This window comes from Alnus glutinosa, chromosome 4, assembly GCF_958979055.1.
Source record: "Alnus glutinosa chromosome 4, dhAlnGlut1.1, whole genome shotgun sequence".
In the NCBI taxonomy this organism is placed as follows: domain Eukaryota; kingdom Viridiplantae; phylum Streptophyta; class Magnoliopsida; order Fagales; family Betulaceae; genus Alnus; species Alnus glutinosa.
Genome location: NC_084889.1, coordinates 21,451,852 through 21,596,030, shown reverse-complemented (window position 1 = coordinate 21,596,030; position 144,179 = coordinate 21,451,852). Strand labels below are relative to the sequence as shown.

The 144,179-nt window shown below is 39.0% G+C and overlaps 4 protein-coding genes across 6 annotated transcripts; 1 reads left to right on the top strand and 3 right to left on the bottom strand.

Annotated features, from left to right (window-relative positions):
• The first annotated feature begins 26,348 nt into the window (after positions 1–26,348).
• Positions 26,349–41,427, top strand: LOC133865410 (histone deacetylase 15). Its single transcript, XM_062301815.1, has 18 exons — positions 26,349–26,513; positions 26,706–26,959; positions 27,080–27,532; positions 27,767–27,881; positions 29,699–29,775; positions 31,873–31,948; positions 32,114–32,178; positions 32,495–32,550; positions 33,185–33,308; positions 33,418–33,543; positions 33,699–33,749; positions 36,538–36,606; positions 38,381–38,489; positions 39,358–39,437; positions 39,818–39,900; positions 39,988–40,033; positions 40,782–40,953; positions 41,158–41,427. The coding sequence occupies exons 2-18, from the start codon at positions 26,741–26,743 to the stop codon at positions 41,274–41,276; spliced, it is 2,040 nt and encodes a 679-aa protein (XP_062157799.1). The 5' UTR covers positions 26,349–26,513; positions 26,706–26,740; the 3' UTR covers positions 41,277–41,427.
• Positions 41,428–42,216: 789 nt separating this feature from the next.
• Positions 42,217–43,748, bottom strand: LOC133865412 (transcription factor MYBS1-like). Its single transcript, XM_062301816.1, has 2 exons — positions 43,146–43,748; positions 42,217–42,863 (listed from the first exon to the last, which is right to left on the bottom strand). The coding sequence occupies exons 1-2, from the start codon at positions 43,568–43,570 to the stop codon at positions 42,377–42,379; spliced, it is 912 nt and encodes a 303-aa protein (XP_062157800.1). The 5' UTR covers positions 43,571–43,748; the 3' UTR covers positions 42,217–42,376.
• An 11,249-nt stretch (positions 43,749–54,997) lies between these two features.
• Positions 54,998–94,447, bottom strand: LOC133865863 (uncharacterized). 3 transcript variants are annotated; one of them, XM_062302366.1, is made up of 5 exons: positions 94,152–94,443; positions 91,934–93,704; positions 91,585–91,777; positions 55,462–55,830; positions 54,998–55,358 (listed from the first exon to the last, which is right to left on the bottom strand). In XM_062302366.1, the coding sequence occupies exons 2-4, from the start codon at positions 93,535–93,537 to the stop codon at positions 55,609–55,611; spliced, it is 2,019 nt and encodes a 672-aa protein (XP_062158350.1). In that variant the 5' UTR covers positions 93,538–93,704; positions 94,152–94,443; the 3' UTR covers positions 54,998–55,358; positions 55,462–55,608. The 3 variants fall into 3 exon arrangements, with proteins under 3 accessions (XP_062158350.1, XP_062158351.1, XP_062158352.1); XM_062302367.1 differs by having other exon boundaries at positions 91,934–94,443; XM_062302368.1 differs by lacking the exons at positions 54,998–55,358; positions 55,462–55,830 and adding an exon at positions 63,066–63,259 and having other exon boundaries at positions 94,152–94,447.
• A 30,926-nt stretch (positions 94,448–125,373) lies between these two features.
• On the bottom strand, positions 125,374–126,681 carry LOC133866210 (uncharacterized). The gene is made up of 2 exons (XM_062302749.1): positions 126,229–126,681; positions 125,374–125,919 (listed from the first exon to the last, which is right to left on the bottom strand). The coding sequence occupies exons 1-2, from the start codon at positions 126,679–126,681 to the stop codon at positions 125,374–125,376; spliced, it is 999 nt and encodes a 332-aa protein (XP_062158733.1).
• Positions 126,682–144,179: the final 17,498 nt, after the last annotated feature.

Genomic DNA, 144,179 nt, shown 5'->3' with positions numbered 1-144,179 from the left:
AAGTTGACATTGGTTAGAGTTGAGAAGTTCACAAGAATGAAGACGCTGAGTGAACGGTCCCTTGGTAACAGGTTTGTTTATATTAGATTCAATTTTAGATAACTCTTTGAAAATAATTATTGACTTCTAATTTAAACCAAGTGTGTGTGTTTGTGTGTAAACAAATATCTTAAATGCGGAATTTAAATAAGACAAGATATTTGCTACGAAGTAGAAACTCTATGAAGAGAAAAAACCACTCCGGGGCAGCCAAAAACAGGAAATCCACTATCCAAAAACAAAGCTAGTTACAAGACACTCGTACTCACATACCCTTATGCAGTAGTCATACCTCTAACTCTCACGTTAACCCAACACGAATGCTTCCTAACCAAATCTGCCACCTGAAGGGGTTTTTGATGGATTCCTTTACCTTAGGGCCGACCCCTAAGATAGACTTCACACGAACTATTGAGCACACACTGGCAACGGCTTGAGAGCTAGTGGATCTTCAATTCTCCCTAAACACCCTCTCAAAGCACTATGGAATTCACTGTCGAATTCTGTACAAAACACTAGCCTAAAGCCCCCTATTTATATGCTTAAAGAGACCTCAAAAACTGCTGAGATTCAGACTCTGCCTGGCGAGCGTCCGGACGGAAGTTAGCCAGGTCCGGACAGTTTCTTGCGATATCCTTTCAGAAACAGCGTAATTCTATCTTTATCGGGTTCACGTCCGGACGGCTTGACTGAGCGTCCAGACGATCATCGCTAAAATCCTTTCCGCATTTGAACGGAACTCTAGAATATTCTGAAATACTGGACATCGTCCGGACGTGTTGCCACGTCGTCCAAACGGCTTGCTGAGACTTCCCAAACAGTGTCAACTTCTGAAATCCAACTCCTTGTTGAATACTGATTGACCTAGCGTCCGGACAATGTTGCTCTGACGTCCGGACAACTTCATCGTTATCTGCTGGACACTGAGGAGCGTCCGGACACCTTCAAAGGCCTGTCCGAACGGTTGCACAAGAACCGGTTGTTTTTGTCTTGGATTTTGCAAGGACTCTTCATGGACATCTTTAAGAAGCTTGTGATCAGTTATTGTCTTTGATTTGATCATTGTCTGAATACATGAAGATTCTGAATTGAAAATCGACCATCCTGTTAAAACGCAACCATTACATAAAGTGTTTTTGTTTTATCCAGAATGTAGCCAATATAAATACTAACAAACTCCTCATTTGGCCATTCTGGGACAGAAACACTTGACCGGTTTGGAAATACATTCCAGGTCTAAAAACCAAAAAATACTCCCCCTTTTTGTCACATAATGACAAAGGGTAAACAGAGTACTAATTAAAACCATAAGTATTTAAACAAAATGTCAACACAATTTTAAAATTGTTTACATACAGGCAAACAACAAAAAGAACAATAAAAAAAAAAAAAAAAAAAATTAGTCCTCATCATCAGCCTTGGGGTGATGGTACTGCAGGCACTCCCGGATGTCAATTTGACATTGTTCCACACGCTCTCCAATAAGATTAACTTCACGCTGGAGAGCTCCCATGGATGACATCAGCTGAGAAAATGCAGCCTCTATATCGAAAGTAGGGGACACAGCCTGGGATGATGATGATGCAGCTGCTGGTGGTGGAACTGATGGAGGGTTGAGGAACACCGCCTTGAGCCTCATGCCGCAACTGGGCATTAGACTTCATGAGAGTCTATATGCCAAGGGGATCTGGAATCCGTGAGCGGGGCTCCGAGTCTGAAATATCTGGCACGACCTGAAGGCAGATTTGAGTGATCAGACACCCAAAAGACAGACTCGTGTTCTTCTCATCTCGAACCTCGAGCATAGTATGCAAGATTGCTTGCACAGGCAAAAAGGAGTTCGCATCACAATGGCATATAGAAGGGTGGCCTTTTTTAGGGTAAGCTTACTCCGACGAGATTGAGGCCAAAGGTTAGTCACCAAAATCTTTGCTAAAAAGCGGTGCATAGGAGCAAAAGCACCGATGTTGATCTGGGAGTGGACTTGTCTTCTCTTTGGGGTCTCGTCCCAAAGAAATCATGTAGGAAATCAATGCTGGGAGCCTCATCAGGAAAAGGAACACCAGAGACTAGTAACACAGGCACTCCGATCACAGCACTGATAAGCTGTGGATCAATCTGTATCTGTTGTCCTCGAACCATGGTTTGCATAATGAGTCCTCTATCATCCTCCTAGATGATGATCATGTTGCCATAGAACTCCCGTACCAGTCTGGGAAAGGCCGGGCAGGCACAATTGTACAAGTACTCCCAGTTGTTTTCTAGTAGCATCTGAGCGATGGGGAGCAGAACTGGATCTCTCAGATCTGCGCGGAGAAGATTGCGCTCGGATAGGACATGTCGTGATCACATGCGATGCAGCCTGTTAGCAACTGACTCTTCAATTCTTTGTCTGACACGGGGAGGAGAGTCGTCAGAAGACATAATTCCTGGACTAAAAGAAATCACAGATAGAAATTCGTGAAAGCATTCATTCATGTTAGTCCAAAAAAATTTGGGCATTATAACGGCTGTAAAATGGACTATCCAGAAATTACAACATCAAGAAAACACAACCCAAACAATATGGAGAACCAAATATGCATAATCTCAACCCAAATAATAACATATTTTGAGGAATAATACATATTAAACTCAAAATAATAGAAACCCAAAAATAATCTATTTTAAGCATAGAAACTTAAAATAACTTAGTAAAAGAGTATTAAAAACATACCTGGGGTGGAGATAAATTGCAATGATGACACGTGCACTTGAGAATTTCGCATAAAAATCACAAAATAAATGCACAACACAACAAAAAGAACCAAAAAGAGCGAATGAGAAGGCTGTGGCGCAGGGAGAAAGCGATTTAACCCTACAAGATTCACCGTCCAGACAGAACTTAAGTGACGTCCGGACGTAGTGCCACGTAGTGATTGCAGAAACACGCTCGTTCAGACAAGAAGAATGAACGTCTAGACGAATCAACCGTATCGTCCGGACAACCAAAAAACCGTCCGGACATACAGGATCACCGTCCGAACATCCCGAAACACACCGTCCAGACGCTTCACACAAAAAAAAATCTGAAAAAGAGAGGAAAAAGAGCAGAAAAATATGTCTCAAATAATTTCTAGAGCACTCATGTATATAAAATTGATATCTCAGTTTCATTAGCTTATCAAAAATGTCCCAAGATATAATTGAGAATTAAGATTCAATAAGCACAAACATTTCCCTGCAGAAAGACATTTTTCAATAGAAGACTTAACTCAAGCAATGCGTGTGTGTGTGTGTGAGAAAGCTTTCTCAATAATGTATGAAGTTCACTAATATGACTTAAAACACCCAAATTTTCTAAACAAGAGAGAAAATTAATGTTAGATCAGTCAAAAGTCAAACCTTATTTTATTAGGGCCTAGCCACCCTCATCTGATACACTCCCCCTAAGCTGCAGCACATTTTCTTTTACATCGTCCTTTAGTGACTGTCAATTTTCACAATGATTTGTTCACTGACTATTTCTATAGGGACAATATCAAAAACAGATTTAGCATATAAGTAGTGGATCTTTTTATCCATTTTCATTCGATTGAATGCTTTTTATCACTTAGTGCTGCAACCTAGAAAGAATGCCAGAATTTATGGGTTCTAAGTTCAACTAGCGAGTTGGTCAATTTGACCATCTTGGCAAAAAAATCTCTCATTAAAAAAAATCCAGAAACTAAAAATCAGAGGAGAAAAAAAATACCTTAGGGGAACCTCTAGAAAGTGCACATTTTTCATCGTATGAGAAAAGCAACTATCTATTATGGATGCCAACAGGAAACTATGCAGATATCAAGAGAAACTCTCAGTTATAAAAAGGCAAAAGAATAAAAGAATCAAAAACTGAGACATCAGTTAAACATACATAAGATATCTGGAAGTTATATAAAAAAAAACAATAAACCTCTGCATCCTTTTAACCCCTTTTTTTTATTTTATTAAAAAAATATATATAAACAACAAACATGCTTTCAAAATAAAGAGAGTAGTGTTGACCGTGCATGTAAAGTAGAAACAAACCTGACCTCAGGGAGAGAGGTTTGATAGTACTGAGATAGAAAAGCAGCCGTTTGACTTGCTTTTACTATCATCCCTATTTCATACCTGCAGAATTTCCTCAAGACACCCCAAGAGGGAATATAGGGATAGAAAAGATGGTTCCAAACTAACATGAAAAGTTTTTATAAGATGATAAAAATAAACTATGCAAGTGTACCTGTCATGCTCTAGGATTTATGAACCAAAATCCTAGGCATGTGTGACCTTACCTACTGGGTAGGTTTGCTCCCCCTCGGGGAGTGGGTGTCCTCGTTCTTGTCTTGTCCTTCTTTCTTAAGCTATAGTGTCAGAAATCTAACCAGATCTTGCATGAAAGAACTGGTGGAAGATGTTTCTTCACTGGAGATTTCCCTTCCTGCAGTCTTCTTGGGGACCCAAGTCTTTTTCGCTTGAGTAGGCTTCTGCAGCTGTTGAAGCTTTGGAACATGATTTCTGAGCGGAGATCTATGATGCTTGGGAGGCTTAGGTGGAGAACACCTTGGTCTGATATGACTATTAACTCCACATTGGTGACACATGGGAGTTTTAAGAGCCAGCCATTTTTTCTTCTGCTGAACTTGCCAATGTGGGCAATTTGGTCTGACGTGCCCTAGCTTGCCACAGTGATGGCATGTGGGAAGCTTTCTCCTGATAGGAAGCTTGACCAGAGGCTAAGGGTTGAAAGGAACTTCTCCTTCCATAACCGCTTTTCCCTTATCCATTCTTGGAGGTGGAGATTCGGGAATAACTAGCCTTACAAAAATGGTCTTGGAGGTAGACGAAGTATCAGAAATAGAAGTAGGAACATACCCGAGTCCGATCTTGTCAATTGGGCACTTCTGAATGGAGAGCATGTGAGTGAGCTTCTCGTCTGAGACTCTCTCTAGTTGTAACTGTGTCTCCAGTAGCCTCTCTTCTAAATCATTGATCTTTATGAGCATAGAGGTCTTCTCAGTCCTGAGGCTGTTCAGCTCTAGTACCTGCTGCTTGTATTTCTCCCTCAACTTTAGGAATTCAACATATTGAAGTTGATACGCTGACTGCATATCTTCTTCTTCACTATTCACATAATAGTAGGACTGAGAATCCTCCTTATCTTCATGTGGGGCTACGAATGCCAGGAATTTTTCTTCCTCAAGATTTTTTTCTTCCTTCTCAGACTCATTGCTAAGAGTTGCATTAAAGGCTTTCCCTCTTTGTTTCTTCAGATTTGCACATTTAGTCCTGATGTGCCCAAAGCCTGAACATTCAAAGCACTAGGGACTCCTCGGATCTTTCTTCTCTGCTTCTTCTGTATCAGTTGTGTGGGGAGGCTTTCTTAATCTGTCAGAGAACTTCTTCTTAAATTTATTATTCTTCATAAAATGCTCGAAATTCTTGGCTAACATTGTCACTGCATCTTCATCAATATCGGAGTCTTCGTCAGATGAGACTCTTGATTTTTTGGATGCCTTAGATGCCTTAAGGGCAATTGTCTTTACCTTTCTGACTAGAGGTAAGGAGTATTCATATGTCTGAAGAGATCCTACCAGCTCTTCAATCTTCATCTCCTCCAGATCTTTGCTTTCTTCTATAGTTGTCACCTTAATCCTGAAACGCTCAGGCAAAGATCTTAGTATCTTTCGGATGAGTTTTACATCCGAGATTTGCTTCCCAAGACTCACCATCGAGTTTCTTAGGTCGCTAATCTTAGTGTAGAACTCTCTGAATGTCTCTTCTTCTAGCATCTTATTTTCTTCAAACTTAGAAATCAACATTTGAAGTTTGGCAGATTTTACTAGTTTTGTGCCTTCATATGTTGTTTCTAGAATTTGCCATGCATCTTTAGCAATTTCACAATTTGAAATTCTTGCGAATTCAGATGGTGAAAGTGCTTGACATAGTGGATGGAGGGCTTTCTCATTAGAAAGCCTTGCGCTTGTTTGAATAACAGTAATTTCGTCTATTTCTTCTGGTCTAATCCGACCAGTTTCAACAATTTTCCAGACGTCAATAGATTTTAAAAAAAAAAACGCATTTGGGCTTTCCAATAGCCATAGTTCTTCCCATCAAAGGGCGGAACAGAATTAAGATTTTGACACATAATAATCAAAAACAGAAGTCAAAAGGATACACTTAAGAAATAAATATAAAACAGAGTGTACCAAGCTCTGATATCAATTGAAAATAATTATTGACTTCTAATTTAAACCAAGTGTGTGTGTGTTTGTGTGCAAACAAATATCTTAAATGCGAAATTTAAATAAAACTAGATATTTGTTACGAAGTGAAAACTCTGTGAAGAGAAAAAACCACTCCGGGGCGGCCAAACCCAAGAAATCCACTATCCAAAAACAAAGCTAGTTACAAGACACTCGTACTCACATACCCTTATGCAGTAGTCATACCTCTAACTCTGACATGTAACCCAACATGAACGCTTCCCAACCAGATCTTCCACCTGAAGTGGTTTTTAATGGATTCCTTTACCTTAGGGCCGACCCCTAAGATAGACTTCACACGAACCATTGAGCACACACCGGCAACAGCTTGAGAGCTAGCAGATCTTCGATTCTCCCTAAACACCTTCTCAAAGCACTATGGAATTCACTGTCGAATTCTGTACAAAACACTAGCCTAGAGCCCCCTATTTATAGGCTTAAAGAGACCTCAAAAACTGCTAAGATTCAGACTCTGGCTGGCGAGCGTCTGGACGGAAGTTAGCCACATCCGAACGGTTTTCTGCAATATCCTTTCAGAAACAACGTAATTCTACCTTTATCGGGTTCACATCCAGACAGCTTGACCGAGCGTCCAGACGATCTTCACTAAAATCCTTTCCACATTCGAACGGAACTCTAAAATATTCTGAAATACTTGACATCGTCTGACGTGTTGCCACGTCGTCCGGACGGCTTGCAGAGACTTCCCAAACAATGTCGACTTATGAAATCCAACTCCTTGTTGAATACTGATTGATCTAGCGTCCGGACGGTGTTGCTCTGATGTCTAGATGGCTTCATCATTATTTGCTGGACACTGAGGAGTGTCTGGACGCCTTCAAAGGCCTGTCCGGATGGTTGCACAGGAACCGGTTGTTTTTGTCTTGGATTTTGCAAGGACTCTTCATGGACATCTTTAAGAAGCTTGTGATCAGTTATTGTCTTTGATTTGATCATTGTCTGAATACATGAAGATTCTGAATTGAAACCGACCATCTTGTTAAAACGCAACCATTACATAAAGTGTTTTTGTTTTATCCAGAATGTAGCCAATGTAAAATACTAACACTCTTGGTCTATATTTGATGATAGTACTATTTGAGGTTTTAATTACTTTTAGATTCTCAAATCTCATATTCTTCTATTTTCTGCTTTTCTTTCACTCTAATTAGTTCACAAATAGTGGTAATCAGTTCACAAATAGTGGTTCCACTAAGCAATTATGAGTTAATTGTTCTAAAGGTACTGCAAGTAACTCTCCAAGTTAAGTAAAACCATTATCGAATTTTTGAGGCGTTACATTCGGCCACCCTAGACCGGCCATGGAGCCACCCGTCTTTTTTTTTTTTTTTTTTTTTCAAAAAGTTTTTTTAATGTTTTATTTTATTATTTTATTATTTTATTTTTTTATTGTTTAATTTTATTTTTGATGTGGCATAGGACACGTGGCAGCTTCTTAAAGGTTTTAACGTGAACTTCCGTCTATTTATGGATGGAAGTTGAACGAATATATTATCTCCATCTGTAGCCATAAACAAGATATCATCTACGATAAGAAATGAACCACAGAAAGCAAAAAATAAAGTCTTTGAACTAGGACTGTAAACAAACCGAGCTCGGACGAGTAGTGCCTATGCGAGCTTAGCTTATTTACATTTATCTCAATCTCGAGCTCAAGCTTCTGACGAGCCAAGAATTTGGGCTCAAGCTCGGCTTGCCAAATGGTAAACCTTGTGCAAGCTCAAGCTCGAACTTGCCTCTTAGCTAAGTCGAGTGCCTTATCGAGTACTCGGCCCGACTTGAGTATTTTTAAAAAAATTTAGATTTTTAAGAAAAAAAAAAATAGAAGAAAAAATTAAATAAACCGAAATTATGGATTCTTCCCCAAAATGTGTGTATGACACTAGCTCTTTCTTGTCCTTCACGCTTAATACACAACAATTAGATGACGAAGAACCAATGCCCATCACAAAAGAAAGAGTGGGGTTTAGAAGAGGGGTTTGGAAAGAGTGCTTGTTGTGGTCGTGGTGGTTGTGAATGAAGAGACTCAAGAGAGATATGCATCTTCAATGGAGCGTGAGGCTAATAGAGGAAAGTTGAAAAAGATATGAGAAGTTGGCCATTATGTCTCCAATTTTCTTCTTCTTGAAAGTAAATTAAACATCTTGCGACACATAAATAAATAACAAATTTACGTTCTTGGAAAAGACTAACTTTATGGGGCTCGAGATAATGTGAAAATATACTTCAAATTTTTACTCCGTTGGTAAGGCAAATATGTTCTTTTTTTTTTGTTTAAATAACGTAAAACAAAGACTAAATTTACATTACTGCCAAAAGATCTACAAATTCAAATGGTTGGAAAAGCCTAAATTTACAATACCCAAGACAGTGTGAAAACACACTGACAATGCAAAGGCATAGGCCTAGATAGTGCATGTTAGCTGGTTGTTTGTAGAATTGTAGTTATGAAACAATTAACGATGAATATATGTAAAGAACAACTGGAATTAAAAGGGTAAATATTGGCTAATATTTATGTGAACAAACATGTTAAACATTAATGACTTTTAAATTTGACTCGGTTAATTAACTAAACTAAGCAAAAATATATATTATGTATAATTAGGTAGCTCATATAGAAATAAACTGAATATATTACTCACAAAATATTCAAGTGCTCCCAATTACGTAGAAACACTAGCTCGCTGAACAAACCCAATTAAATAATAATTTTAATTATTCCTTTAATTTCATTAAACTATGAATACCTTGTCCTAATTAACAGAGTGTCATGTGACTCCGAAATATTTTACTTATATGACATAATGTTATGCCATATCATGTGATCTAAATTATAATGATAGGAGATTATAACATATAACACATAACAGAAATTATTTCATATGCTTATAATTTATAACATATAATTATATAATTCAACATATAATACATAACATATATTTTTTAATATGCATTTATAACATATACTTATATACTCGTAACCTATGACATAAATTATTGAACATACTTATAATTTATAACATATAAGTGTGTGTGTGTGTGTGTGTGTGTGTGTGTGTTGAGCCTTATACGAGCTTGTTCACAAATATTAATTAAGTCGAGTCAGTTTTATACGAGTATGAATCGTTTCTGGTCCGTTTGGGTGTTGAATTTTTTGAATAACAATAATATTTTGAATATGTTCGCGAATTTCGAGGTAAAGAAGATGTGTTTGGATGTTAAATAGAATTCAGATTCTTTATGAATTTGTGTTTGGATGTTAAATATTTGATATTGGAAAAAAGTATTTTTTTTTAATGGTAGAAAGTGATTGGAAATTATTGGATTGTATGAAAAGTTGTGTATAATGATTGGTGTTATGAAAATAAGTGTAAAATTTTTTAGATTAAAAAAAATGTTTTTTAATGATAGGAAATTATCGGATTGTATGAAAAGTTGTGCATAATGATTGGTATGATGAAAATTAATGTTGATAATGATTGAAATAATCTTTGTATACTGATTAAAATTAAATACTCAATTTTAATTAATTTTTGTATTTAAAGATAAGATAATGCATTTTTTATTTAAATTTATTGTTTAATTTAAATTATGTTGCCTTTTTAATCTAAGAAAATGCGATTTTCTAGACGAATGATTTTAATTTATTTTGCTTTATTAAATCTAAGATAAACACATTTTTTTAATTTTAATTTTGTGATTAATTTTATTTAATTTTATTTAGTAACGAATATTTTCTGAGTTTAATATAAATTATTTCCTTTACATTTGTCATGAAAAATGCATATTTTATTCTCGCTAAAATTAAATTAATTATCTACTTTAATTCTAAATTATAAACCGAAATTAAAGACATATTCATTTACCACAAATTAATTTAGGTAAGATATATCTAATATAAAATAAAGAAACTAAAAGCAAACAAAAAATCTATGAAAAAAAAAAAAAAAACCAGATAGGTAAATTATGAACAAAGGTTGGCAGCCAGTCAAATGCATAGATCCATTATAGTCCATGAGCGATACTGAAAATAAAAACGGTTCAGGTAGCGATCCCTAGGAATATGTGACATATATTGTACAATAAACTGATACCAATGAAAGCAAAAGATATAAATGATAAACAGTGGTTTTACATCCCACCCGCAGTACAAACCAAACCACCCCAGGCAAAGATGAGAACCAACAAAAGCAGTAACCCTAAGAAACACAGGACACAAATCCATGTAATACCACAGCATCGAATAATGCCCCTTACAATCCACGGCATGCCCGATGCGTTGCCCTACGCATGTAAGCGCACAGCACGGTCATCGTGTACTGGTTCTACAAAATTTTGCATCAACTCATCTTCTCAGTAGAAACCTCCGGGATGATTCTACAATAACACATTAAAACGGGATGAGATTGCCATTGCTAAAAAATACAACAAATGCGTATAAAATCATTAACATAAAAATGCTGGTTCAATTTGAGGCCTGCGTTTTTTTACGAGTTCATACCTTGCCTAGGGGACACTTGTAAAAATGCCTCATATAGTTCCTTTCTGTTCTTGAAACGAGGAGTCTCATGGGTCCAGCCACATGTACAATTCACCTCGACGTTCATGTCTACTTGGTAATGCGGTATAAAAAATTAAAACAAACTTTTGGTGATACGAGTACAAAATTTGACATGACAGAATATTTAATTCAAAATTAATCAACACATGCGTAAAACACATGCATATCCAAAACAAAATACACTACTTCTACAATATAATTGCAATTTTTTAATTATCCGCATTGTCATGTCCATGATGGGTTACCCACATTGCTTGTGCAATGCCTTCTCTAAATTGGCCCGTTTCAACGGCAACTGCTTGGGAGAAATCATAATGTCCTGAATTTGAAGGGCCTACCTCATCGTTGTTGTTGCCCTGCCCTAGATTTGAAGGGCCTGCCTCATCGTTGTTGCCATATTCATCTGGCTGCTCACTTATCTCTGTCTAATCGACGTCCATTTTTGGTTCTGCTGCATCAGTGCCGTTGAAGATTTCATCATTCGAATTATGTACCTCGATGAAGTTGTGTAGAGTGCAGTATGCCATTATAATGGTAGGTTGACGCACCAATAAGTACCCAGGCATCCCTTTAAAATACGCCATCTCCTCTTCAATCTGGCGAAGCAGTTCTCGATAATCATTCACAACGATGAATGCCTGAAGTTAAACAGTTCCTTGTACCCACGTGGCAAAGGCCTGTTGCGAAACACGTTGAGATGATACCTCTCCCCTTTATATTGAGGCAAAAAACCATGCGTGCATGGGTACGCAGAATTGGCCACATAATAGTGCCATTCATAAATAAAACAGTGAAAATTAGTGTAAGGACATGATAAAATGTCCGATAGAAATTAATTGCATTTTGAAAGCATGGTACTAACCATCTGTGGGCCACTGAAGACCGTTGTCACCTATAACAGCATCCTTAAAAACACAACCATCGTTGGTTGTTCCCTCCCAACCAACGTACACGAACGTGAATAACATATTGAAATCGCATATTGCAATAACGTTGTGTGTGCACTCATTTTTCCGGCACGAAAGAGGCGTTGGTGCTTGACCGGGACTTCCGCTGTTATGTGTATGACGTCGATATCACCAATACAATCCTATAAAAAAAATAAAAATAAAAAATAAAAAACTTAAAACTCGAGCATTGCGTATAGTATTTGAAAGGTGGCATTAATATAACACAGTTGTGTTACAAAAGAACATGAACTCACCTTGAACCAAGGATAATATTTAGGATTACCGCTTACATGTGAGTGCACCCCAGTCCTGTGTTGAACTCTAATGTAAATCCTCGCCAGACGGCCCATTGCACCAAGGACCATCTTGAAATTGTGGTTTACTGTCTCAGTGGAATGTTGAAAGCGATCTGACGCGACCTGCTGCCCTTGGCAGTGGCCAATAATCATAAGAAATATAGCCACACTTTCCTCAACATCAAGGTGCCTTATACTCCTCATGAGTTGGTGCTCCCTCAACTCACGACACAAAGCTATAAACTCTGGTGGCTCTATACGAAACATTTCCTTACACGGCGTTGGGCTACCGTTCAGCATGCACGTTATATGCATGGCCCCTCGTAATGGCAAGTTGTGTGCCGGCATTTTGGTATTTTCATCGTCGTCTGATACGTCCAGCGCAGCCAATATCATTAACGTCTGAAATGCATACCAACAGTGACATTTGAGTTTAATACAGCTTAAAATAATTTGGTGAATAATACCAGCAAACACACATTCAATTATTGTCACATACGCACGTAGTAAAACACAAATAACCAATCATACCACAGTACAATAGCTAATACCAAAAGTACATTAAACTAACATAAATGGTCCTCAAAGTTAAGTGAAAATAAAATAACACATTGCATCCCGATATAATTGTTTCATACCTAATACCTAAAATACATTAAACAAACATGTTAGTATTTTGGCCTTATTCTGACAAAATCACTTATATGTAAGGATGCTGCAAATAGGGATTCCACTGTTCGGAGTGAAGTTAGAAGAAATTCAAGTTCCCTGTCAGCCATCCAGACGATGTGTCATCCCGTCCGGACGCCTACTATTCCTGCTCCATCCGTCCGGACGACGTGCCATACCGTCCGGACACAGACAGTCCAGCATCATCCGTTCGGACGACGTCCTCCTTCCATCCGGACACCTACACAGTATCGAGGATCTTCTGTGCTAGCTTGCTTCTGTCCGGACGTTTCAGCAGCACGTCCAGACGCTACTCAGTTCTCGAACGGTTCTCTGATTCTTTCCAAGTTCCAAGAAAGGGAAGATCAATCAACCGTCCGGACGATGTGGTATACCGTCCGGACGCGTATCTCCATAAGGCAAGAATCGCAGTTAAAATTTGACCGTCCAGACGATTGACAGTTGTGGTCCGGACGTTGGTGCATCGTAGATGGAAACTGTCGATTCGACTTCAACCGTCCGGACGTCTCCCCCTCATGGTCCGGACGCACACGCATCAGATATGGAAATTGCGTGTTGAAGTTTAGCCGTCCGGACGCTCCTGCCCCTTGGTCTGGACGCGCAAAGCCTGTTATGGAAATTACTTGCAGCGGACGTGCGTCCGTCCAGACGATCGAGCGATCCCGTCCGGACGATGTTCTTATACAAGAAAGATTTCTCCGCGAAAATTTCAGAAAATCCTGTCGCACAGTTGTCCGTCCGGACGGCCCTGGTTCACCGTCCGGACGGCTCACAGGCTTATTTTGCCTGACGTCCATTCTGACCCCAGCCTATAAATAGGGGCCTCTGGGCACTTAGAGCTGCAAGAATTCGGTGTGAATTCCATTAGAGCTCAGAGACGTGATATCTCCTCTGAAGCCGTTTTTCAAGTGTGTTGTGCTATAAACCGAAGTCTATCTTAGAGGTCGGCTCTAAGGTAAGGAGTTCCATTGAAGACCCCTTCAGGTAGGTGAACCTGGTTGGGAAGCGTTCGTGCTGGGTTACACGTCAGAGATCAAGGTACGACCACTGCATCGGTACATGTGAGTGTTACTATCTTGTATCTAGCTTTGTCTTCTGAATAGTGGAATTCCTGGGTTTGGCTGCCCCGGAATGGTTTTTCTCTTAACTGAGTTTCCACTTCGTCAACAAAAATCTCTGTGTCATTTACTTTCCGCTGTGCTTTAATTTTTGTTGACACTTGTTGCACACACTTTACTTTTAGAAGTCATTTCAATTTTTCAATTGGTATCAAAGCTTGGTACACTCTGAGAAGATTAATTTCTTGAGTGTTTTTATATTTGACTTCTATCTTTATTATGTCTCAAACTCTTAATTCTCTTCCTGCCTTTGATGGCTCGAACTATGGCTATTGGAAGGCACGTATGCGTGTCTTTTTGAAATCTATTGACTGTTGGGGTATTGTTGAGACTGGTTGGACTAAACCAGAGGATACAACACTTGAACTAGTCCCTCAAAAGAACGCTCGTCTTTCAAATGACAAAGCCCTCCATGCTCTATGCCAAGCACTTTCTCCATCTGAATTCGCCAAAATTTCAAATTGCGAATTAGCCAAAGCAGCATGGCAAATTTTGGAAACAACATATGAAGGCACAAAACTTGTAAAATCTGCCAAACTTCAGATGTTGATTTCAAAATTTGAAGAAATTAAGATGTTAGAGGAAGAGACATTTGGAGAGTTTTACTCCAAAATGAGTGACCTGAGGAACTCCATGGTGAGTCTTGGGAAACCTATCTCGGATGTAAAACTCATCCGAAAAATTCTCAGATCTTTGCCCGAGCGTTTCAAGATTAAGGTAACGACTATTAAGGAAAGCAAGGATCTTGAAGAAATGAAGATTGAAGAGCTAGTTGGATCTCTTCAAACATACGAGCTGTCTCTGCCCCCGGTCAAGAAATTAAAGACCATTGCTCTTAAGGCTTCCAAGAAGAAGGTAGAAGCCTCCTCTGAAGAAGAATCTGAGGATGAAGAAAAGGCTGTGGCGATGCTAGCCAAAAATTTCAGAAGACTAATGAAAGATGATCGGTTCAAGAATAAGTTTTCTGAAAAAGCCAAGAAACCTCTCAAAGAAGCTGAACCAGAGGATGAAGAGAAGAAAGATCCCAGAGGACCTCGATGTTTTGAATGCTCAGGCTATGGGCATATCCGAGCCGATTGCGGGAATCTCAAGAAGGGCAAGGGGAAGGCTTACAATGTTACTCTCAGTGATGAGTCCGAAGAAGATGCTCCAGAGTCTGACAAATTTCTGGCTTTTGTGGCCCCTTATATTGAAGAAGAAGACTCATATTATTCGGAGCATAGTGAGAATGAGGTAGAGCTCAAGGAAGCATACAAAACTCTCTACAAAGAGTTTGAGAAGGCCGAAAGCAGCAAGTTAATGATCTGAACAGTCTGCATACTGAAAAGAGTTCATTACTGCTCAAGATACAGGAGCTCGAGGAAAAGCTACTTGAGACACAGCTCCAGCTAGAGAGAGTCACTGATGAGAAGCTGACTCGTATGTTGTCCATCCAGAAGAGCCCACATGACAAGACTGGTCTCGGGTATGTAGCTTCCTCTTCTGATATTCCTTCTTCCTCAAAGACTGTGTTTGTGCCTCCTACAGTCCCAGAGCTTCCTCCAGTTATTGAAGATAAACAAAAGGAAAAGGTCAATGATGATGTTCCAGGCACTCAGCAGCCTCATTCCATCAGAAGACCTCCTATTTGCCATCACTGCGGTCTCAGTGAGCATATACGGCCTCAGTGCTCCCTCTTGAAAGCACAAAAGGCCAAAGCCAAGAAAGAAGTGCCTAGACAAGCTCAGTATGGCACTGTACTTGCAGCTCAGCGTCAGACTCCTTGGCATCAAGCATCCTATCAAGCACCAAGACATCAATTCCAAGCTCCTTGGTCTCATTCTCCTCAGCATCAGCGGCCTCAACAGCGGTTTGTACCAGTCAATCAGAGTGGCACTTACAAGAGCAAACCCAGGCATTTGAGAAGGCCTCAAGAGCAATACACCGGTGAGCCTCCTGTTTGGATGCAAAACATGATGGAGTGGATGATGCAGTCTTGTCAGCCACCACCCACTAGAATGCAGACTTGGGCTGGGAAGGACAGTTACCCCAGGAGGTGGAATAGGCGCACCTAGCGGATTCGGGTGTTCATGCCTAGGATTTGGTTCCTAATCCTAAGGCATCAGAAAAAGCAGGTCAAGCGACTGTTTTTCTGTACTAGGCATCACTGGGCAGTTACAGGTGTGATCTTACCTTTGCATATGATGTCATTTCCATATTGCTTGTTTTGTTTGTTTTTAATAATAAAAAAATAAATAAATAAATAAATTTGGGGAGAATTTGCAGGATTTTTTTTCTTCTTGGCTTATTAGATATTGCATGTATTCTTGCCTGATATCTCAATTCAGTATGCATTGATTAAATATGCTTAGATATATTTGGGAGTTTTGACTATATTAGCCAAGTGTTTTTCCTGTTTATGCAAAAGTAGGATAGCTTCTTTCCTCATGCGATGAAAAAGTGCACTATCCCGTGCTCCCCTAAAGGTACATCTTTCCTTCTCTGACTCTTTGCTTTTGGAAATTTTGGATAAGAGAAGAAGTCTTTGGTAAGATGGCCAAATTGACCACAGGCTAGTTGAACCTAGCATCTATAAACTCTGGCACTCTCTACAGTTTGCAGTACCATAAGATTCGAGCAGTAATTCATAAAAAGTTATGTGATTTAAATTTGTTTAATCACTCCTTATGTGCTTAAATTTACCTTGCCCTCTATGAGCAAGTAAAAAATTTTATCATGTCCTATATGGTACAAGTAAAACAAAATATGTGCTGTATCTTAGGGGGAGTGTATCAGATGAGGGTGTCTAGACCCTAGCAAGTTATAAGGTTTGACTTTTGGCTAATCTGTCTTTGATTTTCTTTCATGTCTAGAAAATCTAGTTGCATTTTCGTCATGTCTTGGAAAGTCTTACCTTGTGGGAAAAGAGTCTCCACACACACACGCATTGCTTGAGTTGAGTTGCCTATTTGATTTTTATATGATCAGAAAAAATTATTTGTGCTAATTGAAATCTCAACTTCCTTTTATATCTCTGTTTATTTCTGAGATGCTCTCTGATTGTGTTATCAGTTGATTATGCATGCGTATTCTGACACTGACTTGAGAAAATTTGATCTCTGTAAATTCTTCTCAGCTTTTCTGGTGTTTCAGTGTGGAGCGTCCGGACGGTCTATATTGACGTCCGGACGGCCTGGTGGTCCGAACGGCTCTCCCTTAGAGTCCGGACGAAGATGGAGCTCACATGTCCGGACAGGACCTGACGGAGTCCGGACGCGCGCTGTCATCATCGTCCGAACGGTCTCTTTATATCGTCCGGACGCGCACGACCATTCTGCTCCTTTCCGAGGCAGCGAGCGTCCGGACGTCATCAATACACCGTCCAGACAGGGACCCCACAGCGGCTATAAAATGTCCAGATCGCCGATTTCACTTCATACCCCACAAAATCAGAATTTTTGGCTGTTTGTGAGTAAGGTTGGCTTTAAGTTTTTGGCTTTTTGCATATATCTCTCATAATTCAGGTCTTTTTCTTTTTCTTTTTCTCTTCAATTTTCTTTTAAAAAGCTGTTAGAATGTTATTTATTTTTTTGAAATATGAGATGCATATATCTGCCATGTTAAAATTTCTTGGACTTAGTTGTGATATTATTTTGTATTTATTTCACAAGTCCTTTTTACTGCTGTTATTCTGCCAAATTTTTGTTATCCTAACAAGAATATTTTTCTGTGGACAATTCTTGTTGGATCTTTTGCATAATCATGTCTGCCGGCAGTCCACCCCGCAGGGTCCGTCAGAGGCTTGTGGAAGATAGGGCTACAATTCAGGCCAAAATTATGGACCGCTCCGTCATTGCTGAGCGGAACGTTCTTCGGGCTGATATCATGGTGCCACTGCTGGACAACATACTTGACATCATCCAGACGTACAAATGGGGATATCTCCACAGCTGTGCTTATGTGGCGTACACCAGATTGGTCAAGCTGTTCTACACCAACCTGGAGGTGGTGCAGGATGATGATCATGGAGTGGTGCTTCAGTCCTCCGTTGCAGGCCATCTCATCACTGTTGATCCTCAGGTCATCAGTCACATCATCCGAGACCCAATGCTCGAGATTTCGGCTAGCCCTTACAATGAGGTGGTGCTTCCTCCATCCCTGGATGATCTCAGGGAATTCTTCCGTGCCGTTCCCCAAGGTGAGGAGCGCTCTACTGCCATCAGGATTGGTGCCCTGTCACCCTCCCACCGCATGTTGGCCAAGATCGTTCAGCAGAATATTTGGCCGGTTGCCCGGCGCAGTGATCTGATCCTGAAACGGGCCCAATTTGTCTATGCTATCCACCTCCGCTTGCCTTTCTGCCTATGCAAGCACATTTTGGGGGTTATATTAAAGGCCCGTGATGAGAGCACTGCTGGTCTCCCTTTTGGCTGCCTCCTTACTTAGATTATTCTTCAGTCGGGCATCAATGTCAATGGCAAACCGAAGATGAAAATCCAGCAGCCCATCAACAAGCAGACTTTGGTGAAGTCTAATGCGCAGCTGCGGAGAGATGACTCCAATGATGAGGTGCCCCCACCTGCTGCTATGCCAGTCAGCTTTCCAGATATGGCTTCATCCTCACATACTGTGCCGCCTTCTGAGCCAGAGGTCAATTATGCTCAGATTATGGAGGCTATTGCTGCACTTCAGGGAGGGATGAGCAGCTTGCAGGTGTCTATGACCTCCATGCAGCAGTCTATGTGTTCCATGCAGTTAGCTGTGCACTCCATCGACAGGTGCGTGGAACATAACCAGCTGGACCTTCAGGAGTGCCTGAAGTATCATCATCCTAGTGGCAGTGATGATGAGGATGATGCAGACGGGATTTTACCCGTGCCTGAGGATGTTTGATTCCCTCTTATGTTTTGTAGTTTTTTTTTTATCTTTTGTTATTCTGAGACAATTTATGTTTTGGTTAAAACTTTTTGGACATATATTACTCTGTTTCCCGGGTCCTTCTGAGACCGTTAGGGGGAGTATTTTTATGGCAGTTAATTTTTATTACTCTGATTTACCCTTTGTCCCTTTGTGACAAAAAGGGGGAGTAATTTTTATTTTTCGACCGGGAATGTATTTTCCAAACCGGTCAAGTGATTTTTGTCCCAGAATGGCCAAAGGGGGAGTTTGTTAGTATTTTGGCCTTATTCTGTGTTTGGACAAAATCACTTATATGTAAGGATGCTGAAAACAGGGATTCCACTGTTCAGAGTGAAGTTAGAAGAAATTCAAGTTCCCTGTCAGCCATCCGGACGATGTGTCATCCCGTCCGGACGCCTACTGTTCCTGCTCCATCCGTTCAGACGACGTGCTATACCGTCCGGACACAGACAGTCCAGCATCATTCGTCCGGACGACGTCCTCCTTCCATCCGGACACCTACACAGTATTGAGGATCTTCTATGCCAGCTTGCTTCCGTCCGGACGTTTCAGCAGCACGTCCGAACGTTACTCAGTTCTCGAACGGTTCTCTGATTCTTTCCAAGTTCCAAGAAAGGGAAGATCAATCAACCGTTCGGACGATGTGGTATACCGTCCAGACGCGTATCTCCATAAGGCAAGAATCGCAGTTAAAATTTGATCGTCCGGACGATTGACAGTTGTGGTCCGGACGTTGGTGCATCGTAGATGGAAACTGCCGATTCGACTTCAACGATCCGGACGTCTCCCCCTCATGGTCCGGACGCACACGCATCAGATATGGAAATTGCGTGTTGAAGTTTAGCCGTCCGAACGCTCCTGCCCCTTGGTCCGGACGCGCAAAGCCTGTTATGGAAATTACTTGCAATGGACGTGCGTCCGTCCGGACGATGTTCTTATACAGGAAAGATTTCTCCGCGAAAATTTCGGAAAATCCTATCGCACAGTTGTCCATCCGGACGGCCCTGGTTCACCGTCCGGACGGCTCACAGGCTTATTTTGCCTAACGCCCATTCTGACCCCTAGCCTATAAATAGGGGCCTCTGGGCACTTAGAGCTACAAGAATTCGGTGTAAATTCCATTAGAGCTCAAAGACGTGATATCTCCTCTGAAGCTGTTTTTCAAGTGTGCTGTGCTGTAAACCGAAGTCTATCTTAGAGGTCGGCTCTAAGGTAAGGAGTTCCATTGAAGACCCCTTCAGGTAGGTGAACCTGGTTGGGAAGCGTTCGTGTTGGGTTACACGTTAGAGATCAAGGTACGACCACTGCATCGGTACATGTGAGTGTTACTATCTTGTATCTAGCTTTGTCTTTTGAATAGTGGAATTCCTGGGTTTGGCTGCTCCGGAGTGGTTTTTCTCTTAATTGAGTTTCTACTTCGTCAACAAAAATCTCTGTGTCATTTACTTTCCGCTGTGCTTTAATTTTTTGTTGACACTTGTTGCACACACTTTACTTTTAGAAGTCATTTCAATTTTTCAAAACATAAATTATCCTCAAAGTTAAGTGAAAATAAGATAACACATTGCAATCTCATCCTGCCTGTCAGTCTAGGGGCTTTTGCTTTTTTAGCCAGATCAATCTGTGTTCTCTTGTCATGCGGACCCACACGGCTTGAAGTCGTTCATCCATCAGGGCAACTGATGCAACCATGTAAATCTCGTCAGTAATCTCATGCTGCAACTCATCTAGCAAGTCGAAAGCTCGGCTTATCATGAAGTGCAGATTTGGCAGTGCCATGCTGTTGTGTCGAACTCATATCATGCTGACTCCGCCGAAGCAAGACTTCTTTCCTTGCCTTCGCCATCTTCCTTAACTCATCGTACATAGCTTGCTTCAAAGCCACCATCGTGCTTTTTGTTTGCCTTGCCGATTTTTTACCTGAAGATCCTTTCCGTGTAGATCCCATTGTGACACCCAATCCGATATCACGTGCCGAGTCATTTCCCATACCCCTTGTATCCTCCGCCATTGGCTCTTTCCCACTGCGCTGACCTCCACCAAATGAATGTCCACCGGCCTCATCATCATGCGGACTGCCAAGTCAACAAATGCATGTGACGGATAACCTTCTGGTCGACCTGTACGACTTACCCCAACATCGTGCACGTGTATGCCTTCTGTCTGCATATGGTGCATAAGACGTGCTTCCTTATCGATGTCAGGCAGGGACTGTGCGGAGGACCGGCGGAGAATGCCAGTTGTAGTGGACCGATCGAATAGGATCCTGAGTTGCTTATAGTTATGGCACCTCCTTGCTTTGAAGCATGTGATTCTCTCATCCACCTACGAAAACTCAGAAAAAGTACTCAATTTAGATTTGTTGTTTTCCATAATTTATATAAAAGATTGATCACATTGAGCTCATTTGGGATAGAGCACACCATCTTGATATGCTCTCATTGCATCGGGGTCCCATTGACTGTGTTTAATACGGGATCCCACCCGAAGCCAGTTTCATGACTTAACAGACCTGAGAAGTCTTTGTGGTCTTTTCAAAACCTTGTGTACTTCGATGATAGCTGGCTAGGTGTAAACACCCTACTGGTCCTCGCATTCATTATATTGGTCAGCTCCACCCATGTATCTTGGTTCACGGTCCCTCTGACAATGGTACAATTATGCACACATTCTAGAAGAAGTTGGAGCAAAAGGTCCTCTTCCTCGTGAGTCCTGTCAATTCCCTTTCCTTTTGGCATTGCGTCTCGTTTTCTCTAGTATGGTCAGGAAAAGTAGGGACATTAATTTGGTATAGTAATGACATATGGAAAAATGTCCAACCAAAAGAACATGAAGTTGACATATTTTTACATAACCCTTCAAACTACCACCTCATTTTCTATGTCCCTCAAACTATCAATTGTGTCGATCTCCCCCCTTAAACTACCAAAAAAATGTCCCCCCTAATGACAAAGATACCCTTTATTAAAGTATATTTTTTACATAGACACAATTGGTATTTATGAGGACATTGACTATTGAATTGTAATTTGAGAGGGATTAGTGTACTTTTCTGTTTGGGTAGTAATATTGAGAATTTTTAAAGTATGGGGGGCTACATTTTATTTTTCCCTATTAAATTTTTTACTTATGTATATTTTTGTTTATTAGGAATGCTAGTCAAATGTTTTAACAAAATTTGACTATATGATAAATTACACTTAACTCTCAAAGTAGCAAGTAATTTGTAATGCAGCCTAATTTAAAATTAAATTAATTACAGTCTAAGACTCCAATATATGCTTATGGTGAAAAAGTTATAAACTTGAATTATTTTTACAGCATACATTTAGAAACAGGTTGTGAGGAATACCTTTCAAATATGAGAGGTTTTTAACATGTCAGAAAAACACTGCTTCTTGCTTCTCGTCGAATATTGCTGTACAAAATGTAGCATGAATTTAAGACAGCATTCAATTTGTACTGTGAGCATGGTAAATCTACCACATTAAAAAAAATTATCGTTTTTATCACCCCTTCTAAATAAATTTGTTTTTGATAATGTTTTGATTAGTTTGTGGTTAGTTTTTTTAATTTGTGCTAGTTTTATTTTGAAGTTAAGAGTGTTCAGTTAAAAAATTTGTTCTTGCTAATGTTTCAAAGACAATTTTTTTTTAGTGTTGTGTAAATAAATTTGTTAAAGATATGAGTGTCTTGTAAATAAATTTGTTTTTGATAATGTTTTGATTAGTTTTTATTGTGCTTGTTTTTAATTTTTTTTTTGTGTATTGTAAATATATATATATATATATATATATATATATATATATATATATATATATATTTTTTTTTTAATTTTTTTTTTGCTTTCGGGTCGATTAATTTGTTTTACTTTATCTTGATGCCTTTTTTTTAGTGTTTTGTAAGTAAATTTGTTTTTGCTAATGGTTTGATTAAATTTGTTTTAATTAAATAAAATTGTATTGAACTTGTTTTAAGTTGTTAGAGTGTCTTGTATGAGATTTGATTAAGTATAAAAGAAAAAAGATAAGAGTGTTTTGTGATTTTATTTATTTTGTTGGAGTGTTGTGTACTAAATGTGTTTTTGACAAAGTTTTGATTAATTTGCTTTAATTTTTTGGGTCAATTTGTTTTGTACCATTCTACACATGCTTTTGATGAATTTGTTTTAAGTAAAAAAGGTGACAGACTGTCAAATTGGCACCAAGTCTATTGTAATTTGGCAAATTGTTGTTGTCCTAAGTCCTAACCTAAAAACAATTTGCACTTTCTTTTTTTTTAAAAAAAAAAAAATTCATTTAGAAAAACTATTTGATATTATGAAGTCGGGAAAAAAAAACTTTGACAATTATTTTGTAAACACATGCGGATGGATGTGACCGAGAAAAGAACACACTTACAAAAATACCTCCACGGAAATGATTTGATGAACAAAAAATTATGCTGGAATTCGACTGGTATGAGATATTTTTTCGTTAAAAAAAAGAATAAAGATGTCCATAAATTTTTTTCAAAAAATATGTTATAACAGATCAGTTCTTAGACCAGTCCATTAGGTGATTGAAAAAAAATATATACTTAAAAACAAAAACAAAAAAACACACAGATCTACCAAAATTAAAACAACATTTGAACAATAATAATAGATCTACAAAATTATGTAGGAACTTGACTTGTATGAGAACTGATCTAAAAAATCTAATCCAACAAACATGAATAACATTCGAACATTAATAACAGAATAAACAAAAATAATAAAACCATAAAAAATCCCCTTAACAGTCCCTGAAATACAAAGTTCTTGTGCAAATTACAAATAAAAAATGAAACAATAATCAACAACAACAATGTATGAAATTGGAACTAACCCTCCAAGACTATGTTCTTGGACCGACCACGTGGACTGTCTTCACTGGAGGAGTTGAGTATCGTTCGGTGTTGGAACCAGTTGAGGAAGAATGCTCATTCGAGGAAGAAGGCTTCTCTAAAGATATTGAGGTTCTAACTTTTGATGAACGAACTTATAGCCAGTTTCCGTCCATTGTGCAAGGCCGTCACTCACAACACAAAGCCCAAAAATTGTTAGGTTCAGGTCTAATAAATAGATTAAAAGTAAAGAACACAAAACAATAAAAATCATCTACCTCTCTAATGGGTGAAAGACCCCAATCTGATACAAATGCTGGAGAATATTGCTACAACAGGCAGAAGGAGGTGATGGAAGCCTAAAAAGCACCTTGACACGCTGCTTTTCAGGCAATAGTAACACAACGGTCTCTCAGGTTTCTTATTCGACAGGAGGAAGAAAATGAGAGAAGGGTGTGGTTTTGGGGAAGACATAGGTGAGAGTTCATTGGGTGTGATGCCGAATACACGGTATGAATGGGCACGTTGTACGCGATGTGCAGTTATGGATATCAAACACAAATCCAACGGTATAAGATTGTTATGATAAATCGACATACACTGAGACCGATTACATAGGATCACATATTCCTCTTATTATAGGACATGTGCCATGCTATGATTCGTGAGGGGAGCAGTGAAGCCACATGGCCGTTGAACACATCGCTCAAAGAATAAATCGGAGTTAATATTGACAGACATGCGTTGACCATGCAAGATACATGTCATATAATCCGGTGCAAGCAATAGATGATAGGCTCGGTCTTAAAATTTATCTTTTCCTGTTTTTAACCGTTGGGGGAGAAGCCCTTTTCATCGGGTGGTTGATATTTGGACGCTCACATTAAACCCGATACGCACACCACACAATTCTACTTTTCTTATTCGAATTGAATTTACCAAGAAAATGGGGAATTACATAGCACTCGAACGAAGAACACAATGGTTGAATGGTTCAGATGATAACTGAGCTACAATATACAAATCCAACGGCTGATATTAATTAAAACCATAACTACCCTGTAAGCAATTATACACCCCGAGAAAATAACCCCAACTGCCCCCCATTATGACGCCTCGGTCACAAAAAAAGGCAAAGACACGCCTCTGATAATGGGCAATTATTAGGTGCGGTCACTCGCACTTTATAAAATCAAATGGATAGTTGAGATGATAGGAACTCTACTAGTCTGTGCATTAAACGGCTGTTAATTACAAAAATTCGGAGAAACAGTGTAAATGTTTTACACCCAGTCGAATTTCAATGCACTCACGCGTCTGAAGAGTCTGAGCATATTTAATTGAATAAGACAAAAGCTTGAATAAAAAAAAAAAGAATAAAAAGTTCGAATTACGTTACAATGCAGGAGGGTTGGGTGTGTGCACACGGATCTGTACAAATGAAATCAACGGACGAGATTCATTCTATTTACATCGTGATTTACTCAACGGTCCTTACAAGCTCATACTAACGCCGGACGTTATAGCGAAATACTCCCAAGTGTTGCATGACAGTGCGTCTGAAAATGCGGGTCCCACCATGTCATCACTTCACGTCGGTTTTCGAGTAGCAATAAATGCTACGCAACTGTCTCATTTCACCTCGAAAATTCAAATTATATTCAAACATTATTCGGGTTTTATCTAGGTTGGTTTTGGGTTTCAGGTTTTTTTTCAAAAACCTGATTGGGAAAAGTACACATAACCCCCTCAAACTACCACCTCATTGTCAATGTCCCTCCCAAACTACCATTTGTGTCAATGTCCCCCCTAAACTACCAAAAACTGTTAATGTCCCCCTAATGACAAAAATACCCTTCATAAAATTATTAAAATAAAATAAAAACTAAAAAATATAAAATAACAAAAATTTATACCAAAAAAAAATTAAAAATTAAAAACTATTTTTTTTTTCATTTTTTTTTTGTTCAAACAAATTATTTTTGTAAGTTTCGGTTATTTTTTCGTTTGGTTTTTTTTTTTTTAAAAAAAAAAAAAATCATTCTTTTTCATTTTTTTAATTTAATAAAAAACTGGTTTTTCCTTTTTCTTTTTCGTTTTTTTTTTTTTAAAAAAATTGTTTTTCTATTTTTCAGTTTTTTTTTTTTTAAAAAAAAATTTGTTTTTCGTTTTTTTTTATTTTTTTTTCGTTTTTTATTTAATTTTTTTTTAAAAAAATAATTTTTTAATTTTAGTTTTTTTTTTTCGAATTTATAAAGATATTTTTGTCTTATTCAAAAAAATTTAGGGTTATTTTTATCTTTTTGATTGGTATTAGGGGAACTTTAACATTTTTTAGTAGTTTGAGGGGGGCAATTGACACAATTGGCAGTTTAGGAGGTACATTGACAATTGAATGGTAGTTTGAGGGGATAAGTATAATTTTTCCAACCTGATTAGAATATTGAAAATTTTTCAAACCAAACATCCCATCAATTCATTTAATAATTGATTCGAACTTAATCAAAGTCAATTCCTAACGAATTCGCGAGTAATTTTTGTTGATTTGCCTTACAAGGAAAAAAAAGGTAATTGAAAAAAAGAAAAGAAAAGGCGCACACACAAAATAATGCCTGCTGGACAACTAAAAATACAATAAGTAAAAAGAAAGGGCACAGCAGCGGAAGTCGGAAGAGGTCGAAACGACCCAAGAATTGTTTTTGTGAGTAAATTGCTAAATCCCTAGGTCGCAAGTTGCAATCTTCAGTCTTCCCCTTTCTCTCTGCATCGGAAGCAACCCTTACCGATTGCCCTACTCCCAGGTAACATTATCATACCCCATCTTCACCTTCGTCCACCAACAAATTTCTCAAATTTCATTTTCACATTGCTCCCATAGCTGCGTCGCTAATTTTTCTTTTCCCCAGGGCTGAAATGCTCGTATTTATATATTATAATTAGGGTTTTTACCATCCCTTGCTTTTTTTCTTTTTGTTCTGTACTGTTTTGAACAGAATTTGGTGAGGATTGGGATGTCAAGGATTAAGGAATGGTTCTCCATGTGAGCTCTCAACCCAACATGGCAACAGAAACTCTTCAAATGAGTCGTTTAGCAAATGGGGAGGCTGAGAGCAGTCATCACAGGAAGAGTGACCAAACCCCACATCAAGCCGTCAATGGAAGAAGATTTGGGAACTTGGGATCTGAAGGAGCCAGTGCTAGACCTTGTTCTGATGAAAATGGTCGGGAAGCTACTGATGTTATTCGCGTAAGTGGAACACTTGAAGATTCAAGAAATTTATGCTTTTCTTTTACTTATTATGACGGTTATTCCTTACTTCAATAGCTTCTGTATATATGATTACACACTTCACAAATGGCACTGCAGAAAAAGGCAAAGCGGCAAAAGGGAATGACTTTCCAAGATATGTATAGCAATCAAGGCCTCTTTGATGAAGAAGACGACGATGATAGTGACTGGGAGCCCCCACAAGTGCAACGCACTTCACAAATGGCACTGCAGAGAAAGGCAAAGCAGCAAAAGGAAATGACTTTCCAAGATATGTATAACAATCAAGGCCTCTTTGACGAAGATGACGACGACGACGACGGTGACTGGGAGCCCGCACAAGAGCAACACACTTCACAAATGGCACTGCAGAATAAAGCAAAGCAGCAAAAGGAAATGACTTTCCAAGATATGTATAGCAATCAAGGCCTCTTTGATGAAGACGACGACGACGATGGTGACTGGGAGCCCGCACAAGAGCATGTAGAAACTGGGAAGTGGTTCTGCACCAATTGCACCATGGTTAACCTTGATGACGTTACCCATTGTGATGTATGTTTATTCTTCTTCCTAGATATTTTTATGTTGATTTTGTTTTTGTTTCCGGGTGAAGAGCAATGGGTTTTTATCTTTTGTTTGGTTCTTGTGCAATGTAGTGAACTTGTTCTGAGTGAGTTATGTTTACCTCATCACCCCCAAAAAAAGAAGTTTAGAGATCTGATTCCAATTTTGATACTGTTTTTATACTGGTGGGTGAAAGGGTTTAGTGCTATCTTTTCCATGCAGATCTGTGGGGAACATAAAGAATCCGGGATTCTAAGACATGGGTTTTTTGCATCTCCCTTTTCACATGATGTAGGCCGCCCTGTAGAAGCTGAACATGAAATAAAAGGACACAAAGGTGGGTACAATGATCGGATCTTTGGTTTGTTTGATATGGTTATCATTGACTTGCAAATGTTTTTGGTTAGAAATCTTATGTATGAGGCTTCTTATTTCCTTGCAGCCAATCTTATCATAAATGCCATTGGTTTCTTAGAAGTAATCTAATGCACTCAAATTGGTAGCTGATTTTGTGTAGACTTTACGGTGTTCTTGTATATGGCATTATTTTGTTTAACTAAATTAGAATCATGCAGGTGTAGTGTTTCTTATTCTGTACTTGTTTGGGTGGTTGCTGGTGCGTTAAGGCCCTTGATATGGGTAATCACGACTTTATTGTATGAGGTGATGATTTTGCTAAAATAAAAGTGCCAAAGTATGTTGGAATGGTTTAAAATCTTGCTTACAATATGGCTTACATGCTCTGCAGCAGTGGCATATCTACATAGGTACTATCATTTAATAAACATCATAAAGACTACTCATGGTCATTCTGTATTCATTAATTTTACTCCATAATCAACGTTCTCCCTGTAAACAGCATCAAGAAGGGTGGCTCACTCTATAATGGGAAAATTATCACATTATTTTGTCATTTTGCAATATTGAGCATGCCTATGGATTTTGTAATCCAGTAGAACATAATGAAAAATTGTGAGATGATATGGGCAATGAGATTCATAGTTCAGAGTGCTTATGAATATATCTGAGGTTTTCTACGTTGGGCGTTTAACTTTGATATTTGATCCCCATTTCAATTCTGCAAAGTTTCAAATGCCTAGACTATTTTTTATGGTTCACCATCCTTCTCAATGTATTGAAGATGGTTCACCATCCTTCAGTCTCCACTTCTAAGTTTAAAGGGAGTCGTGAGGTGAAGAACTTAGAGTGCTCGATTAATTAGGAGGCCTAGGGTTAGGGCCCTTGCTCTAATGTAATGGCCTCTGGGTTTTGTGGGCTGGTTATGTTGGGGTGTTTCCTCTTGTTTTTTGGGTTTTATGGGTGTTTTTTCTTTCTTCTCTCTTTTTTCCTGTTTTGGTGTCATTTTTGTATACTTCTTGTATGTTTAGGAGCGCCTTTACGCTTTTTATAAACTTTTGGTTACCTATCAAAAATATAAAATAAAATGAATAACCATCTGATTTGATACTCAATATAGGCATTCATTTTTCACCATTCTATATCATGGTATTGTTGTACTAGTGAGTCGGTCTCTTTCTCCAAGTTCAGACAGAATTTTACTGATTTTTTTTTTTAATTTTTAATTTTTAATTATTTATTTATTTATTTTATATATATATATATAAATTTCTTAAGCCTTCATTGTGTAGTCCTTTAGAAGTTGCTTGGTGTTCATTCCCTTAAGTTGCTAGTACAAGCGATCAAATCCCGAGTGAGATGATTCTGTTGGTACCAATTTGCAGATTTGGTACTTGTTCAGGCCTTTTGTATTCTGTAATGAAACCTTATATCAAGCAATTGACTATACAAGTTGGGTGGACTTGCTGAAAATTTTTAAGTCTCACTTAAAAATGCAATAAAATGAGTTCTCTCTCTGTCTTGATCTTATCTTTTACATGTTATAATATAACACATTTATATTGAATCACTTGGAATGGCCTTTTTATTTTCTTTCTACATTTTAGGTGAAGCAGTTGAGGCAGATTTTATGTTAGAGATTGTCATTTGAAACAATATTTTTGTGCTGCATTACACAGATTCTTAGTAATTTAGTTTCTTTTCCTGGTCATTCTTGTACTTTATTTGAGATTGAGTATATTACTATCTAGCACAACTTTTTTGGTTTGGCCATAATCATTTTGTCCGTCTATGTAGACTTGGGCTCCCAAATTCCAACCTCGAATAGTTCCACGGCAGTAGGTTTTGATGAGAGAATGTTGCTACACTCAGAAGTATGGCGCTGCTTTTCTACATTTCTCCTTCAACCTCTTTATGTTGCTTAGATTTTGTCTTGTATAAAGCTTTTCTTTTTCCTCTGTGTTTATCGCTTTGACTTCACAATCATATGTGTTTCTATCTTATATACACATATACATACGGAGAGAGAGAGAGAGAGAGAGAGAGAGAGAGAGACTAATTCAGTGATTATTCATTCATTTGTAAAATATTTTATGATATGGTTCAAGTTCTGTTTTGTCTAATCTATAGTATGCTCTAGGAAAAACCTTAAGAGCCTACATTAGGTATTTTTTTCTATCAATTATATCCTAGAAATCATATTTGGATTTAAGGATTTAAAATCGAGGGAAGTGCAGATTTGTTACTAACATAAATTGCTTGATATGAATTTTAACAACAAATGATTCATTTGACCTTTGAGGATTTTGCTCCAATAAAATCAGTTGTATTATGAATTTGAAATTACATCTTACACGTAATCATTTTCAATCCGCATATTTATAAGGCTTAAATCCATCCTTGAATTTCATCATTAGAAAACAAATTGTTCATTTCCAATTTTATTTAAGCCATTTAAATTAAAAACTAAAATTCAAACCCTTCTCTTCAAATACTTCCATCCAAATGAACCTTAGGAGCTTTTAGCATTTTAAGGAAGTATAAGGGATGCAATATGTACGGTGAATAGAGGAGTGCAATGTAGGAATGTGGTTACTACACCAATAATATCCCCTTTTCCTCCTGTTCCGCATCCAGGCTGTTTGACCCACATTCCTTCGACTTTTTTTTCCACATAACTAACTTTTGGTCGTACAATTGATGGAAATATCAAAATTTTCGAAGAATATCCACTGCTTAGTGCCTTCTGTTAAGTGTCCCCCTTTCCTAAGGTGTTTTTTGAGAGTGAGTTAAGCCCATGGATTTTTACATGGTATCAGAGTTTCAGGGCCTTGAACAATGTTGGGGTTTCCCTCTTGTTGTATACGTGTTAGACAATAGAGCCACATGTGAGGGGGCGTGTTAAGAGTCCGACATTGTCAAGGTATACCTAGGTTGTGGGCTTTATAAGTATTAAACAAACCTCTTCCCTTAAGGTGCCTTTTGTGTAAGAGTAAAGCTCAATGGACTTTATCATAGTATCAGAGCTTCAGGTCCTTGAACAATGTTGGGTCTTTCTTTCTGTTATACACGTGTTTGGACAATAGTGCTATACGTGAGGGGGTGTGTTAAGAATTCCACATTGCTAAGGTATACCTGGGTTGTAGGCTTTATAGACTTTGAGCAAATCTCTTCCCTGAAGGTGCTTTTTGTGGAAAAGTAAGGCTCAATCGACTTTATCACCTTCTCCACGCGGTGTCAGGCCTTTCATGAAATGATTTGATTATTTGTTGACTTGCACACATGTAATCAACAATCACTGCATGCATGTTTTGAAGCCACTGGAAAATTTAAATTTGGGACTAAGAATTATGATTTGCGTGTGACCTTAGATATGATGTTGCAATTGATATTATGTACATAATTGGTTGTTTCTGGCGATGTTCTCCAGCTTTTTGTGCAATAATGGTGTATGTGGGTTGGATGGATATATGAGTCTTAAGAATAAAACATGGTATACAGTAATTTGTAAAATATGGTGTAGAGCAAGGCAGTGCTACAGATCTGGGTATGTATTTTAGAACCCAACTACAATGTCTGGTCTTGATATTCAACGCGCAATTATTTTGGAGCAAATTTGGTTATATTCCATCTGGGTTAGACATAACCTCTGGCTGGGAAGTGTTTTTTTTTTCTTCGGCTATGTTCCTTAAAGCCAAGGTCCCACGAAAAAAAAAAAAAAAAACAAAAGGTTTCTACAGTAACAGAATAGCTGGAATTTTCAAATTCCTCTGTTTCCGAATTTCAAGTCAATTCCTTGTATGCACAATTGATTAGAATAACTTTAATGCACTATATTTTTATCTTGTGATTCCTGCTCGTATACCATCCAAATAATTTGTGATGTAGGTATTGCAGTTGCAGAACACTGCTTATTGCTGCTCATGTGCAAATTTGCATTCCTTTTTTTGGTGTTTGCTATGCTAGAGTAGGTTGAAATGAAGCCACATCCACATCCAGAAAGACCTGATCGTCTCCGCGCTATTGCTGCTAGCCTTGCTACAGCTGGTATTTACCTGTTTTGCAATTTTTGTTGTTGAATTAGGTATTTTAATTTGAGTTGACATTTGATAGTATTGAAACTTCATTATACCTACTGCTGGTCAGTAAGTTAGCATTGGTTATTAATCCTTCCTCAGATTAATAAGCATTGACAAATGTTAACATGTGCAGGTATATTTCCTGGAAGATGCTATCCTATTTCTGCTAGAGAAATTACAAAAGAAGAACTTCAGATGGTAAGTGATGGCCGATTATCTTGGAGGCATGTGAGGGTCAAGTTATTGTCCGCCTGCCAATAATATCTGTAGATGGTATCAGGGGTGCTTATTTGAAATTGTTGTCTGGAAATTTGTGGGACAAATGAAAAAGTGTTTTAGATGATCTCTGATTTGAATTCATGGAATGTCTACAGTTTTATGCTTTGATCTGACTTGAAAGGCCTCTTTTGAATCATTTTCAGTTATTTTGAAATGAAACATAAAAATTATATTTTAGTTTATGAAAGAAATTCTAATTCCTTTTAGTTATTGGTTTTACATTTTGGAATTAAAGGTCCATTCCGTGGAGCATATTGAAACCGTTGAACTTACAAGCCATATTCTCTCTAGGTATGTTCATCTGCAGGCTTTCAATTCTCTCTCCTACTCTTTTACTTCTGGTTTTTGTGCATTTTTTTGCTTGTGTGCCCACAGTTATAAATGCTTGTACTATTGGTACTTAGAAAGGTTGTCAAGATTTAAGTTGATATTGACTGCCCTAGTTCACATGCTCTATGATGATATAAGCATGCTATTTTTTTCTTTTTTATTAAAAAAAATAAAAATGATAGAATCGCAGTTCAAGCATAAATTTAAGGCATTGTGGATGCCGTTTTCTGCAATTTATAAGGCAGCTACTATTATTTAGAAAAGGATATAGATAAAGAGTAAAGAAAGCTAATAAAGTAAATAAATTATTTTTTTCTTATAAAAAAAAAATTATGATATGTCCCACGGAAAAGGAATCATAAATCCAAGGGATGCGTAAAAGCAAAAACAAAACCCTATATTTGAACCCTGTTGTGATACCTGTACACAAGATTCAGAAACCCTTGCAATCAGTGATCTTCCTCCCCACTCCACTCTTCATGGAAAATATCTGGAATAAAATATATCAAATGCCATAGGTTTGTATTAACTGCAAGCTATAACAGAACTTGACAGGAGATTGGGCTTTTGGTTGATTAATTATATGTGGTTGCAGTTATTTCACTCCTGACACATATGCCAATGAGCATTCAGCACGTGCTGCTAGGCTTGCAGCAGGTTTGTGTGCTGATCTTGCTACAGAGATTTTTTCTGGGCGTGCCAAAAATGGGTTTGCTCTGGTATGACAAATCTATAACTTAAATATGGGATGTTCTAAGTGTTATTGAAGTTACAGGGAACTCTTGCAAACTCTATTTTTCTTCAAGTTTATTATTTTGTATGAGTCAGGTTCGGCCTCCTGGTCATCATGCTGGTGTAAGACAGGCCATGGGGTTTTGCCTCCACAATAATGCAGCTGTTGCTGCATTAGCAGCTCAGGTTGCAGGGGCTAAGAAAGTGCTTATTGTTGATTGGGTAATGTATACACGATGCTTTTTTATTACGTTTCGTACAAGACCATACTTTAAATGCATTATTTGTATGTTTCTTTTGTTTATACAACTTTCTTGTTAATTGATAAGTGCTATGCAATTAAACTGCAAGCTGATTTCTTTTTTCTATCCCTGCAGGATGTTCACCATGGAAATGGCACACAGGAAATATTTGACCGGAACAAATCGGTAAGCTTTGTAGTAATTGAATTTCACACTATGCACTTCAACTTGTTAATGCACTACTTATTTTCAATGAAATGATTTTATGGAGGAGGTGGGAGGGTGTCGGTGATGTCACTTATTTTTTTTTGATAGGTAATAGGCAGAATATATTAGAAAAGCGTAAAAGGCGCCCCTAAGCATACAAGGGAGTATACAAAAAGACACCAAAAAAAAAAAAAAAGAAAAAAAAAAAAAAAAAGAAAGAAGACACCCGAAAAACCCAAAAAGAAATTCTACATCAAACCCCCAACTTCTTACTCCTAAGTCGGCTAGAACCCACTCCCTTAGCATCGAAATTAATAGAACATTCTAGATTCTTGACCTCTCTTTTCCCCTTTTTCCTTATTATCTCCTTAACCTTGTTAGGAGGGGAATCAGAGTTAAAGCGCTCATCTTCAAGCAAAGACAAAAAATCAAGAAATCCCTTCTGATCAGATCCCACGAACGTAACCCCCATCGTGCGAAAGCACGACCTACTACCTTCTACTACCCTGGGGTAAACAACAACACTCTTATTCGGATCAACCCCCTTCGAAGATTCTCCTACCTCAACGATCCCAGACGACACCCCAGCAACTGGGAGCACCCAAACACAGAGGATAACGGTCTTGGCCACGGAGGAAACAAAACCCACTGAAGAGGGGGAATGAAAGCCGAAATCTTGGGAGGACCTCCAACCTTCCCAAAAGGAAGATCCCCACCAAAACTCCTAACCAAGGCAGGGGCAACCGAGTGCACCACTGCCTGCCGAATGAGAGCTCCTGAAGGAACACCAAAATCAACGCCGACGGAAACAAACCTAGCACTGCCAGACGAGGCACCAAGCTCACCAGACTGAAAATCCTCAACACCCGACCTCACCAAGACAGAGCCAGCCGATGGAAGAGCCGCTGCCTGCCGAAGGATAGGCCCTGAACCAGAAGAACTCGAAGCCAAAGAAGACCGCACCCCAGACAGAAGATCACTCAGAATCACCGGAGGAATCAAAACCGGCGCCGGAAGAGGGGGAAGTATGGTAACCGGATCGACGGACTCGACGGACTCGACCACCGGAATGATCTGCCAATCACTGGGACTAGCCTCGGAAGGGGACAAACCCAGATCCACCCCAGAATCTGCCGCCGACGACATGACCGGCCGAAAAGCGCTCCCAAGGACCTCCGTCGAACGCAGAGGACACCCTGGACCCGATCTCCTCCCCGAAATCCCACCAGAGACCGAATAACCCTTAAGGCCCGAACCAGCGTCCAGATTGGCATAGGGCTTAACCACTTTAGCCCCAGCCCGAAACCTCTTAACAACTGACTTAACCCTCTTCAGCACCTGGCCCGCCACAAAACCCACCCTACGTTTAAACCCAAGCAAAGACTTAAAGCCCAACTGATTCAAAGATCCACAGGCCCAAACCAGCGCCTTGGAGAAGCGCCCCAAAATTTCAAAAACCTTCTCGAACACTCCAAACACGTCATCCCTTTGCAGAGAACCGTCACCCTCAACATCTGTATCCCTGGACACTCCAGCTGATCTACAGACACAACCTCGAGACCTGAGCTGATCATCTGCACGATGGACCAACCCCGAGGGGCCACCCGCTAGCTCCTCTAGGACGGAGCAATCTCTCCCCTGACGAACCGCCCCCATCTCCATTCCCTGCAGCTTCGTCTTCTCCACGTCGCACCTGACCGGCAAAGGCCATTCCCCATCAATCTTTGCCGCAACACTAGTTCCTGAGACGGATGCTGTAGAATTCACCACCTCCGCAAACGACGGACGTCCTGTTCCTTTCCCCAGCTTAACGCCCGACGGAACACCACCAGAGGAAGGAAGACCGCCAGAAGACGACGACCCAACTGTGGTTCCCAGAAAATCCAGAATTTTGCTCAGCTCCCCGGACACACGGCTCCACCCTCTCCCGTCTCGACCTTCAGGAAAGAGAATATGCCCTCTCCGACCTCCTTCGAACACAGCTACCTCCAAGAACCGCCCAGACTTGTTTTCACCTCTCCGAGCGATTGTCACCTTAGACCCCTCCCTAAAGGATTTGACAAATTCCTCAATCCCAGGATTACCCAAAACTTCTTCCACCCTCGACAGCAACCAGGCATAGCAACTCAACCCGAACACAGCAGAACCTGAAAAACCTTTCCTCTTTTCCTCCACCCGAAGCTCGGCAGATCTTGCTTCCATCGAGAATCGGAAGGACTTCGCCTCCACAAAAAACCTGCTCTCCATCAAGCCGAAACTGACATCCCTACAGGGAAAACATCCCTTCCAACAGAATGAGAAAAAATAAACCCACCACCCGGGAACCACCAACAACACTGAAGGAGAGAACGACGGAGAGACAACAAGCTAAGAGAGAGGTATCAAAAGGTTGTTGTGGTCAGTTGACATTGACTATGGCCATTCCCTATGAGTTCGCCATAGTTTCTGGTGGTCGTCGGCGATTGTAATGTTGTAGTGGGATGAAGAGTAAGCCAATTGACTCTTGTGCGTTATATCTATTAGGAAACTTTTTACATTGGGCAATGGTTCCCGTTGATATTTCAAAAGTGCATATTTGTTTTAACTAAGTTTGCACTAAACTAATTGCCCTCTTCCACTTCTATATTAATGCTTTTGTTGTTTTTTTTTTTTGTTTTTTTTGTTTTTTAATTTTTTTTAATTTTTTTTATTGGAATACTTCACATGTGTTTGTACTTGTTATTTATTAATTACTTTTTAGTGCTTATGAGTTGGGCTGACTTTGTAGGTCTTGTATATATCGTTGCATAGACATGAGGGAGGAAAGTTCTATCCTGGTACTGGAGCTGCACTTGAGGTACTTGATTGCTTATATTTTTTCATAATCAAATAGATGTCTCATGCTGGCCAGGTTAGCCAGGTGGCTTTTTATCACAATTTTGTGTGAATGCAATGTTCTTTGTTGGAGAGAAAAAAAGGTTGCACGTCTTAAGATCAAAGGGAGGAGAAAAGTTGTTGAATCTGAAAAGCTCAATTAACTATGGCGATGCAAGCATGCCCTCTAGGCGAAAAAAAGAAAGGCTTAGGTGCTGTAGCGTTGATTGCTCCTTGTGGTTTTTGGGTTTAAGGGCTTAGGTCCTTATGGAGTTGTGGGTTTGTTTGGGTTTCTTTTTGTGGGCTGGTTTGGTTGTTCCTGTGTGATGCAAGCGTGCCCTCTAGGCAAAGGAAAAAAAGGTTGCATGTCTTAAGATCAAAGGGAGGAGAAAAGTTGTTGAATCTGAAAACATCTATGGTGGAGCTACGGAAGCGGGTGCTCAATACATTATATATTTGGATAGCGTCCCATCATAATTTGAATGTTTCTACTTATGTAGACTTTTTAAAATTATTCTCTGTTCGTCCCTTTTAGGTTTTCTCTTGTATACTTCCCGTGTATAAGGGTTGCGCCGCTCTGCGCTTTTTTATAAATTGCAATTAATTATCAAAAAAAAGTTGTTGAATCTGAAAAGCTCAATTAACTATGGTGATGCAAGCATGCCCTCTAGGCGAAAAAAGGAAAGGCTCAGGTGCTGTAGCGTTAAGTGCTCCTTGTGGTTTTTAGGTTTAAGGGCTTAGGCCTTATGGAGTTGTGGGTTTGTTTGGGTTTCTTTTTGTGGGCTGGTTTGGTTGTTTCTGTGTGATGCAAGCGTGCCCTCTAGGCGAAGGAAAGGAAAGGCTCACGTGTTTTGTTTGGGTTTTTTTTTGTAGGCTGGTTTGGTTGTTCCTGTGTATACTTCATGTTTACTTAGGGGCGCCTTACGCTTTTTTAATAAAACCTAAAAGAGAAAAAAAGAAAAAAGAAGTACAATATACTAGGGTCACTTATTTTTCCTTAATGGTTGTGTTTTTCCAACCCTTTCACATCCTCCGTATTACTGGTATTTGAATTTAATTTTTTTACATGAATATCTAGTTTAATCTGATTTCATTGAATGCATTGATTATTTGGGCATGGCAACATCAAACTGCCATACAGCATAAGCCTGTGAAAGGTGGAAAGCTGATGGTTTCTTATAAAAGTAGATACATTATCACTATATTGGCATATTAGATAGATTATGAATAATATATTGACAGCTATGTTTCTATGGGTCCACTTCTGTAAATTCTAGTCATGTATTCGCAAATATATTTGGGCACTCATGTAACCTGTAGCACATATCCTTGAATTATTTTTCGTCTTCTAGTTAATAAATTTCAATGCTCTACGTCTGTAGTTGGATGCTTTGAATGACATTGATGTATGTAAAATGGAGTAACCCGTAATACAGATTTATATCAAGCAACTAGTATTTAAGTAGTAGTAGTAGTATTCCTATGTTTTTGACAAATCTTTAGGTTATAAGATAGTTCCAGATCTGATTTGAACTATAAATCTACTGTATTCTTCTCTGCAACTTGGCATGAATCAGGATTTTGTATTTTATTATTTTACCCTCAAATCCAATTGATCCTGTGTTCTGTCTAGCTTCACAATTCTCTGCTAATTCTGTTATGGCTACAGTTTTGTTTCGTTGATTATTTCATTACTTTATTTAGTAGGCATTTTAACTAAAACTAATTTTCATAGAGGATATTTTCTCTGTTTTCAGGTTGGTACGATGGGTGCAGAAGGATATTGTGTGAATATTCCATGGAGTTGTGGAGGAGTTGGCGATAATGATTATATTTTTGCCTTTCAGCATATTGTGCTTCCTATAGGTGATTAAATGCTTTTAATGATATTTCGATTAGTTATTAAAAAAAAAAAAGAAAAAAGAAAAAGAAAAAGAAAAAGAAAAAAAGATAGGTTATTAAATCATAGTTTCTTCTCTCCCTCTTTGGGGGCGAAGAAGAAATTTTGGTAAAGATGGAACAAACTGATTGATTATTTGATGCTCTTTAGTTCATATTTCATGGATGTGCTTTGATGGTTATCTGGATTCCTTAAATTTATGGTACCTGCAAAATCAGTTCTGTCAATTTGATTTACACCAATTTATTGTCTCTATTTTATTTTTGCCTTTACTTGAACCATGGAATTTCCATTCTTTCTGCCACCCCACCCTCACCCACTACATCTCCCAGACATTTGTTGTATAAAGCCGTTTATTTGATAAGTGATTGAAGCTTGCAAATAGTGGTTATTATACATTTTGTGCTGCCATTTAACGTTTTGGCAGAAGGATGTCTGAAAGTGCTCTGGATTCTAAATTTATGATTTAAACCAGTTGCCTTTCCTAAGCTGAATATAATGTTCGATCTCAATCACTAGTTTTTATGTTTTCGTATAATTTGCTTAAGCTAAGATGCACAATGTCTGACACAATGAATTGTGCTTGCAATATTTATTTATTTTTATATAAGTAAATTATCTAGGATGTATTATACTTGTTTATGCTTTTTATAAGTTTCCATTCTTCCCCTGGTGGGTGGAGCTTTCACTTGATACAGGTTTATTGGACTTTCATATTTGCATTTTGCTGTTTTAGTATAGTATATTAATTTTATATCTTGAAACAAGTACAATCTTCTACAATTGATTATTTGCTGAAATTCATTTAATGGTTTTCCAATGTCAAATTTGCAGCTTCTGAGTTTGCTCCTGATTTCACCATCATATCAGCAGGGTTTGATGCTGCAAGGGGTGATCCCCTAGGGTGCTGTGATGTAAGGATTCTCTTATAGGCAGCCTGAATCTTTGTACTTGTAGTAATTTCACTTTAGAATATTCAATTTGATAAGCAGCATGGCCAGATCCTTTTGGCTGCCTCTTTGGTGTTTCTAGTGAAACCATGCAATGAGCTGCAGACAAAGGGTAAAGAAACTATGACACTAAGGCCATTGTCCTTTGCTATTGATCTGTGACCTTTATTATTGTAGAATTGAAAACTCACTGCTTAAAGTCACTGACATGTTAAACTTAAGCAATGGATGGTTTGTGTCATTTTGTTGTTTTAATTAGATGTTAACATTCCTGAGTTTGTTAGTGTTACATTGTTTCAACTTTGTGTTCCTTACATCACAAAGTAATTTTTGTTTTTATATAGGTTACACCTGCAGGATATGCATTGATGACGCACATGTTGTATGCTCTCTCTAGTGGAAAGTTGCTTGTTATTCTTGAGGGCGGGTTTGTCCCTACTATTTGATACTTGGTTTTACTATCATCACCCTTACTCTTCATTTGTGTTAACTTGGATAATCTATTTGGTTGCAGCTATAATCTACGTTCAATATCATCTTCTGCTACCGCAGTGATTAAGGTGAATAATTTTTTTTCAATATCTGCAATGTGTTATTTTTTAGGCCTAACTACATTTTACACCATCCAACTTTGGGTAAGTTTCTATTTGGCCCTTGATCATATTTTAGTAATGTTAACTGGTAACTTTGCATATGCTACAAATGTTAACCATCCATTAGTATGAGTAGACAGAAAATATGTCAGCCATCGTCTGAGCCAATTAAACATACACACTTGAGCCTCACATGGTTCCTACCAACCCAAGTTCCAATTCCGGCCCCTATAAATGCAATGGACGTTCTTGTCATGTGCTGGTCTTGGGGGCACTTTGGGTGGGGAAATGGCAGCTGGCTTGGTCAATGTGAGGGTCATATCTGTTTTAGTGGAAACATGTCTTATCTCGTTCGCATTTACATGTACTTTTAGTGAGACAGTGGATGGTTAATGTTGCAACAGTCTGTCAAGTTTGGGGATGACATTGCAAAATTCAGATGGTCAGGGACCAGATTGAAACTTACCATGAAGTAGTTATGTGAACTTGTTTCTAGTGGGAGGCCTTCGACTGATGCCAAAAATCTGCTTGGTTTCATCTGTTTAATACTTATCACTAACAAGAAATTGTTTTGATGTTAGTGTTAGGTGTTTGGGATGTCATAATTGCAGCATTTGAGGCAATTTGTTCTATGCCACTGCAATTCTGAAAAGTCAAGCCATTGTTATCTTTTATTTGATGTGATTTATTTCTGACTTGGATTTCCTTGGAAAAGGTATTGCTGGGTGAAAGTCCTGGATGCAATTTGGATAACGTTTTACCTTCCAAAGCTGGTGCGCTAACTGTTCTGGAAGTCCTTAAGATTCAGATGAACTTCTGGCCTACTCTAGGTTCCAGATTTTCGGATTTGCAGGCGCAATGGGGAATGTACTGTTTGAAAAACAAAAGTGAGGATCTCTCTCTGCCCATTCCTCTAAATGCATTCGAGTATCGTGGTCAAAAATTTAGATTTTCCTCTTCCGGAAAAGAAGAGAAACTCGATAGGAATGCAGAACCTGTGTAGGATTTTGAATGCAGAGTTTAGGTTTCATACGTTTGGGAATGACGGATCATTTTAAAGTTTCTAATTAATTTTTTCCTCTGGCGTGCAGAGAATAGGATTAAAAAGAGACGGCGGGCTGTGGCTCCATTATGGTGGAAATGGGGACAGAAAAGTTTATTGTATCATCTCCTTAATAGGCATCTCCATATAAAATCAAAGAGGTGCTGATTGATTTTGTAGTGCTCAACTATACGATACCTCCCCTTTGTACTTTTGTGCACCTTTCCAGTTTTAGGATAATATCCTTTTTGCATTCCCACAATGTTGTAAAGGTATTATGTTTGTTGCGGCGTTAATTGCAGAACGGATTTCCCACTTTCTCTCCCCACATTTGTAGATAATGCAGTAGTGTATGTAGAGAGAAGCTCATTTATTTTCGAAGCTCTCTACCTGTGGACCTATTACTTGGCTCATAAAACACAGCAATGAATTGTTATGAAAGGATTGGGATTCTCAGCAATTTTTCAAATCCAGCCGCTGCGTTGTAGTCAACGGTTGAAAATGTGCCACATCAGCAATCCGCATGAGAAGTAAAAAAGCTGGTCTTTTTCTTTTTTTTTTTTTAAAAAAAAGGAAATAAAGAAATAAAGGACAACAGTACAGCTCCTGTCCATCTTACCCTACGGCCACCAGGTTTGTTGCTGGCGTGGTGATTGGTATTGTTCACACAGCCTGAGTAATTATTTGTATACGCTGGATTAATATTATTTTGGAAAAACAGTAGAGATACGGTAGAACAAACAATTTTTATTGGAAACATTCCTCTAATGAATTTCTTGGGAACTTGTATGGTATAAATGGGCACCATAGTATCAGATTGGGGCGGAATATTTGAATTAGAGATTGATAGAAAAGCAAGGATAATGGCTCGCGTGAGTAGGAAACAAAAAATATATATATACCCAGCCATATTTTTCCCCCTCAATCACGAAGGACAAGCCAATCTTGACCACAAGAACAAAAATAAAGTTGTACTATTAGCATATTTTTGTAGTTGTGGAGGAGTGAGATCCACCAGTTGATCTAGGTCCAGGACAAATGAAGATTGGATAAAGAAATGCAAAAATCTCTAATCGGGTATTTATACAATTAATGTAAACACAACTAATAAAAGTAAAAACTTGATTTGATTAGAATTTGATACACAGTAACGTCATAAATAAGTCTCCTATGCACGCAGTTTTTGATTTTTCCTATCACAACCCCACTTGTTTCTTAGTAAATGCATCCTGAAATTCTGATTTCAAAAGAGGAGGAATTAATGTACGTTATTGGTGCATTGGTGGAGGTGGCATTGGGTAAGCAACTGGGACAACATAGGCAGGGTGGGGATGGTGTCCAGGAGGAAGCATGACAGGAGTCCCGACTGCAGATGCCATATGCCCTGGAGGAGCAGCAACCGGATGCCCAACCGGGGTTCCGTACATGCCTAAACCAGGCGGCATGTGCGGCTGAGCCCTATTATGCTTCACGGTGGTTCCTATAGCGGTTGGGCTTGACATGTTCATATTATTGGGCTGTTGGCCAGTAATTGGTGGGTGGTGATGATGATGAGAAGGGGTGGCATCTCCATTATTCACGCTCGTAATGTCATGGATGCTGGATCTCCTCCTGTCTCGATTCATTGAGTTGAGGCGAATGAAGTACTTTTGGGCATGGCTAGCCACTTGCGTCGGAGTTCTGGAAATTACATAGTTTCTCGAAATGCTTCTCCAATCTCCCTTCCCAAACTTGTCAAGACCAAGCAAAAACAACCTAAACAAAAACAAACATATATAACCATATATATATATATATAGCAGCTTCTTTAATTATGATCCAGAATTCACATATATACATATATGATTTGCCAAAGACCCACCAAACTCATTTCAAATTTTAGCCGAGGTTTTGTATGAAAATCAGTTTTAATTTCTTGGGTTTGGATATATATATATATATATATATATGCTTCAGGTATTGTATAATCTGAGAAGTAATTTAATTTTGACATAAATATTTAAAAGTAATTGAAAAGAAAAATATATAGCTAGGTACCTATGCTCTTCTTCTGTCCATGGAATCCCTTTTCGGCGTTCTTGGTCTTGCCTGGAGGATCCTGCTGCTTTCCCTCCTCCATGCCCCAACCCTGAAAACCCACTACTCCCATAACCACAATTAATATTATTCGATCTCTTTTCGGAAGAAGAGGAAGCATGAGAGTCTTTGTTGGAAGAGGTTGCCTCCTCTCCCACATAGTTAGGGAGTGGGATTTGTCCAGCCTCTATTGCACGCACATCCTCCACCAGCATTTCGTAGTGCTGCTTCAGTTCCTCCATGCTTTTGCTCGGGACATTCGAAGCAATCTTCTCCCATTGCTGCTCTTTCGAATCCTCATCCACATCCACATCCACCCAATGCATTGCAATGCCATTTTCAAAGGCTTTCTCTTCTTCTTTGCTCCAAACTGTTGCACTCGACATGCTCTTCTACCCTTGCAATCAAAATTATCCAACGTTGAAGATGATGTTTATTAATGGGTTCAATTCATTAATTAATTATCTGAGAAAATAAAAGAGAAGTGGGGGGGTGCATAGGATAAGAGGAAGTGGGACGTAGGATAAGGAGTGAGGTGGGTATCAAACTATCAATTTAAGAGGACCACAATGGAATTGAAGGGATGGGTTCTTAATTTGTCATGTTCATTATTATATATCATGCTCCCAAGACTTTAGAGAACAAAATAAATAAATAAATAAATAAAATCAAAAAATCTTGTGACTGCCGACTTTTTCACTTGCTGTTGACACATTTGCAATCATGGAGTTCATAAAATAGGGAGAGAATCTTTCAAACTACCATCATCACATGTGCTCTCAACCACGCGCTCTTCTACACTATGATTTTCCTTCACGCTCTCCTAATTAGTAATTAGAGAGATGGATTTTAACGGTTTTGGAAAATACTAATGCTATTTTATGAAAATGACTGCAACGTGGTAGTCTATATTTTTATGATTGGCGTGATAAGTGCCACGTGAACTGTCATGTTACGTAAATTACCAAGTTAGTTTGTAAACGAGGTAATTGTCATATGGACTGTCATGTGGTTGTCTGCATTTTAGTGGTTGGTGTGTTAAGTTTCACGTGGACTACCGCATCAATTTGTAAATGACTTTTAGTAAAAATGTACAGTATCCCCTAACAAGAGAAATTCTACAATTCACTCTTGTGTCCTTGTGCCTCTTTAAGAATAATGTGACTTTTAAAATCATCACTTGATCAAAATTCAATCAATAGTGATCAATCACAAGTTCAATGGTAATTTTGAAAGCCACATCATTTTTGGAAGGGCAAAAGAGTGACTTCTAATATTACTCTCCCTAAAAGTACTCTTCTAATTAAAAGATCTTGCATTTAGTTGAAAGAATATTATTTATTGTTTTAGGTGCCATACTTTGAGAGTGGTAACCTTCTATCATTTGAAGCTCAATGAAAATAAAATTCAATTTAAGTCGGAAAAAAAAAAAAAAAAAAGTTTGTGCTTTGTATTAATGTGAGAAAGACTACTATTAAACCATGTTTTTATTTTATAATTATTTCATATTATTGATATGACAGTTTCAACTAATTCTTAAATCAGTTTTTGTTAAAAGAAAAAATCTAAAATTAGATAAAATTGCTACATTAATATTAGAAAATAATTACAAGATAAAAATATAGTATGTAAGATCAATCTTGTGAGAAATATGGTTGAGTTTTGGAGCTTTTGAATTTGAATGGAAAATGGTTTGGAAGTGCTTGTAACGCGCTATTGGGCGCATCAAGGAAAGCATTTTCTGTTTTTCTTTCATTTTTCTTTGGCTGGCAATATTTTCTTTTTGTCTTGGATCTCTCTCTCTCTCTCTCTCTCTGTGAGACGTGGCCAATTCTCTATTTCTAGTTTGGCTAAAATGCGCCACATATAACTCCCGCGTTATTTAGCCTTCATTTCTTTTGAAAAAGACGTTTGCTCGTAACAATGTTAAAATATTATGGGATAAAAGTGAAATCTGTCTATCGTAATTTTTCATATACTTCAAAATTACCCTAAAAAAAAACGTATACGAAAGTAATTCGTATATTTATATGATAATAAACTATACACAAGTCAGGCTTATTTAACTGACATAAACATTTCTTTTCTTTTTTTTGACATGCCTACACAAAAGGAGGAGAGGGGATTTAAACTTGTGACCTTTGCTTCATGAAGCGTGGTTCTCAGCCGATTAAGCTACATATGAGAAACAACATAAACAATTTTATTAATAAACCGAAAATGCAATACAAATAAAATTGGCTTTTAGGGGCATAATTCCTAACAACATCTATTTGAAAAATACCAAGCCATGAGCTCGGGGGGCTAAGACCTACACCATGCATTGGGCACTCCAACAACCGCAGTCCCAACTAGGCACTTGACAATTGACACTTTGCCCTCAGCATTGAAGGCCGAAGGTAACCCTGATTGCAAATAAAGACCAAATTTCCAAACGCCCGACTAGCTGGATAGGTCAACTATAGGAATGGAAGGCTACTACAGTCGGCCATGTGGCAAGCTTCCAGGGTAATGAGCAATCTACCGTTCATCATCAGATCACACAATCACATTTACAAGAAACTCACTCAACAACTTTCAAAATCTTCTCCACATGGGAACCCATCAATCACCAACAACTAGCAATGCAACCAAGGAAACAACACATCGCTGACACCAATGTTATCATATTGGACCATTTTCAAGGAGCCTCTTCCATTAAAATGGGCACACATCCTCAGGTACATAGACCCCTTCTCCCAACTCTCTTTTCATTTGATTTTCTCTCTCATACACCCTACTAACTTAAGTATCGGAGGCTCATTCGATCCCCTGTTGTAACACCCAAAAAATTGATTAATTAAAATAATCGACTTAGGGTGTTACTCGTAGCACCTCCATACTGATTAACTAGTAACTATCTAAAGTTACTACACCAGTGCTAACTAAAGGACTAAGTAAAAGAAATAACTCGTAGCACCTCCATACATCATTGCGGAAATAGACGGTCACAAAAAGACTAAGTAAAAGAAAAGTGCTGCATCTTAGGGGGAGTGTATCAGATGAGGGTGGCTAGGCCCTAGTAAAATAAGGTTTGACTTTTGACTGATCTACATTGATTTTCTCTCTTGTTTAGAAAATTCAGTTGCTTTAAATCATATCAGCAAACATTATACTTTATTGAGAAAGCTTTTATATACACACATGCATTGCATGAGTTGAATAAGCTATTTAAATTTTCTTTTTGCAGGGAAATTTATGCTCATTAAATATTTGTCTCTCAAATATATGTTTTGCATAGTTTTGAATTGCTATCTGACTGATTTCTCAGGTTTAGATACATATGTGTGCTGCTTTTCTTGTGAAATAATTAATCTTGTTGTCTTCCTCACTTTTTAGCAAGATGTTCTCTTTGGCTTTTTACCTTTTTCTTTTTTTTTTTTTTTTTTTTTTTTTTTTTTTTTTTTTTTTTGGACTTTGGAATTGTATTTTTGTGGTTTTTCTATACTTTGTTTACCCTTTGTCATTTTGAGACAAAAATGGAGAGTATTTTTATTTTTGGACCGGGATTATATTTTTAAACTGGTCAAGTGATTTTTGTCCAAGAATGGCCAAAGGGGGGGGAGTTTGTTAGTTTTATTGACTTCATTCTGTTGACAAAATCACTATCATGTAATGTTGCTGTCTTAACAGGGATACCGTTTTATTTCAGATTTTTCAAATATTCAAAGTTTATTTCTCTAAAATGGAAAGGGCTTTATTATGACAAGTTTCAGTGTCATAAGCTTCAAGAAGACAATTTCAGAGTTCCAGGAAGATTCTGTGAAGTTTCCAACTCAGCAAAAGTCGGATCCGTTGTTCCCGTCCAGGCGGTCCAGTGAAGCATCCGGACACCCTGCTGTGTCTAGAAGATTTTGACAGCTCAACATGCATCTGTCCGGACGTTAGGGCAACACGTCCGGACACTCTTCAGTGTTCGAGAAGAATCCAGATTTCCTTTGCAGACATGGATCGGGAAAGACAGCTTGCAACCGTCCGGAAGAAAGGGCAACACCGTCCAGATGTGGCCTTAATATGGAAACGTGTGAAGCGCGTTATGGAAAGGCAGTTACACAGTTCACCGTTCGGACGCTCTATGCCTCCGCCCGGACGCCGCCTAGAGAAATCTGAATCAGTGACAATTTAAGTCTTCTAAGCCTATAAATAGAGGCCTCTAGGCATGTATTATTTACAAAATTCGGTATTGAATTCTCTAAAGCTTAGAGAGGCTGTTTAGGTAGAAATTGTGAAGATTTGCTAGCTCCTAAGTGCTGCCCGATGTGTGGTTCTTGTTTGTGTGAAGTCTAGCTTAGAGAAGAGCCTTAAGTTAAAGGAATCCATTGAATACCTCTTCAGGTAGGAGACTTGGTTGGGAATCATTTACGTTGGATTACGTATTAGAATGCAAGGTACGATCACTGCAACGGGGTATGTGAGTGTTACTACTTTGTTACTAGCTTTGTCTTCTGAATAGTGAAATTCCTAGGTTTGGCTGCCCCAGAGTGGGTTTTCTCTTAATTGAGTTCCTATTTCGTTAACAAAATATCTATCTCATTTAGATTCCACACTTTGATATTTTTTTACACATTATTCACACATACACCGTAAATTAGAAGTCTCTTTATTTTTCAGTTTAGATGTTGATTTAATCTTAAAAGCGAGAAGTACATTTTAAAACTTGTGAAGAAACCATAACTTTCAAAAAATACTATATCTTACTCTTAGTTGTGAAAAATAGCTAGCATGGTATAGATATGAAATTTAACAACATATGAATGTGAAAAGCAGAAAGTAATAATCTAAATCAAGATGAGTACCGGGGTGGTAGAAGGCTAGAAGCTTTCACGGTTTGAGGTTCAAGATCTCCAAGTGAAGGCCCTCTCTCACTCTAGGAATTTTTCATATAAGATTATCTCTATGCTCTTAGCTAACCGACTTAAGCCTTTGTTCCATAGAATTATTTCTCCGAATGAATCTGCTTTTCTCCAAAGCATGTCTATCCATGAGAACTTTATTCTTACTCACGAGTTCTTCCACACTTTGATGCAAAAAAGAGGTAGAGGAGGTCTTATGGCTCTAAAGCTTGACATGGAGAAAGCTTTTGATAGGATGGAATGGAGTTTTATCTCCAAGGTGCCAAAGTCCTTGGGTTTCCATCCTAAATGGATTCATATGATTGAGCAATGCATCTCTGCATTTTCTTTCTCTATTCTTATGGATGGCTCTCCGTTTGGCAGATTCATTCCTCATCGTGGCCTCAGTCAAGGGGATCCTCTTTCTCCTTTCCTCTTTATCCTTGGAACTGAAGTTCTCTAGCTCTAGGCTCCTCATCAAGGAAGAACTGGCAGGTAATATCCATGGCATCAAGATTTCTCGGCACAACCCTCTAGTATCTTACCTTCTGTATGATGATGACCTGATGGTGTTCTCTCGAACTAACTCCTCTGAAGCTTCTAGTGTTCTGAATTGCATAAACAAATTTTCCTCTTGGTCTGGCCAAAAGGTGAATATGGATAAATCCTACTTGTTCCTCAGCAAGAACTGCATTACTACCATCACTGATACAATTCACTCCATTCTTTACTTGAATCCCATTCCTCCCAATGCGAAACACCTTGGTCTTCCCCTGTTCTTCCTCCGAAATAAGAACCTAGCCTTTGAAGATCTAAAACTTAAGATCCTTAACAAAATCTCGGGAAGTAAAAAATCCTCTCTCAAGCAGCCTGCAAAACCCTTATCAAAACAGTTGCTAACTCTCTACCAAGATATGTCATGTCCCTCTCCTACATTCCCAAATCCTTTTGCCATCATATACTGACTCTGTTCTGAGGAAATTCTTCCGGGGTTTCCCCCTGGACAAAAATCACAATCTTACTTTATTGGGTTGGGACAAAATCTGCTCCCCCGAAGGCTGTTGAGGGCCTCGGTCTTAGATCTCTCTCCTTTGTAAGCTTGGCTGGAAAATTCTGAATGATCAAGACTTGCTTTGCGTTGAAGTTTTGACGTCCAAATATCTTCATAATGGTAATTTTCTGGATTTGAAGCCTTCCTCCATAGATTCTTGGTTATGGAAATGTATTCTAAAATGTAAATCTATTGTTCAGAAGGGTGCTTGCTGGATGATCTCCTCGAGGTTGAATTTGAACATATGGAATGTCCCTTGGATTCCAAACATTGAAGGATTTAAGCCAACCCATAATCCCTCCCTCCCTTTCTCTTCCCAATCTTAATATTCCTGACCTCATTTCTTTCCCCCATTAGAGGTTGGAATATCCCTCTCCTGAATTTTATTTTTGATGCCCACGCGGCATCTCAAATACAATCCATCCACCTCCCCCAAAACCCTTTCCCTGACCATTGGTCTTGGACCCCTTCCACTACCAGCAGGTTCTCCGTTAAATCTGCCCATGAACTGGTCAACCCCTTATCCAACTCCACCCTTTCTCCCCTTGGCCCCTCAAATTGGAAGCTATTATGTAACAGGTGAGTTCCCTGTTACTAAATTTGGATTAAGGGAGAAGAAGAAAATGGAATTGAATAAGGAAAGCTTTACTGGAAAATTAAGAAAACATAGAAATTAGGCATTCGAGGTGTTCTTCCTCCCTACAGCCTAAGACTGAATTACAAGATGATTGCCCTCTCTCTCACCCTTCTCCCCATTTATACAAGATTCTCTCAATACCGTCCCTCCCACAATAGCCTCTCATCCTAACATAACTTGGAAACCAAAACCAACTAACCGAATACTATTTACACCCCATACCCTCTACATCATCAGTGCATGAGCTGGAGCTGGACTACTCGTGACACTACCTTCCCCTTTTAAGCACCTTGCCCTCAAGGTGCTGATCGAATGAAAGAAATGTAACTCAGTTATGACATCTCTGCCCTTCCTTTGAAACAACAATTATGCCATTTCTAGTAAAACAACCCAGCTGATCCTCAGTGCTGAATCCGGACTCCAGCTGGACCCATGATGCACTCTACTCCAGCCAAATGCTGCCATAAGTTCTAGAATCCTCCACCCTTGTCCACGTTGCAGCATGTCCCTATGCAGCTCGGCTTCTAGGTTTTTGGCATCTTCCTTCTTCATATCCTCTTTGACTGAGTTAGCCAACTCCCTCTGATATTCCAGCATTTCTCGCTCAATCCTTGCCTCTGGAAGGATGCCCAGACTTGAGGCCTTCTGTATCAAGTGGTTTTTGCAAGTGACCTTTGCAACTTTCCCATCCCTTCGCATTTGCCAAGCAATATTGAAAGCCCAAATTACAGCCCCCTTTACAAGCTCAAAATAGAGCACAGTGTGCTCGTCGCTTATAATATCACCAACTGTACCAATTCTAGCAAGAATACCTCCACGTATAGTCGCCTCAACCTCTTCTTTGACACATATCCAAAGTGACCAACTAAAATCATGTGGAAAAATTGCTATAAGGTGCAGTATTTCCTCAACTGCCACGTAGCAACTAGCTGGACTCCAAGGCGGCTTCCAAGTTCTTCTACAGCTAGTTCGCGAGGTTGCAAGCATGTTTTGATACCACCACTCTGCTTCCTCCCACTTCCCATCAGTACAAAACCCTTTAATCAAAGCACTATAACTAATCACTACCGGGTTAATCCCTTTGCTCCGCATTTCTTTCAACAATTTAACCGCTTCTAATATTCTATTGTCATGAACCATACACCACACACCATATCCCATACACCATATCTTCCCTTCGTCCAAAACCCGACCATTGTTATAATTCAGCTCAGGTATTTCTTCAAACACCCTGTGGGCATGGTCAAGCATTCCCATTTTCCCATACAAGGAGATAAGTCGGATTTCAAATCTCTTGGTGGAGATGTCCGGGTACTTCATCTGGGCTTCGAGAATTTCTTCTATCATGGGAATTTCCCCTCTGTCCAACCAGCTTGCTTGCTGCGGTTGACCCATCCATCTATGAAGGTGTCTTTGTCCAGCTCAAAACAGCACCGTATGTATAAATTTGCTACCTGCCCTTTTAAACACCACATCCTAGTAAACAAAACGCAGCACTTCTTCTAGGCTCCATTCACTGTTGAAATAAAGAAGATACCAACCTCACGCGCCATATCTCCAAAGCTTATGAAAAGCAAGAATTCCATTACTGCAACCCACTTGTCAGAGTCTAACAAAAATGTTTCTGCTAGTTGGTTCACTCTATTAGAATGAGTCATCCCCTTGATGCTACGTGGCAGCTCGTCCCTACGCAGCTCTCTGTTCTTCTTGCAAGGGTCGTTGTCCACAAAAGGGCTGGATTTCCACCCCAGACACTCCTTTCCCCGACCCTTGCTGGTCGACCAACCACCAAACCTCATCCGAGTCCATGGCCAGCTCGCTCGGCCTCTCAGACAACCGATTTGCTTTCCGGCTCGATGGCCTCTCCCAGCTGTAGACGGTTGCCTCTTCGCCACCCAAGTGATGGACCAGAAGGATCAACTCGCCTCGGTGGACCACCCGTACCTTCCCACTGGACTCGGCGGCATCGACTCGCCTCGGTGGTGCGGCCTTTAGACTGAGGTTTGCTCTCGCTGAACCCGCCACGAGCTAGGCTATTGCTAGCTCCCGGGATGCTACACGAGGGAAGCTCCACCGAACCCTTCAGTGGCTCGGTCTCTTGACTGAGTTCTACTCTGGCGTTGATCTCCACGTTTTTCCATCGCCATTTGTGCTTCCGAACCACCACATCCAACTCTCCCGACCGATCCAGAATTTGCTGCTCCTTGAGAAATTCGGAAATTCAGAATTTAAGTGTTGTGGATCTTCGGTTGGTTCTGTTGCTGGGTTTGTTGTGCGTTTTGTGCCATCTGCCAGAACTGGAATTACTGTGTGGTTGTCGCCTTGCTCCTCCTCTTCGTCTTGGATTTCTTCTAGTTCTTCTACCTTCTTAGAAGGCGAAAAGTGTGCTTGAAGAGCCTGAACAAAATCTGCCTTCAGTGTGATTCCCTTCCTTGAGCTAGAACCATCAGGAGAGGACGATCCACCACCCAGAATCCTTTGATTAGGATTATTGAAGTGTGGTTCAGCTCCTGGCCATTCTCTTAGTGGTCGAGCACACTCATCCAGGAGAGTCTGGAATTGCTGGTAAGGAAAGCAAGCTTAGCTCGGATGTTGACGAACATCTCGCGGGTACTTGGCATCTCAGATCGAATTACCATATCTTGAGAAGAGTCAGCCATGGTGGCAGTATAGTGGTTGCCATAGAACTGACGAGAAGAATTTGGGGTTGAAAAAGGACAGGGAAGGAAAAAATTAGCAGAAAGATGGCAGAATTGGAAGCGATGGATGAAGAACCTGGCTCTGATACCACTTGTAACAAGTGAGTTCCTTGTTACTGAATTTGGATTAAGGGAGAAGAAGAAAATGGAATTGAATAAGGAAAGTTTTACTGGAAAATTAAGAAAACATAGAAATTAGGCATTTGAGGTGCCTGGGCTCCATGAACATTCGAGGTGTTCTTCCACCCTACAATCTAAGACTGAATTACAAGATGATTGCCCTCTCTCTCACCCTTCTCCCCATATATACAAGATTCTCTCAATACCATCCCTCCCACAATAGCCTCTCATCCTAACAGAACTTGGAAACTAAAACCAACTAACAGAATACTATTTACACCCCATACCCTCTACGTCATCATTGCATGAGCTGGAGCTGGACTACTCGTGAAATATTATTGTGGAGTCTTAAAATTCAATTTAGACTGAAGCATTTCATGTGGAAGTTATCTTGGAATATCTTGCCTATTAGACCTAATGTTTTCAGGTTTTTGCCCTAGCAGGATCTGGAAATGCTTTGTTGCCCTCTGTACCAAAACTCAAAGGAGTCTCTTCAGCATATCTTCTTGAGTTGCCCTTTTTCTAGGATTTTGTGGCAGTACTTCCCTCTTCCCTTATTTGAATAGGAAAAATTAAAAAAAAAATAGTCAGTTTACAATGTCTTCGGAACTAAAAAATTGCATCAATGTTCTCCTCTCAAACTACCAAAAATTTGCAATGTCCTCAAAATGACAAAAATATCCTTAGTAATTATTTTTATTTTTTTTTTCATTTTAAGGATATTTTTGTTTGATTGAAACATTTTAATGGCATTTTATCTTTTTGGTAGCTTTAAAAGGGCATTGATACAATTTTTAATTCAAAAGACATTATAAATTAAGTGTTAGTTGGAGGGATGAGTGGATTTTGTTTTTCGTAATTTGAAGATACTCAAAAGATTTAACACTAGAAAAAGTCAAAGAACGTCACCTTCAGCCATCAATTGTTCACGTAATTTGACAATTTACGGAAGAGATGAGATTGCATTGTGGTCCTGTTCGAAACGCCGGTCTTTTCCTTCCTTTTCGTAAAACATAGTTTACAACACTATTCTTCTCATGCCCATGCCAACATTATTATGATACATGAAAATCCACTAAGGATACTATTTTATTTTTTATTTTTTTAAATAAAAAAATAAAAAATAAAAAATAAAAAATAAAAAATAAAAAATAAAAATAAAAATTCAAATGTGGTTGAATTTCAATGGCGTTCTACTTCTATCCCTATTTTGGATCGATAGATCAATTAAATCATTGTGGAGAGTCAATTCAATGCCCATCACTACTATTTTAATAATACATGCCTCCTTTACATATATATACAACTACAGTCTTATTTTTTTTCTTTGGTTGAAGGGTAAATTTGGACATTTCAAGTTGGAGGGTTGGCTGTAAACGAGGTGAGTCAAAACGAGCTTTAAGATTTTAAGACTAACTCGTTTATGAGTCAAGTTTTAATAGTTGAACTTGAACTGTAGCCGAGCTTTGAAATACGTGTTCAAGCTTGTGCGAGCTCGAGCTCGTTGAGAATACCATTCGAGCTAAGCTGAGTATTCGACAAGCTTGGTTCAACTAGAACTCAAATTAGGCTATTAAATTTTTTGATGTGTGATTTGAAAGGAATTCAAGCCTGAGTTTATAAACAACTACTATATATTTATCTATAGTATAAATATACAATATGTAACTATATAAGGCATATTATAAAATATAGTGCATTTCTATAATTTATAAATAGCAAATTAACAATATGTTATTATAAATAACTAATTAAATTATAGTATAAGTATGATATATAACTATTATTAACCATATGTGATGGGTTATATACTAACTATTTACAGCGTAATATGTTAGTTTAACATACTAAATACTATTATCAAAATACTATAATAAATATGTAATACTATATTTACTTGGCTAGTATACTATATGCTTATTTAGTATATGCTTACATATATTTAGTATATATATATTCTCAAAATAACCAATAGACTATAGTTAACTACTTAACTATGCTTACATAGTTAGTTGCTTTGCAATATTAAGTTAGTATATATTAACCAACTAATTAATAACTTAATATGTTAGTTAATACTAAATTACTGTATTTATACACACATTATGTGTGTCTGAGCTTGGCTCGCGAGCCTTAGTCGAGTTTCGTCTAACAAACCAAATAGGTATCACTTAATAATTGAACAGACTTTTGCAGTCACAAATCGAGTTTAAACGAGCAGGTTGTTGAACATGCTGGTTTATTTACAACCCTACCCTAGCTGGCTGCAAATGACATGTCGGTGTATAGGTGCTAAATATAGTTTTCCCTCAATATTTTGTGACTACCAGTGAATTGTATAAGAGACAGGTTTCATTTGTCATAATCCCTTGGACAGATCACATACCGAGCACTAGTTGTAACTTGTAAGCTATTCTTTCATGCTTTCGTTCTAATTGGCAACCACTACTTTCCTTGTCTCAAAATATATCTGTATACATAAAAATTATTCACTAACACTTCATTTTACAAAACTTTTGACAAACGCCTTAAAATAACTCGATCCACCAGTTCATGAAAGATTGAAAATATTGATAAGATTATGAAAACTACTCTTTCTGAGTTATTCTACACATTTCTAGCTTACAGTTGGGTCCTTCAAAATGAAGACATGAAGAAGCTTCGACTTCCACTAAAAAGGCAAATACCAATTCCACGAATTTTGAATAATTGGATTTGTTTCTACAGTTGAAATTATCTCAAAGAGTGCTTGGGGGAGCAGGTGATTCAATAGACAGATTTGTGATTCTTGTGCATCTGTTTATTTGGAACAGGATACAAAGTCAAAATAACAATATTATATCCATTAGATGATCTGATTAGGAAGAAAATCCAGAATGTGTATAGATATCAGCCTTACCTTGTAGATCACTTGTGCCCTAAGTCAGAGAACTCCCAGTCTGCCAGCTGACGGAAGCTACAATATAATCACATTTCCTGTCCTTCAGCAGCATGAGAACACCATCCATGCCATAGTCAATCTATTTCCCACCCATGCTTTTTAGTATTATCTGGGTGAAGTGGAAGAGACAACCCCAACTTGTGCCAACGGGCGCCCGGGAAGTTTTGTCGGATCAGAACTTCCTTGTAGGAGAGCTGCTCTTTGTGGGTTCAAAAGCAGAAGCTGCTGCATGTCTTTTGGAAGCACATAGAAAACAGCCTGCAGGTCTCCTTTCAGTTTCTGGCAAGTTGATGCAGAGTCTGCACTAGCCCTTCCAGATTGCTGCAGCTGAAGAATATGTATTTGATGCAAATGTAAATATATTGCCATCCTATCTTTGATTACATGAAAATGAATTATGTTTACTCATATTTCACATAAATCAAGGATAAAGGGAGCCCCCAGTTTACACACTGGTAATATGCAGATCAAACATTGTGCATATGCACAACATATTCTATGTAAAAATGTAGTAGTATTATTCTACTAATTTTCAGAATTTCTAATTGGATAACCAAATGAAGCATCCAATCATATTTAGACCAATAACCCAAACCATCACATGTGAAAAAAAGAAGAGACAAAAACAAAGATACAATCAACGTTCATACGGAATGCACATTAACATTTATCTGTTCATTGGTTTATGTAGCTGCTTTAATTTGATTACATTAAGAAGGAACTTCGCATGTTTAGCTCTATGATATGCAGTAGCACTGAGGAGCACCCTGAGGGGTTGCTAAACATTTTGAAAATATCTTAAAGTGTAGCCATAAAAAGCTTCCTGTCATCTATTAACATATAATTCAGACCATCACATGTGCAAAAAATAAATGACTTATAATAGATATGATAAAGATACAATTAACATTTACATCAACCGAATTAAACACTATCCACTCATTTTTTTTTTTGATAAGTAATGATAGATTTATTGAAAGCGTAAGGCGCTCCTACGTACACTAGAAGTATACAACAGGAAATACCTAACTAGAAAGCGAAAAAGAAGCAAGAAATTCAGCAAATCTGATAGATAAAGGGTACAAATAAGCCATCGACTAGACATACAAGGTATGGAGAAACAACTCTAGCACCTCCTCTAGGGAGCTCTCTAGATTCTCAAAATACCTAAGGGTTCTCTCTCTCCAAATACACCAAAAAAGGCAAATAGGCACCATCTTCCATGAAGTAGCGCTCCCAGATCTCCCAGACTTCCACCAACAAGCAACTAAGTCAAGCACACTCCTAGGCATGACCCACGAAATACCAAAGCGGGAGAAAATGTTGTTCCAAAGAGTTGAGGCTAGATCGCAATGCAGAAGGATATGGTCCACTGATTCCCCATCCCGCTTGCAAAGACAACATCTATCCACAATAATTATGTGCCTCTTCCTAAGATTGTCCAAGGTAAGAATTCTGCCAGAGCTGCAGACCAAGTGAAGAAGGCTGCCCTCGGGGGAGCCTGAGACCGCCACACACACTTCCATGGGAACCACGTACCTCCAGAACCCATCATAGAACCAAAATATGACTTCACCCCGAACACACCTTTCTTGGACGGGAACCATTTGAGACAATCAGCCCTCTCAAAGTTCACCTTGGTAGCGCCCAGCACCTGGAAGAAAGAGGCAAAAACATCGACTTCCCAATCATGAGCCTCTCTAATAAAGCTCACGTTCCATTGAATGGACCCACCCAAACTCTCCAAATTATCAGCCACTGACGCATCCTTCACCCGAGCAATGCCAAAGAGATCAGGAAACACTTCTTTCAGAATCAAATCTCCACACCACAAGTCATGCCAAAATCTAATCCTGCTCCCATCCCCCACCTCAAATCTAAGGAATTTGGAGAAATTCTCCCATCCTTTTCTTATAAACTTCCACAACTCTACTCCAAACGCCCCAGCAACCTCTCGGGAGCACCACCCACCCCACAAACTTCCATATTTGGAATCCACCGCGACTCTCCACCAAGCATCTCTATCCATGCCAAAACGCCATAACCATTTACCTAGCAATGCTCGATTGAACTGAACCAACTTCCTAATGCCCAGCCCCCCATTCGAAATAGGAGTACAAACCTTCTCCCAACTCACTAAATGGTATTTAAAATCTTCACCCATTCCACCCCAAAGAAAATCGCGTTGCAACTTCTCAATGCGAGAAGCAACACTCACCGGTATAGGGAACAAAGACATGTAGTACGTAGGCAAGTTAGAGAGCTTACTCTTGATAAGGGTCACTCTCCCTCCCTTAGAGAGGTATAACCTTTTCCAACTAGCCAACCGTTTTTCAACCTTCTCAATAACTCCATCCTAGATACGAATAGACTTGTAAGGAGCCCCCAATGGAAGACCCAGATACATCACAGGCAAATGAGCAACTTCACACTCTAAAATCTCGGCTAACCTTCCCACATGAGCGACATTCCCCACTGGAATAATGCTGGATTTGGCCAAGTTAACCTTAAGACCCGATACAGCCTCAAATAAGAGCAAGAGACCTCGCAAAGACCGAATCTTTGAGGAGCTTGCATCACAGAAAATCAATGTGTCATCAGCGAACAAAAGGTGGGAAAAAGAAGCATCGCCCACTCTGAAACCATCCAACACACCCCCACTCACTGCCGCAGTAATCATCCGACTCAGCGCCTCCATAACAAATACAAACAACAGGGGGGACAAAGGGTCTCCTTGCCTAAGGCCTCACGAGCTGCTGAAAAAGCCATATGGTGAGCCATTAACTAGCACCGAAAACTTTGCAGAAGAAATGCACCGAGCTATCCACGAACACCACTTACCCCCAAAGCCGCATCTCCTCTACAAATACAACAGAAAATCCCAATTGACGTGATCATAAGCTTTTTCTAAATCCATTTTGCAAACGACTCTCGGCTCCCTTGATTTAATACGACTATCAAGGCATTCATTCGCAATAAGGATTGGATCAAGAATCTGCCTCCCTTTGATGAAAGCACTTTGGGATTTGGAGATAACCTTATCCATAACCGTCTTCAATCTGTTAGCCAAGACTTTAGCAATAATCTTGTAGATACCTCCTACAAGGCTTATAGGCTGGAAATCTTTGAGAGACAAGGCTCCTGGAGTCTTAGGAATAAGAGAAATAAAAGAAGCATTCAAACTCTTCTCAAAAACTTCTCTAGCATGAAACTCAGAAAAAACCTCCATAATGTCCAATCGCACCACCTCCCAACAAGCTTGGAAAAAAGCCATTGTGAAGCCATCTGGACCCGGCGCTTTGTCGCCATTCAAAGCAAACACTACCTTTCTAACTTTCTCCTCCTCAAAGTCTCTCTCCAACCACGTAGCTTCTGACTCTAAAATGGCATCAAAGGAAAGATCATCCAACCGCGGCCTCCAACTGTGCTTCTCAGAGAAGAGATCTTGATAGAACTGAACCACATGCTCCCCTATCTCTGCCGGATTAGAAGAAATGGAATCTCCAATCAATAAGGAATCAATAGAATTATACCTCCTGTTTGAATTGGCTATAGAATGGAAGAATTTTGTGCATTTATCTCCTTCTTTCAACCACCTCACCCTGGACTTTTGCCTCCAGCAGACCTCCTCCAACAGTAAGCATCTCTCTAACTCACTGACAATCTCCAGCTTCTTTTGAATTTCCTCCTCAACCAAAGCCCTATTGTCTTCCACTGTCTCAACCGCCTGAAGCTCCTCAAGAAGCTTTCTCTTGTTCCTCTCCACATTACCAAAGACCTCTACATTCCACGTCTTCAAATTCGATTTGAGGGCCTTTAGTTTACAAGCAAGCACAAAGCTAGGAGAGCCATGAAAAGAGAATGAATCCCACCATTGTTTCACCAACCCCACAAAACCATCCACCTTGAGCCACATATTCTCAAACTTGAACGGCCTCCTTCTTGCAGAAGAGTGAGCACAATCGAGGAGAATAGGAAAATGGTCAGAGAAAAGGCGGGGAAGCCTCTTTTGAGACGCCTCAGGAAACTTTTCTTCCCAAACAGGAGAGACAAGAAAACGATCAATTCTGGACCAAACAGGAGGATCACAGAAAATTGACCACGTAAAAGAACCTCCAACGAGCGGAAAATCCATAAGGCCCTGGTCAGAGATAAAATCACAAAAGTCCCTCATGGCAGACACACTATCCACTCATAAAGTTGGTCTGGTTCATGTACACTCAGATAGGGAGCTCCACAATGTCTAGCCTCTAGAAAGAGTAGTAGTACGATGGCTCCACCTTAGACACTGCTACTAATTTTCAATATAAAGCTACACTGCTACTTATCAAAAAAAAAAATTTTATATAGATTGGATACTAACACCCACTCATTGTTTAGCTGGTCTGAAATTCAGAGGACAGATAGGAAGTGTTAGAAACAAAAATCCACTGCACACTCTCAAAGAATTCAATATTGGCCCAAACCCCAGTAATGGATAATAAAAAATTCTCTCGAAGCAAATCCTCAGCAGTCATCTTGATTTGATTCTATTTTGTTTACTTCCTGCTAATGATTCCCTTGTCTACATCTAGTCTCTACCATTAAAAGGATACGAATATGTACTACATTTCGCACTTATTACTTAACATTAAAACCCAAGTAAACCGCATTAAATGCTCTTGGGAACAGGTCATGGAAAGCAAGTAGAGAGAAAGGCACTACAGAACCATCTACGAGAGAACGTTCTTGAGCTGGGCTACTGAAAAGAACGCAAATCTATTGAGTTCAGTTGAACAGTGTAACGAGTCTAAGGGCGGAATCAAGCTTGAAAGGAATGGACCGGCGTAGGCTTCATGGTGATCGCGGACCCCCTGCTTATTTATTTGAGATCAACTACTAAAAAGACAAATGCCAAGGTGAAACAGTGCAGGATAAATTGATTAGTGAAATGGCACAGCCAGAGTACATAGCACAGGTAGGAACTCCATAACAGATAAAACCATTGAAATCATTTTGGTTTTCTATCTTCAGATTACCAAATTGGACAATCACAAAGGTTTTCAGTGATTTGACATGCCCCCTAAGCTAAGTTTGCTAAATCTGACGCCACTACCTGAGATGCTTCAACTTTTGACCCTAAAAAGTGTATGTTGGTGATTAAATAGTAGATTGATGACGATCCATCCGAGCAACTCACAGCTTGTGATATTACAACATTCAAGACTGAAATCAAGTCAAGTATTGAATGTTTAAACTAGGTTTGTTTAATTTTGTTCCAAATATGAGCCAAATTCGAACTTATCATCGAGCTAAATTGCATGTTCAAACATGATTCATTCATTTTTAAATAAACTCAAACTTGTTCATAAGCTATTTAATATTTATTTATTTCTCATATAAAGTAAATATCATCATTATTTATACATTTTTCTAAATCCATATTAATCATGAGTTAATTATTGTTAAGATTTTCTCATTTTAGTTAATTAAATAAACTAATTTTTATTTATAATGAATCATATATAATATTATTTTTATCATGAAATAAACCATTTATATTCTATCTCCTAACATTATCTGCTTATCTTAAACAATTCAATCTCAAATCTTTGTAAGTATTTTTTATAGTTTATACATACATACATACATACATACATACGTACGTACATACATATATATACACATCTATATCAAGACTTACAATCACAAGTATTCAAGCTATATCTATCACATTAGGAAGATGATTTCCTTTCATCTTTCTAAATATTTAAGATCTTACTACAAAGTTAAAAATAGTACTATAAAAAATAATAAAAATGAAGTTATACAATTTATACGAGCTTATATCAGCCCACCCAAGTTTGTATGAGTTTGCCTCATTCAATAAACAAGCCTAAATTTCTGTTCAAGCTTAGTTCGTTTAATATACGAACTGAAATCGAGTCACGTATATACAAGTGGAGCTCGAGTTGTTTATGACTAGCTCAATCTATTTACAGCCCTAACAACGTCCCCAAATCTTTCTTGCTAGCTTCTTCATTCAGATGTTTAGGCCCCCCCTCAAATTTAGATTTATTTTTTATTTTTATTTTATTTTTTTCCTGCTGGTCATATTACTTACCTCTAATCTTGCACATCCCTCACAATCCAATACTTACAAACATATCATAACCAATGTTCATCTCTTTGCAATGTGCTGTATCTCCACTTGACAGGAATTTCCACCACATACTGCGGAGATGAATGAAGCCATGATCTATTTTGCCCCTTTCTTTCTTTTCTGGCTTACAATGCTATGACTTCTAACTCCTCTAATAATTATGTTGGGATTATGTACATCATATGCACAGCAAAAGAACCCCAAAGAAACATCAAGAGAACATGGCTAGATCATGCAATAAAAAAAAAATACAAGGAGAAACACTTACATAGATGTTTCGGCTACCCGTTGAATTGGTGGCTAAATTTGTTTTTCTCCTTTCTTCCCAAGAACAAGGCTAAGTTAGGGTTATTGAACCTCTAAACCATCTCTCTCCAAAGACTGATAAGAGACCAAGAATGTGGACTCTCAAGTTGTGTCTTTCAACTCTTGACAACATTGTGTGCATCTTATGCCTAAACAAGCTCCCTATTTAGGCACATTGTAGGCTGTTGGAAGTTGCAAGGAAAAACCCTAGCCTCCTCTCCACATACACGGCCACTAAGGGGGAAGTAACGTGTGTCAATTAAGTCAAATTAAATCAGTTTGGAGAGGGAGTTGGAGCAAAAATAAAAAACTAGCTCCAATAGGCTAAGGACACTTATCCTTTCATGATTTGTCCTAAGTTACTATTAATTACAATTGATTCCATTAAACAATTATAATTCACTCTAATTCTTTATTTTTTATTATTCAAAATTTCTCAATGACTTTACTTATATTTTACATTTGACTCCTCCATATAATATTCCGCAGTCAAATTAAATTCATAAAATAACTATCACTTTAATTCACTACTTGTTATCCTTGAGTACCCGATTTAATCACTGGAATATTCTCGTGCTTGTGAAATCTGATTTTACCATGTACATAATAATTTTAGTAATTCTTACTAAAATACTCCTGTCAGAGATTAAGAATGACCATTTTCATTAAATCTATCTCAATGGAATATTTCTTATATCTTTGATTTAATCAAAGGATTTAGATTCCTTCTTGAGGAGTGGTGTTCTCACAATGCTACATGTGATCACCCAATACATTGAGATTTTAATCGTCGAGGATCTCACTCTCCTAAACGTATTAAAGTGACATCCACTTCACATTTGAGTTCACGACTCTCTCAGGACTGAGAGTCAATGCAATAAGTAGTTGCGAGTTTCACATTATTCATTTGACAATGTTATAAAAGAATAACAACTCACGTAGCCCGTTTTTAGTGCATTGTATACGCACCTACACATCAATCCGAAGTCTCTACTTCACATGATCAAGATAGATCATCATGATTAATGTGTTGTAGTCTTGTCAAATAGTATGCCCAATTCTTTTTTTTTTATATAAGTAATTGCAACTCAATTCATTGAAAGCGCAGAGGGGCGCAACCCTAACACACGGGAAGTATACAAGAGAGCCCCTAAAAGGGACGAGAAGAGAATAAATTTAAAAATTCTACTAAGAAAAACCATTCAAGTAATGATCGGACGCTATCCAAAGATATAACATATTAAGCAAACGCTTCCGTAGTTCCACCATTGATGTCTCTACATCTTCAAAGAGCCGTGCATTCCGCTCCTGCCAAATACACCACAATAAACACAATGGAGTTAACCGCTAAGCTTCTTTAACACGACCATACCCAACCGACGTGCCCCAACTAGTCAACAACTCCAACACCATTCGTGGCATAACCCACTCTATCCCAAATAAAATAAAAATGTAACTCCAAAGCTCTCGGGCGATTTCACAGTGAAGCATTAGATGATTCATAGACTCCTTATTCTTCTTACACATACAACACCACTGAATCACTACGACATTCCTATTACACAAGTTATCAGGCGTCAAAATTTTACCCAAAGCTGCTGACCATACAGAGAAAGCAACCCTTGTCGGAGCCTTAACACGCCAAATACTCTTCCACGGAAATGATGGACCATACAAAGAATGTCCAATTCTATTATTGACTACAAACAATAATTTATAAGTTATAAAGTGTATGGTTTAAGATCTTTTGTGCGATAATCTCATTACCAAACCTAAAATCATATTTAATACAACCTATGGACCTTACATGCATATGCTAAATAACAATAACTAAAAGCATACATGTAAACAATTATATGCTCAACGCTCCTTAAATAAATCAGTGAATAAACAACTTTATTCAGTTAAAACTAAAATGTCATACAAAGCAATTGAACTTTAGGGTACTATCCCTAACATATTGCACAAGACTCACCTTTAAATACTTAAGTACAAATAATTATAAAAATGGTTCACCACTTGCAATAATCCATTCTTCCCCTTAATGAGGATTTCCAATACAAACAACTCAGGTCAAATATGCTCACTCTCTCATAAAATAAAAATCTTGTCAAGTTGATAGGTACAGTTTTCACTATAGGTTCATTCTCACATCTCTTGCAAAGAATGTCACATCCATTTTATAATTCTCACTATCGCGTGTCACAAGCTCATACCGATGCAAGAAACAAAGCATGAAATATTGGTTCACCTAATCTTATTTAGGTCATATTAATTAATGCGGCTATTAATAATTAATTTTCAAGCGTCAAGTTTTTGTAATTCAATAAATGGGTGTTGCTCTAGATTATGTTAGGTAAGTCAATAAATTGGTGTTACCCGAGGTTATGCTAGGTAAGTCAATAAATGGCCGTTGCCTGTGGGTTTAGTCATGAGTCTATTTAAGTACGATTAGTAATCCAATGGAAGTAGACTTTGATGCAATAAAATTATGAAAAATGGATTCTCTCTTTCTCTCCCCCTCCTTTCTTTCTCTACCCCTAGCTTCTTCTCTCTTTCTTTTTCTTTCCCCTTCTCTTCCCCTGGCTTCTCTCTTTCTAGCTTCTTCTTTCTCTTCTTTCTCGCTCCATTTCTAGCTTCTTTCCACTACTTTCCCTACTTTCACCGTGTGAATTCTCTGTTTATTGTTTGTCCTACATCAAATTGGAACCAAAGTGTTTGAGAGTGTTTTCCATCAACAATCGTGTGATCTTGCACACCGTGCACAAATCCCTCAAAGCCACACCACCGAAACCCATTGTCCATTGTCCCCATCTCCTATTTCAGTATTCAAACCATCATCTGCTTGTTTCCATCCCAATGTCTCCATCGGTCCCAAACAACCATATCAATATTCTATTTTTCCACCGCCCAAAACACCCAAATACCCAACCACTCAAATACAAAACACCCACTGTAAGTGTATCACCCACCACATCACCCATTGCAACAACCCCACCCACGTTAGAACCCACCGCATCACTCAACCACCAGCGTCACCAAAAAAAAAAAACAAACCCAAAGTCCATACCCTTTTGACAAACCCAAGTTGTTGAAACTCTTTCTTTCATGACCTAAGCATCACCACAACCAGCCATTGCTTGCATAGGACCACAAAAGCACCAAGAATGAATACATCAACGACCAACATACTCAATGACTCGATTCTCAAACGCAGGCCCCTCGCAGAGCAACGTCTATGCCTCGATCTGTTGGCCTTCCTTCCCATCAGCTTGCACCTTGGATAGGATCTTTCTTTAGTCGACCGCTTAGGTGCTAGGCAGACGTCAACCACCATCTCACCAGAACGATGATCTTGAAGCCCTGCCAACATCCATCTTGCCTCTACACCAGTTGTTGAAAACCGCGACCACAGGAGCCGCGCCACTCACTACCTCGTGTCACACCCCTGCGCTGTCCCTACCAGTGCCGCACCCAGCAACACCAGTTCTAGGAGAATAGTTGTGGATGTTAGGGGTTAAAATGTGGGCGGATAATAACCACTCGCATCCGCACCTAACCGCTATCCGTTATCCGCATATGTTGGTGTGGATTCGGTTATCAAAACCCATTATCCGCATATGTGGATAGCGGTTTTAGGATCTATAGATGTGGTTAATAACTGCATCCACATTCCCTTTATATTTAATTAAATTCACTAAAACAAAAACGTTTTGAATTTGGTAAGTTTAGGATGTTAGGTTTTTTTCACTATTATCTCAAAATCATACCTCATTACATTTACTCTTTTTCTTTCTTTTCTTAGGGTAATCCAAATCCCGATTCTCTATGAGATAATGACCATCTATGATTAATAATCGTGAATTGTGTAACAAGTGAAATCTTAATATATTTAATCTTGCATATAAATTTAGATAGTAATCCAAAACGTCCATTACCTCATATGCGGATAGCGGATAATAATCGCGCAAATGCAGATAGTAATGGCATAATGCGAATACGAATACCTAAAAGTGATAACCGCATTATACGAATGCATATATTGCTAATAACCGCATCCACATTTGCATTTTCACTCCTAGTGGATGTTTTTGTTAGTTGAATGTGTGTTGTGAGGGTTGTTTGCTTACTTGTATTCATTGTTTGGTATAGGAGCAAAATAGAAAAATAGACACAAAAAAATAAAAAAAAAAAAACCAAAAAAAAAAAAAACAATGACTTTGAGGTTGGGCTTGGAACCAAATTTTTCTGAGCATATGTTTTCAAGGAGAGAATGATCCAAGAAACGAGGCATGAAATATTGGCCCACCTAATTTTATTTAGGTCATTAGCTAATGGAGTTATTAGTATTTAATTTTATGTTCTATTTAATTTCCAAGTGTGAAGTTTTAGTAATTAATAAATGGGCGTTACCTTAGATTATCTTAGGTAAGTCAATAAATGGGAGCTGCCCTAGGATTAAGTCGTCAATCTATTTAAGTACGATTTGTATTCCAATGGAATTAAACTTTGATGTAATAAAATTATGAGAAATTGATTCTTTCTCTCTCTCTCTGCCCCATCCTCCTTTCTTTCTCTTCCCCTAGCTTCTTCTCTCTTTCTCTTTCTTTCCCCTTTTCTTCCCCTGGCTTCCTTCTTTCTAGCTTCTTCTTTCTCTTATTCTCTCTCCACTTTTAGCTTCTTTCCACTACTTTCCTGACTTTCACCGTGAGAGTTGTGCTTATTGTTTGTCCTACATCACATACTCAAAAATTGAATTATGATTGTATTGTTAAATGGGAACTGGAGTTTCAGTCATCCAAATAGACTGTTATAGTTACTAATCCAGAAATTGTTTTCTAAGTGTACAATCATGTGCTCCTTATAGAGTTTTTTCCTATTTCCAAATCCCAACCTTATCCAACATTTTTACCTGAACAACTTCTCTGAACATTGGGAACCAAATCAGATCTTTCAAATTCAGAGACATTAGTAACAAGAACTATACATTTTATGTTCTCGTCATGAGTGCCAAATTTTTTATGGGTTATACTTGAGAACTGAAAGACAAGAATGTTGTAAATGGAACAGGGTTTGAGTAAGTTTATAAACATGGAAGAGAAAAAGCTGAATTGAAGTGTAATTTTCATCTACAATGGAAGGATAACCTCAGCCCCAATATTTCATATTTGGAAAGAAGAGAGAACTCAACTATTCAAAGCTTGTGACAGTGAAACATTCAAAAACCCCATTTCTCTATCTTTTAGACCATAGAGGGCGAAAACGCTCTCCTCTCCAAATTCCCTTCCTTGACCAGCCTTCCGGCTCAACCACCATGGGAGGAGGGAAGCTCTGTGCTTCCCCCCTCCTTCTCCTTCCTTTCTTCTTCCTTTCTTTCCCTCCCTTTCCCCTCAGCTAACACCTTTCCAAAGGCCCCTATATGGCTAGAGTTCACTCTAACCCTCCTGGCCTCTATGGAGGCCTTATCTTTGTTTTGCTACCAACATCACAACTCACACTAGCCAAAACCTTCATCCATCGTGTCCACCGCCGAGTTAGGATAGGAACTTGGGTCGAGTTTTTTGAAGCTAGATCTATGCTCCTCAGCGAGATTCAGCACGACAAGTGCCTCTCCACTGTGCCTAAATCAACTTCTACTGATGCAACCATGTAAGAAAGTCAAGTTGTTTTCAGTTTTAGCAATTTAAATTTTTTTCTCGTATGGAGTTCACATACAACACCGGATTGAGATTAGTCTTATATGATTTTGAAGGTCAAGTCATTAAAATTACGATTAAATAGCTTTTAATTTGAGTCATTAATTTATGAGTTACTAACATTTTTATATGTAGGTATAAATCTGAAATTTCTTTTTTTTGATAAGTTTTAAAGCAAACCATCCATATAAATCTGAAATTTCTTAAAATTTATACATATAATTTTCTTTTTTGGAGTTAATTTCTCAATTACGTTTGGACTAGATTATTCTAGAATCTGAACTAGTATTTTTTTTTTTTTGGATGAATTAGATTTTGAACTAGTATTAGGAGTCTTTTACTTGGTTTCCTAGTTTGTTAATCTTTTTGGGGTTAATTTCTCAATTAGGTTTGGACTAGATTATTCTAGAATTTCTACTAGGATTTATTTATTTTTAATATAAGTAATTCAATCCAATATAAACAGAGGGAGCCGCAACTCAAGTACACAAGAATTATACAATACAAGAGACCCCTAATTAAGGAGTAAAAAAAGAACACAAGTCCAAAAATGAAGAAAAACAAGAGAAATGAGGACTATTGCCATCCATGCATAAAGAGATTTGAACATGACAGCTTTGAACTTGATCACCGATCTCTCAAAGTCTTCGAAACTCCTTGCATTCCGCTCTATCCAAATGCACCATATTAAACACAGAGCCAACCTCCAAGCTTCTGAAATGCACCGACTTTCCGATTGGGCTATCGGACAAGCAAACAATTTCACCACCCTTCTAGACATGACCCACTCTACACAAAAAAGATGGAAGATCGAAACCCACAGTTCTCTAGCCAAACACTTCACAGTGGAGAAAGGGGTAATCAATAGTCCCTCCCCTCTTATAGGTTTCTCCTAGCATTAGGAGTCTTTTACTTGGTTTCCTAGTTTGTAAACTAGTCCAATTAGGAATCCTAGTCCCAACAGATTTGAGTCAATGAGTCTGTATAAATATGCTTCATTTTATTCACTATTCATACTTAATTACTGAAATTATGAGGGTTTAGCATTATTGAAGGGATGCATGCCTAGAGTGTTCTTCACTCTCTTCCTCTTCTTTTTTTTGATAAGTAAAGTGAGAATTTTTTATAGATAGATACCCCGATATGAGAGCTTTGTTAATTTGGTACCTTTCCATAAAAAATGCCGATAGTTCGATACCCTTTGGTGCTCTCTTCCTCTTCTTCTTTGGCTCATTGTTACTGCACATTTCTTTTCACACAGCACCTGAACTGTAACGACCCAAAGAAAAGCACTAGCCACACATGCGCTATTACCCAAAAATAACTAGTCATTTTAGAGCTTCCCTAGAATCACTTTGTGTTACGGACCTATGTTAGGAGGCACAAACGCATCCAGCAACATGACGAAACCCTAGCTGCAGCAAAACCTAACCCTAATCCTAGTGGCGGCTGATTTACATTAGGAAAGAAGTGAGGGACAAGTCGGTGCTTGTGGAGCACGACTTGTGGGAGGGAAAGTCCTAAGAATAGGGAGGGAAAGTCCTAAGAATAGGGAGGGAAATTCCTAAGAATAAGGGATTATGTATTCCATTAATTAAGGGATTGATAGCAGGATTTTAGGGAGTTGAATATGGAAGGAAATTCCTAGAATAAGGCACTAGCCAAAACAGAAGCAATACTGTATTCTATAAGTAGAGATTCTGAATAATAAGAATGCATGCTGAAATTTATCAAAACACAACTCTAGTAGTTGAATTGGGAGGCAGAGGTACCTCGAATACCTCATTATCCATCCACCACCTTTCACCATAGGTAAACTCAGGAAATCCGATCCTGCAGCTTTACCCATCCACAAACCAATCACTCGCTCACAAACCCAGGCCCATAACAACTTGGTATCAGAGCCAAGCTTCGACGAGATGGAACAATGAATGGAGCGCGTGGAGAAGGAGTTAGGAGGACGAGCGGATGCAGAAGGAGATGGAGAGGATGCTCGGTGCCCAGAAGCGTATGGAGGAGATGTTGGGTGCCCTGCTCTCCAAAAGTCAGAGCCATCGAGACGAAGATCAAAGCAATGCGGCGAGTTCCTCTAGGGGCCGAGTCGGCAGGGATTCTAACCGGACTGAATCTGGCAGTTCCTTCCCGAAGGTTGCAAAGCTGAACTTCCCTAAATATGACGGCACCGAAGACCCAACCAGTTGGGTGTGTCGTGCGGAGCAGTTTTTTGAATTCCAAAATGCTGCGGAAGAAGACAAGGTAGGTTTGGCGGCGTACCACCTTGAGGACGAAGCGCAATTGTGGTACCAGCTCTTTAAGGAAACGGAGGAAGCTGCGTCATGGGGAAACTTGAAGGACGGCCTGCACGTGAGGTATGGTCCTACGCAGTTCGACGATTTCCTTGGGGACCTCACAAAACTACGCCAAACAGGAAAGGTACGTGAATACCAAGGGCAGTACGAGCGCTTGTTGAGCAGGGCGGGGAGGCTCTCGGTAGTACAACAAGTGGGGGGATTTATAAGCGGCCTCAAGGAGAGTATCAGGCTGGAAGTTCAGGCTTCCCGACCCACCAGCCTGACCGCAGCTGTGGGGCTCACAAGGCTGTATGAGGGGCGGCTGATGTCCCAACGAAGGAGTTCCAATTTTTTCGAACCACGAAGGGTTGCTGGCCAGCCTAGCGCGCCACCCTTACCGTTCGCCAATTTGGTGCGGAACCGAACTCCAACAGTCCGAAGACTGAGCCCAATAGAACTAAAAGACTGAAGGGAAAGGGGCCTTTGTTTCAATTGCGATGATAAGTTTTCGCCCGGCCATAGGTGCAAGAAGCTATTCCTTATTGAAGGTATTTATGAGGGGGAAGTTGAGAATCCAGACCTGACTGAGGAAGGAGAAGCAGGGGGAGAGGAGTTCGAGATTTCGGAAATTTCTCTTCACGCAATCTCTGGAGTACCGACCCCCCAGACCATGCGTATCCCGGGTGACAAAATATTGACAAAATATTATGTGAATGGCTGAGTTTAGCCTTGAGTTCTGTTTATTATATAGACTTTACATGAATGTTATACATGGAAAAATAAAGTCCCGCATGATTCTAGCCTTCTACGTACAAACTATACAAAATAAGAGATGGAGAAATAAGGAAAGAATAAGGAGAAATACGGAAAGAATAAGGAAAGAAATAATGGACAATTATGGACAGCGGTGCTGTCCATTGACAGCCCCCCTCAAATTGATGCAGGGTGATCAACAAGCATCAATTTGCCACTTAGGAAGCAATGTCGATGACGAGTGAGCACCTTGGTGAAAATATCTGCAATTTGCAGATCAGTGGAAATATGTGGAAGAGTGATAATCCTAGCTTCAAAGGCTTCCCGGATAGAGTGACAGTCCACTTCAATATGCTTGGTGCGCTCATGATAGACAGGATTGGCCGTGATCTGAATAGCACTGGTATTATCGGCATGTAGAGGTGTAGGGTCAGTCTCAATAAAATCTAATTCAGCAAGCAAACCACGAAGCCAAATAATTTCTGAGCAAGCAAGAGACATAGCGCGGTACTCAGATTCCATAGATGACTTAGAGACTCTGTCTTGCTTTTTACTTTTCCAGGAGATCAAGGCATCACCTAAGAACACACACCAACCAGTGATAGAGCGACGAGTATCCGCACAACCAGCCCAATCAGCATCACTATAAGCGGCAAGACGAGGAGAATTGCCGGCAGGAAAGAATAAACCACGGGCAGAAGTACCACGAACATAGCGTATAATTCTTCGGACAGCAGTCAAATGTAGATGACGAGGAGCCTGAAGAAACTGACTGACTTGCTGAACAGCAAAGGAAATGTCCGATCTAGTAATGGTGAGATAAACGAGGCTTCCCACCAACTGCCGGTATAGGCTGGGATCAGCAAGTCACCCTCCTCTTTGCGAAGCTTGACATTTAATTCCATGGGAGTATCGACGGGAGGAGCCTCTTGAAGACCAGCTGTTGCCACCAAGTCACTAGCATACTTATGTTGATTGAGAGAAATGCCGGAGGGACCACGATGCACCTCAAGACCAAGAAAATATGTGAGAGACCCAAGATCTTTCATATGAAAGGACCCCGAGAGATGAGTCTTGAGCTGGTCAAGTAAAATAGAATCGGAACCAGTGATCACAATATCATCAACATAAACCAATAGAAGAACAATACCCATGTCCGATTTCCGAAGAAACAAAGAGGTGTCATACTTGCTCTGCTTGAATGAAAATTGCAATAAAGTGGTGCGAAATTTATCAAACCAGGCCCTCGGAGCCTGTTTGAGACCATAAAGGGAGCGACGAAGCTTACACACATGTTAAGTCGGAGATGAAAACAAGCCTGGAGGTGGCTTCATGTAAATACATTCTTTCAGATCCCCATGGAGAAAAGCATTCTTAACATCCATTTGATGTAGGGGCCAATCATTAGAAGCAGCAAGGGCAAGAATCGTACGAACAGTTGTCATTTTAGCCACTGGAGTAAAAGTCTCTTCATAATTGACACCATACTCCTGATTATTTCCAAGAGCAACAAGCCTAGCCTTGTAACGGTCCAAACTTCCATCAGATCGAACTTTGACTGAGTAAACCCATTTGCATCCCAGGGGCACCACAGTAGGAGGACAAGGCTCAATGTCCCAGGTGTGATTGGCTTCTAGAGCAGCAATCTCTTCCTGCATAGCCTGTCGCCAACAATCATGCTTGGCAGCATGTGAGTAACAGTTGGGAATATCAAAAGTGGCCAATGTAGCAGAAATAGAACTGTCAGCATTGGAAGAAGAAAAACCATACCTATCCGGAGGTACAGACACTCGAGAAGAGCGACGAACCAAAGGCTCAGGAGATGTTGCCACGGACTGAATCTGGAGCGTAGTAGGATCAGATACCGGGTGAGCAACTGGAAGAGGCTGTGGGCGGGAGCGTCTTGTATACACAATACCTGGTTTAAATCGGGAACTGACAGGAGGAAGATCAGAGAGCCACTCCTCAAAGGAGAGAAGAACCACAGTAGAGGACGATGACAGAGAGGACACAGGAAAGAAATGTTGGTTTTCAAAGAAAATAACATTCCTAGAAATACGAGTACGACGTAAGATAGGATCATAGCAAACAAATCCCTTTTGACACACATTATATCCCAAGAAAGCACAACGGACAGATTGAGCAGATAATTTATGTCGCTCATGAGGAGGTAAATGAACAAAGCATACACAATCAAAAGTACGAAGATTATCATAACTAGGTTGCTTAGCAAATAAGCGGAAATAGGGAGACTCCATATGTAGAACTTGAGAAGGTAAACGGTTAATCAAGTGAGTAGCAGTTTTCATAGCCTCGACCCAAAACATGGACGGAACAGAAGATTCTAACAAGAGAGTACGTACCACATCAAGAAGATGATGATTTTTACGTTCGGCTACTCCATTTTGTTGAGGAGTAGAGGGACATGAACGTTGATGAAGAATACCCTTAGATGCCAAGAAAGCCTGAAACTCAGTAGACAAATATTCACCACCAGAATCGGTGCGTAATGTTTTAATAGAAGAAGAAAATTGATTGGCAACATATGCAAAGAATTCAGTAAAAATACGAAAGACCTCAGATTTAGAGCGAAGAAAATAGACCCAAGTAAATCTGCTATGATCATCAATGAACGTCACATAGTATTTAAATTTTTCATGTGAACTTACGGGAGAAGGACCCCAAACATCACTATGGATAAGTTCAAAACAGTGAGATGCCCGACTAGCATGCAAAGGAAAGGGAAGAATTTTGCTTTTACCAAGTTTGCAAGAAGCACACTCAAGAGAGAAAGAAGAACCATTTTTATTACCAAGCAAACCAGAATTCAATACATGAGATAAAATCTGAGTATTGGGATGGCCCAAACGACGATGCCACACCATACTAAGATCGGATTACAAGCAAAAGACTTAATAGAAGAAACTGGAGACGAAACTGGAACAGGTAAAAATAGTGGAAACAAGCGCCCCACTTTAGGTCCCTTCGCGATCTGCTCCCCCGTTACCTGGTCCTGCACAACACAACCATCACCAGAAAATTTAACATCACAATTGTTTTCAACTAATTGACCAACCGAAATAAGATTTGTGGAAAGCTGAGGAGCAAGAAACACATCGGTGAGCGTAGAAGAGGCATCTCCTACAGCAGCTATAGGCAGAGAACTGCCATTGGCAGTCTGAATAACAGAGTTACCAGCATAGGGTCGAACATGGCGCAAAGCGGTGGGAGTAGGAGTCATGTGATTAGAAGCGGCCGAGTCCACATACCAGAGTTTAGGGGAATGTTTACCTTGAAACCCCATTGTAGATAAGGCTGAGATCAGAATCTGTTGTACCATTTCTGGGGTGCAAAAATCTGGTGCAGGAGGGGCAGCAGGAACAGCAGTAGGCGCAGCAAGAACTGAAGTCTGAAATGCCTGGGCTGGACGATTTGAGGGACGAATACGACATTCCTTGATAATGTGACCCTTCTTCTTGCAATAAGAGCAGAATTTCTTAGGACAATTAATAGCAATATGCCCAGACTCCTTGCAGCAAAAACACTGCAACGGTCGAGAATGCATAGGCGGTCCACGGCCTTGGGCAGAGAAGGCCACAGTGGCAGCCCCCGAACTGCCATGAGATTGCTCCAAAATAACTTGAGTACTAAGACGTTCTTCTTCACGAAGTAACTCACCAAAACAAACATCAAGAGAGGGAACCGGAGAGCGATTCAGCAAAGAGGAGCGAACAGGTTCATATTCTGGGCGAAGTTTCTTAAGAAACTGATCACGCTGTGTAGTGGCGTGAAGAGTTTGAATAGCAAAAAGAGCGGCAGTAGGAACGTCCGCAGTAACCAAGGCCGCATATTCGTGCCAAAGAGTCAAAAAACCCGAGTAATAATCTTGGATGGAAAGGCTATTATGCTGAAACATGGCAATTTCATGTTACAACTGAAAACGACGAGCATCATTGACTTGATGATAAACCTGCTTCAAATAAGCCCACATGGCTTGAGCAGAGCGATGAGGCCGCAGGTGAGTGACAATATGAGGCTCCACCGAACCAAGAAGCCAGGACATGATACGGGCATCAAGCACAGCCCAGGACGGAGAAGACCCGTCAGCCTTAGATTTTTCAGAAGTTGACGATGAGTCAACATCCGTGCCATCAATATGACCCCAAAGCGCCTTGCCCTTGAGAAAGAACTCAAACTGAAATGCCCAGGTAGCATAATTGGTGCCGGTAAACTTAACACACACAGGAGCTGAATCCATAGGGAAGAAAAAAAAAAAAAAAAAGACTCTGCCGAGAAGAGAAATTCTGCCGAGAACGTCACTGAGAGGGACAACCCACACTGTTGCCCAGAGAAGTGCCGAGAAAACCACCGAGAACCACACAGAGACTGCCGAAACTACCAACCCAAGCTGCAGAAAACGATTTCGAGAGACTGAGGCCAAGAACCACCGAGAAACCGAGAAGCCACCGAGAAACCAAAAACTACCGGGAAACCGAGAAACCACCGAGAAGCCACGAACCGAAAAAAAAATCAGGAAGCAGAAAAAATTTAGTAATTGGGCTCTGATACCATGACAAAATATTATGTGAATGGCTGAGTTTAGCCTTGAGTTCTGTTTATTATATAGACTTTACATGAATGCTATACATGGAAAAATAAAGTCCCGCATGATTCTAGCCTTCTACGTACAAACTATACAAAATAAGAGATGGAGAAATAAGGAAAGAATAAGGAGAAATACGGAAAGAATAAGGAAAGAAATAATGGACAATTATGGACAGTTGTGCTGTCCATTGACACCGGGTACCATAAAAAAGGCACGAGTAATTCTGCTAGCAGATACGAGAAGCACGCATAATTTCCTCAACACAAAGTTGGCGGAAAAACTGGGCTTGGTGCCCGACAAGCACACGGCTTTTGAAGTAATGGTGGCCAACGGGGAAAGGCTGTTGAGTAAAGGGAAGTGCTCGGTAGTACCGGTTTTACTAGAAGGCACTTGTTTCATACTTGAGTTTTTTCTCATTGATCTTTAGGGGTATGACTCCGTTCTCGGGGCACAATGGCTCAAGACACTCGATCCCATCCTTCGGGATTTTGCCTCCCTGCACATGAGCTTCACGTGGCAAGGGAGAAGGGTAACGCTGATTGGTATGAACTCACCCAGCAATAGAGTATTGGAGGGGCCAAAAATGCAAAGAGAACTTCGCCGCTGTCCCGAGGGTATTTTACTTCAACTTTTGGCGGTTGAATTGGGGGTGGAACAGCAATGTTCGAGCATCAACGACCCTGACCTGCAGCAGCTGTTGGAGGAATTCCAGGGGCTCTTTGAGGAACCACACGGCCTCCCTCCTGTGCGCCGACATGACCACAAAATTCCCCTAATCCAGGGTTCTCTTCCGGTCAATGTGCACCCCTACAGGTACCCCCATTACCAGAAAAATGAGATAGAAAGAATTGTGGTCGAATTGCTGAATACAGGTGTGATTCGGGCTAGTACCAACCCTTATTCCTCCCCGGTGTTGCTAGTCAAGAAGCACGATGGTTCGTGGCGGTTGTGTGTAGATTACCAAGCCCTCAATCGGGCTACAATTAAGGACAAATTTCCCATCCCCGTGGTAGATGAGCTGCTGGATGAACTGCAAGGGGCCCTGTATTTCTCCAAACTTGACCTTCGCTCCGGATATCACCAAATACGGATGCAACAACAAGACATTGAAAAAACAGCTTTTCGCACGCACCATGGGCACTTTGAATTTCTGGTGATGCCATTTGGCCTCACAAATGCCCCTTCGACATTCCAGTCATTGATGAATGACATCTTCGGCAGCCTCTTGCGTAAGTTCGTTCTTGTCTTTTTCGATGATATCCTAATATATAGCAAGTCTTGGACAGAACACTTACAGCACCTATCTACTGTTTTTGAGCTTTTGAGGGCTAACCACTTGTATGTGAGGCAAGATAAATGCAGTTTTGGACAGCAGAGGGTGAACTATTTGGGCCATGTTATCGACAAGGATGGTGTTGCGGTAGACTCCGATAAAATCCAGGCAATGTTGGCATGGCTGAAGCCCCAATCTCTTAAGGCGCTCCGAGGCTTCCTCGGTCTCACGGGCTACTACCGCAAATTTGTCAAGCATTACGGCATCATTGCTCGGTCCTTGACACAACTCCTCAAAAAGGATGCCTTTGGGTGGAACGAAGAGGCTGAAGACTCCTTCCTTCGGCTCAAGAAGGCTATGACCGAGGCACCGGTATTAGCTCTACCGGATTTCTCCCAACAATTCATAATAGAATTTGATGCATCCGGCCTTGGCATAGGGGCAGTCTTGATGCAATCACACCGGCCCATTGCGTATTTCAGCCAAGCTCTCCATGGCCGTAACCTTGCTCTTTTCACCTATGACAAGGAAATGCTTGCCTTAGTCACAGCGGTCCAGAAGTGGCAGTCATACCTCCTGGGCCACCGGTTTGTTGTGCGGACTGATCACCACAGCCTCAAGTTCTTATGGGACCAAACCATAGCCACCGAGACACAGTAGAAGTGGCTGCTCAAACTCATGGGGTACAACTTCAGCATTGAATACAAGAAAGGTTATGAGAACCAGGCAGCAGACGCCCCCTCTCGACAAATGGAAGGTACTCTCTTGGCGCTGTCCGCACCAATCCCTCACTGGGTTAAACCCATTCAGTAGGAACTTCAACAAGATCCGGAACTTATAGCCCTGGCCGAGAATATCAAGCAATAGAACATCACGGGTCCTTGGAGCTTGCAAGGGGGCCTCATTTATTTCAAAAACCGGGTCTATCTCAAATCTGCCTCTCCTATCGCAACAGCAATCATCACTGAGTTCCATAACAGCACCCACGAGGGGTATCAAAAGGGGCTCAAGCGTATCAAGTCGGTTTTCTATTGGTCGCAAATGAAGCCACAACTACGCAATTTTATTAAGAATTGCGATACTTGCCAACGCCACAAGGCCGACAACACCAAACCTGCTGGGCTGTTGCAACCACTGTCCATTCCCGACAACGTTTGGACCGATATATCCATGGATTTCATAGATGGATTACCTACCTCGTATGGCCGAACTACTATCTTTGTAGTTGTTGATCGTCTTTCCAAATATGGGCATTTTACTCCTCTCAAGCACCCCTACACAGCAGCCCAAGTAGCACAGACCTTCTTTGAGGTAATCTTCCGTTTACATGGCATCCCCTCTTCAATTGTTTATGACCGGGACCCGGTATTCACCGGGATTTTTTGGCGGGAACTCTTCCGCCTCCATGGAACCAAGTTCAATTTCAGCTCCGCCTATCACCCACAAACGGATGGCCAAACGGAAGTGGTGAACCACACCATTGAAATGTACTTAAGGTGCTTCACCAGCTCTTCACCGAAACAGTGGGCCAAGTGGCTGCCATGGGTGGAGTATTGTTACAACACCGGTTTCCACTCGGCCACTAAGCGGACTCCTTTCGAGATCGTTTATGGTCGACCACCACCATCCTTGCTACCATACATTCCGGGCACAACAAAGTCCGCTGCTGTTGAGGAGACTTTGAAAACCGGAGATGAAGTTCTTAAAGAGGTACGGCAGCAATTGTTTGGAGCCCAGAATCGCATGAAGCAGATATATGATAAAGCTCATATGGAACGCAGTTTTTCGGAAGGCGAATGGGTGTACTTGAAGCTCCAAGGGTACCGGCAACACTCTGTGCAGAAGAGGCAGCATCAGAAACTAGCTCCCAAGTTCTGTGGGCCCTACAGAATCATCAAACAAATCAGCCCTGTGGCAAACCGACTGGCCCTACCTCCAAAAGCTAAAATTCATGACGTTTTTCATGTGTCGGTCCTAAAAAAATGGGTGGGTGTTGGAATACCGGTCCAAGATGATCTTCCTCTTCTTTCCCAAGATAGCAAGTTGACTCCTCAAGCCGTTCTGGACCAACGGATTCAGCAGGGAAATGCTGAAGTGCTCGTGCATTGGAAGGAGTTATCACCCGCAGATGCCACATGGGAGCCTCTCTTGGACCTTCAGCTTCGCTTTCCCAATTTTGCCCTTGAGGACAAGGGCCATTCTAAGGGTGGAGGAGTGTTACAGACCTATGTTAGGAGGCACAAACGCATGCAGCAACATGACGAAACCCTAGCTGCAGCAAAACCTAACCCTAATCCTAGTGGCGGCTGATTTACATTAGGAAAGAAGTGAGGGACAAGTCGGTGCTTGTGGAGCACGACTTGTGGGAGGGAAAGTCCTAAGAATAGGAAGGGAAATTCCTAAGAATAAGGGATTATGTATTCCATTAATTAAGGGATTGATAGCAGGATTTTAGGGAGTTGAATATGGAAGGAAATTCCTAGAATAAGGCACTAGCCAAAACAAAAGCAATACTGTATTCTATAAGTAGAGATTCTGAATAATAAGAATGCATGCTGAAATTTATCAAAACACAACTCTAGTAGTTGAATTGGGAGGCAGAGGTACCTCGAATACCTCATTATCCATCCACCACCTTTCACCATAGGTAAACTCAGGAAATCCGATCCTGCAACTTTACCCATCCACAAACCAATCACTCGCTCACAAACCCAGGCCCATAACACTTTGAAAGCCCAGTTTCAGCTAGTAACTAAGCAATGTGGAATTTAGCATCCATGAGTATCTTTATAAGTCACCAACTCTATGTGGACTATTAATTTCTTCCCAATATGGAACCGGGATGTTACATGAACAGCAACAAACTTCTCTCTCTTCCTTCTTTACAGCCCCAAATCAGGCCCTTCTTCTCCCTACATATCAAAACCATAGAACCACACATACTTTCTCTACCAAATAGCCACCAAATAACTTATCAAACCAACTTCAAATTCAGAAATACAGCTCCCATCCAAAATTTTCCAGAAATTTGTTTGCTTCATAAAACAATGGGTGTTTGGCAAAATTTTAGAAAGCTTCTCAATTACAAAAAACTTTTCTCAAATATCAATTATCCAAACAGATTTTCAAATATGGCCATCACCACTAACACACTTTTCAAGAGAAACTACAAAACTCTTTTCAAAAAACAAAACACTTTTCACAAAATACTTCTAAAAAAGATAAAGGGAAAATACTCAATTAGTCCCTAGGGTGTGGACCTTTATCAAATCGCTCCCTAAGATTCAAAAGTTATCATTTACTCTCTAAGGTTATAACTGATATCAAATAGATCCTTCTGTCTACCTTCCATTAAATTTTTAACGGTACTGCCATATCATACTCAATTAGAAGACGACACGCGTTCCATTAAATAACAAATATAAAAACCTAAATATAAATGTAAAAAAGAAGAAAAAAAAAAAATCTTTTCAATTTTCTGGGGGTGGTCCGACCATCCCAAATTGGCCAAAGAGGGTGGCCAAACCACCCTCAAGCTTTTGGAGGAGGTTCAGTGTAGCACCCTGGACCTCCTAGTGTAATGTTTATAATGTTGCTTGCTGTTTTATATTTTTACTTAATTGTTTGGTAGCTGTTTCCTTAGTTATCTCTTCCAATTTCGTAGGTTTAATTTATTGGAGTTTTTCATGGTCTTCCCCACTCTCTTCCAAAAGCTCTCATTCCCATAGAATAAGAGTCCCCTCTCTCTTCGCGCTAGCGGTGGAGCAAGTAGGTGCGTCCCACTAGATCTCAGTCGTGGTCCTCCTTATCTCATGGAAAGATGATTTCACGTGAGCCTTGAGATGGAAAGGAGGTTCTTAATGGAGTCGAAATCTTTTCTGATCTTGGTCTTGGATGGGGTGTTGGTGCTGCAGGTGAAAGAAAAGAGGAAAGGCTTCTTCGGTGAGGTCTTCCTGAACAACTAGTGCACTGTTTGCCTAGTGTTGATGATAGATGTTCTTTTGGGTTTCCCTGGAGATAAAGAGTTTGTAAAATCTTTTAGGGAGGGGACAAAGGTTTTGATCGTGAGTAAAGGTGGGCACAAAGATGGCCGGTTTTTTGAGACGGCAGCTTATGGGATGGGCGGACGGAGAGGGATTCTACTGATCCCTAAGGGTTGTGGAGGGTGGGGCTAACACAAATTTGCCAATGAGCTTAAAAAGGCAAAAGACTTCCTTTTTGCTGCGGTGGGGTGCGGGAGTGGGTCTTCGTTCTTGGTTGAGAAAAAGGGTGGGAAGGAGGGATTGGTTTTGAATAGGACGAGGCCTTCGTTTGTAGAGGTGGTGAGGGTCGGACTCGTGCCCTGATGCAACGGAGATGCACATCGTGGGTGGTTTTCCATCGTCGTATGCGGAGGTGGTGCGGTCGAAGCCATTACATCATTCCAGGTTGTGGGCTCTGTTGGCAGAGCCGTGTGCTATTGATTTCTTCCCGGCGATGAGGTCTGTAGACTATGAGGTGGTGAGATCGACGGTGGATTGCTCTGTGTTGGAGATACCTCCACTTGATTTGATGGTCAAGGAGAAGCTGCTGCGTCCATTGGGTAAGAAGAATCTCAAAGCTGGTCCTCTCTGTTCGAGGCTTGGTAGGCTCTGCAAGGATGTCAAATTCGCATTTCAATTTGCGTACGCGAAGTTGCTCATCAGGTTCAACTTAGTTGTGGGCCGGGTTGTTGGGAAGTTGTTAGGTACGGTCTGGGCCATAAGTTTAAAGGATTTAGTTTGGGCCGGTTCATGCCTAAACCCAAATTCAAAGAGACAAATCAGACGATGGAAGTCTCTGAGGTTACGAGTCCACCTGAAGCGGGTCTCGTTTATGCAAAGTGTTTTCTACGTCCAACAGTGGCCCATGGGAGTTCTCATTGGCCGGAGATTTCTGGGGTGGATCTGGGTTTGTCAACTTCCAGGGGTGGGTGTGTTTTTGATCCAGCAGTTGATTCCGCCAAGTTGTCTGCATCTATACGATTCGTCTTTCCCCCCTTGCCAACACCGGAGATGTTGTCTTCGGTGTCACTGGATGCTCCTCCGGCTCCGGTAAGCTCTGTTGCTGGATTTGGTTCTTTCGGTACCTCTGCCCTTTTGCCAAGCAGCTCCGGTGGTGATTGTTTGACCTTTCAGCTCAGACCTAAGGGGTCTTCTCAGCTCATCTTTGCCCCTTCATAGGCTTCTTTTTCAAGGGCGGCTGAGTTGGGTGAGAAGCTTCATTCTTCTTTTTCTGTGTCGCCGATATCTGAGCCATTTCAGAAATACTACCGGAAAGCAAGGGAAGGTCGATTAGTGTAGTTGGATAAGGATTTATTAGTAGAATCTATGCTAGCAATGAGGTTGCCTATCAGTTTTACAGCTGAGGAAGCAGTTGCAATGCTTCTAGTGAAGGATTCTGCGAGAGTGGCAGATTCTGTAAAGGATATTGTTAAGCCATATATTTCGAAGAAGGGTTTCCTTCAGAGGGGGTTTCTCAACCCGACCCTGGCTATGAAAGTTTATACTCCTCATTCCTCGCTTTTAGAGTCGGTCGTGTTGTCAACGACTCTGGATGTCAAGGAAGATGGGATGATAGGGCTTCCATCCCCCTTGAGTGGTTGCGTCACTCCTATCCTTGAAAAGGGCGATGAATTCAGGGTGAATGGTTTGTCCCAATCTCAGCAGTGAGCAGTAGCGTTTGTTCCATCTGGAGAGGTAGTTGTGTGGGAGCAGGGTGATGAGGTTTGGGATGGGGAGGCTGGAGATTTCCCTTACCCTTTGGGTGTTCTTCCTCCCAGCATGTCATTGGATTGGGAGGTGGATAGTGCTGAGGATGAGGATCCATCCATCCTTGGCGATTCTGGATGCCTTTAAAGAGGACTTTATTCGGGAAATTAAAGTTGCATGCCTGAAGTCCAAAGCAAGATGGAGATTTTGAATTTGGTAAGCTCCATCAACTACGGTCTTGCAAGTGCGTCCACTCAGAATAGGAAAGGGAAGCCTCACATGCGGTAGCGGGGAATGCTTCTTGAGGGTTCGATTCAAGTGTTTGGTTTTTAAGGGTTTGTTTTGGTGGGCTGCTTTGGTTGTTCCTATGTACTTAGGGGCGCCTTATGCTCTTTTTTTTTTTTAAAAAAAAAAAAAAAAAAAAAAAACCTCTTACGGATAAAAAAAAAAAATATATATATATATATATATATATATTCGTAGGTTTAATAGAGGGGTATGTTAGAAGAATGAAAAAGACTTAAGAAGGGTAAGAATGTCAATAAAATTGAAGTCTAAATCCTAACAAAATTTGGCCAGCTTTCTTTTTCCCCAAAAAGGAATGTTTCTATGTTAAAACAAGTCCTGAATGTATGTCAACACATTCCTATTTTGTAAGAGCTGTTTTCCTAAGTTATTTCAAAAAGAAAATAAGTTTAGTTTGAGAAGGAAACTTGATTTTACTGCTGCCAGCTTTATTGTTCCAAAACAAGTAAAGGAAAGTTGCATTATTTTTAAAACACACTTGACTCTATAGCTACACTAAAACCCTAGCTACCCTAAAACCTAAACTCCCCCACAGCCGTCAGTTTTACCCATATATTGCCAGCTTATAATTTTAACTTAAAACCCTAAAATTATAATAAACTGCCGCCACTTTTTGTCACGTGTCTACATGTAAGGTGGATTACGTGGCAAGTGCTGAGTGGCTTAGCATAAATAGGTTTTAAGCAAGTGGGCTATGAATTAGTTATAACTACATTGGGCTAAACTGTCATACAAGTGAGCTAACCACTAGGACTGAGTTATCATGCAAGTAAACTATAGAATAAAGGCCCACTCCTTTGTATTTTCATTCATTCAGAACCTTTGGCATATAAACTATAGCTTAGAATCTTAGTCTTGTTAGCAGGAGATTGATCATCTCGAATTGATCCAATCAATTGTAATCTATTTTATTTCAATACAACAATTCATTCTATTCGATAACCATACTGTCGGGAATAAATCCACTCAGACCAGCAAATCTGAAGAACCATGGACCTCCTGGTCAGTACTGGCCCAAGGAGAATTGGTGGCCCTAAAGCCAAGACAACAGAACTCCTGGGTAGGCCTATCCCAAGAGATAGACACCCAAACTAGTCATCCCCAAAAAAGCTACTTATGAGAATACGCGACAAGAGCTACATCTAGATTGAGTCTCGAGACTGAGAGTTAACTCATTCAACCAAGGCTCGAGACAAGCAAGTCCCAGAAACTCAAATATCAACCACACCCAAGTAAATCCGGATTAGAAGTCACAATATAGGTACAATTAGGAATCCTCGAAAAATCCGGTCAACAGTCTTACTCCAAGTTGAATTGGGATAGGACTCCTAGTCCAAGTCTAATCCCTGAAAATCCAAGATTAGAATCATACTACAAAAAGAATTGGGAAAGAATCACAATCCAGGTTTGGTAAGGAATCCAAGCCCAAATCAGATTCTGACAGCGTTCCTAGGCCAAGTAGGAGCAGGAAACCTAATTCAAGTTAACCTCTACCTCTTTGCCTATAAATAGGCTCATACCCAGGTATAAAAACAGACTGAATATTTTATGTATAGAGCATACTTCTCTCTTAGATACTGGCTTAGGCATCAGAGTGAGATCCTCGGAAGGGTCTCTTGATTTTACTTGTTTTGCAGTATTTTTGGGGAGCGTGAAAACCATCGAAAAACACACTGTTCACACTGTACCGAAAACTGTCCTAACACATACCATCATTTACATACACAAAATACAGCAAAATACATGTCAAAATAGTAACATCACTTCGGGTGTGATCAAAGTGCTATTAGAGCTCCTCGATCCTATCATGGAATAAGGAACAAAAAATATCTTGAAGACGTTACTAGTCCGAAACAACAAGATACAAGATTCTGAATGAGAAGCCCAATATTGCCTGCCTCTCTTTATACAAAACAACCCAACTGTATTATCAACTGTCAAGACCACTTGAATGCCAACTAAGCTCAATTTGTGATCTACCGACTCACATGCCCAAAGGTAGCATCTCTTTTATTAGACCTGTTACACTTTTTTAGCAAAACCAAAACCCTAACTAAAATTTAGATTGGTTATAACCTATCTAAAGGTTTTTGTGTCTCTTCCATGCAAAATCACGGGTAAGTTAAGCCCCAAAACTATCTCCTAGAAGCTGCCAACTGCTGACCAGCTTCTAATCAAGAATTTTGTAAGTATTTTCAATGATTTCTTCAAGTTTTTAATAGTCCATTTTCAATAAATTTGAGAAAAAAAAAATATACCCTTTGTGTTTTTCCTAATTCCAATATCTTAAATCTTGTAAAATCAGTGCAAGAAACTGATACCTGCACCGATCAGTGTTGCTTCCCAAGAAAGCAGATTCTGTCTCTTCGTTTTTCTCCTAAGTCACAACTGGATTTTGCTCAGGTATGAGTTCTAATAAGCCGTATCATTGATGTATAGTTTTGTTATTATAAGAATCATAACGAAAACCTGTTAATTTTTTTTTTTTTTGATAGGTAAGAAAATATTTATTAAAAAAGCATAAAGACGCCCCTTGGTACACAGGAAGTATAAACAAGAAACACCAAAAGCTAACCCGCAACAACTGATAGAAAACGAAAAAGGAACCCAAGAACTCAAGAAAGAAAGCCCAAAACAACCCACAAAAGAGCCCAACCAGACACGAGAAAAAACCCACAGACCCGAGAGAATACCCACAACCCACCAAAGCACACAACCCTACAACATGCGGGCCTTTCCTTTACTACATCTAGAGGAAACTGAGGCATCGCCATAATTTATGGAGCTTTGCAGATTCAGTAGCTATCTCTTGCCTTTTGACTTCTGGTGTGCTATCATCTTCTCTCGCAAAAAATCTTCCTCCATGGCATCCCGAATAACTAAGGCCTCCTCCTCAAAACTCAAAAGAACCATCCAAAGCCCAATCCAAGGGTAAACCATCCCAATAATCTTCGTCCTCCTCCCAAACCACAATCTCCCCATTATGATCAAAACCGATAGGCCAATTTCAAGATTGGGAAGATCCATTTCCTTCAGCGAAATAAGGAGAAAAAGGAGATAGGCAACCTCTCAAGGGGGAGGAAGGTCCAACAATCCCGACCTCGACGACCTTCTGCGACAATGTGAAAATAATTGGCACCTTCGAGCGAGGATTGAGAAATCCCCTTCTTAGACCCTGCTTCACTGGAGGCTCTGTAACCTTCTTCACTAGCGGGTCTGCAACCGTAACCTTTTTAATAGCACAGCCAGCAGACATCTTCATGGCTTCCAGGGAATTCGAAAATAGCTCATCATTCCATTTAATAGAATGCCATTCCCTTAGTTCCTTCGCCCTTCGGTAGTAACACTGAAAAGCCTTAGAAACCACCACGGGGAGGGATGATCGCAACTTCTCACCCAACCCAGCCGCTCCATCAAGAGAAGAGGGGGCAAAACCGGGTTGAGGAATCTGAAGTGGCCTCAACAGAATGAACTTAAAGGCAGCGGCCGGAGAATGGGCCGGAACTGCCGAAAAATCAGGATCTAGAGCCGACGATGGAGGAAACCCGAAGACTGTAGAGGCTGGACTTGAAGGAACCAGAGTCACCTGCAATCCACTAGACCCACCCCCGGAAGAAGCAACACCCCAAAGGGACCGGCGACACCAGACCCACTCCCACTGGGTCAGTCCTCGAACGCCTTGTCGACCCACCCCCAGTAAAATGCAACCCAACAACACCCCCAATAACGAAAACCTAATAATACATTAACTGAATGAAAGTTGACATTTGATCTTCATATACATGCTGCCAGTACTAAAGGAAACACGCTAGATCTGTTTTCTTCACTTAACTGACATGAATATGGTTTTTACAACATGATTGCATGATTTTCCTGAGTGTTCGACGTTAGCACAACATGTGTATAAGTGATCGAGTGTCTTAAAGAGGAGAAATCAGATCTATCCCTTAGTGTGGGAAGCAATGTTTAGGAGGATAAAACAATGGAAAATAAGAAATGGTTTAGGAGGGCGTTAATAATAGTAATTGTTGTAAATGTTTGCTTAGGTTGTTAAGGGAAGAGTGTTGAACTTTTGAAGCTAAGGAGAGAGCTAAGTAGATATGATCATACATTTGCTTTCTTCCAAATGTCAATGTCATTTTTCTTAAAGTTATTTTCGAAGTACATAAATGCAATGTTAGCCTTTAATTGGTAGCCACTTTATGTATCGTATATTATATATTGAAAAAGAATTTAAATTCAAATGATTTTATGTGAATGCTTCCACTACGTTACGAACATGTTATAAATACATTATGATATTAGATGACAGTGAAAGAAATGAAAGAAAAGGAAATGACTGCATGAAAGAATGAAACGTTTTAAAAATGCTTTCTTGGCCCTATGAATGATGTGCAATGGTGCCGAAGCTGATGGGCAGGGGCAGCCATCTTGAATGGTGCGCTGGGAATGGCTCACTCGAGTGCACCCTAGTTTATCGAGTGATGTCCATATCCTAGACACGGCTCCACCTATAGCCACAGGAATGGAGCCGGGATCCTAGTGATCGCCAACCCTTACACACACAAGGTGTAATTGTGTCGGCCACTCAAGAGTTTAAAGGAAAGAAAGCTTTATGATGATGAATGTTTTACTTGTATTTCTTGATGTTTTGAAACTTTAAAAACAAGAAGACTTTATTAATGAAAGTGTAAGGCACCCCTAGGAACACAGGAAGTATACAGAAGAACAACCAAAGCTAACCCGCAAAAACCCAACAGAACCAACAAAACCTAAGCCCCCAAAATCGAAGAAAAACTCCAAAACAAACTACAAGAGAACCCAACTAAGATACAAAACAACCCACCACCCACCAAAGCACACAAACTTACATCATGTGTGCCTTGCCTTTCCTACTCCTAAGAGAATCTTTTGCATCACCATAATTGATGGAGCTATGCAGATTCAGTAGCTCCCTTTTTCCTTTAGACTTTTGGAGCGCAATCATCTTCTCTCGCTGAAAAAACTCCCTCTTAAAATCTTCTTCCATGGCATCCTTAATTGCCAAGGCCTCCTCCCCAAAAGCCCTAATTGAAACTTTAAAATTGTTTCCAACCTTATTTATTATATGTTGTATCTACTTACTGAGTATTCGACTTACCTTTTGTTTTTATGTTTTAAAACAACCCAGATGATGTCAAGGATAGTTCTACAGGCCAGGAAAACCAGAGAAAGAAGCCCTCACATAGAAGAGGAATGGAATGAGTGCACCTAGCACATTAGTTGTTTTGTTTCAATATACTCTATTGAAACAAAACAACTAATATCTCCGCTTGTTTTATCCCCGCTTCTATTTGTTTTAGTCATGGATGCCTTCAATAGGATGCTTTCTAGAGCAATGGAAGGGGCTTTCTTTCTGGCTTCCGAGTTGACAATCGCAACAACTCCCCCTTGGAGATTTCACATCTGTTGTTCACAGATGATACTCTTATTATGTGCGATGCTGACGTGGATCAAATTCATAAATTGGACCACATTCTTTTGTGCTTTGAGGCCATCTCAGGTTTAAAGGTTAACCTTCAAAAATCCGAGTTAGTTGCAGTGGGGGATTCATTGAGGGGCTGGCTAAGATCCTCGGTTGTAATATCACTTCTCTTCTGTTGCATTACTTGGGTCTTCCTCTTGGTGCTCCCTTCAAATCTTTAGCCATTTGGAATGAGGTAATTGAGAAAATGGAAAAAAGGCTAGCGAGTTGGCAGAAGATTTACTTGTCTAAGGAAGGACGTCTTACTCTCATCAAGAGTACGCTTTCCAGTATTCCCACTTAGACTTGAGCGTTTTCATAGAGATTTTCTGTGGGACAGTCCAGGTGGGGAACACAATTTACATTTGGTAAACTAGAAGATTGTTTGCTCCCCAATTGCGAGAGGGGGCTTAGGCGTCAAAAACCTTACTCTATTTAACAAAGCTTTGCTCAGTAAACGGCTTTGGAGGTTCGGGAATGAACAAGATTATTTATGGAGGCAGGTGATTGTTTCAAAGTATGAGATCCAGAGAGGAGGGTGGTGCTCTGAGGAAGCGCGAGGTTCTTATGGGGTTAGTCTCTAGAGGTATATTAGAAAAAATTGGGGAGCTTTTTCCAATTATATTTCCTTTAAAGTTGGGGATGGCCTTCGCATTCGTTTCTGGCATGATAATTAGTGCGGTGATAGTGCTCTAAAGTGTTCTTTTCCTAAATTCTTTGCCTTAGCTCGTAACAAGGAGGCTTTGGTTTCAGAGTACATGGATCACCCCAGTCCGCACACCCTTTGAAATTTTAATTTCATGCAAGATGTTCATGATTGGGAAATTGAATCTCTAAATTCTTTTCTCACTCTTTTATACTGTGGGTTCGGGAGCTACGGATAGCACAGTGTGGACTCCTACAAGCTGGCATGGTTTTGCGGTTAAAAGCTACTACACTATTTTATCTTCTCCTAACAGTGAAGAGCCTGGTTCATTCCCCTGGAAAAGCATTTGGAAGGTGAAGGCCCCTTCGCGCATTGCTTTCTTCTTATGGGCCACAGCTCTGGGTAGAATCCTCACGGTGGACAATCTTAGAAGGCGGGGGTTTCAGCTGATTAATCGATGTTGCCTTTGTAAGAAGGATGAGGAAACTATTAATCTTCTCCTCCATTGTGAGTCCTCTGTAGATATCTGGCATCTAGTGCTTATCAATTTTGGGGTCTCTTGGGTCACTCCTGGTAACGTGCCTCAACTGCTCCATTGTTGGAAATTCTTTGGGCATGGACATCCTAGAGAAGCTATCTGGAAAGTTATTCCAGCACTTTTAATGTAAAGCATTTGGAGAGAAAGAAACCGTCAGATCTTTGAAGATAGTGAGTCCAGTGTGCTTCTTCTTAAATCCTCCTTCCTGAGATCTCTCCTGGATTTGGCCCTTGCTCATGTTCCTACCTTCTCTTCAGGGAATGTGGTAGATCTGATTTGTTTTCTAGATTGTAACAACACCTAGTTCTTGGTGCTCATTGTATAGCAGCTAGCTCTTTGGTGCTCTTGTTTTCTTTGTATACTCTTCATGTACGAGGATTTTCCTCTTTTTTCAATAAAACTTATTATTCTTCATCAAAAAAAAGAATAAAGGTTTAAAGTTTAAGTTTTATGAGATGAGTTGTAATAATAGTACGTGATGGTTTAAGTTTAAATCATTATGAGACATTTGGTTTTCTTTAATTTTAGTTTATGGAATTCTTATATCCTCATGTTTCTGATTGAGCAATGCGTAATATTGTCTTCCTACGAAAGGAGGTGTTATATTCAACCACATTTTCAGCCAAAGGGGGCAGCCAAAACTACACCCAAAATTTGTTTTTTGTTTTTTTTCTTTTTATTGTTTTTCTTTCTTTCTTTCTTTCTTTCTTTTTTTTTTTTTTTTGATAAGTAAGAATATTGTTTTTCTTATTTTTATATATTTATATTTTATATTTTTTTTCCTTTTTCTTTTTATATTTTTTATTAAACCAAACACATATCATGTTCTGATTGGGTATGACATGGCAACACCATTAATAATTTAACATAATGATCTATTTGATAACCGTTCCAACCTTGGGGAATAAATTGATAACTTTTGAACCCTAAGGAGCGATTTGATAAAAGCCCATACCTTAGAGACCACTAGAGCATTTTTTCTAAAAATAAAACACAATGCACTTTTAAAAAAATAATTACCATCAACGTCTGGTGACCCCACAGTGGCAGCCATGAACTTTCGATTGCCTAGTGTGACCACCAAGAATGTCTAGTGGCCCTGCAATGGAGACCATGTACTTCTGGCAACCCCGCAGTGGCCGCAATGAACTTCTGCCAACCCCGTGATGTCCACCATTAACTTCCGGGGCCCCGCGATGGCCACCATATTAACTTCTGACAGCTCTACAGTGGCCGCTAGGAACTTCCGGCATCATGAACTTCTGACAGCCTCGTGGTGGCCACCATGAACATCCAGCAGCCTCGTAGTGGCTGCCGGATCCATTCGGCGAGCCCCCGGTGGCCACCAAGACCATCTGGAGCAACCACCACTGTGGAGTGTAAACAGTAATAGTTTTTCTTTTTCTTTTTCTTTTTTCTTTTATATATTTTGGGAAACACTCATCAATTTTTAATTTTTCAAATATGCGTCTCAAAGTCTTACTTAACGAATTTTCCTTTGTAGACCCCACATATAACTTTTTTTCAAAATGTGGCCTCCACCAAATCAATTCTCAATGTTTACTTTTTTAGAAACTGTTTTCAAAACCCAAAGCACTTCTCAAAATTTTACCAAACCAATGCTTTTGCCTAGAAGACCCATTGTTTCAAAATCCTAGTCAATCGTTGAATCCTAACTCTTTCGTCTAAAACTTTAAACCCTAGATTCACAAATTCTCCTAACCCCAAACCCAACACAAGCACATGTGGACAGATTTTTCCAAATCTGTCCTACATCATTTACGCTCTGCATGACATATTAGGAATTGCAATATTTGTAGGTATCAGAAGGTAGATTTTGGAGGAGAGAGATTGATTAACATGTCAATTCTTGAGTTAGCATTCACTAGTGCATCAAAATTCAGCGCAAAGGTATTGAGTCCTCAACCCAATCATTATTATCTAGTGCCACTAGAATCATATTACTAGAATCATATTACTACTAAGAAAACGAGTTGAAAAATCTAATCACCATACCAATCATTAGTTTAACCACCCTTTCACATTTTTTAATCCTTAATGCAGTAAGACTAAGCACTCGATCCAGGTCACTCTTTAACTTCCCTCATAAAGAGATCACAGCTGTGTTATAGAGCTCGAAGTATATATATATTTCCTAATATAAAGGTGCTCTTTTGAAAGCTGAAAAGGCCTCTTGAGTTTTTGCATATACATCATGATTTACTCAAAGGTTGCAGAAGATAAAGGCACAACCAAGTAAAAGACAGCATATTATATAAGGGGGAAATGCACCTGTATTTCTCCAAGAAGATGCCTCTCAATAGCATTGAATGAATCTACAATTTCCAACTCAGACATTTTAGAAATAAACTGTTGTATGTCGGTGTTTATCCTTGCCTGTCTCCACAGTTTATGTTGTTCTTGTTCAGCAACAGCACGCCTTCTTTGAAACCATGGCATGAAATTGGGTCCTTTCAGAAAACGCCTGAGTAGAAAAATAAACTGACAAAGGTAACAAACCAAAGATGCGGAAATTTTTTGAATTAAGAACACCCTATTTGATCAGAACAACATAAAAGACAGATGGGGGTGGGGTGGGATCTTGTAGTAAATGATGTGTGCAGTAGTCAGTAATCATCACCTGTATAAATCGAGCCAGTTGGACTTCATTCTCTTTGATAAGAACTTCCCTGGACCTCTTGTGGACAAACTTGCAAGGAATTCATCAGCGATAAATGCAGGGAGAGGGGGAGGGTCAAAAAATGGAGGAGAACCTTCTGAAGGTGTCTTAGTCCTAAAATATGGACCAAAAGGGGCCAAAAAGTTGGTAGTGAGCTCCAAGAAATGCCGCCGCAATATCTCATTGTTAACAACTGACATTGACTCCTCAACCCTAGGTGACATCCCAGCATCTATAAGCCTATTCAAGATAGACGTGTCCGGCTTCGTTATTGCAGCATAAGTGCTCCAAATGGCTTCCTTATGTTCCGTCATAAGACAAAGAGGACCATCTCTTCTCAACTTCACAGCACTTAACAAATTTGAAGGAGAAAGCTTCTTCAAGGAAAGCTGTTGAAGACCAAATACTTCTGATCTAGCAGAGATTTTGCCAGTAGAAGACCTTGTTGTGAGGGCAAGCCGGTTTGAGCTGGGAGCAGGGCTTCCAACTGAAACGATGTGGGGGATGTTACGGAGAGCCTTGAGGAAAAAGAGGTTTGTCACACCCAAAACCATAAGAGGAAAAGTGTCTCCTTCTTGAAGCGAGTTCAAGTGGGCAAATTCAGGGTCATGGATGGTAAAATAAGGCCTGAAATCAACACTATAAAGTAGTGGTGCAACCAAACTCACAAGACTGGCAACAGCCTCACAACACTGGGGAGGTGTTGGTGCAATGATAAGAATAGGTTCACCAATGAGTAACAACTCCCACAACACCCAAAGCTGCAATAGAAGGCCCCGGAATGCACCAAAAAGATCTGAATCATGGAAAAGACCCTGGGGTACTGACTGATTATTAGGAAGTAATGGAGCCATAGAGGAAGCAGACTCTTCAAACGACATTCCACTTTCCAAGGGCAAGCTATGTGCAGGTGGCAAGTTCACTTTAAGTGTAGCATTCCCTATAGGAAGCTCCATTAGCTTACCGGGTACAGGAGCAGGCCACAATGAAACATAAGCAGCAATATGCTCAAGAGCTTTCTTTCCAATGTCAAAATACAATGGACCCATTATTTGTAACAGAGGTCTAAACACACTGGAGTAAGGACTAAGGGACAAAATTACCACAGACTTCTGTTCCCCACCTCGCTTTAGCCTCTCATCGTGTCTCTGTCTATTAAAAACATAACCATACATGTATCTCGAAGCTTTATTACTATAGCTATTGTTGGACCTTCTGAGATTTCTTTTGTCCGGAAATAACTCCTTACCATCCTCAGATCTCTCGGAGGAAGAGACATGGACCAGTCGAGAATCATCCTGCCTTCGAAACCGGAAAAAGAAGATACAATCGTGTATACTTGACCGGTTCTGGTGCTGGGAAACCGAATCTGGGAAAGAACTAAAAGCGATCTCAAGTTCCTCATCTTGTGTAAGACAGCCAGGTGGGTAACACTCTTCAATGAGCTGGCCCTGCTCAAGATCAAATCTAATAATGCAAAAGGCCACAACCCATTGCCGCAAAGACTCAGGATCAAGCTTTGGACTAAGTTCTGTCTTCACTGTGAATGAAGGAGAGCGACTCATTTCCTAAAAAGTTCAATGCCGACTTTCAATCCCCATCATCTTCGGCGATCATTTCCAATTTAGAACTACTAAGGTTCTCATTGGTCGGAAAGACCAATGCCAAACTTTCCCACTTAAAACTTTCTGGGTTTTCTCCACTTCAACACTTGCAATCACAAAATCAAAGCCTGACAAAGAAAAGCCAAAGAAAAAGAAGAAGAAGATATGCAGATAGAAGTAAAAAAAAAAAAAAAAACTCAAATAAGGAAAATCATGTCGAGTGACAATAATACTTCATTGAAAAGCAAGAAAAAATATAGGAAACGGGTAAAAATCAGACTTTCATATTGAATTTCATCAACCGAGGCCCTATGAATCTAAAAACTTCGCTCAGCAAAGCAAACCAACTACTTGCACTACTTCCGGTTCAACTTTCTTCTTTTTCCCTCCGAGTAATTCAGGTTTACAAACTTTCCAGTGGTTAAAAAACCATAAAGCACAACAATCATTCCATTTTCTTTTCTGTTCCTCCATCTTCTCAACAACCATACAAAGTAAAAAGACAAAAAGAAACACTATACAGCAGTCACAGTAATAATTCTGAGAGATCTATAAATGGGTTATCGGCATTTTACCTGAACTCAAGAAACCAGGTAGATTTCTTGCATGGACTAATCTGGATCGGCAAGAATTGGCTACCCAATTGATAAAAAAAACAAAAGGGTATCTGTGAAAAATAAGAATAGTTGGAAGAACAATGGGATTTTTGGGGGGGATTGGATATAGCAAGAGAACGCTTCGAGCCTTGGGTTTCTCTCTGACCGTATGAATTGGAGGGTGAAGTACAGAAAATGATTTTGATTTACATGGAAGGAAATCTATGTATTAATCGGACTCTGCCTTGATTGGGAATGGAAATGTGTACGTCTCACTCTTTTATATGGTAAATACTAATTGTAATAATTGTACAAGATAAATTCTCTCCGGTTATCTTTTCTTGGACAAATAGTTGTTCAAACATATCACGGCAGGCCGAGGAGAAACAAAACAATAAAGAGGGAAAAAAAAGGATGATGTTTTATGGGCCCTGTTAGAGTAATGTTTCTTGCACAATTACTCTTAGTTTAATTATGTTATAAACTTAGATTAGATAGATTTTTTTAAAAAAAAAATCATAGATTAGAGCACTCACAATGACTTATATATATCTCAATCTAGAATAGCTAATCAAAACTCACTTTATCTAGTTTAGCTAATGAGTTTTAAAATGCACCATACATCCGATTGTTTATTCTTAATTCTATATTATCTAAATATGCTTTATTTATTTATTTAATTATCATATTTTTTTATTGTCTTCTTTTTTTTTTTCTTTTTTTTTTTTTCAAACAGTCGTATTTAGTGCACCCTCAAATCCTTTCGGTTAAACTCAATCACATCCAAAGGGTTCTTGAAGTAAACCCTTTACCTTGAGTCTCCCAAAACCTTCACAACCTCACCAGTCCATCACCCGTCCCTACAATACACAACAACAACTCGGCCGAGCTCCAAATCCTGGGCTACAAACTCTTCTTAGGGAGGCTTAGGCCTTATGTAGCCCTCGTAGACGTATTCCTTCAGCGGCTCAAACCCATCTTTGGTGAGCAAGGTCTGGTACTTGACCCTAGCCCTTGTGTACTTCTTGGGTACGGGCGGCTCAATGACGGTGGCCACATACCGAACCTTGGCTCGTCGCTGCTCACTTCGACCTCCTCCCCCACGCAGTAGATCTGGTTTGGGAAGCTGCTGCCTTCGGGGCTTCCCATTTTGTTGTGCTATGAGTGTGGCAGGCGTTGAGAGGGGCGTTTTTTACGGTCAAGGGTGAGAGAAAAGTTTTGCAATAGAGTTAGTATATGTACACTCTGTTATTTTTCTTCGCTAAAAATAAAAAAGAGAAATCCTTCATTTTCAGTGGTGTAGCGTTTGTGTTCACAGCGCTACATGTAGTGACACAAATTACAGAATTAGGAAAAATCTATTTTAACTTTTTGTTTAGATAATCCAATGAAGTGTGTTTTTAACCTTTTGTTTTAGCTACTTTAGCTTAAAATTATAAATAGATAATCCATTGGGAATGCTCTTATATGGAGATTTTACTCTATATGCTTTCTTCAAAGAACAGAAAATGGGAAAGTCTCCAAACCTTGTAGAGGACTCCAAATTTAATTTGGAGATTCTTGTAAGAGGTTACAAATAAAATTTAAAAAAAAAAAAAACACAAACAAACAAACCTGAGCTTCTCTCTCTCTCTCAAGTCTCTCCTCCCTTTGGGAATGCATTTTGGGGGAGGAGGTATGTTTCCCATCCTCCCCTTTCCTTTTCTTTGTTTCATTCTCCTTTTGCATTTCTTGCACATGTTTTCCCTTTCCCAACCTAAGCACAGTGTCATCCCCCCTCGTCGGTGATTTTTTTTTTTTTTTAATTTTTCCTCAATCATCTTCTTTGTTGCCTTCGAAAATAGCCTCCTGTTCGCCCATTCCTCGCTCACTGCCAGCCGTTTCATAAAGGATTAGTTGGGTTTTCTAGATATGGTTTCTCCTTTGGCCTCCTTGCTCTGCGCTGTCGTTCTCCCCATCTCCATTAGGCCCCATGCGCCGAAGCGTGGCCCATACGCGTAGGCACGTGGCTTGCACGCCCAAGCTAGACGCTATTGTAGTGCCCCAGATAATTATCAAAGGATAATCAGGTCCTAATTAGGAAATTGGAAACTTTTTGACTTTTACGTTAACCAAACCGAGAATGTTCGCCGTTCCCACTAGGAACATTCGTGGTCCCCACCACGAACTATCGTTGACATGTTGTACTGTGTGTCGGAAAGTACATCACACGCCTTTAGCGTGTGTGTTAGACTGTACCCTGAACGATTGCGATCATACACCGAACAATCATCTAACCCTAGATTTTACATGACCGTTCGTGATACGCTTGGCAAACATTCACCAAAAGTCAAATCAATTGATTCTTATCCACTTCAAATTCTTCTCCTATAAATACCCTCACCCTCACCCTTTTCACTCATTTCCGCTCATTTCGTCAGTAAATCCTTGAGGGAGAGTGAGAAAGTATTTTGGAGAGAAAGAGAGAGAGAAGAAGCTCTCTTAGTCTTTCATCTTCAAGAGAGGTAACATCCTTAACCTAACTTGGTTCTTAGATGATTCTTGAAAATAATTTATTGATTTCTAATTTAAACCAAGTGTGTGTGTTTGTGTACAAACAAATATCTTAAATGTGGAATTTAAATAAAACAAGATATTTGTTACGAAGTGAAAACTCTATGAAGAGAAAAAACCACTCCGAGGCAGCCAAACCCAGAAAATCCACTATCCAAAAACAAAGCTAATTACAAGACACTCGTACTCACATAACCCTATGCAGTAGTCATACCTTTAACTCTGACGTGTAACCCAACACGAACGCTTCCCAACTAGATCTTCCACCTGAAGGGGTTTTTGATGGATTCCTTAACTCTAGGGACGACCCCTAAGACTTCACACAAACAACGAGCACACACCGGCAACAGCTAGAGAGCTAGTATATCTTCAATATCTCCCTAAACACCCTTTCTAAGCACTGTGGAATTCACCACCGAATTCTATACAAGACACAAACCTAAAGCCCCCTATTTATAGGCTTCAAGAGACTTCAAAAACTGCTGAGATTCGGACTCTATCTGTTGAGTGTCCGGACGGAAATTTGCCACTTCTTGACGGATTTCTATGATATCCTTCAGAAACAGCGCAATTTTATCCTTATCAGGTTTACGTCCGGATGGCTTGACCGAGCGTCTGGACGGTATTCGCTAAAATCCTTTCTGCGTTCGAACAAAAATTTGGAGTTATCTGAACTATTGGATATCGTCTAGACGTGTTGCCAAGTCGTCCGGACGGTCTGCAAATACTGGACATCGTCCGGACATGTTTCCGAGTCCTCCGGACGAATTGTAGAGACTTCCCAAACAGTGTCAACTTTTGAAATACAACTCCTTGTCAAATACTGATTGACCTAGCGTCCGGACGGTGTTGCTCTGTCATCTGGACGTCTTCAACGTTTATCTGTAAGAAACTGCGGGGCGTTCGGACGCCTTCAAAGGCTCGTCCGGACGGTTGCACTTCTGCTGCATGACTTGGATAGCGTCCGGACAGGAACACCACATCGTCATGACGGTTTGCAGCTGTCTTCCCATATCTGTGTCTGAGACAGAAACCCTATTACATGTCAAACACTGAATGGCGTCCAAACGGTATTGCCACGTCTTCCGAACGGATGCACTCTTGAACAATTCGAAGTTTCTAGACACTGATTGGCGTCCGGACGGAAAGTTCTCATCGTCCGAACGGATGTTGCTAACTGATGAGCGTCCGGACGGGAACACCACATCGTTCGAACGGTTTCTTGGGATCCGACTTCTCTTAGTTGGGATCTGCACAAAATCTTCCTTGAATACTGAAATAGCCTTCATGAAGCTTGTGACACTTGCAACTTGTCATAATACGACTCTTTCCACATTAGAGAAATAAACTCTGAATATCTGAAGACTCTGAAATATACGGCATCCTTGTGAAAGCAGCAACATTACATAATAGTGATTTTGTCAACAGAATGATGCCAATAAAAAACTAACAAATCTTACATTGTTTAGTTAGTTTTCGTGACCTAACTTACTGTTTTGTTTATATCTCTAGCTAGTTTTACATCTTTACTTAGTTTTTGGTTTTAATACTAGATTAATGTTTTTTTAGTAGTTTGAGGAGATTTAATGTTACTAGTACTGCATGGAGATGTTATTAAGGTTAGGATTCTGTTAGAGATCATGTTAAGACCCTATAACTCGTTTAAAACAAGTTTTATGGCTTTTATGTTCAAATTTGAGATTTTGCCCAAGCACCGAACGTTCTCCCTTCACTGGATGAACGAACGATGTCCAAGACAAACATTCGCCCTTTACTAGACGAACGATCGCCAGACAAGAAAAAAAACTATTTTGAACTATTTAGCACTTAAAGACTTGTTTTAGCTTAAGATTAAGGATGATGATAGGTTTTTCTCAGATTTCGAGGTTATGGAGCCTCGATGAGACTTTTTAGAGAAGCCGTGCGATACAAGTGAGTAAAACTCACATAGATTCTTGTTATTGTTATTTTTCTGCATAGCACGAATATTTTGTATATCAAATATGCATGTTTACAACTCACATGAAATGTCATTTTTATTACTATGAACTCTATTTTGTGAAAATGTGTGATTAATGACAAGATAATGAAATTATGAAATTATGAAAGCATGCATGTAAAATACGGTGAAGACTAAATTGCATCGTATGACATGGTACATGTTCTCGTGCAGAGAAACAACCATGGGCTTACTATTATATGGGCTATTCTTTATGGTCAAATGTTTATAATGTGTTATGATGGGCCTTGAATCTAATGGTTATTTTGTAACCAGTGCATCATGCTTGAATGGGGTTCACGATTATGACTTTACTAGTAGTGTGGGCCACTCGAGGTCGGACTCAACCGGGCTGTTAGTATATGATGGTACGCATACATATCCAGGGCACCGGTGTTGTATTACAGGTACCTTGAGACAGTGCTAACCCTGCTGGGAATGGGTTACTATCCTAGGTAAACCATTTGGAATTGAACTATGACATGACTCTTGTTATATATATATTATCAATATTGCATACATCATCATCATGTACAAATGAAAGAATACTCTCTTGTATGTGATTTAAACTTAAACTGAGTTCACCATATGATAACATGTGTATTATGTGTATTATTACTTACAAAGTCGTGAACTTACGCTTATATATTTCTACCTATGAAACATGTATTGTTTTATAGATAGTTTTTATGATGACGAGTTCAGAGCAACATATGGTCCTACTGGAGGAAGTGATTAGTATTGGGGATCATGCGTTAATCAAATTAAACACAACGGGATACCGATCCTAGACAAATTTTCTTCAAGATAAACAAGGCTAAATAATATAAACAAACATGTTTAGAATACTTACTTGAACTTGTTTAATAATAAATTGCCACTCATTAACTATATGAGCCAATTGACTTTGAAGCTTTCAAGTTGAATGATGAAGAACTTGTTCTTCGTGATCTTTGTGTTCTTAACTCAACCTTCAGATCTTCTCTTCAATGATTGAATATGACCGTGAGTTGAAGTAATTAAACTGTTATCTAATAACTGTGTTGTTTAATACTTTACTATAGCCCTCTATTTATAGACTTAGATTTACTTCTTCTTATAGGATTATGAGATAAACCAAAGCTATAATTAAGATAACATAGGAGTCATAGGAGGAGTAGAACGCCTCCTCTAAGCTACTAGGATACACGGCCAAGGGGTGATATTATCTCCCTTTGGCCATGCATCAACTGGCCAATGGGGAGATAATATATCCCCATGCATCTAATGATAGGTTTTTAACCTTATCCCATTACTACATATTTTTCAGCATGAGTTTGAGTTTTATCCCTAAGGCCTAATACTCCTTTATTTCTATTTAAGCCTTTGACATTAATTCTAAGAACCCATAACTCTTAACTGCTTAAGCTTATAGCAATTAAATTGCTTAAACCCATATAAATTAAATTGCTTAAGCCCATAGAAATTAACTACTAAGCCCAATCATCTCTAAGTAATGAACTACTTATGAATCATATTCCTTTAGCCCATGTTTTATTAAATAAAACTATCCAACATAAATAAATACATAACCGAGACTTATAGTAACTGGTTAATTTACATCAGCTCAAAAAAGAGACCTAAAGAGAAAAATACAATTAGCTTTAAATAGGTCTATGAGTATTTCACACAACCCTATTTAATCACAATCGATTCCACTAAACAAATGTGACTGCACTTGTAACGCCCCTTTTTTGCAAAAAGCCTAAGTGAATTTTTTTTTTTTGAATTTTCACGTGACATTACGATCTTATCAGAGTTAAATATTGGCAATGGAATATGTATATAACAAATTTGGGATTAAATAACACTTCGAAGCTTCTAACTAAAATACCTCAAAATGGATATTTAAAGTATGTCAGCATAATTACACAAAAGATAGCAATTATGCCGCACAGGGCACATAAAATTATACAAGTCAAAATAACTAGAGTTTAGTTATTACACACCTGCAGAAATATATTATTGTCTTTAAAACTAAGTTAATGAACTACGTCATAGTAGTTCGCAAAAAAGAGGTAGTCTAGCTTCAAATACTAGTATCAAGATCCATCTAAGGGTCTAGATAGTTCTGATATCCTTCCTCATCATAACCTGTATTATCACACAATAAACCCAAGAAATCTACTATTCATTAGACAAAGCTAGTACAAAGACAATAACACTCACATACCCATATGCAACGATTATATTTTGCACTCTGACACGTAATCCAACGTGAACATCTCCCAACCAAGTCACCTACTTGAAGGGGTCTTCAATGGGTTCTTTTATCTTAGGGCTCCTCCCTTAGATAGACTTCAACACGAGCATAGCAACAACGCACCGACAATAGCTTGAGAGCTAGCAGATCTTCACAATATCTCCCTACACACCCTCTCTAAGCTATAGAGAATTCAATACCGAATTTTATAAAGAATACATGCCTATAGGCCTCTATTTATAGGCTAAGAAGACATAATTAAGTTTGTCTCTAAATTCTCTAGGCGACATCCGAACGGAAGCGTAGAGCGTCCAGATGGTCTTTTGTGCAACCGGCTTTCCATAACACGCTCCACGCATTTCCATATTAAAGCAGCGTCCGGTTGGTGTTGCCCTAGCGTTTAGACAGTTGCATCTCTACTGCACGTAACTTCCATAATAAGGACCGCGTCCGGACGGTGTTGCCCTGACATCCGGACGGTTGCAATTCTTCTCCACGTCTTGCATTATTAAGGATTGCATCCAAATGGTGTTGCCCTTTCGTCTGGACGGATGCAGCTGTCTTCCCATATCCGTGTTTGAGAAGGAAAACCTAATTCTTCTCAAATCCTGTGCGTCTGGACGTGTTGCCATGACGTCCGGACGAATGTATGTTGGAGCACTGAGAAGGATATAACACCCCAGAAAAATTTTGTATAATAAATTGAAAGAGATTAAAATCTTTGTATAATACCAGATATTGTTAAAAGAAAATATAGTATATTTTTCTTTATTATATGAGAACCCCAAGCAACTTATTAAAAGACAATAATAATTTTTATTTATTTATTTATTTATTTATTTTTATTTATTTTTTTAAAAAAATGAGACTTTAGAAACAAGTCTGTCTTCTCCAATCCAGTGTACATGTTTCAGCACCTCACCATACACTTTGCGGCTCAACTTATCTCCCATCTGCCACATATTAATCTCTTTTCCCACACGTTGCAGACATGCTCGCCTTCTCCAGGAGAAATCAACATGCACGCCTACTTCTTCTTTTTCCCGTTCTTTTTATTACTCTCCCCTGCCCTCTCTTCTTCATTACATTTCTTTTCTTCCTTCCACCCGACCAGAACAGGAAAGATGAGGGAGAGACCGAGAGAAAAAGAGAAAGGAAGAGAAAAGAAGAGAGAGCTAATCCGAGAGAGAAGACAGAGAGAACGAGAGGTTGAGAACAACAAAAAGAAATTCAGAGAGTTTGATAGAGAGATTCACCGAGAAAGAGACTGAGAGGTTCAATTTTTTGAGTAGGCCGTCGGTGGGTTGAAGCTGACGACGCTGAGGAGAACACTCTTTCAGCGTTTTCTCGGTACCCAAACAAGGAGGAGCTCATTTTTGGGTAAGTAAGGCTCTGATTTCCATTTTTTAGCTTGTTTTGGAAAGATTTTTAGTAGAGAAATAATTTGGGTATTGTAAATTTGAGATTGTTTTGAGTTTCTCTTCTTCTCTGAGTGATGACTGATTGGTACTGAATTTCTTGAGAATTATGGATTTTTGTTGAGTTTTTTAGTAAGAAGATCAGAATGGGTATGATTTTGTGTGGCCGTTTTTGTTGGCCAAATTAGGATGGGTTTTCGGGTAATGGCCGTTTAGGTGTGACTTTTTGGTAAAATCTGAGGTTTGTTTTGGATAGATCGAATGGGTATTAGTTTTGGGAAATTGATGGGTTTGTAGATGTTAAAAGTTTCTGGATTTTCTCTTTTGTTGGGTTGATTGTTCTTGTGATATTTTGGATTGTTTGATGATAGAACCCGAATTGGTAGATGATTTCTTTTGTTGCTTTGAGATTCTCTTCCCCTTATTATGACCGAATGGGTGTAAAATTGTTATAATTTTTGGAGTCTAATTCTTCCCCTATTTTCGGTTGGCAGTGGCTAAGTACGATTGAAGGATTAATTTTTGTATGTATGGTTTTCAAATTGTGATATTTTGTTGGATGGTTTAGTATATTGAGTTCTTTTTTGATGGCCGAAGAGAGTATGAAGCCTATAGAGATTCTGGGTTTGTTTTTTTGTGAAGATTTTTTTATAGATTTCTATTTGAAAATTCTGAGGTTGATGTCATAACTTGGTTTAGGTTGTTAATGCTAGAAGGTGAAATTAGTAGGTAATTTTGGTTTCTTGATTTGTTTATGGGGTTTGAATTATGGTGGATGATTTGAGAGTTGTTTTGATTATAATTTTGGGTTATTTTATTGAAGGACTCTTGGTTTTGTGGGTATATAAATTGGTGTTGGTGTATTGATGGGAAGCAGTGTAATGATACGGTTTAAGAATTTTGGATTAGATGATATGTTGTCTCTTTTCTTTTTTTTTCATGACGCTATGTCCTTGTAAAAATATCTTGTCGTGAATTGGTGATTGGGAATTGTTGTGGTGATAATTTTTTCTAAATGATCTTGTTGGAAATTTTTATGAAAGACCTTTGGTTAGTGGCCGATTGGGTTGAAATCTTGTTTATGGAAAATTCTGTTTGGGTTTCAATATATTGAAAATTATTGATCCATTGGTTAATTTGAGAATAAATTATGGGTTTGCTTGAGAATGTTGGTTTTCTATTTATGATTTATTGTTGGATGATTTTTAGTGCATTGAGTTTTTGCTTAAAGGCTTGAGGATTTATCATGCTTTGGACATATTGATGAGAACTGATTTCTCTCTTGATGATTGGATGCTGTTTATGTTTTGGATAAGATTCTATTATGTTGCCATAAACTTTAATGAGCTCAACTTGAAGTTTAGGCTTCAAATTTCAGACTATTCTTCTAAGCTTTATCTTTCAATTTATTTAGGTAACAACTCGACCCCAATGCTAATAGCCAGTCCAGGTAAGGGAACACAACCTTAAAACCTCGGCGAAATTTTAATAGAACTTTTTCAAGGGAAAAAGTTGGGGATTTTCCTAAAACTCTTTCACTTCTCTATATTACTTGTCTTTTAAATTCTATCATGATATTACTCTTATTATCAAAGGTGATTGAGAATTCATGTGATTATATGATGTAGATAAAATTATAGCTCTTAAAGTATGACTTGTGAATGAGTTACATGTGCACCATATTGTATATGTTGCATGTGCTCCATATGAGCGAAAAATGATGGTGTTGGTACAGTTTCCGGTATGGTGACGTGTCTCCAATTGATTCGCTGCTTCCTGCAAACGCCCAACCTTGATTCCTGTAAAACAACAAACAACTAGTCGAGGGTGCCGACTATGCCCACTTCGATGCCTAAGTCAGTGCAAATCAATTTCCTGGAAAGTATCTGTAATCTCAAAAGTTTAGAGATAATCTGTGTAATACCTAGTGTGATGGTCTTATTTATAGGCTGGTAGTCGCAGTCATACCGGAACTCTTAAAACCTAGTTGAACTAGGAGTTCGAGTCCTAGTCTGGTTGAACCTTAACCTTATCTTCAGGGAATTTGAATAAGGCCGCAGAGTCCAAATTGAATTGCATTCGTACCTCTTTAATCTTAATTTCCACGTTACTAGCAATCTTATCCTGTAAATAATGGGGTAGAGGCTTATCCCTGATCTTGGCTTATCCCTGATCTTTCGGGATACTGACCTTATCTCATTCTAAGACAATTGTAACACACTTCGACCAACTCCCGAGGTGATAATATCCGAGACATGTTCGCTCCGAAAGGATTAGGAGATCTCGGAATATTGCTGCGCCGTAACAGGGTTGTGGAAGATCGGAGGTGTTATCATATCAAGGCCGTCTTATCCGAGGTGTTATCATACCGAGGCAATCTTTGTATATCAGGTTGTGATTCAACTTCCGAATAGTCTCGTGGCTTCTATCAAATCTCCGAGGCATAAATATTCGAGATATGTTCGCTCTGATCAGACTAGGAGATCTCGGGATATTTCATACCGTCACCAGGTTTGATAAGACCGAGACGTCACAGGGTTTGATAAGATCGAGACGTCATTATACCTAGACGATCTTCCTTTGCTGGGTCGTAATAAATGTCCGAGATGTAACTCTGAGATGTAACACCGAGATGTTTCCATATTAGGATCCACGTGTCCTTGGGGTTAATTTTATCCCCAACAGATGGCATCATCGTAATTATATGTGCATATAGTACACAAAGTTTTATCCCACGGCAGCATCGTGTTACGATATGGATCCATATGGGTAGCGTGGCAACCACACCAAAAGTGTGGGCTATCGGTTGGGAGGCCTTCACCTAGTGAAGTTCTTAGCTCGTCGGCTCTCCCCTGTGACGACAGGATGAACAATTAGGTCCTTTGGGATCTGTCCTTTTGGATGTGCCAAACATAATGTGCGCCGCTGATGACTAAATAGCAGAGGTGGGCCGGTGGAGGTTAAAACTTACACGTTGCATAAATGATTCATGTATCATTCTGCATTTGATCTAATTGTATGTCATTTAACTGTTTTTTTACTTGCTAAATTTTTTGAACTCTATTTAGAATTCCTGAAAAATATCATATTCTTGTTTGTTGTACTTTCCTTACTGAGTTGTCAAACTATCCAATTTTTCTCCAAATCTTTTCAGATGACACAGTAAGATGGGGTCATTTCTTTGTAATGGCGTAGAACTCGCTAAGAGTAATTGATCGTTGTGGACCGACCTAACCATTATATTGTATAGTATGTCTCTTTTTGGAATTCATAGCATTGTAAAGAATTATTAATAGGCATAAATAATAAAATAGGAAGTTACAATCTATATGTTGTAAATGTACACTTTCATTTAAATGTTTTTAACATTCAAGTTCGCGTTTCCCCTTATATCCCAAAACGGGGGCGTGACACTTTTAGGCACTGATGGGCGTCCGGACGAAAACTTGGGATCCAACTTCTCTGAGTTGGAATCTATACAGAATCTTCTTTGAACATCTTGAAGCATTTTTCTTAAATGAAGACTTTGAAATATATGACATCCTTGAATAAAACAACAACTTTACAAGATAATGATTTTGTCAAACAGAATGCAGCCAACAAAACTAACAAACTACCCCTTTGGCCATTCTGAAGCGAAAATCTCTTGACCGGTTTAAAATTACATTCCCAATCCAAATAAAAATACTCCCCCTTTTTGTATCAAAAGGACAAAAGGTAAACAGAGTTTAGAAAAACCACAGTTATAAAATACTTCTCCTTGATGTCTCAAAAGGACAAGGATAAATAGAGTATATAAAATCTACAGACAAAAAGTTCAAAAATGCAAAAATAATAGGGATAATAGAGAAGTGTCTGCAAGTAGCCCAAATGATCAGAAGTTTGTAAAACAACTGATAGAGAGAGGAACAAAAATCCTCCAAGTACCAAATCATGTTGATCCACTGAAAGCAAGTGAAGGAGAGAGATCCGTACATAATGCTGGATTTGTGTTACTTTGGCTTCTAGCTCCTAAAGCCGGGAACCATTGTGACGACCCTTTTTTTTTTTTTTGAAAACATACAAATGAGTCATCACAGTGTCATGACTACATGTCACTAAGTCAACACAGTACACATTCCATAACATGTACCTGATATATCAGAGTTACACAATATATGCAGTGAAATACAAAATCTAACTGCGGAAGTCAACATCATAATCATAAACTGTTCATTACACAAAAGAGCCAATTAATGTCCATCTGTTTAAGGCTTAAGCATAGGTTATGCATACAAAAGAATGGCTACATCTACGTGTTACAAGTCACACTAGCCATATACAAAATATACAAAAGGGACTATCCGAGTCCGACACCCCTACGACTCAAGTGACGTGCTTAGTCGTAGTACTCCACATAGTGTGCAACGGAGTCATCCTCTGCATCATCATTACCTGCATCCAAAGAAGCTCCATCTATACGGTTGTGGTGGTAGCCACATCCGTATAGGTGAAAGTGTGAGTTCACCGCCTCAATAAGAAGTGCCGAGGCCTCAGTAGTATAAAACTCACTAAGCATACAATATACACAAACATAAATGCATGCAGGTTTCAACAGCGTTATTCACAAATCATTAAGTTCACACAACAACACATTATCGAGTACAAGTCATGCTATTCATCACACACTTACATATTATCACGGTTTCTACTAACAATATTCCACGCACACCATAAGCAATACTCCAAATTTTTACCAACTTCGTAGCTAGGGGCTACAACCTTAGGCTTACGCATAGAACCCAAGAATACCAACTCACATGTGCTAGAGCTACGACTCTAGGCTTACCATAATGCCACTTGTAAAGCTACGACTCGCAGGGCGTACATCTCACGAGTGCTAGCGCTTCAACACTAGGCTTACCATCAACACCGCCCGTAAAGCTACAACCCGTAGGGCACACATCTCATGAGTGCTAGCGCTTCAACGCTAGGCTTACCATCAACACTGCCCACAAAGCTACGACCCGCAGGGCATACATCTCATGAGTACTAGCGCTTCAATCAACACCGCTCATAAAGCTACGACCCACGGAGCACACATCTCACGAGTGCTAGTGCTTCAACACTAGGCTTACCACACATCTCAGCCAAGAGCTATTGCCTTCTGGCATACCACTGTGCCAGAGACTACAACACTGGACTTACCATCTATCAACTACAAGTTCTCATTATACCAGATTACCTCATCATACCCCTATTATTACACATGTATGTCCAAACAATTTTTCCTTCTACACACATCCACAATTCCACCACACACTGATATACATATATATATATTTAACATCATGTTATTCCATCCCTAATAATTACCACATATCAATTTCAACCATCTCCACATAATTCTTAATTCATCACTTCACAACTCAATCATCAATGCATATCTTCATCAAAATTCCGTAACCATATACAACCAAGATTTATCAACATCCATTTATCCATACAATCTACAATCTAATATATCCCAACTCAATCACAAACAATTTTATCAACAAATTCCATAATCATAAACAACTAAGATTCATCAACATCTATTTATCCATACAATCTACAATCCAATACATCCCAACTCAATCACAAACAATTTTATCAACAAATTCCATAATCATAAACAACCAAGTACCGAAAATATAAATCTAAATTCCAAGGGTTCCTCAGTGAGTAGAATACTCACCTTAGGCCATTCGCACACCAATTCCAACGGCTCTACGTTCAACTCGCAAAGCGCCACTAAAACACAATACAATGCACGAATTTAGCTTCATTTTTATTAATTGCACTAAGTAGCACTTTGAATCACTCAAAGGCTATGTCATAAATTACCCATAAAATACTAGGGTTTTAAAAAACATACCCATGATTTAAAATGCTAATCTAATTGCAATAATATTAACCCATGGGTATTCACTTAGGGTTAATCACATAAAACACTACTTAAATAATTATACCCAAAAGTTAGGGTTAGAGAAATCTTACCCAAAGCTCACCAAACCAAAATCCGAGGTTTGGGTAGCCTCAGGCAACCTCATAGTAGCCTAAATACCTAAAGAACAATAGGATTAAACTCACATTTATGACATTTTACCCAAAAATTCAAAAATATGAATTTAGCGATTTATCTCAAAACAATGGTCAAAACGTAGATCCACATGCTTAGATCATGTTTTGAGCGTGCTCCTCACCTTTTTTTTTTTTTTTTAATTTTTTTTAAATGCGCCCCGTTTTGGGGCGCATATGGGGCGCACACCTATTTCACTGAAGGGCCGTGTGGCCCTTCATTTTTTTTTTTTAATTTCTTTTCTTTTTCTTTTTCCATTTTCTTTATTTTCTATTATTTTCTTTATTTCTTTTCTTTTTCTTTTCTATTTTCTTTGCATTTTTAATAACATTAAATTGACTTCTATTAATTATTTACCCAAATTTTGTATTTTAATTACTACAAAATATCTCGGATGTTACAACCATAGACTGAAAAACCTTCAGTTGCTTGATTTTGCAAAGCCTGAACTGTTTATCCGCAGATTGACATCCTCTAAGCAACTGGTCTGCAAGATAAATGAGAAGATTCACTATTGAACCTCTAACTGATGCAGATTTGAGGAAGATGCTACAGAAGGCTCTGCATGAATTGGGGGAAACAAGCTCATCTAAATCTTGAGACCTTTGGAAATTGAATATATGATTTCAACAACAATCATTTTTCCAAAGAATCCGTCTATCAGATGTTGTGCTGGAAGTAGCTGGCTGACATATTCTTGACAAGATTTAAGCATAAATATTTTTTTAAAAAAAAACCACTACCAAGAAAGATTAGATCCTGTTAGTTCCAAAAACAATGTTGTATTATGACGCATGCCAATTGGATGCACAAATTACATAAGCAAATATAGCAAACGAAAAAGACCCAGATATATCAATATTAATCCAACACTCAGACAGAATATGATTTTCATGCACAATATCTCAAGAAAATATTCTAATCAACAATTATTCCAATATTCTAAAAAGTACAAAAACTTAAAAGAACAAAGAAAGACAAGGAGATTACCACGGAATAAGAAGAGATGTGTACAGAATGCCAAAATCTCGTGAGAAATCCGCAAGAGAAACACACAACATGAGAAAAATAAGAAAAAAATGTAGTGCTGTGTGAATGGCAAAGAATACAAAGGGCTCGCGTCCAGACGTGGTACAAACTCATTTGGATGGTCCACTACTAGATTAGTAATTAGCATTGCCGCTTGCGTCCGGCCTGTAAGCCAAGTTCGTCCGGATGCTTCACACCGAAAAACTGAAAATCAGAGAAAAATGTGCAGAAAAATAATTTTTTCTCTAAAGTTAGCTTCAGAACACGCATGTATAAATAACTGATATGACAGTCAAATAGCAATTCAAAAATATGCAAAAATATAATTGAGAGTTAAGTTTTCAATAAGCACAAATTTTCCTGCAGATATAAATTTTAAATAGATTATTCAACTCATGCAATGTATGTGTGTGTGTGTGTGTGTGAAAGCTTTCTCAATAAGGTATGATTTTTGCTGATATGATTTAAAGCAATTGAATTTTCTAACACGAGAGAAAATCAATGATAGATTAGTCAAAAGTCAAACCTTATTTTACCAGGGCCTATCCATCCCCATCTGGTACACTCTCCCAAAGATGCATCACTTTTCTTTTACTTAGTCCTTTAGTGACCGTCTATTTTCGCAATGAATTGGTCATTGACTGTTTCTATAGGGACAAGTTTAAGAACAGATTGATAGCACAATAAGCAGTGGATCTTTTTACTTATTCATATATACTGAAATTTAAATGCTTTTTATCACTTGGTGCTGCAATCTAAAAAGAATGCCAGAATTTATAGGTTCTAGGTTCTAGGTTCAACTGGCGAGTTGGTCAATTTGATCATATTAGCAAAAAAAATCTCTCTCATCAGAATTTTCAGAAGCTAAAAATCATAGAGTAAAAAAATGTACCTTAGGGGTGCTTTGGATAGTGCACAATTTTTCATCGCATGAGAAAAACAACTATTTATCATTAAGAAACAACAAGAAAACTTAGCAGATATCAAACATACACTCTCAATCATATATAAACATATTTAATCAAAGCACAATGAACTGAGATATCAGGCAAAAATACATACAATATCTGAAAAGTTGTCAAAAGAAAAAAATAAGATTGTACATCTTCTCCCCTAATTTTTTTTTTTTTTTTTTTTTTTTTTTTTTTTTTTTTAATGTTGAAAAAGAAAAGATAGAAAAACAACAAAAACATGCTTATGGAGACAAGAAATAATATCTAGTTCTAGCATGTAAGGTAAGAGTAAACCTGACCTCAGGGAGAGGGGTTTGGAATTACTAAGACAGAAAAGCAGCCACCCAACGTGCTTTTTCTGTCATTCTAAAAAGTGTTTGTAGAAGTTTTTCAAGATAAACAAGAGAAAATATGGGGATAGAAAAAAAAATGGTTCCTCAAACAGAATGCAAGGCATGAATAAGATATGACATGATAAACAACGCAAACATACCTGATAAGCACTAGGATTAAGGAACCAAAATCCAAGGCATGGTGAGATTGCACTTCTACTAGGTGAGTCCACTCCCCCTCAAATGGTGAATGGTCTCCTCTTTTCTGACCCATACCTGCCTTACTCGTGGTGGTTGTTGATAGGCCTTCATCTGGTTGTCCATCCATCTCAGCAAGCTTTGCATCAAAATAGGCAACCTCTTATAAGATTGGTCGCTTTCGGGCTTCTGCGACTTCTTCTTGTAGTGCCTTGATTTGTTCTTCCTGGGTTTGCCATTCTGATTGGTTGAAACAAATCGCTGTTGTTTCCGCTGATGCTGAGGAGCTTGATGCTCCTTTAGAGGTCTAGTGCCGGATGTAGCTTTCCTTGGTGGCTCCTTCTTGAGCTTCAATTTCTGAGCATAGAGGAGTTGACACTTGGGTCGGATGTGACCACTTAAGCCACAGTGGTGGCATATCGGAGGCTTTCTCTTGTTAGGAGGTATTTGAGTAGGCTCTGCAACAGCCGGGACATCTCTACCAATGACGGCCTCTCTCTTATCCATGCAGGTGGGTGGAGGCTCAGGAACTGTGGGCTTGACAAACATAGTTTTGGAAGTAGAAGGGATATCAAAAGAATAGGCTACATACCCGAGTCCTATCTTGTCAATTGGTCACTTCTAAATTGATAGCATATGGGTGAGCTTTTCATCAGTAACTCTCTCCAACTGTAGCTGTGTCTCCAACAGATTTTTTTCTAGATCAGTGATCTTCATCAACATCGTGCTTCTTTCTTTCTTTAGATTGTTTAGCTCCTGCACCCGTTGTTGGTGCGTCTCCTTCAACTTCAAGAACTTCGCATAGAGGATTTTGTAGGCCTCTTTAAGTTATTCCCTGTCTTCATCGCTGCTCTCTGAGTAGTATGATTGTGACCCCTCAAATTCTTCATGAGGTGCTACGAAGGCCAGAAATTTCTGATCCTTATCTGAGGTCTCCTCTTCTTCAGATTCACTGAGGTTAGTGTTGTAAGCCTTCCCCTTGGCCTGCTTGAGATTCCCGTAATCAGCCCTCACGTGCCTAAAGCCTGAGCACTCAAAACATCTAGGATCTTTAGGATCCTTCTTCTCATCTTCTTGTGATTCGGCTTCTCTGGGAGTTTCCCTCAGTCTTTCGGAGAATTTCTTCTTGAATTTATCATTCTTCATCAATCTACCAATACTTTTGGCGAGCATGGCAATTGCATCTTCTTCTTCATTGTCTGCATTTTACCAGATGAGACTCTGCTTTTATTCTTAGCCGCCTTGAGGGCAATCGCCTTTGCTTTTCTGACTAGGGTAGGGAATACTCATAAGTTTGAAGAGATCCCACCAACTCTTCAATCCTCATCGAATCCAGGTCCTTGCTTTCTTCAATAGTTGTTACTTTAATCCTGAAATGCTTCTAAAAAGACCTTAGAATCTTTTTGATGAGTTTTATATTAGACACCCTCTTCCCGAGACTCCACCATCGAGTTTCTCAGGTTGTTGATCATGGTGTAAAGCTCACCGAATGTCTTATCATCTAATATCTTAATTTCTTCAAATTTTGAAATCAACATTTGGAGCTTGGCAGATTTAACAAGTTTAGTGCCCTCATATATTTTTTCCAGAATTTGCCACGCTTCTTGAACGGATTCACAATTTGAAATTCTTGCGAATTTTGACGGTGAAAGGGCTTGACATAGAGCATGGAGGGCTTTATCATTGGAAAGTCATGCCCTATTTTGAACACCAGATAGCTTGGTAGTTGTAGCCCTTGGTTTAGTCCAGCCAGTTTCTACAATTTGCCAAACATCAATAGATTTTAAAAAGAAACACATACGAGATTTCCAATAACTATAGTTCGTGCCATCAAAGGCAGGAATAGAATTAGAGATTGAGACATCATAAAAATAATTAGAAGTCAAAAGGATTACACTCAAGAGTTTAATCTAAATAGAGTGTACCAAGCTCTGATACCAATTGAAAAATAAATTGACTTCTAATCTACGGTGTGTGTGTGCAACGTGTAACAAAATATCAAAAGTGCAGAATTTAAATGAGATAGATATTTTGTTAACGAAGTGGAAACTCAATTAAGAGAAAAACCACTTTGGGGCAGCCAAACCCAGGAAATCCACTATTCAGAAGACAAAACTAGTACAAAGACAGTAACACTCACATACCCATATGCAGCGATCGTATCTTTCACTTTGACACGTAATCCAATATAAACGCCTCCCAACAAGTCACCTACTTGAAGGGATCTTCAATGGATTCCTTTACCTTAGCGCTCCTCCCTAAGATAGACTTCAACACAAGCACAGCAATAGCACGCCAGTAACAGCTTGAGTGCTAGCAGATCTTCACAATATCTCCCTAAACACCCTCGTTAAGCTATAGAGAATTCAATACCGAATTCTGAAAAGAATACATGCCTAGAAGCCTCTATTTATAGGCTAAGAAGGACTAAATTGAATCTGTCTCTGAATTCTCTAGGCGGCGTTCGGACGGAAACATAGAGCGTCCGGATGATCTTCTGTGCAATGAGCTTTCCATAATGCGCTCCATGCGTTTCCATATTAATGCCACATCCGGACGGTGTTGCCCTAACATCAGGATGGTTGCATCTCTTGCTACACGTAACTTCCATAATAAGGATCGCGTTCGGACGGTTGCAATTCTTCTCCAAGTCTTGCCTTATTAAGGATCGCGTCCGGACACTGTTGCCCTGTCGTTCGGACGGATGCAACTGTCTTCCTATATCCGTGTTTGAGAAGGAAAACCTAATTCTTCTTGAACCCTAAAGTGCGTCCGGACGTGTTGCCTTGACATCCCGACGGATGTATGTTGGAGCACTGAGAATCTTCTAGACACTGATTGGCGTCTGGATGCATGACTGGGCCGTCCGGATGGAAACTTGGGATCCGACTTATTTGAGTTGGAATCTGCACAGAATCTTCTGTGAACATCTTGAAACACTTTTCTAAAATGAAGACTCTGAAATATATGGCATCCCTGAATAAAACAGCAACTTTACAAGATATCGATTTTGTCAAACAGAATGCAACCAACAAAACTAACACGGGATAAGAAGGGTTTCGAAAATTTGGTGGCCGATCATCTGTCTAAGATTACTGTGGATTTCACTGAGGAAGCCACCCCCATCTCTAAGACCTTCCCTGATGAGCAATTGATGCACATTGTAGTGTATAAACATTAACATAGTAAACATAAGTAATACTACAAACATTCGATTTAGAATGTAAAATATAGATCAAAGTAAAAATTGTATTGAATTTTAATATCAATTTTTTTTAAAGTAAAAAATATTATAAAATCCAATTGAGCTCGAGCCTCTCGAGCTTGATTGGAGGCTCGACTTGTTAAGCTAAACGAGTTTTAGCTAAGCTCGAACTTGGATAGACTCTTAACAAACAGAATTTGAACAACCCTTCAAAACTCAGCTCAAGCACGAGCCGAGTTTGAGCCCCTATTCTATGTATTCAAGCAAAATCTGGCAGCCCCAAGTTCGGCTCGGCTCAACTTGAATTTAGTCTTACATGCATATTAACACTGTCCTAATTGAGAACACAACATCCAAAATCATCCATGCATACTAAACTGTTCAAAACCCCAATCCAATACTAAACAAACTAGAATTTCATCTCCAAGCATGTAGATTTACTTTCAAACTTTTAAATAAAACACAATTGTTGCCTAGATAATCAACCCTAGAGGGGGGGGGGGGGGGTGAATAGGGTTGATGGCAAAATTTTCTTTTAATAAAAATTATACTGAATTAAGAATTTAGAACAATATAAGATGTAGTATGGTGCAGAGAATATAAATGTGAGAATATAATAAAGAGATAGGGAGAAATATTCAAACTCGGCGATTTATTGTGGTTCGCTCTACTTGACCTACGTCCACTCCCCAAGCACACCACTTGAGAATTCAATCCACTAAACCAAGCTCTTTGCAGGTGGAGTTCAAACCTTTACACACCAACAGTACACCACTTGATGTGCAAATTTTGACACTCGCAAGCACACGAGTCGTATGTAGCATAGTACATGCAAGTGCTAGGTCGAATCCGCAGGAAAGTGTGTGTAAAGAAAAGAAAATCAATTTCTATTTAAATCACTTTTGTTTTAACCTAGTGCCAAGATTTTTTTATTTCTTTTAAGGACTAGGAAATAAAATAAAATAAAAAATGAGTAAATATTCAATGAAGAAAAACACTAAGGTATCGGAATTCACCAAATCAAATCAAACACCCTACTCTTGCATTTTATTCATAAATTCAATTCAAGAAGCTCGATATTCAAATTCTTAAGTAATAAAGCGTGAAAACATTTGAAGAATTCAATTCAAACAAATCACAATGATTATCCCTTTAGAGTCGAAATCATTTATTGTATCCGGAAATCACAATAGATACCCCAATCTCAAAGAAATCAATTGATGTATCCATTGATTGAATTACAACAAACATCCAATAAAATTATCAATCTAAAGAATATAATTCAATAAATTGACATGAAACTTGAATATGCATAAGAAATTGAATCTATGAATATCATGACAAGAGTATAGGTGTTATCATTGATGAGGTTTCATCCTCAACCTTAGTTGAGGATTTAACCTCTCATGACTAAAAACACCAAAAACTCTTGAAATGAAAACATGAAATGATAGAAACGAAGAAGAGAAAGAAGAATAGAAATTTAATAACTTTAAATAAAAAGAAAGTGAGAAATTAAAATAATGAGAAAAGAAGAATAACGGAAAATTTAATAACGATAAATAAAAAACAACAATAAATTAAATTGACGAAAAGAAAGAAGAAGAACGGAAAATTAAATAACTTTAAAGAAAATTAAAGCGATGAATTAAAAGAGCAAATAAAAGAAAGAAGAATGGAAAATAAAATAACTTTAAATTAAAAGAAATTTGAACGAAGTAACAACTTACAAAAGAAAAGATAAGAGCTAAGACAAGTGCTCTGAAGGAAATTGGTGCTCTAAGTGGTGCCTAGTATGGGATATTTATAGCATCAGATTAGGTTAAACCCAACTTTTACAAAATGACACATCTACCCTTCTAAACCCTAATAAGAGAAAAGAACGCTAGAGTTTAGGTCATATTTTCAAAAATGGCGCCTCTACCCCTAGAAAACCCTAATGGATTGTCAGCAGTCGTCAGAGCATTGGAATTTGTGCATGCCATGTCAACCCTGATTGTCGCTTAATCGACTATTTTGGTCGATCGATTGACAATGCGCTCGATCTTGATCGATCGATTGACATCGATGCTTGAGCCCTTGTGCGCCTTTCAGGTGCTTGATTTTGCAAAGATGCTGCCACGTCAGCCCTAACACCCGTGCTTTGAATGGCTCTAACGACTTCTTCTCCTGTTTCTTTACAAGTTCCATAGAAAATATTGTATTTTATCTCAAAGTCCTGCAAAACACTAAAACGCCAAAACTAACCAAGAAATCAAAAAATAACAAAGCTAAAGGTTTAACAAATGCAAATTAAGGGGTCCAAATAGACAATATTTGACACTCATCAAATACCCCAAAACTTACATTTTGCTAGTCCCTTAGCAAAACAAAATGAAAAATAAAATCAAAGAAAGAAACATAAATCCGCTTTCATGGGAGGGACGATTACATTTAGCGTATGCAACAAGCCTTTTGAGCCCCTAGGACTCTGATAAGCGTCAAATGTTGCACATTCAAGCCCCTTAACTTGCATATGTTAATTGCTTTGCATTGCTATTTGTTTGATTATGTGTTATTTTATTGTTTTCAGATTGTAAATAAAGATGCAATTAATTCCATTAATTTTTGGTTAAAAGCACTCTTTGAGAAGACCTAGAAGATATTGGTAAGCTTATCCAATCATAATAGAAGACCTATATGATGTGGTTAAGTTTAATCAAATCAAGTGAAGGATTAAATCGGAATTTCTCCAATAAGAGTCAAAATCAGATTGGATTCAAATTTGGATTTGGCACAAGTCTCGGTGTTTTTATCATAACTTTTTTTTCTCAAATATCTGATTGCAATGAAATTAGTGGCGTTAGAAAAATAATAAAAAATAAAACAAATATATTACAAATAGCTTTTTTCAAATTCAGATGTTTACTATGTCAAAATTGTCCCGCAATAAAAGACCGCAAATTTGGATGAATTTGGAATCATTTTCTTACTTGGATTGAAGTTTCAATCTCTTACTTGGACTAAGAGACTAAGTTCTAATTTTTATTAGTTTTCTAGAGCTTTTAAGTCTCTCATAGTCTATATAAATAGACCCTTAAGCTTCAAGAGAAGGTGTGCTTGTACTTAGCTTTAGACAGAAAATTCTTCTTGGAGGCTTGACAAGTTGTAAAGGAGAAGAACATGGCAGGAGGCCATCCCAGCACTACGATGAGTGGCTAAATTTGTAATAGGGTGTTGATGTAGCCGTTTCTAAGTAACAATGGTTTAATTGTATTTTAATTTGGTATTTTCTATATGATGATGGTTGTATAACTGTGAGAATTGATCTTAATGTTTATATTCAACCATTATGAATTTCTTATCTTGTCTTAGAAAATCATTTATATTGATTGAACTCAATCCTTCATATTTTCTGTGATTATGTGAATGATTGTTATACAACGGTTTTAATTAATATATGATCAAGAGGGTCAGATAAGCCATGCCTAGGGAAGACGGATTGTATTACACCCTAGTTTAGTGTAATTTAGGTAAACAGTTCGTACCAACCAAAGATGGGTTATACTATTCCATTGATTGTGTGTATCCTATTAAAGACGTAGTTAATCCATGCCTAGGGAAGACGGGTCGTACCGCATCTTAGTGGTTAAGTGGACGGTCCATGCCAACCAAAGATGGATTATATTTATTCTTCAGAGGTAATTTCTTGACTACTCAAGTAAGACGAGCCTTATATCATGCATAGTATGAATTTCCCTTATTAATTTATGATTGACCATTGTTATACGATGAGCAGTGAAATCAATCCCCTATTATTTCTCTCATCACAACTCTCTTTATTTTTTTGTCTTTTAATTTTATGTATTTATTTTTAGAAAACAAAAACCAAATCAAACAACTTTTAAATTAAGTTATATTTAATCTGGAAAAACTTGATAGCAATTCCTACGCAATCCTTGAGGTTCAACACCCTCAATATAGCCCTATCCTACAAGGATTCGTATTATTGCGAGTGATAATTTTTATTATTGATATATTTTGGTAAACAAAAGACCACATCAATTTTTGGCGCCCCGCAAACGGTTATGTTATTAAGTTTTAAAGATTGAATTTAACTTGATTTTTTTTTTGTTTTTTAATTTTTTTTTTGTTTTTTAATTTTATTTTTTATTTTTTGTTTTTAATTTTTAATTTTTTGTTTTTATTTTTTTTTGGTCAATTTAGTTCATGTGGGGAGGCATTCCAACATCCCATTGACCATGTTCATAATGCTATAGTCCTTATCACCATATTAGAAATTGTCCTACTGCTAGACAAGTTTCTAATTATATTTATGAGCATTTGAATACACTATTTTTTATTCTGAGAAATGACCCTTACTTTGATTCTTATAACCCGGCATGGAGTAACCAGTCTAATATCTCGTGGCAAGCTCAAGCTCCTTAAAATTATGCTCCACGAATTCATGAACTGTACCATTAGACATATCCGCAATTCAATGAGCAATCATATTCCCCTCAATATCAATCAACTCCACAATAGCAATCTCAGGTTACACCATCTCCTCAGTTAGATTCTAGCCTTCAAAATCTACTATTGAAATCTATGAGCAAGATGGATCAAATAATGGACTCTCAGAATCAGATGGTGAACTCAAACTCTAAATCCATTGCCAAGATAGAAGCTCACGAAGAGGAGCCATCTCCCATCTACTAGTCGACACAATAGTAAACTCAGGCCACACCATCTCCTCGATTGGATTCTGATTTTCAAGATTAGATGTTGAAATTTATGAGCAATATGGATCAGACATTGAATTCTCACTCCCAATTCATTGCCAGGATCGAAGTTCAAATGGGACAGATGGCTAATACCCTCAATAGGATGGAAGAAGAAGAGTTTTAAAGTCAGCGAGTGGCCAATCTAGATGGACACAATATGGTGGATGAGAGTACTTCTTATCATGAGCAAGCCATCACCACAATGAAGAATGGAGAAGTGGTTGAAACTCATGTGAAAGAGAGGAAGAAGGAGCAAATTAAGGCCCCACAAGCTCTATATCGGGCAAAAGGCGAGGAAGTGAGCACTGAGGCTCCATCATCATCCACTCTTATTCTCAAAACGCCAAATGAACTCCGAGCACCTATTCCAGTTCATGATTCCCTTCCAGATAAGAAACTGTTTAAGAATACTTGGAGGGATCTACCTCGATATGCGGACATTCAGAATTACCTTTCTGTAGGTAAAATTTATTCTTTTTGGTCCAAGAGAAGAAAAGATTGGTGCTTCAAATTTAAACTTAAGGGTCAGAGAACACTGAGCGCATCAAGAATGTGGATTCCGTTGGCTTGGCGGATCCTACATATTTTGACTAAATGAGTCAACTTCATAGGTTTGAACACAGGCAATGTGCGCTCGAGTCCTCCATCAGGCCAGGGTACATGATCTCCTTCCAAGTTTATCTTCTCCATTGTTGTTTCATTCTTAGTTTATATTTTTACAATAATGTGTTGCACTTGGCTGGTATTTGGTTGGAGTATCACTCTCTTTTTCAGGATATGTGTTTTTGCAATCAAGTTTGGGGTATGATATGCCCCACATCTACTCATTCAGGTATTCCTATCCTCTTACTGTTATGTTAAATTCTATACACACATTGGGGACAAAGTGTGATTCAAGTTTGGGAGTATGGAAAAATAAAACACTGTCGAATATTTTGCTATGTTATCTCTAAGAATTTGGTTAAACTTAAATTCTAATTTGTATTTCATTGGTGAGTTTAACATGATAAACACATGATTATTTGACTAGGGAATTTAGAGTTTTGTTATTTTCTTTGGCAGCATGAGATATTACTTGTTTCAATTTGATTCTCACAAGCCCACTATCACGTAGTCTGTGGGTTATGAAATTTGAAATCAATTGAAAAATTGAATTTGACTTCTAAGTGTGTGTGTCCACAAAATGTTAACAAAATAATAACAGTGTGGATTTAAATAACACAAGAATTTTTGTTAAAGAAGTAGAAAACTCAATATGAGAAAAACCACTCCGGGGCAGCCAAACCCAGGATATCCACTATTCAGAAGACAAGACTAGTTACAAAGTAGTAGCACTCACATACCCCTGATGCAGTGGTCGTACCTTGCACTCTAACGTGTAATCCAACACGAACGTCTCCCAACCAGGTCTCCTACCCGAAGGGGTCTTCAATGGAATCCTTTACCTTAGGGCTAACCCCTAAGATAGACTTCAGATTAAACACAGCAACAGCACACATGGCAACAGCTTTAGAGAGATCAACTCAACTCAATAATCTCACAATATAGCTCTCTAAGCACTAATGGAATTCAATACCGAATTCTTGCTGTTCTCAAGCCTAGGGACCTCTATTTATAGGCTGGCAGTTCAAATGAGCATCTGGCTTGATAAAAATTGGGCGCCGTCCGGACGAAAGTCATAGGCTGTCCAGATGGACAACTATGCGATCGAAATTCCAAAAATTTCGCTGAAAATCTTTCCTGAAATAAGCCTCGTCCGAACGGTGGTGCCCTGTCGTCTGGATGGTCGCACGTCCACTGCAAGTGATTTCCATATAGAGGCTTCGCGTGTCCGGACCAGGAGGATGGTCGTCCGGATGGCTGATCTGATGCACGCAATTTCCATATCTGATGCTCGCGCGTCCGGACCATGATGACTGGAGTCCGGACGTCTGGATTTGAATTGCGATACTTGCCTTATGGATGAGTGCGTCCGGACAGAAATCTACGTCGTCCGGACGGTGGCAGCAATCTTCCCATATCTGTGTTTTGGAAAGAAATCTTGAAGCTTTGTCGAACACTAAGAGTCGTCCGGACGTGCTGCTGAAACGTCCGGACGGATGCAAGTTGGAGCAGTTCGAAACTTCTCGACATAGGGGAAGGTCCGAACGGGAAGTTCTCGTCGTCCGGACAGATGATGCTTTAGACAGAAGGGCGCCCGGACGATATGACACGTCGTCCGGACAGCTGACAGGGAATCGGATTTTTTGACTTGCAAACTGTGCAGAATCTTCTGGAAGCACTTCTGAATAGCGGATTCCCTGTTAAAAAGTATCTTTACATAGAAGTGATTTTGTCCAACAGAATGTGGCCAATTACAAACTAACATCAATTATGTCTGTAATCAATATCTTGGATGCAATTGGGTAACTTGTTGTAGGAATAACCTTGGCATTAAAAAAAATAAAAAAAGAGAGAGCGAGAGAGAGAAAAAAAAAAGAGAAGAAGAATAATATTGATCACTTTGAGCTTTTCACTGAGTAATCGAATCTCTTGCCTCATTAAGCATTGAGTATTCGTGTCAAAAGTTGGAAGTTTGCTTTGATTGATAAAATGGCTAAGTTTAGCTTCGTAGCCTTTTTGACTCGAGTTAGTAAGTCTTTAGGGTGTTTTACACCTAGTGCCCTAAAACCATTTAGTTTGGGAGTCATTGGCCTAACACTCGTTATATGGGTCAATTAGAAAGCTTAAGGGAGCTAAGCATTGCACAACCTGCATATATAAAAAAAATAATAATAATAAATATATATATATGCCTTGGTTGTTTTATCTAAAGGAGAGTCCAACGAATTTTGTGTGTTGAACCATTCATGATTGAGATTAGTTTATGAAACTCAATCACTATGTGTTAAGTTCACTTTACACTAGTGATATCTCATAATGCCATGTTAGTAGCTTAATTTTTAATTCCCTGAAATTTTGAAGATGGAGTTTATTTTGTTAAGCTTGCCAATGAATGAGAACCATTATTTTTATGATGCTGCATTCATGGGGACAACATGGTAGAAACAATGTTTGTGGGTATCATTCCTGATAAATCCTCATGAGATTTCATTCATCCACTAGGAGTCCTAGGGGTTTAAAAGGCTTGTTGCATACGCTAAATACAAATTGTACATCCCACGAAAGAAGGATTTATTGTTTTTCAGTTTTATTTCTTGTTCTATATTGCTAAGGGACTAGTAATATGTAAGTTTAGGGGTGTGATAAGTGTCGAATGTTGCACATTCAAGCCCCTTAACTTGCATATGTTAATTGCTTAGCATTGTTATTTGTTTGTTTTGTGTTGTTTTATTGTTTTCAGGTTGTAAATAAAGATGCAATTATTTTCATTGATTTTTAGCTAAAGGCACACTTTGAGAAGACCTAAAAGATATTGGTAAGTTTAACCAATCATAATAGAAGACCTATATGATGTGATTAAGTTTAATCAAATCAAGTGAAGGATTAAATCAGAATTTCTCCAATAAGAGTCAAAATTGGATTGGATTAAAATTTGGATTCTGCACAAGTCTCAGTGTTTTTATTATATCTTTCTTTTTACATATTGGATTGCAATGAAATTGGTAGCGTTGGAAAGCTAATAAACAATTAAACAAATATGTCTGAAATAGCTTTTTCCAAATTCGGATGTTTACTATGTCAAAATCGCCCCACGATAAGAGACTATAAATCTAGACTAATTTGGAATCCTTTTCCTACTTGGAATGAAGTTTATCTCTTACTTTGACTAAGAGACTAAGTTCCAATTTTTCTTGGATTTCTAGAGCTTTTAGGTCTCTCCTAGTCTCTATAAATAGACCCCTAAGCTTCAAGAGAAGGTGTGCTTGTACTTAGCTTTAGATAGAAAATTCTTCTTGGAGGCTTGTCAAGTTGAAGAGGAGAAGAGCATGGCAGGAGGCTATCACAGCACCATGATGAGCGGCTAAATTTGTAACAGGGTATTGATGTAGCCATTTCCAAGTAATAATGGTTTAATTGTATTTTATTTTGGTATTTTCTATATGCATGATGGTTGTATAACTGTGAGAATTGATCTTAATGTTTATATTCAATCATTATGAATTTCTTATCTTGTCTTAGAAAGTCATTTATATTGATTGAACTCAATCCTTCATATTTTCTGTGATTATGTGAATGATTGTTATACAACGATTTAATTGATATATGATCAAGAGGGTTAGATAAGCCATGCTTAAGGAAGACGGATTGTACTACACCCTAATTTAGTGTAATTTAGGTAGACAATTCGTACAAACCGAATATGGGTTATACTATTCCATTGATTGTGTGCATCCTATTAAAAACGTAGCTAATCCATGCCTATGGAAGACAGGTCGTACCGCACCTTGGTGGTTAGGTGGACGGTCCATGCCAACCAAAGATGGATTATACTTATTCTTTAGAGGTAATTTCTTGACTACTCGAGTGAGACGAGCCCCATATCATGCATAGTATGAATTTCTCTTATTAATTTATGATTGACTATTGTTATATGGTGAGTGGTGAATCAATCCCCTATTCTTTCTCTAATCACAACTCTCTTTATTTTTATGTCTTTTACTTTTATGTATTTATTTTTAGAAAACAAAAACCAAATTAAACATCTTTTAAATTAAGTTATTTCTAATCTTGAAAAATTTGATAGCAATTCCTACGCAATCCTTGAAGTTCGAAACCCTCAATATAGCCCTATCCTACAAGGATTCGTATTATTGCAAGTGGTAATTTTTATTATTAATATATTTTGGTAAACAAAAGTCTCCCTAGAGGACGGGTGAAGTCTCGTGAGGGTATACCAGAAATGATACCAAGAAACATTTTTAAAGCACTATGTTGTTGTCAAAACAAAAACTTCGATACAAACACATGGTTCTTATATTATGAGTAGGCTTAACAAGGTGAACATCACAATCACATCAGATATCATAAATCATTTAACTCATAGCTGGGAAATTCAGACAACACATGCTCTAATAAGTGCGAAGTGAGATTTAACATAAATTCCTGAGGTTTCAATTTTTCTGAAAGTTTTTGTACCTTAAAATTCATAGGACTTTTATCAGATGAAAACAACCAAGGCTTAAATTCAAATGTGATTTTTTTTTTTATTTTTTTTTTGTGTAGGCTGTGCAATACTTGACTCCCATAAGCTTTCTAATTGACCTATGTAGCAAGTGTTGGGCTAGTGACTCCCAAACCAGATGGTTTTAGGGCACTGATGTAGAAACATCCTTAAGAGCTTAATTACTCAATTCAAAAAGGTTAGGAAGCCAAACTAGCCATGCAATCATTCAAATTTAAATTCCACATCTTTTTACGCGAACACTCAATGCTTAGTGAGGCAAGAGGCCCGGTTACTCAATGAGAAATCAAACTGATGATTTTTTTTGTTTTGTTATTATTATTGAACAGCCAAGGTTTCATCAATAAATCATCCTACGAAACTCATGATACACATTCCTCAATTCAAATTTCATACCCCACAGAACCAATGCAAAAGTGCTTGTGAATTTCAATTAAAAAGAGTGAGGTCTCTCTAATCCAGTAGATGATTCAACAGATTCAAATTTCTAATGATATGCAACGTTTAGAATGTTAAGCAAACCAATGATATGCAAACCATAGTAAGATGTAATCACGCTCAATCAACAACATAGCAATTTTTTTTTTTTTTTTTTACCAAAGCAACAACAAAATAACAGACAGAAATAGAAATGTGTACCCCACCCCCAAACTAAGATGACACATTGTCCACAATGTGACCAGAAATACAATACCAATTGGGTGACACAAGTTGAGTGTACAAATGCTCCCCCAAACTTGAATGGCAGACACTTATCCTGGAAAACAAAACAAACAATCAAGTAATAGGAAAAATAATGAGGATTGCCTCCCATAAGTGCTAAGTTTTAAGTCTTCAGCCAGACCTTCCTCTAGAGACAACAGTTACTCTAAATAGCTCGGGTCTTCCAAAGGAGTCGTCTCAATCTCCGGACTCTTCAACTCCAGGAATGGTTTCAGCCTTTGTCCATTGACTTGAAAGTTGTACTATTCGTAGGATACTCGATCTCAATTACCCTATAAGAAAAAACAGAGCGAACAATAAATGGGCCTATCCATCGAGATCTGATTTTACATGGGAAGAGATGCAACTGTGAATTATAGAGAAGGACTTTCTGACCAGGCTCAAAAGATCGTCTTAGAATATTTTGGTCATGGGCCCTCTTCATTCGTTCCTTGTAAGACCTTGCACACTCATAAGCATCATTCCTCAGTTCCTCCAATTCATTGAGTTAGAGCTTCCTCTGTGAGCCAGCCTTTGTGAGATCGAAGTTCAGCTGCTTGATGGCCCAACAAGCTCGATGCTTCAGCTCCACCAGAAGATGACAAGCCTTGCCATAGATAAGCCGATATGGGGACATGTGATTGAGGTCTTGAAGGCTGTGCAGTACGCCCACAGTGCATCATTCAAGCGCAAAGACCAATCTTTCCGTGAAGGATTTACCGTCTTCTCCAAAATTCTTTTGATCTCCTTATTAGATACCTCCACTTGTCCACTGGTTTGAGGATGATATGGGCTTGCAACCTTGTGTGTGATGAAATATTTCTTCATCAACTGCTCAAAGATCCTGTTGCAGAAATGCTTACCACCATCACTTATGATTGCTCGGGGAGTACCAAAACAAGCAAAGATATTATCCTTCAAAAACTGAACCACTACTATGTGGTCATTGGTCTTACAAGCAACAGCTTCCACCCATTTGTACACATAATCCACAGCAACAAGGATATAAAGATAGCCAAAGGAGTTTGGGAACAGTCCCATAAAATCGATGCCCCGCACATCAAAAATCTCAACAATCAGAATGGGGTTGAGGGGCATCATATTCTTTCTAGAAATACTCCCTAACTTCTGACAACGCTCACAAGAGGCACGGTAGGTATGAGAGTCATGGAACAAGGTAGGCCAATACAATCCACACTATAAAATCTTTGCAGCTGTCTTCTTTGTACTAAAGTGGCCTCCACAAGCATGATCGTGGCAAAAAGAGATGACGTTAGCTTGGTCATGCTCAGGAATACATCTCCTAATGATCTGATCAGGACAATATTTAAAAAGGTAAGGATCGTCCCAAAAAAAATATTTCATAATGGCTATAAACTTGGACTTATCTTGTCGTCCCCAATGTGAAGGCATGTGGCGCGCAATAAGATAGTTTACTATATCAGCAAACCATGGTGAAGGAGTATGAGCAATGTGCATCAATTGCTCATCAGGGAAGGTTTCAAAGATGGAGGTGGCCTCTTCAGTAAAATCCACAATCAATCTAGACAGATGATCAGCTACCACATTTTTAGAACCCTTCTTATCCTGAATTTCGATGTCAAACTCATGCAGTAGTAGTATCCACCGGATGAGACGAGATTTGGCATCTTTTTTGGCGAAAAGATACCTCAAGGCTGCATGATCCGAGTAAACAATGACTTTAGAACCCAGCAAGTAGGATCGAAACTTATCCAAAGCAAACAAGACTGCCAGCAACTCCTTCCCAGTGGTAGAATAGTTAAGTTGAGCGTTGTTAAGAGTTCGACTCACATAATAGATGACATGGGGGAGTTTGTCTATACACTGCCCCAAAACAGCTCCAACGGCATAGTCCGAAGCGTAGTACATGATCTCAAATGGTGTACGCCAGCTGGGTGGCTTGATGATGGGTGTGGACATCAGAATCTTCTTTAGAGCCCCAAATACCTTATTGCAATCCTCATCAAATATAAACGGGGTCTCCTTTACTAACAATTTGCATAAGGGCCTGGCGATTTTGCCGAAATCCTTGATGAATCGCCTATAGAATCCTGCATGGCCCAGGAATGAACGAACCTCTTTGACCGTACGTGGAAGTGGAAGGTTGGAGATCAGATCTATCTTTGCTTTGTCCACCTCTGAAAATTATTGGACTTCTAATTAACTGTGTGTGTGAACAGTGTGTAACAAAATATTAAATGCGAAACTAAAGGAGACAAATATTTTGTTGACGAAGTGAAAACTCAATTAAGAGAAAAACTACTCCGGGGCAGCCAAACCTAGGATATCCACTATTCAGAAGACAAAGCTAGTTAACAAGTATTAGCACTCACATACCCCTAATGCAATGGTCGTACCTTGAACTCTGACATGTAACCCAACATGAACGTCTCCCAACCAGGTCTCCTACCTGAAGGGGTCTTCAATGGAATGCTTTACCTTAGGGCCAACCCCTAAGATAGACTTCACAGCTGATCAAATCACACACTAGCAAAATCTAGAGAGCTAGCAGATCTTCAATATCTCCCTAAACACCCTCTCTAAGCTGTAAGGAATTCACTACTGAATTTTGTGCAAAGTGCATGCCTAGAGCCTCTTATTTATAGGTTTTAGAAGCCTTAATTCTAGTCAGAATCAGAGTCTCTAGCACGCGTGTCTGGACGGCTGCACGGCAACCTTGGGCATCTGGACGGGCAACTGTTTTCGTGTCTGAAAAGCAATTATGAAAATTCTCGAATTTTGGTGAGCCGTCCGGATGCTACTATCTTTCCGTCTAGATGGTGGGTGGTCTGTACGTTTCTAGTAACCGACCACCCCATCAATTTACATCATTTTTTGTTAGCTTTCCAATGATGCCAATTTTGTCACAATCCGATATTTGAGTAAAAAGTTATGATCAAAATACCAGAGGGTGTCCAGATGGTGGTTCCCTAGCGTCCAGACGGTTGCACTTCCGCTGCACGCATTTCCATAATAAGGTCTGAGTGTCTGGACCATGGAGTCTGACGCCCGGACGGTTGAACTTTTTCTGCACAACTTGCCTTATCAAGGATAGCGTGCGGATGGGAACACACATCGTCCGGACGGTTGCAGCTGTCTTCCCATAACTGTGTCTGAGACAGAAACCCTATTACTTGTGGAACATTGAATGGGGTCCGGACGGTATAGCCAAGTCATCCGGTTTGATTCACTGAAACACTGGTATCTTCTCGAACTCTGAAGAGCGTTCGGACGATTTGCCATTGCGTCCGGACAGATGCAACCTTGAATTGTTCTAAGCTTCTAAACACTGATGGGCGTCCGGACGGATGTTGTTGACTAATGAGCATCCAGACGGAATACTGAGTCTTCCGGTCGGAAGCTTGGGATCTGACTTCTTTGAGTTGGAATCTGCACAGAGTCTTCCTTGAACATTGAAATAGCCTTCTTGAAGCTTGTGACACTTGCAATTTGTCATAATGAGGCTCTTTCCATATCCGAGAAATACAATCTGAATATCTGAAGACTATGAAATAAACGGCATCCCTGTGAAATTAGCAACAGTACATGATAGTGATTTTGTCCAACAGAATGCAGCAACACAAAAACTAACAAACTCTCCATTTGGCCATTCTGAGACAAAAATCACTTGATTGGTTAAAAATACAATTCCGGTCCAAATCAAACATATACTCCCCCTTTTTTTTCTCAAAGGAGCAAAGGGTAAATAGAGTATAGAAAGACCACAGTAACAAAATAATCCCCCTTGATGTCTCAACAGGACAAGGGTAAACAAAGTATACACAGAAAAAAAGGTCTTTAAAATCCAAAACAGTAGGAAAATAGAGAAGAGTCTACATGTGGCCCAAAAGAGAGGAACAAAAATCCTCCAAGTACCAAATCCTGTTGATCCACTGAAATCAAGTAACGGAGAGAAATCCGTATAAAATGCTGGATTTGTACTACTTCGGCTTCTAGCTCAGGAAGTCGAGAAACATGGCTGTAAGGATTTTCGAGGTCCAAGCCATGGAATGAGGGCAAGAGTTGGATGACATGTGGTTTTAGATCGAAGTGGGTGACATTGGTGGGTGGCAATACTATACATGAAGCAGAGTTTGTCACAATGGGTGCGAATAAATCCCTGAGTGATCGAGTATGGTCCACATTTTCTGCTCTTGGCTGCTCAAGCTGCTCCACATTCACATTGGGATTTCCTGCCATGTTCTCCACTCAATAGGTGTTCTGCGCTTTTTCCTAAACACCCTATCTAGATTTGGATCCAAGGGTAACAATTCTAAATTCAAGGATATCCGACCAAGCATACACAGAATTCCAAACAAAATTTAACCACAAAACAAACAAGATAGAAAAAAGAAGGGAAAAAAAATAAAAAATAAAAACAAACAAGATAGAGAAAAGAAATTGCAAGTAGGGTAAACAAAATTCTCCAAGGTGCAATCTAGGTTAGTTCCCAAGAAGGTGAGAGGGGGTCACACGGACACACTTAAATCCCAAGACCTTTCTTGCCAGAATTTGCCTTGATTTTGCCAATTAGATAGCTCTGTAGACCCACTCTAGTAAAGTCTTCTCTTTTCTCAATGAACCTAGATTCCAACTCTATTTGAAAGATCATTTGGAAGCTGCAAGTTCCACGTGTGGTCCAATTGTTTCTCTGGAATGCCTGCAATGATATCCTGCCCACGAAGGAGAAGTTGTTTAAACGCACAATAGTGATTGATCTTCCTGTCCACTGTACGGCTTGGAGGCCGATTCCAGCAGTCACTTTCTGTGGCGATGCAGGGCATCTACAACTATTTAGGCAGAATGAAACAGGCGAATCCAAAATTGTGTGCTTGAAGAATGGGATTTCCTCACCATCTTTGAACAACTAAGCAATCACATGGAGGTAAGGGGCTTGGAACTGGTGGCAGTTGTCGCCTAGAAACTATGGTTGCAAAGAAACAAGGTCGTATTTGGAGGGGTTGTATTACCACCTACCTGTTTGCTGAAAAGCGCCAAAGAATCGTTCAAAGATTTCCAAAAGTCGAAAGCACAAACCGACTTTCCTCATAGGGCTCCTCGGACAGGCAAACCACATTCTTCCTTTTAGTATTAATCTTGGTGTAGAAAATGTAGGTTTTTGTGGTTTCTAGTAGTTTCGTCATGACGAACTTGGTGTGGAAGGGTTCTGAAGTTACTGCAAGGTTTCTTTAGGAAGCTGTCATACCCTTCGTGACGAAGTTGGTCAGGGAACACTATGCTACTCACTAGGTGCTTTGTTCAGAAAGCCATCATGATGAAGTTGGTCAAGGATAGGTGTAAACTAGCTAGGCTACTCGCGAGCTTACTCGAGATCGGTTCAACTAAACTCAACTTGTGCTTGAATCGATCATTAAATGGGCAGTTCATGGACATGAAACTAAGGCTCGTTTATTAAACGATACATACTTGTATAAACTTATCTCGACTCGGTGAATGTTCGTGAACCCACTACAATAAGGATCGACTCGTTTGTTAGGGCTAGACTCGTATATTTATTAATATATATGTATATATATATGTATACATATATATATATATATATATATATATATATATATACATATATATATATATATATATATACATATATATATATATATATATATATACATATATATATATATATATATATAGCAATAATTAATTTGTTTTATGTATATTGAACGGTAAACGTGAATAATATCAATACCTAATCATATAATCTACTAACAATTCCGATATTTAATCATAATATTTATATAAAATAATAGTACCATATTGTTAGTTTGTAATTGGCCACATTTTGTTGGACAAAATTACTTCTTTGTAAAGATGCTTTTTAATAGGAATTCCGCTATTTAGAAGTGCTTCCAGAAAATTCTGCACAGTTTGCAAGGCAGAAAATTCGGTTCCTTGTCAGCCGTCCGGACACCCATCTGTCCAAAGCATCATCCGTCAGTACAACGAGAACTTCCCATCCGGACCTTCCCCTGTGTTGAGAAGTTTCGAACTGCTCCAGCTTGCATCTGTCTGGACGTTTCAGCAGTACGTCCGGACGACTCTTAGTGTTCGATTAAGCTTCAGGATTTCTTTCCAAAGCACAGATATGAGAAGATCACTGCAACCATCTAGACGACGTGGATTCCCGTCCGGACCCGCTTATCCATAAGGCAAGTATCGCATTCAAAATACAGACGTCCGGACGCTAGTCAGCATGGTTCGGACGCGCGTGCTTTAGATATGGAAATTGCATACATCAAATCAACCATCCGGATGACCATTCCCCCGGTCCGGACGCGCAAAGCCTTTATATGGAAATTACTTGTAGCGAAAGTGCGACCGTCCGGACTCTAGGGCACCACCGTCCAGACGCGGCTCAAAAACAGGAAAGAATTTTAGCGAAATTCTCGAAAAATCAATCGGCCCTTGACCACCGTCTGGACGGCGCCTATGTTTTATCTAGCCAGACAGTCATTTGAACCCTGAGCCTATAAATAGAGGTCCCTAGGCTTGAGAACAACAAGAATTCGGTATTGAATTCCATTAGTGCTTAGAGAGCTATATTGTGAGATTATTGAGCTGAGTTGATCTCTCCATAGCCGTTGCTGTGTGTATTGTTGTTGTGCTTAATCTGAAGTCTATCTTAGGGGTTGGCTCTAAGGTAAAGGATTCCATTGAAGACCCATTCAGGTAGGAGACCTGGTTGGGAGGCGTTCGTGTTGGGTTACACGTTAAAGTGTAAGGTACGACCACTGCATCAGGGGTATGTGAGTGCTACTACTTTGTAACTAGTCTTGTCTTCTGAATAGTGGATATCCTGGGTTTGGCTGCCCCGGAGTGGTTTTTCTCATATTGAGTTTTCCACTTTGTTAACAAAAATTCTTGTGTTATTTAAATTCCGCACGGTTATTATTTTGTTAACATTTTGTGAGCACACACACACACACACTCATTTTGTTTGTAGAAGTCATTTTAATTTTTCACATATTATTATATAATAATATAAAATTGTGCCATATGGTCATATAATCATTATATCATATGAATATGATTATATGATATAAGTATTATCATCAGATACTTACGAATTAGGATAATTATTGTTACTTTTATTGGCTACATTCTGTTGACAAAATCACTGCCATGTAAATGTGTTGCTGAAATAGGGACGTCATAATTATTCAGTCTTCAGAATATTCAGAGATTAATTCTCAACTATGGAAAGGCCTTAATATGACATGGATCAGTGTCACAAGCATCAAAAAGGAAATTTTCAGACTCTTGGAAGAATCTGCCCAGTTTAAGTTGGATCCCCAGTTGATCTCCTGGATGGCCCAATGGAAGCGTTCGGACGCCCATAAGTGTTCGAGAAGATTCTGAATAGCTCAGCATAGACAGCATGAATCGTCCAGACAATAGGGCAACACTGTCCGGACGCTACCCAGTGCTCAAGAAGATTCTGAACTACACATTAGACATGTTTGGTGAAGATAGCTAGCAACCATCCGGACACTAGGGCAACATCGTTCGGACACGAAGACTGATCCTTAATATGGAAATGCGTGAAGGGCGTTATGAAAGTCGGTTACAACTTGTCGTTCGGACGCTTTATGCCTACGTCCGGACACCGTCTAGAGAACTCTGAATCAGTGTTGAATTAGGTTTTCAAAAGCCTATAAATAGAGGCCTCTAGGCTTGTATTATTTATAAAATTCGGTAGTGAATTTCTTTGAGCTTAGAGAAGGTCTTTAGGTAGAAACTGTGAAGATCTACTAGTGATAAGCACCGAATGTTGCACATTCAAGCCCCTTAAATTGCATATGTTAATTCTTTAGCATTGTGATTTGTTTGATTTTGTGTCGTTTTATTGTTTTCAGGTTTTAAATAAAGATGCAATTAATTTCATTGATTTTGGTCTTAAAGCACACTTTGAGAAGACCTAGAAGATGTGGTTAAGTTTAATCAAATCAAGCGAAGGATTAAATGAGAATTTCTCCAATAAGAGTCAAAATCGAATTGGATTCAAATTTGGATTCTGCATATATCTCAGTTTTTTGATTATAACTTTTTTTCTCAAATATTGGATTGCAATGAAATTGATGGCGTTGGAAAGCTAATAAAAAATAAATCAAATATGACAGAAATAGCTTTTTCTTAATTCGGACATCTACCATACCAAATCGCCCCGTAATAAAAGACCACAGATCTGGACGAATTTGGAATCATTTTCCTACTTGGATTGAATTTTCAATCTCCTACTTGGACTAAGGGACTAAGTTTCGATTTTTTGTTTGGATTTCTAGGGCTTCTAGGCTTCTTCTAACCTCTATAAATAGGCCTTTAAACATTGAAGAAAGACACACTGCTACCTAGAGCAAATTCAAAGAAAAACTTCTTGAAGGCTTGAAGAGTTGAAGAGAAAAATCATGGCAGGAAGCCATTGCAGCAACGTCATGAGCGGCTAAAAACCTTTGTAGGGTATTGATGTAGCCCTATTCAAGCACAATGATTTGATTGTATTTTAATTTAGAGAATTTTAGTTTATGCATATTGGTTGTATAATTATTATGAGAATTGCTACAATTTCTTCATCTTTTAATGCAATTGTTCTTCAATTCATAACAATATTGGTAGAATTCTTCTCTTGCCTTAGAAAGCTTTTTACCTTTATTGGTGTGGTCTTTTGTTTACCAAAATATGTCAACAATAAAATTACCACTCGCAATAGTACGAATCCTTGTAGGATAAGGTTATATTGAGGGTGTCGAACCTCAAGGACTGCGTAGGTGTTTTTATCAAGCTTTTTGAGATTAAATATAACTTAATTAAAAGATGTTTGATTTGATTTTTATTTTTTAAAATAAATACATAAATTTAAAGAGAGTAGGGATGAGAGAAAGAATAGGGGATTGATTTCACCACTCACCGCATAACAATGATCAATCATAAATTAACAAGGGAAATTCATACTATGCATGATATAGGGCTCGTCTCACTCGAGTAGTCAAGAAATTACCTATAAAGAATAATTATAATCCATTTTTGGTTGGCACGGACCGTCCACCTAACCACTAAGATGCGGTACGACCTATCTTCCCTAAGTATTAGTTACGTCTTTAATAGGATACACATAATTAATGGAATAGTATAACTCATCTTCGGTTGGTACGAACTGTCTCCCTAAATTACACTAAACTAGGGTGTAGTACAATCCGTCTTTCCTAGGCATGGCCTATCTAACCCTCTTAATCATATATCAATTAAAACCGTTGTATAACAATCATTCACATAATCACAGAAAATATGAAGGATTGAGTTCAATGAATATAAAAGACTTTCTAAGACAAGATAAGAAATTCATAATGATCGAATATAAACATTAAGATCAATTCTCTACCAATATTGATTATGAATTGAAGAACAATTACATTAAAAGATGACGAAATTGTAGCAATTCTCATAATTATACAACCAACATGCATAAACTAAAATTATCTAAATTAAAATACAATCAAACCATTGTGCTTGGATAGGGCTATATCAATACCCTACAAAGGTTTTTAGCCGCTCATGACGCTGCTGCAATGGCTTCCTGCCATGATTACTTCTCTTCAACTCTTCAAGCCTTCAAGAAGTTTTTCTCTGAATTTGTTCTAGGTAGCAGTGTGTCTTTCTTCAATGTTTAAAGGCCTATTTATAGAGGTTAGAAGATGCCTAGAAGCCTTAGAAATCCAAAAAAAAATCGAAATTTAGTCCCTTAGTCCAAGTAGGAGATTGAAAATTCAATCCAAGTAGGAAAAGGATTCCAAATTCGTCCAGATTTGAGGTCTTTTATTACGGAATAATTTTGGCATGGTAGATTTCCGAGTTAGGAAAAAGTTATTTCTGACATATTTGTTATATTTTGTATTAGCTTTCTAACGCCACCAATTTCATTGCAATCCGAGATCTGAACATAAAGTTATGATCAAAACATTGAGACATATAACAAATCCAAATTTGAATCCAATCCCATTTTGACTCTTATTGGAGAAATTCTCATTTAATCATTCCCTTGATTTGATTAAACTTAACCACATCTTCTAGGTCTTCTCAAAGTGTGCTTTAAGCCCAAAATCAATGGAATTAATTGCATCTTTATTTAAAACCTGAAAACAATAAAACGACACAAAATCAAACAAATAACAATGTTAAGGAATTAACATATGCAAGTTAAGGGGCTTGAATGTGCAACATTCGGCGCTTATCAGCTAGCTCTTTAAGAGTTGTCAGTTGTGTGATTTGGTTGTGTGAAGTCTAGCTTAGGGAGGAACCCTAAGCTAAAAGATTCCATTGATGACCCTTTTAGATAGGAGACTTGGTTGAAAGACGTTCACGTTGGCTTACGTGTCAGAGTTCAAGGTACGACCATTGCATCAGGGGTATGTGAGTGCTACTGATAAGTGCTGAATGTTACACATTCAAAGCCCTTAATTTACATATGTTAAGCTCTTAGTTTTGTTATAGTTTGATGTTTTGTGTTGTTTTTGTGTTTTCTTGTATTTTACAGGTTTTGGAAGAAAATCCATCAAATTTCAAGATTATAACAAAGTCGGCAAACTCACTTTTGGATAGGTTCAATTCCAATCAATTTTGAATTTAAGGAAAGAGAAGTCGGCAAAAATTCGTTATTTTTGGAAAGAATTCAGAATGAGTATATCTCAGTAATTTAATCATAACGTTTGGCTCAAGTATTGGATTGCAACAAAATTGGTGTCGTTGGAAATCTAAGACAAAATGCAATAAATATGTCAGAAATAGGTTTTTCCTAATTCGGATGTTTATCATGCCAAAATTGCCCCTCAATAAAAGACCGCAAATCTGTACGAATTTTGGAATCATTTTCCTACTTGGATGAAAATTTCAGAAAAAGAAAAGACTTGCAATTATTCTATTTAGACTGGAAGATCTATTTATAATTGCTTTAGGATTTCTAGAGCTTCTAGAGCTTCTCTAATCCCTATAAATAGGCCTCTGGCCTTTGAAGAAAAACACACACAAGCTTTGAGGAAGAATCAAAGGCTACATCAAGAATGAGGTTCTTTCTAGTTTTTATTTTGTTTCTTCCTTTATTTATTTTCTGTATGTATATAATTTTAGTTTATATTAGTTGTAACTAATATTTTAGTTAGGGCTCGATTGAAGCCCTAATCATGTCTCTTTAAGTTTTTCAATTTGCTTTGCTACAATTTATATATTGATGCTTAACTTGATTAATTCTAGTTTCTTGAATTCCTCGCATGTTTATGTTTGGCCATCATATGCATGTGGTATGGATTTGTTATTTATATCAATTTGGATGACCGTGTCCTGGGCATAATAGAGTAACGAAAGAACCCCGACATAGGTTCTTGGATTAATCAACATAAAGACAACTGGAATAGATACCATATTCCAATCTGAGCGTGTTTACCGATTTCCATAGATTTATGCTTTCTTGAAGAACAACATAGTAGATACCATGCTAAATCCTTCAAGGAAGAAAAGAGTTAGAGTAGATACTATGCCTAACTCGTTGCTTAGGGAAATCAATAACTTTAGGAGAAGATACCATTCCCTTGTGGCTGGTAATCATTAAGCATCATGTTATGATTGTAGTATTGTGCATATTGTGAATCTTATTTGAGTATGATTAGCGGTGGATATTGAAGCCCTACCTTTTCTTCTTATTATTTTTAATTCAATCTTTTATCCCGTCTTATTCAACATATTTTTTTTAGGAATATCTTTTTAAGCATAATTTACCAATCCTCGTGGGAATGATCTCGTATTTGCCTGCTATACTATCTTTCTGATCTTGTGCACTTACGAGTAAAACGTACAAGTATTTGCCTATTTATTTAGGTAGATATTTGCACAACAGCTACTACTTTGTAACTAGCTTTGTCTTCTGAATAGTGGATATCCTGGGTTTAGCTGCCTTGGAGTGGTTTTTTTTCTTAATTAAGTTTTCACTTTGTTAACAAAATATCTGTTTTATTTAAATTTCGCATTTAGATATTTTATTACGAATTGATCACACACACACAGAGTAAATTAGGAGTCTATTATTTTTCAATTATGACTCATATTGATCATACTTATCATAGATAATCTCATAACTCAAATGATATGATAGGATATGATTTATAATTCATAAATATTACATATATAATTACAAATTAAGCTATAAGTATAAACTATAGTCGCATAATGCCACAAAAGTATAAAAATTCATATTAATACAATAATTAATTCACAATGAGAAGTGCTTACCATCTAAAAAGGAGATTCTTGCACTTGAGCAGGAAGAATGATCACGCTCCAGTAATCATAAACTATTGTGGAAATGTATTTGGAAGATGAATATCCCTCATGTAGTGAAAGTATTCTTGTGGAGGGCATATCATAATTGAAAAATTGAATTGACTTCTAAAAATAAAGTGTGTGCATAAGTGTCAACAAAAATTAAAGCACAGCGGAAAGTAAATGACACACAAATTTTTGTTGACAAAGTGGAAACTCAGTTAAGAGAAAAACCACTCCGGGGCAGCCAAACCCAGGAATTCCACTATTCATAAGACATAGCTAGATACAAGACAATAACACTCACATGTACCGATGCAGTGGTCGTACCTTGATCTCTGACGTGTAACCCAACACGAATGCTTCCCAACCAGGTTCAACTACCTGAAGGGGTCTTCAATGGAACTCCTTACCTTAGAGCCGACCTCTAAGATAGACTTCGGTTTACAGCACAACACACTTGTAAAACGGCTTCAGAAGGATTGATGACTTCTCTGAGCTCAAATGAGCGTCAGGCAAAATATACCTGGGCACTGTCCGGACGGTGGACATGGGCCGTCCGGACGGACAACTGCGCTACAGGATTTTCTGAAAATTTCGCGGAGAAATCTTTCATGTTTAAGGACATCGTCCGAACGGTCACATGTCCGCTGCAAGTAATTTCCTTATAAGGTTCTTGAGCGTCCGGACGGCTATTCTTCAACACGCAATTTCCATATCGGTAATGCGCGCGTCCGGACCATGATAGGCAGTAGTCCGGACGGTTGAAATCGAATCGGCAATTTCCTTCTTTGATGCGCACGCGCGTCCGGACCACAGCTATCAGACGTCCGGACGGTCATATTTGAATTGCAATTCTTGCCTTATGGAGACGCACGTCCGGACGGGATACCACATCGTCCGAACGGTTGATTGATCTTCCCTTTCTTGGAACTTGGAAAGAAATCAGAAACTGATCGAGTACTGGGAGGCGTCCGGACATGCTGCTTGAAACGTCCGGACGGATGCAAGCTGGCACAGAAACTTCTCGATACAGTATGGGGTCCGGACGGAATGAACACTTCGTCCGGACGGATGATGCTGGTCTGTCTAGCGTCCGGACGGGATGATACGTCGTCTGGACGGATGGAACAGTGGACAGATGGGCGTCCGGATGGGATGGCTCGATCGTCCGGACGGCTGACAGGGAACTTATATTCTTTGACTTGCAAACTCTGAATAGTGGAATCCCTGTTTACAGCATCTTTACACCTAAAGTGATTTTGTCCAAACACAGAATGAGACCAAAATACTAACAATAATGCTTTGGCTACAAAAGCCAACCTTTTCAGACAGAGAATTACGGAAGACCCTTTATGTCTCGTCTATGGGGTGGAGGTAGAGCATGTTTTATGGGTATGCACGGCTGCTAGGGCCACATGGAGCATTTGTAGTGACATGATCTTGAAATATTGTATTGTGAAAGAAGATTTTTCTTTTATTCTTGAGGAGCTTCAATGATCTTTGAACAATGATGATATGGAACTAGTAGTGGTTGTGGCACGAAACCTATGGTTTCGTCGAAATGTAGTGGTCCATTGGAAACCAAATAGCCCGCATAATACAGTGATAAGTAATGCTTATAATTTGTTGACAGCATTTAAAGATTCAAATTCTCAGAAATTCTCTTGAATAGAAGTAGAGAAAAGAGAGTTGAATTCGAAAGCTCCTGTGAATGGTTTTGTCAAGGTCAGTTGGGATGCGGCTGTGGATAAAACTAAGAAGAAGATGGGGATCAATGTTATAATTAGAGACAACAAGGGTGAGGTTTTGGCAACTTTGGCTGAACCTCAAGATAATATCATTGCACCTGATGTTGCAGAAGCAATGGCGTTTAAGGGAAGTAAATTTTAGCTGTGCATTGGGGTTTCTCAGAATTATTCTGGAAGGTGATGCCCTCCAAACAGTGCAAGCGTTGGAAAAAGTGGGAGTAATTGGAGTGTTTATGGCCATCTTATCGAGAAGACACGGGGGGTTTTGAACAATTTGCAGAATTGTAAGGTTCACCATGTTAGGCAGAATCTAAATAGTGCAGCTCACTGACTTGCAAATGAAGCTTTGTCTTTGTGTGAGTCTCAATGTAGTCTTGAGGTGATTCCCTATTGTATTTCTGATATTATTGTTTGAAAAACTGAAATGACTTCTAAAAATAAAGTGTGTGCATAAGTGTCAACAAAAATTAAAGGGGTAATTACCTTTTTCCCCCATCAACTACCAGCCATTGTCAACATGCCCCCATGAACTGACACCTCGACCAAAAGAGAGCATCCAACTACCAACTTTACACACTTTGCCCCCTTCCGTCAGTTTAATTAATAAAAAGACATAAATGCCCTCAACTTTTTTAAACATATTAATTTTAATATTTTTTTTCTTAATTACTGTTGGAGGGCATTTTGGTCTTTAAACCAAAATTAACGCCCAAAAATGGAATATTCCTTTCCAAGTTAACGGAATTCCTTGACAGAAGGGGGCAAAGTGTGTAAAGCTGGTAGTTGGATGCTCTCTTTTGGTCGAGGTGTCAGTTCATGGGGACATGTTGACAATGGCTGGTAGTTGATGGGGGAAAAGGTAATTACCCCAAAATTAAAGTACAGCGGAAAGTAAATTGACACACAGATTTTTTTTGACGAAGTGGAAACTCAGTTAAGAGAAAAACCACTCCGGGGAGCCAAACCCATGAATTCCACTATTCAGAAGACATAGCTAGATACAAGACAGTAACACTTACATGTACCGATGCAGTGGTCGTACCTTGATCTCTGACGTGTAACCCAACATGAATGCTTCCCAACCAGGTTCACCTACCTGAAGGGGTCTTCAATGGAACTCCTTACCTTAGAGCCGACCTCTAAGATAGACTTCGGTTTACAGCACAACACACTTGTAAAATGGCTTCAGAGGGATTGATAACTTCTCTGAGCTCTAAAGGAATTCACACTGAATTCTTGCAGTTCTTAGTGCCCAGGGGCCTCTATTTATAGGCTGGGGGCTCAAATGAACGTCAGGCAAAATATACCTAGGCACCATTCGGACGGTGGACATGGGCCGTCCGGACGGACAACTATGCGAACAGATTTTCCGAAATTTCTGCGGAGAAAGAAATCTTTCCTGTTTAAGGACATCGTCCAGACGGGATGGCACATCGTCCGGACGGTCGCACGTTCGCTGCAAGTAATTTCCTTATAAGGCTCTCGAGTGTCCGGACCATGGAGGATGAGCGTTCGAACGGCTATTCTTCAACACGCAATTTCCATATGAGTAATGCGTGCGTCCGGACCATGATAGGTAGTCGTCCGGACGGTTGAAGTCGAATCGGCAATTTCCTTCTTTGATGCACGCGCGTCCAGACCATAGCTGTCAGACGTTCGGACGGTCATATTTGAATTGCGATTCTTGCCGTAAGGAGACGCGCGTCCGGACGGGATACCACATCGTCCGGACGGTTGATTGATCTTCCCTTCTTGGAACTTGGAAAGAAATTAGAAACTGATCGAGTACTGGGAGGCATCCGAACATGCTGCTGAAACGTCCGGACAAATGCAAGCTGGCACAGAAACTTCTCGATACAGTATGGGGTCCGGACGGAATGAACACTTTCACTTTGTCTAGACGGATGATGCTGGTCAGTCTAGCGTTCGGATGGGATGACACGTCGTCCGGACGGATGGAACAGGGGACAGATGGGCGTCTGGACTGGATGGCTCGATCGTCCGGATGGCTGACAGGGAACTTGAATTTCTTCTGACTTGCAGACTCTGAATAGTAGAATCCCTGTTTACAGCATCTTTACACTTAAGTGATGTTGTCTAAACACAGAATGAGGCCAAAATACTAACAAACTCCCTCTTTGGCCATTCTGGGACAAAAATCACTTGACCGGTTTGGAAATACATTCCCGGTCCAAAAATAAAAATTACTCCCCGTTTTTGTCTCAAAGGGACAAAGGGGTAAAACAGAGTAATAAAAACTAACTGTCATAAAAATTACTCCTCGTAACGGTCTCAGAAGGACCCGGGAAATAAAGTAATATATATCCAAAAAATTTTAACAAAGCAGAAATTGTCTCAAAATAACAAAAGACAGCAATAAATAAAAAAACTACAAACATAAGAGGGAATTAAACATCCTCAGGCATGGGTAAAATCCCATCTGCAACATCCTCATCATCACTGCTGCTAGGATGATGATACTTCAGGCACTCCTGAAGGTCCAGCTGGTTCTGCTCCACGCGCCTGTCGATGGAGTGCACAGCTAACTGCATGGAACTCATAGACTGCTGCATGGAGGACATAGACACCTGCAAGCTGCTCATCCCTCTCTGAAGTGCAGCAAGAGCCTCCATAATCTGAGCATAATTGACCTTTGGCTCAGAAGGCGGCACAGTATGTGATGATGAAGCCATATCTGGAAAGCCGACTGGCATAGCAGCAGGTGAAGGCTCCTCATCATCGGAGTCATCTCTTCGCAGCTGCGCATTAGACTTCATCAATGTCTGCTTGCTGATGGGCTGCTGGATTTTCATCTTCGGTTCACCATTGACATTGATGCCCTACTGAAGAATAATCTGAATGAGGAGGCAACCAAATGGAAGACCAGCAGTGCTCTCATCACGGGCCTCTATCATAACCCCCAAAATGTGCTTGCATAGGCAGAAAGGCAAGCGGAGGTGGATCGCATAGACAAACTGGGCCGGTTTCAGGTTCAGATCACTGCGCCGGGTGTAACGCCCCAAATTTGAGCTTGCAAATTCGTAAGCAGAAACCTCCGGTTTCCACGTGACATTACTACATCAGATATAAACTCTCGCAGCGGAATATATTTTTTTTTCTTCTAAAGCCTTAGGAATTGATAGCATAACACATTTAGAGCTGACTGAAATACCTCGATACGTTTATTAAAAGTTACTTAGGTTTACCTTTACATCCTATATGCACACTAGGTGCATCAAAATTAGTGCCACAGGCGGCACATAAGCATATAACATAAAACATGTCAAACATGACATTGTTATAAATATTTACATGCCATAAAACAAAACACATATAAGCGCAACTAGTAATTTCTAAGTTAGCACATGATAGTTCGTTGATGGTTTCAAAAACCATCAAAACTGGCATATGAGTCCATGCCTTCATTCTCCAGATCTGCATCAGTAACTATGCAAATATGACGTTATCATATTTACATAGACAAACAAGTGAGTCATCCATTTTCATAACTAAGTTACTATCAGATTAATAACAGTTCATAAATAATATAAATGCAAGAGTTGTATGAATATGCATCGTAGTAACCATTTAGTTTGTGTTTTATGATCATCTTACTTCAGACCTCTCGTTCTTAGGTATTCAAACCCATTCATGTCCTTTGCCTCACACTTAAAGTCTTACCTGTTTGCACTGGAATCCTACCGGTCCCAGCATTAGTTATATATTAGGACTTCGGACACCCCTGGGTCACTATGAACCCCCTGGATCCACTGACTAGCCTTCCTTCCACTTGCTACTACATCAGCTTGTTGATGGCTATCTCATCAGCCGTTTTATTAATTGGACACAATATGCAATGCATGAACAACCACATGCAATAAGTACACACCACACAGTCCTAATGAAATATAGAATCATTCCTCAGTAAGTACATCCATACTTACTCTCCTTGGTGTAGTTTCTTAGCTCCTTTTCTGTAACAATTATACAAAGAAGATGATATATACATCAGTCCTTTTTCCAATATTAAAAATGTGTATATTTTTACATCACTTTACTCATCGTTTTTTAGTTATCAATTAAAAGGTAATTACTTCAACATGAATCCTACAACGATTCATTGAGAAAATATTACAACGTTTCATATTTAAGCACCGAAACACAGCATAATGCTCTTGGTAACATAACACTTAAACATGAATCCTAACAGGATAATATTTTTATGTAAAGGGATAGGGAAATTAGCGGCATAGCCACTTTGTAGGAATACAATAAATGATAAAATAAATATACGAAGGAATAGGGAAATTAGCGGCATAGCCACTTTGTAGGAATACAATAAATTATAAAATAAATATGCAAAGGGATAGAGAAATTAGCAGCATAGCCACTTTGTAGGAATACAATAAATGATAAAATAAATATACGAAGGAATAGGGAAACTAGCGGCATAGCCACTTTGTAGGAATACAATAAATTATAAAATAAATATGCAAAGGGATAGGGAAATTAGCGGCATAGCCACTTTGTAGGAATGCATTTTAAAGTAAATGAATACGGGGGTTGTTAAACCAACTCCGTAGTAACGCAATAAATAAACAAGTAAATAAATACAGGGGTTGTTAAACCAACTCCTTAGTAACGCAATAAATAAACAAGTAAATAAATACGGGGGTTGTTAAACCAACTCCGTAGTAATGCAATAAATAAACAAGTAAATAAATACGGGGGTTGTTAAACCAACTCCGTAGTAATAAATACAAATGAAATCAAATAGTAAGGAAGAGGTGTCAAGATTTACTAACCAATTTGATTTGGAGAGAAAAATAACTTCAAGAACACCAAAGTGGTTGTGTGGTAGAAGGAGAGAAAAAGGGAGAGAAAACCAAAGCAAAAGCTTTCTTGAAAGTTGTCTTGGATTTGTGTGGAAAAACAAAGGGCCTTGCATGCTTATTTATAGGAGGAAAGCAGGGGTATTTAGGTCCAAAATGTAATAAAAGAATTAGCTTATTGGATAATGTCTTGCAAATTTGGATTTTAGAATTTTCGTCCAACTAGAGGGCAGCCTACTCCTAGAATTATTTCGATGGTCAAACCTACTCCGATTGATGTGAAATTTTGAGGGTAGATAGAAGACTTCATGACAAACATTTTCTCTTTTCAGTTCGTCCCATTTCGAGTTCGTTTTGACTTAGTTCCAATCAAGTCAAAGTTTCTGTCTATAAAGCCAAAATATCTTTTATCCATTTTCTGCGTTCACACTTACTTTTACTAACTTTTGCCACATGGTAG

Coding starts and splice junctions, on each gene's coding strand:
- LOC133865410 (XM_062301815.1), top strand. CDS start 26,741: ATGGTTCTCCATGTGAGCTCTCAACCCAACATGGCAACAGAAACTCTT. Junction 29,776..31,872: donor GAATGTTGCTACACTCAGAA/GTATGGCGCTGC, acceptor ATGCTAGAGTAG/GTTGAAATGAAGCCACATCC. Junction 33,309..33,417: donor CCAAAAATGGGTTTGCTCTG/GTATGACAAATC, acceptor TGTATGAGTCAG/GTTCGGCCTCCTGGTCATCA.
- LOC133865412 (XM_062301816.1), bottom strand. CDS start 43,570: ATGTCGAGTGCAACAGTTTGGAGCAAAGAAGAAGAGAAAGCCTTTGAA. Junction 42,864..43,145: donor TGGACAGAAGAAGAGCATAG/GTACCTAGCTAT, acceptor GTTTTTGTTTAG/GTTGTTTTTGCTTGGTCTTG.
- LOC133865863 (XM_062302367.1), bottom strand. CDS start 93,537: ATGAGTCGCTCTCCTTCATTCACAGTGAAGACAGAACTTAGTCCAAAG. Junction 91,778..91,933: donor AACTGGCTCGATTTATACAG/GTGATGATTACT, acceptor TTTTCTACTCAG/GCGTTTTCTGAAAGGACCCA. Junction 55,831..91,584: donor ATCTTCTTGGAGAAATACAG/GTGCATTTCCCC, acceptor CATATTCTTCAG/CTGCAGCAATCTGGAAGGGC.
- LOC133866210 (XM_062302749.1), bottom strand. CDS start 126,681: ATGTACTACGCTTCGGACTATGCCGTTGGAGCTGTTTTGGGGCAGTGT. Junction 125,920..126,228: donor CACCATGGTTTGCTGATATA/GTAAACTATCTT, acceptor GAGCGTTGTCAG/AAGTTAGGGAGTATTTCTAG.